At 48.2% G+C, this 144,179-nt stretch overlaps 1 pseudogene; it reads right to left on the bottom strand.

The window, feature by feature from the left end:
• Positions 1–44,173: 44,173 nt before the first annotated feature.
• LOC123450396 lies at positions 44,174–44,816 on the bottom strand (annotated as a pseudogene).
• Between the last annotated feature and the right edge of the window lie 99,363 nt (positions 44,817–144,179).

The raw sequence follows: 144,179 nt of genomic DNA on the forward strand, positions 1-144,179 counted from the left end.
CCTCAGACTGCTTCGCAGCCTTAGCAATGTGAGACCCAATAAAATAACCAAGTAAACCAGTCTCATCAATAGTAGTAGAAGCATCATCAGAAGTATCAGGCAAAGTGACAGACTTGTTAGAAGCAGCATGTGGTGGTGGTGAAGCAAACTTACTCATAACGGAAGGTGAATCAAGCGTAGTGCTAGTGCTAAGAACAGTACCTTTCTGTGTAGTGGATGGTAAAATTGGAAACTTGGGGTCTCCTTTTTACATATAGTGGATAAACCGCAGCAAGCAAAATAACTCCAAGTAGACTTGTAAATAAAGCTATGCTCCCCGGCAACGGCGCTAGAAAATAGTGTTGATAACCCACCAGTGTAGGGATCGCAACAGTCTGCGCGGGTAAGATAAGCCAATTTATTGATTCGACACAAGGGGAGCTAGAGAATATTTATAAGCTTTAATAGTTGATTTGTCAATTCAACCGCACGTTAAAGATACTTGCTTGACAATGAAATATTAGTAGCAACGGTGATATGAGAGTGATTGTGGCACCGGAAATAAAGGTGGCAAAGCAACGAAAGTAAAACAGCTAGAGTAGAGCAACTGGTGACCAGCAGGATTAAAACATTGAAGGCAAGGGAGATGGATGGTTGGTCATGGATGAGAGATATCATGTATTTAACTCGGGGCAAGGCACATAGAAAAGTAATGATCATCTAGGAAAATATCAAACATTAGGCATGTATCCCAAGGTAGTCGTCCATGCTTGCAATAAGAACTTGCACAACATCTTTTGTCCTACCATCCCTCTACCAATAGGGCCAAAAGGAACTTATGGAGATTAAGGTCCTCGTGTCAAAGAGCACCGGGAGAAATCATTAACAATCAATAGATACATGGAATCCTCAAATCATAATATATCCCCTTTGGTGTCCCAAGCTGTCACCACTGGGATCGTCGTTTCCGGACTATAATAGGTGCATACTACTCATAGATAGGATCAACAACACAAATATATTCATGAAAACATAAGGTATTCAGATCTTAAATCATAGCACTGGGCCCAAAGTGAGAAGCATTAAGAGTAACAAGTAGTAGCAAAGATGATAAACACCATAGTAGATGATAGGCAATATATCCCCAGCACTCCGACGAACTATTACATGATATAACTAATCCAATCCATACCATCCCCTTCACCTACAACCGGGAATTACTCACACATGATGGGGGAAGCCATGGAAGGGTGATGGAGTGGTGATGGTGATGACGATGGCGGTGATTTCCCCTCTCCCGAGGCTAAGGCAACCTCCAGATTAGCTCTCCCAGAGAAGAACCGAGGGTGGCGGAAGCTCCGCTTCGAGGACTTGCAAAACGACTTCTCTTATGGGATTTCTCCATCACGGGTAAAAAAAGGAGCCAAGGTAGGGCACCAGAGGAGGTGGGCCCCACACAGGCAGCCTCCTAGCGCGGCCAGGGGCCAAGCCGCGCCCACAGGTCACCTGGAGGCCTGGTGGCCCCCTCTAGCCCATCTTCTAGCCCAGGGTTCCTCCCGGTGCGTGTATTTTCTCTCTTTTTTCTTGGAATTTTTCGGGACGCCTAAAAATCCATTTTCCTGCACACAAGAAAACCATACACGCCGCTCTACTGAAAACAACGTCAGTCCGGTTTAGTTTCATTCAAATCCTGCAAGAATGAGGCAGAATTGTTTGGAAGAGTCGATACGTTTGAGACGTATCAGCCCCCTATGGGAACTCACCAGCATGAGGGACCCGATGCGCCTACACATCGGCGACCCGATGCGCAACGAGCTAGATGGAGCATTGATGGTTCTACTTGGCTCCGACCCGGAGGACCTTTCGGATGCCACGCCGCTGTTGTATTTCTACGATGACGTGGTGGGACTCGTCGCGGAGATGCCCGTCTTCAATTGGTACCCAGCCACACGATGTACATCTTACAAGCACCAACTCTGGACCATATCATCCATGCAAGGACCAACAGTGTGCCCGGAACACGTGAAAATGGCATAGTCGACCTACCTGGTATGACCCCGTCACGAGAGTGACCATATCACTCCCGCCACTAGTAATGCAGGCTCTTTGTTAGCACCGACCAAAGTAATTAACAAAGCCCCATCCCATAAAGGTGTATCGTGGTCGCACATGTAAGGTTGGGACGGTCGACACATCGTAAATCTAATCCCATTTACGAAACTACTCAAGCAAAACCTTTCTGGTACACCACTTCTTTCTCAAGTGGTCATCCAACTCATCACCATCACCCTCGGGCATTAGTGGCACCCGACGGGGTTTTCGAAAAACCATTGATTTCTTCTTTGTGTTACCATCATCATGCGTATGCTCATCCTATGCGTAATACTACTACTACTTGTAAACTTTTATCAACGTGACCTTCATAGATGGTAAGATCATGCTCAATGCGAGTGCTCCGTAGGAGCCATCAGTGACACCATGCCGGGGTGTACCGAATAATATTGACTATATGCATCGGAATAAAATAATCAACATGTCATGCATAATACATTTTCTCAGACATGGTCAAAGGGATGCTTGCCTTGATCAGCTAGGTATCTGGGGTCTTCGAGGTCTTCGGGTCCAAGTCCTTCGTCAAACGCGTGATCTATCATAATAATAATAAGAAGAAGCACACTCAAAAACAGAGAACAAACTCATATTAAAAATGTTAACCTATTCTGAGAAATTCTATCTTTAGTTTTAAAAATGTTTGTTTCTGTTTCAAAGTAAAAAGGTATTTTACAATTCTTATTAACACAAGCTAAAATACCCAAAATAGGTATTTAAATAAAGTTGTGCATAAAAGTTTTGCAAAAATTTGCACAACATCACTAATAAATTCTATTTCCTCTATCTTAAAATAAGTGACTAAAAAATGACTCAACTTTGTACTAAAGTTAGTGCAATGTTAAGTCAATTTTGAGACTCTTATTTTGGGACGGAGGGAGTACATACTTGTATAAGAATTATGGTGAGAAATATTTAAATTTCATTAAATATTTTATCCTATGGAAATAATCAAAGAATCTGGTTTAAAAGAAAAAGAAAAAGGGTTCAGCCCCTGGCCCGGCTCGGCGAGCAGGTGGGTCGGCCCAACTGGCCAACCGGCCAACTAGCCATCCAGCCAGCCCACACATGTGCACCGTCAGGTTTAAACCTCACGACTGGGTGCCTGCAATTAGAAACAGAGAGGGGAGAGAGGGGGAGGCTGGTCACTGATAGGTGGGACCCTCCTGTCGGGGTCGTCTTCCACCTCCATACACAGATGAGGGGAGGCACGTCGGCGGTGGCTCCAATGTCCTCGTGGCCAAGTGAGCACAGAAATGGGCTCGTGGCGTCTCCGCCTACCTGGTTGGGGTCGAGAGACCGACGGGGAGGACCCGTGTCACCGGCGACGATGAGACCACGGCGGAGGAGTTTCGGGTTGTGGTGGAGAAGGGTGTTCCGAGCATGGAGAAGATCGGGGAAGTGGTGGAGGAGGTTCATGAGCTTGCTGTGGTCACGGGGAAAGTGAGAGGAGCTCGAGAGCGAGCCTGTAGTGTGAGCTCGACGGAGCTCCGATGCTAGGAGCTCAAGTACCGGGGCTCTCCTTTCTCAAGTGGGGATGCTAGGGGCTCTATTGAGGTTTGGGAGGAGAGGAGTGAGGGGCTAGAACGATGGGGGAAGCCTATTTGTAGGCTGGCGACAGGGCACCGAGCGGGGGAGCGTCGGTGGTTTTTGCAACGGCTGCAAGAGAGGGAGAGAGGGCTTGGGGCCGAAACCACGGTTTGCGGATGTGGTTTAGGACTCCGCGGACTCAACGGGTGGAGCGGGGGCAGCTATGCAGGCGTGTTGCGGGGCAGCGCCCTCCGGGGGGTTGTTGTCGGGGTGAGGTGATACATCGAGGGGAGGTGAGAACCGGCCGAGGTTGGCCTCCCTAGCCTCGGGTGTGCCTTGTAGCGCGTCAAGAGCTTAATTTTGGCATGCCACGGCATGCTGGCGTGCTCTGGCGCGCTTTGTCCTTGTCTGGCATCTCTGTGTGGTGTGTTAGATGCCCCTCGGTTGCTAGGAACGGAGAAGATCAATGCTGGTCAAAGGGAGGTGCTTAAAGAGGCTCTGACAGCATTGAACCAGGAGCTAAATTGGTATTTTTGGCTTAATCACATTGAACCAAGGAGGGGCCACTCGTATGCAGTTGATTGGTGCTGGCAGTCTGCGCTAGGTATTTGGAGAGAAGGGAGTGGGTATAGAGAGTGCTAGATGTTGTTTGACCAATCTGGTTGAAGGTGCTTGATCTAGGTTTGGGATAACTAATGTTTACCAATGAGGTTGAAAGTTAACAGGATGGAGTTTTAGGCAAGATTAGGATGCTCTACCAAATTTGAGCTCCATTGGACAAGTTTGGCAATGCAAACTTGAAAACACCACCAAATGGACAGTTCTGCCTTATTAAGAGGAAATGTGAGCAATTTAATCCCCACAAATACAATTCTTGGCAGGGTCTCCTCATTTGGGGTACTCAGCATTCCAGTAAAGTTATAGGCCATTTGGACAAACTTTGTAATGTAGAGTTGCTTCAACTTGAATCTGGACATGAAGGGTTTTAGGAGTATTTGGTGAACCAAACCACCTGGGAGTGAGGTGAAACTTGGCTTGATCACCAAATATAGCTTGGAGAACATGCTAGAATTTTCTAGGACTTTATTGAGAATATTTCCTTTGGAAATATTTCAAAATGTCAAAACAGACAAAATAGGTGTTCAAAGTTTTCCTCAAATATTTTGGACATAAATAAGGGTTGAAAATCTTATACACGAAAAATATATGTCCTCTCAGCATCTCCAATTTTTCTCAGATTTTTCTATGGTAGAAAAATAATTTCCCACTCAAAATTATCATTTCTAGCCTGAGAAAAGGACATGTAAATAAAATAGGAAAATATTTTATCAAATAATTATTTTATGATATTGGAGATTTATAATAGTGGTAGAATCAGAAAACAATCTTTGGGTGAAGGCACCCCCTTTAAATCAGGGACTTATAGTGCAAACTCCAAAGCAAGGTTTTGAATTAACAAAAATGAGAAAAAGGATTTTTACGGAAATATTATGTTACAGAAATTATTTTTAGATCCACACAGTCAAGCATACATACAATCAATGACAATCATAGCACTCATAGAATTTTCTCAAAAGTTTTAATAAACTCCAAATTTGAAAAGGCTATAGTTGAGGCAAAGTGAAAATAGGGTGTGACAGACCTATCCCCCTTACAAGAATCTCGTCCTTGAGATTCCTAAGTTAGGTGCTAAAAATGTACGGAAATTCAGATCTGAGAGTCTTCACGCTCTCATGTTGCATCTGCTTCGGTGTGGTTGGTCCACTAAACCTTCAAGTACTTGATGGTGCGGCTTCTGGTACAACACTCGACTTCGTCCAAGATGCGGATCGGGCTCTCACGATAAGTGAGGTTAGCCTGAAGGTCAATGCCTTGATGGTCGATGTCCTTATAAGGATCTAGACGACTCGGCGCTTGAAGGCACTTCTGAAGTTGTGACATGTGGAAGACGTTACGCGCAACTAGTAAGCAACTTCTCCACGCCTTGTCGTGATCTTAAAAGGTCCAATGTATATTGGAGAAAGTTTCCCCTGGACGTGGAAATGCTTAGTCCCCTTGAGAGGTGTGGCGTGGAGGTACACATGGTCTCTGGGGTTGAGCTCCACTTCCCTGTGGTGGGAATCTGCATAGCTCTTTTGCCGCGACTTAGGAGCCTTTAGGTGCTCCCTGACAAGCTGCACCTTTTCTTCACCTTCACGGAGGACGTCTGCCCAAAAATCAACCCTTCACCAGTTTTAGACCAGTTGAGCAGAGGGTGGCACTTACGTCCGTATAGCACTTCGAATGGGGCCATTTGGAGACTGGACTGATAGCTGTTTTTGTAAGAGAAGTCGGTGAAAGCCAGACAGTCTTCCCATTTGGTCCCATGTGCCAAGACACAAGCGCAGAGCATATCCTCAAGTATCTGATTTACTCGCTCTGTTTGTCCTCCCGTCTGTGGGTGGAAGGCGGTGCTGAAGGAGAGCTTAGTACCCAGAGATTCTTAGAACTTCTTCCGGAATCTTGAGGTGAACTGCGTGCCTCAGTGTGGGGACACCGACTTACGAGTCGAGATCGCCGAATGAACATGCTAAGTGATCCCAAAGATCAATGCTCACCGAACACACAGAAACTAAATAATAAGAGTCTTAGATCCATACATATCGTTTGATACAATAAATGACCATCAGGGTCAAGTCTTACATAGATAGGGCCTAGAAGGCCAATCACACCATAACAACTACTTGCAGAATACTTGGTAGTAAATGGGAACGCATGCCATCAGCCTTAACCAACAGGCATTCTGACTAGGAAGCATCCTAGTTCGCGTGTCCGTCTCCGACGATGAATTCTTCTCCATATTCCGGTTATTCCATGTCTAGTCAATAACATAACCAGTAGCAAGCCAATGAGCACTTTGAATGTACTCGGAAACAGCCCATGATATGGATAATGCAGTTGGTATGATCATAAAGTAATATGCAACTTTTGTGGAAAGCAAGATTTACTCAAGGATAAGCATGGTCAATTACTTATATGGATATGCATCATAAGCTAGATGATAATTGTAAGAGCTGGTTACATATATCAATATATCTAATGAAGGCTGAACACCTCAGGTTCACCTTTGTACCAAGTCTCAAAACATTTCATATCAATTTATACCATTAAACACACACACACACACACTTGGTTTATGCGGAAACGACTGGCCATAGTCTAAGCAGGATTACCCAACTGTCCTTGACCGTGGACACAACTATTCGAATAGTTTTACACTCTGCCCAGGTTGCACGATGTATCCACGAGATTCGGGAAACTTCCGTGTTATCCACGACTCGCGGTATATAATATACCCGAGGTAAGTACCCGATCATTGCCTTTCCCCTGACGACACTACAGAAAGAGTCCACTCGATTGGTACCCAGCCCGCATGATGTACGTCTTACGAGCACCAACTCTAGACCGTATCATCCATGCATGGACCAATGGTGTGCCCGGAACATGTAAAAATGGCATAGTCCACCTACCTGGTACGACCGCGTCATGAGAGTGACCACATGTCACTCCCGCCACTAGTAATGCATTCTCTTTGCTAGCACCGACCAAAGTAATAAACAAAGCACCGTCCCATAAAGGGGTATCGTGGTCTCACATGTAAGGTTGGGATGGTCGACACATCATAAATCTAATCCCATTTTCGAAACCACTCACATCAAACATTTCCTAGCACACCACTTCTTTCAAAAGTGGTCATCCAGCTCAACACCATCATCCTCGTGCATTAGTGGCACCCGGCTGGGTTTTCGTAAAACATTTGATTACATCTTTGTGTTACCATCATCATGCGTATGCTCATCCTATGTGTAGCACTACTACCACTTGTAAACATTTATCAGCGTGACCCTCATAGACGGTATGGTCATGCTCAATGCAAGTGCTCCGGAGGAGACATCGGTAACACGATGCCAGGGTGTACCGATTAATCTTGACTACATGCATCAGTATAAAATAAGCAACATGTCATGCATAAGATTTTCTCAGACATTGTCAAAGGGCTGCTTGACTTGGTCAGTTCGGTATCCGGGGTCTTCGGGGTCTTTGTGTCCAAATCCTTCGTCAAACGCGTGATCTATCATCGTAATAGAAATAAGAAGAAGAAGCACACTCAAAATCAGAGCACAAACTCATATTTAAAAATGTTAACCTATTCATAGTAATCCTACCTTTAGTTTTGAAAATGTTTGTTTCTGTTTTTGAAGTGAAAAGATATTTTTAAAATCTATTTAACAAAATCTAAAAATACTAAAATTAGGTATTTAATTAAAGTTCTGCATAAAAGTCCTTGCAAAAATTTGCACAACATCACTAATAAATTCTACACATTTTTAGAAGATTTGTGGTGGAAAAATAATTAAATTTGATTAAAATTTTACCTTGCAAAAATAATCTAAAATCAGATTTAAAAGAAAAAGAAAAAGGCGCTCAACCCCTGGCCTGGCTCGGCGAGCGGCTTGGCCGGCCCAACTAGCCAATCGGCCAGTTAGCCAAGCCACCAGACCAGGCGCGCACGCAACGACAATTTTAAACCTGACACACGGGCCCCTGCGGTCAGTGGCATAGAGAGGAGAGAGGGGGTGAGCCAGGATGCCGACAGGTGGGGCATGCGTGTCAGGGTCGCCTTCCTCCTTTGGACAGAGGGGATGGGAGGCACGCCGACGGTGGCTCCGATGCCCTCGTGGCCAGGTGATTGAAGTGATGGCACCGTGGCATCGCCGCCTACCTAAATGGGGGTGGAAGGACCGATGGGGAGGACCTAAGTCACCGGCGGCGACGTGGCCGCGGCGGAGATGATTCGGGTGGTGGTGGATATAGGTGCTACGGGTAGGGAAAAGCTTGGGGAAGAGGTGGAGAAGCTTCCTGAGCTCACTACGGTCACGGAGGAGGTGAGAGGAGCGTGAGAGGTGGCCTATAGCCCGAGATCGATGGAGCTCCGAAGAGGCAGGGCCTTGGTTGATCTCGAGCACCAGGGCTCTTCTTGGTCGAGTGGAGTGGCTAGGGGTTCGATTGAGGGTATGGAGGAGAGGGGTGAGGTGCTGGAGTGAAGGGGGAGGGCCTATTTATAGGCCAGCAGCGGTGGACCGAGCGGGGAGCGCCGATGGTTTCACCACGTCTGCAGGAGAGGGAGAGAGAGCTTGGGGGTCGAAACCACGGTTTCATGGACGTTGTTTGAGACTCAACGGGAGGGAGCGGGCCTCTGTGTGCGTGCACTGCGGGGCCGTGCCCTACTAAATGAATCGGGCGCGTGCGTGCACGCATCGCCCGGGTGCAGTAGAGAGGGGGAGAGGGGGGCCTTGAGGCTGCCCTGAGTCGGGTGGTTGTTGGGGACATGGAGAGACGCCGAGGGTAGGTGAGAACCGGCCAGGGTTAGCCTCCCTTGCCTCGGGTGCGCCCTGTAGCGCACCCAAAGCACTCATATTGCATGCCACGGCATGCTGGCGAGCTCCGTCGTGCTTTGGCCCTATGTGGTGTGTCTGGGGGTTGGCTTAGATGCCCTTAGGTTGCAAGGAGCCGAGTGATGTATTGCTGGTAAATGGGAAGTGCTTTAGGAGATGCTGTCAGCTTCGAATCAGAAACTAAATTGGTGACTTTGGCTTACATGCTTGGAAGTAAAGAGGGTCCACTCGTCTGCAATTGAGGAGTGGTGCTGGCAGCCTGTGCTAGTAGTTTAATGAGAAGGGAGTGGGTGTAGACAGTGCTAGGTGTTGTTTGACCAATCTAGCTCAAGGTGTTTCGTATGGGTTTGGGGTAGCTAACCTCCACCAATGATGCTAAAAGTTAACATGATTGTGTTTTAGGAAATAGCAGGATGCTCTACCAATTTTGAGGTCCATTGGACAAGTTTGACTGTGTAAACTTGAAAACACCCCCAAATGGACAGTTCTGCCATATTAAAGGAGAATGTGAGCAAATAATTCCCCACAAATCCAATTCTTGGCAGGGTCTCGTCCTTTGGGGTATTGAGCATGCGTACAAAATTTTAGGCCATTTGGACAATTGCTATGTAGAGTTGCTTCAACTTGATTCTGGACACGAAGGGTTTTAGGACTATTTGGTGAAACTTGGCATGATCACCAAAGATCGATTGGAAACATGCTAGAATTTTCTGGGAATTTATTGAGAATATTTCCTTTTCAAATATTTCAACAGATCAAAAGAGAGAGAATAGGTTTTCAAAGGTTTGCTCAAATATTTTGAACATAAATAGGGTTTGAAAACCTTATGTATGGAAAATATATGTCCTTTGAGTAAAAGTTTCCTCTCAGAAATATCATTTTTCAAAGGTAGATAAATAATTTTCCTCTCAGAAATAACATTTCTGGCCTCAGAAAAGGACATGCAAGAAAAATATAAAATATTTTATAAAATATTTATTTTTTGGTTTTGGAGAGTTGTATTCGTGCTAAAATCAGAATGCAATCATTTGGTGAAGGCACCCCCTTGGAATCAGGGACTTGTAGTGCAAACCCCAAGGCAAGGTTTTGAATTTATCAAAATGAGAAAAAGGATCTTTTTGGAAATATTATGTTATAAAAAATATTGTTTTTAGATCCACACACTCAAGCATACACACAAACAATGACAATCATGGCACTCATAGCATTCACTTAAAAAGTTTTAATAAACTCCAAATTTGAAAAGGCTACAGTTGAGGCCAAGTGAAAACAGGGTGTTACAGACCTATCCCCCTTACAAGAATCTCGTCCCCGAGATTCCTAAGCTAGGTGCTAAAAAGGTACAGAAATTCATAACGGATGTAGTCTTCACACTCCCATGTTGCTTCTTCTTCGGTGTGGTTGCTCCACTGAACCTTGAACTAGTTGATGGTGTGGCTTCTGGTACAACGCTCAGCTTCGTCCAGGATGCGGATTGGTCTCTCGCACTAAGTGAGGTCAGGTTGAAGGTCAACGGCTTGATGTTTGATGTCCTTATAAAGATCTAGACGGTTCGGCGCTTGAAGGCAATTCCGAAGTTGCGACACGTGGAAGACGTTGTGCACACCTGAAAGTTCCGGAGATAGCCCCAACTGGTAAGCAACTTCTCCACGCCTTCCCGTGATCTTAAAAGATCCAATGAATCTTGGAGCAAGTTTTCCCTTGACGTGGAAACGCTTAGTCCCGTTGAGAGGTGTGACGTGGAGGTACACCTAGTCTCCGGGGTTGAACTCCACTTCTCTGCAGTGAGAATCCACATAGCTCTTCTGTCGCGACTTGGCAGTTTTTGGGTGTTCCCTAACAAGTTGCACCTTGTCTTCAGCTTCACAGAGAACGTTTGGCCTGAAAATCAATCCTTCACCAGTTTTGGACCAATTGAGCATGATGTAACACTTACGTCTGTATAGCACTTCAATTGGGGCCATTTGGAGATTGGACTGATAGCTATTGTTGTATGAGAACTGAACGAACGGCACACAGTCTTACCATTTGGTCCCATGAGCCAAGACACAAGCGTGGAGCATATCCTCAAGTATCTGATTCACTCGCTCCGTCTGTCCGCCCATCTGCGGATGGAAGGAGGTGCTGAAAGAGAGCTTGGTCCTCATGGCTTCTTGGAACTTTTTGGAGGCTCCATGGAGGCTCACAATACGCTCATTGTAGAGACTAGCCAATTTGTCACCACGATAAGTGGTGATGACAGGAATGAAGTGTGGGACCTTGGTCAGGTGATCGACAATGACCCATATGGAGTCATGGCCTCTGGTGGACCTAGGTAGACTGGTGAAGAAGTCCATACCGACTTTATCTCACTTCCATTCAGGCACATGGAGAGGTTGTAGCAGCCTAGCAGGTCGTTGGTACTTAGCTTTGACCCACTGGCATACGTCACACTTGGCGATATAGGAAGCTATTTCCCGCTTCATGCCGTGCCACGGAATCTTTCCTTGAGGTCTTGATACAGCTTGGTCCCACGAGGGTGGATTGAGTAGGGTGTGTCGCTGGCCTCTTGCAAGATTAAATTCTTGAGCTCAGGCTTGTTGGGTACACATAAACGTTTCCCAAACCACACAACTCCTTGTTCATCCACTGAGAATCCTTGGGCCTTGCCTTCCTGGATCTTCTTCTTGATGCCTTCAATGCTCCCGTGTCCCTTCTGGGCCTCTTTGATATCGTCTGCCAGAGTGGGTTTTATTTTGAGGTTAGCCAGGAATGCTTATTAAACCAGCTCTAATTTGAAGCTCTCCAATTCATCATATAGGGCGGGTAGCCTTTCCTTGATCATAGCATTCAAGGTGCAAGCCTTCCGTCTCAAGGCATCGGCCACCACGTTGGCCTTAACGGGGTGGTATTGAATGTTGAGAGCATAGTCTTTGATCAGTTCTAACCATCTTCGCTGCCTCATATTCAACTCTCTTTGGGTAAAATATACTTCAGACTCTTGTGGTCGGTGTATATTTCACATCGCTTCCCAGAAGGTAGTGTCGCCACGTCTTCAAGGCATGCACTACGGCTGTCAATTCGAGGTCATGAGTGGCGTAGTTCTCTTCATGCGGTTGTCGTGACAGATAAGCCACGACCCTGCCGTCTTGCACTAGGACGCCACCGAGCCCGATTCTCGAGGGCATCATAGTATATCACAAACTCCTTGTTGATATCTGGAGTGGCTAGTACCGGGGCGGTGGTCAACCTCTTCTTTAGTTCCTGGAAGCTTTCTTCGCACTCCGGCGTCTATTCAAACTTTTTGCCTTTCTTCAAGAGTTGAGTCATTGGCCGGGCGACGCGGGAGAACCCTTCCACGAACTTGCGGTAGTATCCCATGAGTCTGAGGAAGCTTCTAACTTCCTTCATGATGATTGGAGACTCCCAGTTGGTTACCATGGTAATCTTGGAAGGATCGACTGCAAATCCGTCTACCATCATGGTATGACCCAAGAATCCAACTTCGTGCAGCCATAATTCACATTTGCTAACCTTGGCATAAAGTTGGAACTCTCGAAGTCTTTCCAACACTAGCCGCAGGTGTTACTCATGTTCTTCTTTGGATTTGGAGAAGATTAGTATGTTATCGATGAAGACGACAATGAACTCATCCAGGTATTCCATGAAGACTCTGTTCATGAGGTACATGAAGTATGTTGGGGCATTGGTCAACCCAAACAACATGAGCATGCACTCGTACAGACCGTACTGGGTCATGAATGCCATCTTAGGTATGTCCTCGGGCCGAATCTTTAGTTGGTAATATCCAGATCTGAGATCGATCTTGGAGAATACATTGGCACCATTTAAGTGGTCAAATAGGTCTTCAATCTTGGGAGTGGATACTTGTTCTTTATTGTGACATCATTAAGGGAACGGTAACCAACGCAGAGCTTGGTAGTCCCATCCTTCTTGGACACGAATAGAACAGGTGATGCACTCGGACGGATGAATCCCTTCCTGAGTTGCTCAACCAACTTCTTCTTCAACTCTCACAGCTCTTAGGATCCCATCCGATAGGGCTTATTATAGATAGGCCTTGATCCGGGCATGAGCTCAATGATGAACTCGATGTCTGGGTCAGGAGGCATCCCAGGAAGTTCATCAGGAAAGACATTCGGGGTACTCACATACTACTGGTACTCGGTCCAACTCTCTTTTCGAAAGGTAATTAACCTGAGGGACTTGGCTGGAGGTACGCTCAGGGTCATATTTGAATTTGACCCCTTGGTCACTTGTCATGGTAATAGCCCTCTTGGAGCAGTCCAGTATGCTTTGGTGCTTGCCCAACCAATCCATACTAATTAAGGATCACGTGCAAGCCTTGTGACTTAAGGACGATGAGATCTGCTACAAAGTCTATCCCATTAATGTTGATCCCAAACTCTTCTACATCCTATTGGTTCTTAGCACTGCTCCCGGGTATGTGCTGCCATTTGCCCATTAAGGAGGGTAGGCTTCAAACCACACTTTGCAGCAATTGGGTGACACAAGAATGCGAAGCACCACAATCAAACAATATTGTTGCTGGGGTGGAGTTGACGAGGAATGTACCTAGAATGCAGTCCGGGTCCTCCTGGGCTTCCTCTGAGGAGATGTGATTCACGCGTCCCTTGTTGTGGTACTACTGGTTGCGGGCAGCCTTGTTCCTGCCTGGTGCTCCATGGCCTTGTCCTTGATTTGGTGCATTTGGGGCGTGGTGCATCGGGCTTCTTGTTGGGGCATTGCCTGGAGTAGTGTCTAGTTTGACCACATCCAAAGTAGGTGACCTCCTGATACCTCTCCAACGTATCTATAATTTTTGATGGTTTCATGATGTTATCTTGTCAAACTTTGGATGTTTTGCATGCCTTTTATATATTTTTTGCGACTAACTTATTAACTCAGTGCCAAGTGCCAGTTCCTGTTTTTTCCATGTTTTTGACCCCTTTCAGAGGAGATTTTGAAACAGAGTCCAAACGGAAGAAAATCCCCGAAAAGATTTTTTCCGGAACGGAAGAAGATCGAGATGCTTGGGAGCCAAGGCAGGGGAGCCCCAGGGGCCCCACAAGCCCCCACTCTGCGGCCAGGGGGCTAGGCCGCGCCACCCAGGCTTGTGGGCCCCCTGAGCGTCCCCTGACCAAGGGGTTGCACCTATAAATTCCCTAAAAATCCCAAAAAAATCAGGAGATCATCGCAATCACTTTTCTGCCGCCGCAAGCTTCTGTCTCCGCAAGATCCCATCTGGGGCACGTCCTGGTGCCCTGCGAGAGAGGGGATTCGGACATGGAGGGCTTCTTCATCAACACCATGACCTCTCCGATGATGCGTGAGTAGTTCACCATAGACCTACGGGTCCATAGCTAGTAACTATATGGCTTCTTCTCTCTCTTGGATCTTCAATACAAAGTTCTCCATGATCTCCATGGAGATATATCCGATGTAATCTTATTTTGCGGTGTGTTTGTCGATATTCGATGAATTGTGGATTTATGATCATATTATCTATGAATCTTATTTGAGTTTCTTTTGATCTCTCTTATGCATGATTTCATATCCTTGTAATTCTCTTCGAGTTGTGGGTTTTGTCTGGCCAACCAGATCTATGATTCTTGCAATCGGAGAAGTGCTCGGTTTAGGGTTTATATCGTGCGGTGACCTCACCCAGTGACAAAAGGCGTAGCGAGGCACGCATCGTGTTGTTGCCATCAAGGGTAAAAAGATGGGGTTTTCATCATTGGTTTGAGATTATCCCTCTCCATCATGTCATCTTGCTTAAGGCGTTACTCTGTTTGTCATGAACTCAATACACTAGATGCATGCTAGATAGCGGTCGATATGTGGAGTAATAGTAGTAGATGCAGAAAGTATCGTTCTACTTGTCTCGGACGTGATGCCTATATGTATGATCATTGCCTTAGATATCATCATGACTTTGCGCGGTTCTATCAATTGCTCGACAGTAATTTGTTCAACCACCATGATATTTGCTATTTTGAGAGAAGCGTCTAGTGAACACTATGGCCCCCAGGGTCTACTCCACACCATATTTTCAGCCTTACACTTTTTACTTCGTTGCACTTTCCGCCGTCAGATCTCACTTTGCAAACAATCTTGAAGGGATTGACAACCCCTTTGAAGCGTTGGGTGCAAGCTTGTTTGTGTTTGCGCAGGTACCTTGGACTTGACGAGGACCTCCTTCTGGATCAATACCTTGGTTCCCACACTGAGGGAAATACTTACTGCCCCTGTGTTGCATCACCCTTTCCTCTTCAAGGGAAAAACCGACGCAAACCAGAGAAGTAACAAAAAGAACTCCTAAGCGCCAGGGAAGGATTTTTGTTGCCGCAGCACAAGAATTGTTGGCGCCGTTGCCGGGGAGGAACATCGAGTCAAGAACTCATCCAAGTACGTATCGCAAACTGATCTCTTCCATTTACTTTGTTTGCCAGTTGCCTCTCGTTTTCCTCTCCCCATCTTCACCAATTTGCCATTTTCGTTTACCTTATTCGTTTTCCTTTTCGTTCGCCCTTTTTCTCGCCTGCTCTTTGTTTGCTTGTGTGCCTGCTTGCTTGCTGAAGTCACTATGAACGAGAACACCAATCTTTGTGACTTCTCGAGTACTAATAATAATGATTTTATTAGTACTCCGATTGCTCCCGCCACTAGTGCGGAGTCATACAAAACCAATGCCGCTTTGCTGAATCTTGTTATGAAAGAGCAATACCCTGGCCTTCCTAGTGAAGATGCCGCATCCCATCTCAATACCTTCATTGAGCTTTGCGATATGCAAAAGAAAAAAGATGTGGATAATGACGTGATTAAATTGAAGCTTTTCCCTTTCTTGTTGCGAGATCGCGCAAAAAATTGGTTTTCTTCTTTGCCCAAAAATAGTATTAATTCTTGGGATAAGTGCAAAGATGATTATATATCCAAGTATTTTCCGCCGGCTAAGATCATCTCTCTCTGTAATGATATCATGAAGTTCAAGAAACTTGATCATGAACATGTTGCACAAGCTTGGGAGAGAATAAAATTAATGACTAGGAATTGTCCCGCTCATTGCTTGAGCCTTTGGATGATTATTAAAATCTTTTACGCTGGCTTGGATTTCGCTTCGAGAAATATCTTGGACTCCGCCACAGGTAGAACGTTCATGGAAATCACGTTAGGAGAAGCCACAAAGCTCTTAGACAACATCATGACGAACTACTCTCAGTGGCACACTGAAAGGTCACCTACTAGTAAGAAGGTACACGCTATAGAGGAAATTAACTCGTTGAGTGCTAAGATGGACGAGCTAATGAATTTGGCTGCTAGTAGAAGTGATCCTTTGGATCCTAATGATATGCCTTTGTCTTATTTGATTGAGGGTAGCAATGCTAGCTTGGACGTTAACTTTGTTGGTAGGAATAACTTTGGCAACAATAATGCTTTTAGAGGAAACTATGTTCCTAGGCCTTTTCCTAGTAACTCCTTTAATAACTTTGGCAACTCCTACAACAATACTCATGGATATTACAATAGATTACCCTCTGATCTAGAGAGTAATATCGAAGGGTTCATCGACTCTCAAAAGATTTTCAATGCGTCCATAGAGGAAAAACTACTCAAAATAAAGGATGGCGACTCCCACCTCCCACCTCCCACCGCGGCGACCCAATGGCGATCTGGCACTCTAGCCGGCGTATCCTCCCTCCTTGCCGCTCCTCTGCTCAGGTGAACCCTCCCGACCCTCCTCACGTGGTCGTGCATGGCTTGCATGGGTGGCTCTACGTTGGATTTGGATTTTTCGCATGGTTTGGCTTTCTCTGATGAGGTTTATCGTCACTCTCGTGTTACCGTGCACCCTATGAAGCACCGCCGCTCTTTCATCATGGTGGTTTCTTTTGGTCGTCATGTGTTCCGTCTCTCGACGGACACAGTCGCCGCAGCTCTGGAATCGGTGATTGGGGGATCGGCTATTGAGTTTCGTGTCTCTCAAGTGACAGACTCGGTTTTCTCCTTCAAAGTGTCCTGCATGCAAGTCGGTTTTCATATTTTGGGTTTACGCTCGTTCAAGTGCCCAAGTTTTAAGTGCTTTTTCCATCTATGGGGACATGGTGGTCCTAATTGGCGTCGGGAATTTGCTCTGTGGAAGAAGCAATGTGATGCTGAATGGATTATTGTGAGTCCTTCTAAGAGGAGAGCCTCATTAGGTCTGATGGCGATGCATTCCAGACTCCTAAAATCTTCTCTTAAATCTGGATCATCTGTTTGTAAGAAGCTCACATTCGCATCCCTCCAGCAATATGAAGTTTGTAAGGGTTACAGATGTCCTGTTTCCCACGACGAGCTACTCACGCTTGAACAGGCTGAATATTCGGTGCCTTCTCCTGAACGTGTCATCATCTCAGCGCCACCGTCGGCAGAACTCCGGTGGACGACAGCCACGAAGCATATTACGTTCGGCACCGTTTCTCGCCAAGATTCATCCCCCGGATCTCTCGGCGATGATTTTCAAATTGCCAAATTAAACGGAACTTCTCCCGTGCAACAAGGGGCTGCAGCTGATCCCGCCGAGATTCATGGTATTTTGAATTATGAGAATCACTTTTCGGTGGCAAGTTTGGATTCTGGGCCTATTCCCACGCTCATTAATGAGCCTGCTGAGGTTACCTCCTTCTCTCGGCCTGACCCTAATCCTAGGATGGATATTCCCTCCTCGCAGGAAGCCCGTCTGGCCTTTGATGAACTTATTAATGGCATGGTCGAGGATATCTTTTCTTGCTCAATTTGCAAAGCTCAGGGCCATCTAGCTGCCAACTGCACGGCTTCGCCTGGATTCGCTGACAACACTGTGGGCCACGCAAGATCTAGAGGAGCCTCTTTTATGCGTAATAATTGTCTTACTTGGAACTGTAAGAGACCCACCACCTCCCCTGTCGCTGATATCTCGGGAACTGCTGATACTTTTGGTGAAACCGCAACGCCTGCAGCACAGTTCCGTCCTGTCTCATCGCCGTCGCTTCCTCGAACTCCCTTCGAGACATCGCCTGCCACTCCGCCACCGCCTCCCGCAATGGCGAACTTCGAGCTTGATCCTGAGTTCTTCCTCCCGTCTGGCCATAACATCATTGACGGAGGTCCGGACCGGCTGCCTCGGACCTACACCACACCTGCGGTCCCCATCACCAGACGTCATGAGCGTTTTGTCATTGCTGACGTCCACCCAGCACCTCCGGCTGACAACGTGGTGCAGGTACGGCAAGAAGTTGCTGCTCTTCTTCTTCACCAAGGGTTACATGTTCGGTCTGCCCAGCCATGGATTGAGGGCGTTGGATTGTTTGAACTCCGAGATGCGGCGGAAAGCTATGTTGCGGTCCACATGGTTCCGCAGGAAGTTGCTCATAACTCTGTTGTGCGCTTCCTGCGTCATGATCAGGGTGTTGGTTTCCGTGGACAAGAGGGTTTTCGTCATGGCTGCCTCATGATTCTGGGGGTCCCCCTAGACTTCTGCAACACTGAAGATCTCCGGGCTGCTGTCAACACCTTCGGAGAGTTCCACCATTGGGTCAGTGATGATCCTTATTTGGTTCGCTTCATCGTGTTTGCTTCGTTCCCAGATGACCGACTGGTCCCTCGCAGTATCAACTTTTCTTAATATGCTTCTTGGGGGGGTGCCATGGTCTCCTGGTCTGTGCCGGTTTACATCCTGGGAGCGGCGGCAACCGAGATTCTGCCCAATGATGAGGATCCCATGCCCCTCAATGGCAACCCCCACCCGCTCCCTGGACACCTCGTCCATGACAATCTGCAATTTGCTCTGCCCCCGTATCCTGCCTTGGGTTGGAATGCGGTGCCGCTGGCGCCTGAAGATCCAGTGGTTCCTGCTGCTGATGCCGAAGGTTGGGGACAGCCGCCTGCTGCCGCCGATGGAGGAGGATCGGAACCTGAAGCGGCCCCAGAAGCACATGTTGCCGATCCTGTTCAGGATCAAGAGTCTATGGTGATTGATCAACCGAGTCCTTCTTCTTCGGACTCGGTTCATGAGCTTGTGGACCTTGACCCTCAGCCGCAGGGTGACATGGAGGCGGAACCTGCTGATCAAGAACCCCCGGCCCCTCACCTGGAGGGGATAGTGGCTAACCCTATTGCCCCTGATGCTGACATGCCACCGGCTGCCCAGGGCCACGATGCTGAGCCGGAGGAAGATGTGCTTGTGTTGGAAGAGGCGCATGATGACAATCCTCTGGCAATTTTCCTCTACAAACCCCCTCACATTCAGACTGACAACATCTTTGTTGGGGCTGCAAGGGTTGTATACGGGCCTCCTCTGCCGCCAGTTATTTCCTGGGCTCGCACCTTCGATGCTCTCATGGGGGCTGCTACTGCTATGCACGTGCCTCGCCAACTGCAGATGCCAATTCTGGAGCCCATTATGATCCCCAAGCGATCCTGGGTGGCGGCTTTCGACCCTGATGCTCCAGAACCACCAGCATCAGAGCCTGCTAGTAGCTCTCTCTCAATGCAGGAGGTAATCCCTCTCAGTCCTTCATCTGCAGAGGACTTACCTTCTCATTCTCCTGCTCCATCGAAGAAGGGGACCCGCAAGAACGCCACTCCTGTCGTTGACTCCTCTGTCCGTCGTTGTACTCGCGGCTCCATCAAGCGCGATGGCTTCAAACCAATCCTGCAGGAGCTGCCTGCGCACGTCCCCAAGAAGAGGAAGCCCGAGGCCAAGACAATGCCCTCTACGTCGCAGGAGACTAAGGATGTGCAAGTACCTCCTGCCACTCATATCCGAGTGATTCAGGAGGTTGGGCAATCATTAGGCATTGCCCCTGAGAAGCTAACGGTGGATCGACTTATGGAAGATCCTGCTGATTCCGCGCCATCGTCTGCTGATGTTTAATCCACCTATGTTAAGTTGTTACGATACTGGCTCCATGTACTGTGAAACTTCTGCTTGCTCTGTCTTTTGGTTTTCTGAACCTTGGTCGCACTGGCTATTACATAGCCCTGCTTTTGCTATATATATATTGTGCAATGGATAGTCGTTCTACGAGAAGTTGGCGTGTGCTGTGTTGGAATGTGCGTGGCCTAAATTCGGTGCATAGGCTACGTGCGGTTCGTAACAAGATTGATGAGAGCCTAGCTGCTGTGGTGTGCTTGCAGGAAACCAAAATGCACTCAATCGAGTTTCGTACAGTCAAATGTTTCTGTCCCAAACGCTTTGATCAGTTTGCCTACTCTCCTTCTAGGGGTGCATCAGGGGGGATTATCACCCTTTGGAACTCTTCCATTCTTACTGGTCAATTAGTGGAATGCACACCCTATGGTTTGATCATCTCTTTTACCTCAAATCACACTGGTGAATCATGGACTTTAGTGAATGTCTATGGTCCTTGTCAAGGTGAAGCCAGAGATCCTTTTGTTAGCTGGCTCTATAATCTCCATATTCCCACTGGGGCTAATTGGTTGCTTCTTGGAGATTTTAATTTCATTAGATCCCCTGACAACAGAAACCTTCCTGGGGCTGATGTAAATGACATGTTCATCTTCAATGAAATTATTGGGCATCTTGGATTACTAGAACTACCCATTAAAGGCAGATCTTTCACTTGGTCCAATATGCAAGATTCCCCTCTTCTAGAGAAGCTTGACTGGTTTTTCACATCAGCCAACTAGATCTCCTCATATCCTCTTACACAAGTGCTACCCCTTGCAAAGACTCCTTCTGATCATGTTCCTTGTGTGGTCACTGTCAACACTTCCATCCCTAAATGCAACCTATTTTGCTTTGAAAACTACTGGGTTGAAATGGAGGGCTTCATGGAATGTGTTCAACAATCCTGGCTCATTCCTTCAAGGAAAACCCACATTACTACTGTCATTATGGATAAGATGAAGCATCTTAGGCAGGCTCTGAAAAAATGGCAGACTAATCTATCAGAGTTAAAAACTTTTATTTCCAGATGTAACCAAGTTGTGCTGTGTTTGGATGAGCTTGACGAGTTGAGGTCACTTTTCAGACCTGAATCTAATTTCAGGAAAATTGTCAAATTACATTTGGAGCATCTTCTGCATCTTCAGTGCTTATACTAGAAAAAGAGATCCACTATCAGATTTGTTAAGGTTGGTGAGGAAAACACTAAATTCTTCCATGCTATGGCTACTGAGAGATATAGGAGGAATTCCATTGCATCTCTCAAGTTAAATGATGGTTCTATCATATCTGATCATGATCAAATTGCTGCATGCTTTTGGGCATCTTTTAAGGATAGAATGGGAACTTCTCTTGGCATTAACATGGCATTTGATTTACAATCCATGCTACATGAGGTGGAGGGTCTAGATATTCTCACAGAACCTTTTTCTAAGTCTGAAATGGACAAGACTGTTCAGGATATGCCCATTGACAAAGCTCCAGGTCCTGATGGGTTCAATGTTCTTTTCTTCAAGAAATGCTGGCCCATTATCTCCCCTGAGTTTTATCAACTTGCTGCTGCTTTCCATGCTGGTAAGGCTCAGATTGAGAACATGTACTCATCTTATATTACTCTGATTCCAAACAAGAGATCACCTGAACATGTGGGAGATTACAGACCAATATCACTTACTGGGATGGTTCTCAAATTTCTGTCCAAAATGATTGCTAACAGGCTGCAGTTGCAGATTCTGACGTGTCTTCAGAAGAATCAGTATGGTTTTATCAAGTCTAGGACCATTCAAAATTGTGTTGGATGGACCCTAGAGTACCTGCACCAATGCCATCAATCCAAGAAACCTATAGTCATTCTCAAGCTGGATTTTGAAAAGGCATTTGATTCTGTGGAACATGAGTTCATTTTCCAGATCCTCAAGCACAAAGGCTTCAATGAGAGATGGATACTTTGGGTCAAGCAGCTCCTAACTTCTGGCTCATCTTCAGTTCTGATCAATGGTGTCCCTGGAAAGAAGTTTATGTGCAAGAAAGGTGTCAGGCAGGGAGATCCCATGTCTCCACTGCTTTTTCTATTGCTGCTGACTTTTTACAAACTCTGGTTAATCAACTGCTGGTGGAGGGGCTGATTCAGCTGCCCATACCTTGTCATGATAAGGATTTCCCCATAGTGCAATATGCTGATGATACCCTTATCATCCTACCTGCTCACAAACCTCAGTTGTTGCAGTTCAAGAAAATGCTCTTACTTTTCTCCCAGTCCAGTGGATTACAGGTGAACTATCACAAATCTGCCCTTCTACCTGTTAACACTTCTCCTCACCATCTACAGGATCTGGCAGACTCCATTGGTTGCAAAGTGGGATCTTTGCCCTTCACATACCTTGGCCTTCCTGTTGGGACAACTAAACCAAGAATCATGGATCTCATGCCACTGGTTGATAACATGGAAAGAAGACTCAGTGCTAGTTCATCCTTTCTTGCTCAGGGGGGAAGGCTACAGTATTTAAACTCAGCACTGTCTTCTGTGCCTATCTTCTTTCTATGCAGTCTGGATATCCCGCCAGGAATACTGAAGCAGCTGGAGAGAATTCAAAGGCAATGTCTATGGAGAAGAAATGGGAATGATCATGCGCCCTCTCTTGCTGCCTGGCCTCTGGTGTGCAGGCCTAAAAATAAAGGGGGGCTAGGAATTATGAACCTAGCAGTCCGGAATGAAGCACTCCTGCTCAAGCATGGTGATAAATTCCTCAATCATGCTGATATCCCTTGGGTTCACTTGATTTGGAACACTTACTATCATGACACAGTACCTCAAGGAACTACCCTTTGTGGTTCTTTTTGGTGGAAGGATATCTGTAAACGGCTTGAAAAATTCAGATCAGTTACATATGTTCTGCCGAACAATGGTGACTCCTTCCTGTTTTGGTCTGACTCCTGGTTGATTGGAAACTCCATTATGCCACTAGCTGCCAGATTCCAAAGACTGTTTTCATTTGTGACTGATCCTTTCTGCACAACTCAAGAGGTCTTTACAGCCTTTTATGATGACATCATGCTCTCCATGTTCCACTTACCACTGTCTGCTCAAGCTTACCAGGAGCTGCTTTCGATCCAATCTTTGCTTCAAGACCTGGATATTGATCATCAGGCCTCTGATAGATGGGTATGGGGAAAGGATGCTAAGGCCTACACAGCCAAGAGTTACTATGCTCACATTCATAGCAGTATTACACCAAACCCTTTACTCAACTGGATCTGGAGAAGCTGCTGTACCATGAAGATTAAGATGTTTGCATGGATGCTCATCATGGACAGGCTTAATACTCAAGACATGCTTGAACGGCGTCACTGGAATGTTTCCGACTCCAATCTCTGTGTTCTATGTCATGCTCGAGTCAAGGAAGACAGGGATCACTTATTCTTCAACTGTCTTTTCAGTACCAGGGTTTGGAATTACCTGCAGATCACATGGCAGGGTCCATCCATGTGGAGTGCTACTGTTGCTGCTAAAAGGGACTTCCATAACCCCTTCTTTGCTGAGGTGGTCTTCACTGCATGTTGGAACATCTGGACTATCAGAAATGCAAAGGTCTTCAACCAGGAGCAGCCAAAGTTCAGAAAATGGAGATCTGGATTCATTCATGACATTTCCCTATTAGCTCATATAATTAAGGCTAGTTTTAGGGATGATCTCCTTAAATGGGTTTCCTTTTTGCCTCCTTGAGGTTTGTAGTCTTTGCTCCTTTTTCCCCTTTGTACATTCTAATTTCCTCTTGTATATAGTGATCTCATATAAGGGAATAAAAGAAAAAAGGCTGTGGGGGGTTTTCCCTACAGTAGCCGGTCAAAAAAAACTACTCAAAATTGACGATTTGGCTAAGAGCGTTGATACAATTTCTTGTGATGTTGATGCTTTGAAAGTTAGATGTGCTCCTCCCAAAATCAATATGGATGAAACTTTGAAAGCTATGCGTGTTTCCATGATTGAGAGCCAAGAAAGAACCGCCCAAATTTGTGCTAGACATGAATGGCTTAAAAAGGCGTGTTCTCGTGATGAGAATCACGAAGATCTTAAAGTGCTTGGTGTCACTCCCATTGAATCTTTGTTTTCTTGTGTCAAACCTAATGATTATGGGGCTGGATATGAATCCACTTTGGTTGAAAAGTGCCCCAATGATTCGGAGTCCATCTATCTTGATGCTAAAAGCATTAAAAGTGGAGTAGAAGATGTTAAAACTTTGAGTAGTAATGAAATTACTAACGTGGATTTCAAGGAATTCAATTATGATAGTTGCTCCTTGATTGAATGCATTTCTTTGATGCAATCCATGTTGAACTCTCCACGTGCTTATAGCCAGAACAAGGCCTTTACCGATCATATCGTCGAAGCTATGATACAATCTCTTGAAGAGAAACTTGAAATGGAAGTCTCTATCCCTAGAAAGCTTCATGATGAGTGGGAACCTACCATAAAAATCAAAATAAAAAACTATGAATGCAATGCTTTGTGTGATTTGGGTGCTAGTGTTTCTGCGATTCCAAAGTCCTTATGTGATGTTCTGGGTTTTAATGAGATTGAAGAGTGTCCTCTTAATTTCCATCTTGCTGATTCTACTGTCAAGAAACCCATGGGAAGGATCAATGATGTTCTTATTATTTCAAATAGGAACTATGTACCCATGGATTTCATTGTGCTTGACATTGATTGCAATCCTACTTGCCTTATTATTCTTGGTAGACCTTTCCTAAGTACTATCGGTGCTATCATCGATATGAAGGAAGGGAATATTAGATTTCAATTTCCTTTAAGGAAGGGCATGGAACACTTTCCTAGAAAGAAAATAAGATTGCCTTATGAATCCATGATGAGGGCCACTTATGGTTTGAGCACCAAAGACAACGATACATGATTATATCGCTTTTATGCCTAGCTAGGGGCGTTAAACAATAGCGCTTCTTGGGAGGCAACCCAATGAATTTATCTTTTTCTTTCTGTTTTGTTGCGTCCACACTTTCATAATTCTGTTGTGATTGTGTTTTTTGTGTTTCTTTTTGTGTTTGAGCCAAGCAAAACCTTTATGACTAGTCTTGGTAATGGTTGTTTGATCCTGTTGGAAAAAAAACAGAAACTTTTCGCTCACAAGATGATTTTTTATTTTTATTCAGAAAGAGATTTTGAGTTTATTCTTTTTTATGCTGACTGATATGCTTTTTTCCCAGACGTCATAATGTTTCAGATTTTTTGAGGTACCAGAAGTATACAAAGTATACATATTGTTACAGACTGGTCTGTTTTTGACAGATTCTGTTTTTGTTGAGTGGGTTGCTTGTTTTGATGAAACTATGGTTAGTATCGGGGGGGTACTAGCCATGGAAAAGTGAGAATACAGTAGCCCATCATCAATGTAGATAGAATTCCAGTTTGCTACAGTACCAAAAGAAGTGGTAGTTTGTTTTCTTGTACTAATGTTATCCCAAGTTTCTGTTTAAGTTTTGTGTTGTGAAGTTTTCAATTTTTGGGTGATGTTATCATGGACGATGAGATAAGGAGTGGAAGGAGCTCAAGCTTGGGGATGCCCAAGGCATCCCAAGCCAAATTCAAGGAAACCAAAAAGCCTAAGCTTGGGGATGCCCCAGGAAGGCGTCCCCTCTTTCATCTTCAATCCATCGGTAACATTACTTGGAGCTATATTTTTATTCACCACATGATATGTGTTTTTCTTGGAGCGTCTTGTATCGTAGGAGTATTTTCCTTTTGTTGCGTCACAATCATCCTTGCTGCACACCTTTTTGAGAGAGAGAGACATGCACTCATCGTGAGTTTTGCTAGAATGCTCATCGTGCTTTACTTATATCTTTTGAGCTAGATATTTTTGCTCTATGTGCTTCACTTATATCTTTTAGAGCACGGCGGTGTGTGATTTGGTAGTTGGCTTATGCTATGAAAGTAGTCCCAAATGTGATAGGTACCCAAAGAGGATGCAAAAATCTCCATCTTCTTGTGCATTGAGTAGAAAGAGAAGTTTCGATTCCTCTCAATTAGTTTTGAGACGTGGATTCGGTAATATTGAGAGTTATGTTAGTAGGGTGTTGTGAATCTAGAGATTCTTGTGTTGAAGTTAGTGACTCTCGTAGCATGCACGTATGGTGAACCGCTATGTTAGGAAGTCGGAGCATGATTGATCTATTGATTGTCATCCTTTGTGTTGAGGTCGGGATCGCGCAATGGTTTACACCTACCAACCCTTCCCCTAGGAGTATGCGTTTAGCACTTTGTTTCGATTTCTAAAAAAATCACAATAAGTATGTGAGTTCTTCATGACTAATGTGAGACTATGGTATAGATGCACTTTCACCTTCCACCATTGCTAGCCTCTCTAGTGCCGCGCAATTCTCGCTGGTGCACAAACCCACCAAATTCCTTCCTCAAAACAGCCACCATATCTACCTACTATGGCATTTTCATAGCCATTCCGAGATATATTGCCATGCAACTCCCACCGATCCGTCTCATGACTTGTGCCGTCACTCTCATACTGCCATTGCATGATCGTAAGATAGCTAGGGAGATGTTTTCAACGTCATATGCCATGCTAGATCGTTGCACATCCCGGTACACTGCCGGAGGCATTTCCTATGGAGTCATCATCATTGTGATCTTTGAGCTGTGAGTAAATAAAAGTGTGATGATCATCATTATCAGAGCATTGTCGCATGTGAGGAATAAAAAAATAAAAAAAAGAGGCCAAAGAGCCCAAAAACAAGAAAAAAAGAGAAAAGAAAAAAAAGAAAAAAAAGCGCCTAAGAGCCCAAATGAAAAAAAGAGAAAAGAGAGAAAAGGAGAGAAGGGACAATGCTACTATCTTTTTCCACACTTGTGCTTCATAATAGCACCATGTTCTTCATGATTGAGAGATTCTTGCTTTGTCACCACCATATGCTAGTGGGAATCTTCATTATATAACTTGGCTTGTATATTCCAATGATGGGCTTCCTAAAAAATTGCCCTAGATCTTCGTGAGCAAGCAAGTTGGATGCACACCCACTAGTTTTCCTTTTGAGCTTTCACATACTTATAGCTCTAGTGCATCTCTTGTATGGCAATCCCTACTCATTCACATTGATATCTATTAATGGGCATCTCCATAGTCTATTGATACGCCGAGTCAATGTGACCATCTCCTCCTTTTTGTCTCACAACCACCACCACACTCTATTCCACCTATAGTGCTATATCCATGGCTCGCACTCATGTATTGCGTGATAGTTATAAAATGTTTCAGAAAGTAAGAGTGCGAAAACAATTACTTGGCCAATACCGGGGTTGTGCATGATTTACATTAGTTGTGTGAGGATGATGGAGCATAGCCAGACTACATGATTTTGTAGGGATAACTTTCTTTGGCCTTGTTATTTTGAAAGTTCATGCTTACCTTGCTAGTTTGCTTGAAGTATTATTGTTTTCGTGTCAATAGCAAACTATTGTTTTGAATCTTACAGATCTGAACATTCATGCCACGTGAAAGAAGTTGCAAAGGACAAGTATGCTAGGTAGCATTCCAAATCAAAAATTCATTCTTTATCACTTCCCTACTCGAGGACGAGAAGGAGTTAAGCTCGGGGATGCTTGATACGTCTCCAACGTATCTATAATTTTTGATGCTTTCATGTTGTTATCTTGTCAAACTTTGGATGTTTTGCATGCCTTTTATATATTTTTTGGGACTAACTTATTAACTCAGTGCCAAGTGCCAGTTCCTGTTTTTTCCATGTTTTTGACCCCTTTCAGAGGAGATTTTGAAACAGAGTCCAAACGGAAGAAAATCCCCGAAAAGATTTTTTCCAAAATGGAAGAAGATCGGGAAGCTTGGGAGCCAAGGCAGGGGAGCCCCAGGGGCCCCACAAGCCCCCACCCTGCGGCCAGGGGAGTAGGCCGCGCCACCCAGACTTGTGGGCCCCCTAAGCGTACCCTGACCTAGGGGTTGCGCCTATAAATTCCCTAAAAATCCAAAAAAAATCAGGAGATCATCCCAATCACTTTTCCGCCGCCGCAACCTTCTGTCTCCGCAAGATCCCATCTGGGGCACGTCCTGGTGCCCTGCCGGAGGGGGGATTCTGACACGGAGGACTTCTTCATCAACACCATGACCTCTCCGATGATGCGTGAGTAGTTCACCATAGACCTATGGGTCCATAGCTAGTAACTAGATGGCTTCTTCTCTCTCTTGGATCTTCAATACAAAGTTCTGCATGATCTTCATGGAGATCTATCCGATGTAATCTTCTTTTGTGGTGTGTTTTTCGATATCCGATGAATTGTGGAATTATGATCATATTATCTATGAATCTTATTTGAGTTTCTTCTGATCTCTCTTATGCATGATTTCGTATCCTTGTAATTCTCTTCGAGTTGTGGGTTTTGTCTGGCCAACTAGATCTATGATTCTTGCAATGGGAGAAGTGCTTGGTTTTGGGTTCATGCCGTGGAGTGACCTCACCCAGTGACAGAAGGGGTAGCAAAGCACGCATCCTGTTGTTGCCATCAAGGGTAAAAAGATGGGGTTTTCATCATTGCTTTGAGATTATCCCTCTACATCATGTCATCTTGCTTAAGGCTTTTCTCTATTCTTCATGAACTCAATACAGTAGATGCATGTTGGATAGCGGTCGATGTGTGGAGTAATAGTAGTAGATGCAGAAAGTATTGGTCTACTTGTCTCGGACGTGATGCCTATATGTATGATCATTGCCTTAGATATTGTCATGACTTTGCGCGGTTCAATCAATTGCTCGACGGTAATTTGTTCACTCACCGTGATATTTGCTATTTTGAGAGAAGCCTCTACTGAATACTATGGCTCCCAGGGTCTACTCCACACCATATTTTTAGCCTTACACTTTTTACTTCGTTACACTTTCCGCTGTCAGATCTCACTTTGCAAACAATCTTGAAGGGATTGACAACCCCTTTGAAGCGTTGGGTGCAAGCTTGTTTGTGTTTGTGCAGGTACTTTGGACTTGACGAGGCCGTCCTTCTGGATCGATACCTTGGTTCTCAAACTGATGGAAATACTTACTGCTCCTGTGCTGCATCACCCTTTCCTCTTCAAGGGAAAACCGACGCAAATCAGGGAAGGACTTTTGTTGCCGCAGCACCTGCCTGGGATGTTGGGCTTGACCCCACTGTTGTTGAGAGGATTGATTCTTAGCTTGGGGTTGGCATGCTGCTGAGGCTGATAGTTTGGGCAGAATGGAGGAGTCTTGTACTGTTGCTACTAATAGTTAGGCCTTGTCGTGCGGATTGCCACACAGTGCCTTCTGGCTGCTGGAACTTCCATTGCCCATCAGCTTACGCTTGCGGGTGTCATCCATTGCACGACGCTCGTCCTCCAGCATGAGGGCCTTGTTCACTAGATCACAAAAGGTCTGGTAGTCACAGACAACAAGCTGATATTGTAGCGACTTCTGAAGCCCTTCCATGAAGCGTTCCACCTTTGCAGATTTAGTGTTGATGCTTCTGGTGCGTACCTCCACAAGAGGTTAAACTTCTGCAAGTATTCCTTGACTCCTCCGATGCCTTGCTTCAGAGCACGGAACTCCCACTTCTTAATAGTCATCATCCCAGGGGAATGTGAGCAGCACGGAACCCGTCCTTGAAGACAACCCAAGTGATAGCCTGCCCGTCCCGCATAATTTGGAACCCATGCCACCAAGCCCTGGCCGTGCCTCCGGGACAGTAAAAAGCATAGAGGACTTTCTTGCGATCGTTGGTGCACTTAACTACCGCGAGGAGATCTTCAATGGTGTGGATCCGATCATTGGCATCCAGGGGCTCAATTGTCTCCGTGAATATGGGGGGCGTACTCCTCATGAACTCAGGGTGACCGTCGACATTTCCTCCCTGCGACGGGTTGTTCACTAGGACTTGAACCAACTGCTGGATGGCGGTGTTGTTGGCTTGGCGTTCCTCTGAGAGAGCTTGAAAGAACTGAGCGACAGTCATATTCTCTGGAGGAGGTGGTGGCGGGGGAATGTTGCCTTGCTGCTGCTCGGGTTGATCTTCGGCTTGGGCAGACCCACCATGTGGTGCCCCGCCTTATTACCGCTGTAGCCAGACGGTCCCCACGCATACCAGCCCAGGAAATCACTCTGGCATACGCTTTTACAACAAGTATCATGAACATGGGCATTTCTATACATAGATGTAAGGGTCTTAGCAAGCACTGAAATTGTCGGTAACAAGTGATTGTGTGGTGAGATGATTCGTAGCAAGCAACAAGTAACAAAAGTAGCAACGGTGCAGAAAAGTGGCCCAATCCCTTTTGTAGCAAGGGACGAGCCTGGACAAAGTCTTCTAGGAGGAAAAACACTCCCGAGGACACACGGGAATTTCTGTCATGCTAGTTTCATCATGTTCATATGATTCTCGTTCGTTACTTTGATAGTTTGATATTTTGGTGGACCGGCGCTTGGGTACTTCCCTTACTTGGACAAGCATCCCACTTATTATTAACCCCTCTCGCAAGCATCTGCAACTACGAAACAAGAATTAAGACAAAGTATAACCATAGCATTAAACTAGTGGATCCAAATCAGCCCCTTACGAAGCAAAGCATAAACTTGGGTTTAAGCTTCTGTCACTCTAGAAACCCATCATGTACTTACTACTTCCCAATGCCTTCCTCTAGGCCCAAATAATGGTGAAGTGTTATGTAGTTGACGTTCACATAACACCACTAGAGGAAAAACAACATACAACATATCAAAATACCGAACGAATACCAAATTCACATGACTATTATTAGCATGACTTATCCCATGTCCTGAGGAACAAAAGTAACTACTCACAAAGCATAATCATAATCATGATCAGAGGCGTAATGAGTAGCATCAAGGATCTGAACATAAACTCCTCCACCAAGTAATCCAACTAGCATCAACTACAAAGAGTAATCAACACTACTAGCAACCTTACAAGTACCAATCGGAGTCGCGAGACGGAGATTGGTTACAAGAGATGAACTAGGGTTTGGAGATGAGATGGTGCTGATGAAGATGTTGATGGAGAGGAGTCCCCTCCAATGAGAGGAGTGTTTGTGATGACGATGGCAACGATTTCCACCTCCGGGAGGGAAGTTTCCCACGCAAGATCGTCCTGGCGGAGCTCTAGATTGGTTCTGCCCAAGTTCCGCCTTGTGGCGGCGGCGAAACCACGAAAAAGCTCCCTCTGATTTTTTCCTGGACGAAACCCTCCATATAGCAAAACAGGGGGGCTAGTGGGCCAGTGGGCTGCCCACAAGCCCTCATGGCGCGGCCTGGGGGGTGGCCGCGCCGTGCAGGCTTGTGGGCACCCCCTGGTGCCCCTCCGGCACTTCTTCGGCCCAGTATTTTTTATAAATTGGGAAAAAAAATCTCCGTTGATTTTCACGGCGTTTGGAGTTGCGCAAAATAGGTATCTAAACTTTGCTCCACTTTCAGGCCAGAATTCCAGTTGCCCGTATTCTCCCTCTTCATGTAAACCTTGCAAAATAAGAGAGAAAAGGCATAAGAATAGTACCGTGAAGTGAAATAATAGCCCAAGAAGCGACGAATATCAACATGAAAACATGATGCAAAATTGACGTATCAACTCCCCCATGCTTAGACCTCGCTTGTCCTCAAGCAAAAGCCGAGCTCAATGAATATGTCCACATGTTTAGGGAGAGAGGTGTCAACAAACCAAGATACGAACATGCATGCATCATGATCATGATCAGAACAGCCATACCAACATATAATCTCTCATGCTAAAGTGATAACTCTTTCACAAAGTAAAGCATGGATCAAGAACCTTACCGATAAGTAACAACCGATAGCCTTTAGTCATTGAAGCAATTGCAATTTATCACAACATCAGAAAGAGTCAAGTAAGAGCTTGTAAAGCAAATCCACATACTCAGTCATTCTTTCGTTCTCTACAATTGCTACAACTTACGTGGTACTCATGAGATCAAAGTTTCAGCTGAACACAGACAAAGATAGGGACTTATATTTGCCTCCCAACTGCTTACCTCAAGGGTAATGTCAACAATAATAATTCACGAATACTTACCTCCAAGTTGACATATGAATGTAGATCTTCCCCAAGCATGTGAAGGTAGCCAAGACAAAGATAAAATAGGGAATTGGTGAAGATCACCATGACTCTTTCAAGGGGAAAAAGTAAAGGTACAAGATAGGCCCTTCGCTTCTGAGGTTTGGATGCATGTCCTCTTAGTGCAGAGGAACGTCACTTTATATTGCCCCCTGTGATAAAGAATTTTATTATGCAATATGTCGCTTTTATGTCTTCCTCATCACAGGTTCGTATAAAGCTTATTTTCCACACACTAATAAATCATACATATTATAGAGCAATTTTTATTGCTTGCACCAATGACAACTTACTTGAGGGATCTTATTCAATCCATAGGTAGGTATGGTGGACACTCATGGCAAAACTGGTTTGAAGGTTTATGGATGCACAAGTAGTATATCTACTTAGTGCGGGAGGTTTTGGCTAATATGAGGTGGAAGCAATCGTCACATGCTAAGGGATCTCTAATCATATAACATTGTTCAGAGTCAAGCAAACACAATTCATTACGTTGTCTTCCTTGTCCAACATCTACTTCTAGGCATGCAATAGTTTGATGAGTGTTCACAATCATAGATGGTGTCAGAGATGATATATTTATATGTGAACCTGTCCTTCTTTATCACTTCGTATTAATTGCAACAATGACCAAGGTCTACGTTTGCCAATCCTCAACAAGTTTCAATCCTCATTCTTTTTATATGTGAAGCCATCACTTCCCATAAGATCATTACATGATCTTTCATGCTTTTGTTCTATTCTCACTCTTTTGATCATGGCAAGAGGCAAAGCCCTTCAACTAAGACACTCTTTATTATATGGCTCACGAGCAAGAATACAACGGGGGTGACACAAAGCAAAAATCAAGACTAAAACACTAAGACTTTTACTCTACTAGGAAAAGAGAAAACTGAAAAGGAAAACTAAAACAAAAGGTAAGGGAAAAAGATGTGATGGTGATACGATACCGGGGCAACTCCCCCAAGCTTGGTAGAAGCCAAGGGGATTGCCCATACCAATGCTCATTTGTCTTCCTTTGGTGGTGATGGTGGTGGAGTTGTTGAAGAGGTCTTGAGCTTGTTTGATTTCCACTTGAGCATAAAATTCTGCTCCCTCAGATCATCATTTTCCTCTTCAAGCTTCAACACCCTTTGGCATAATTCCTGCTTACTCTCCTGCAAGAAATGAAAAGGGATAAACAAGGTATTAGGCTTCTTTCTTGAGTCAGGGAGGCTCGACTTCTTGAACTACACATGAGTGTGTCCAGGTTGAGGTAGAGGAGCCTCCTCTTCATCAGAACTTGTTTGTTCCTTCCCCTTCGCATCATAATCTTTTTCCTCATCAGTGGTCCAGCCATAAGTATCCAAGTCCCCATAGACCTTGGGGTTAGCAAGGTAATCTCCCACATAGCTCTCCCCCTCGGAATCCTGAGAAGACATCTTGACCTAGATCTGCGACAGAAAACAGGCTCGAAATGAAAAACAGAGGAAATCTGCGTGATGCAGGGGTCAGACCAAACAGAAGTATATGTAATGATTTTTTCAGACCAGAAGGAGTACCGTGCACGAAAATGGAGTCCGGGAGGCGCACGAGGTGGCCACAAGCCCTCACGACGCGGCCAGGGGTGGGCCCGTGCCGTGCAGGCTTGTCGCCTCCTCGTGCACTTTTCGGACTACTTCTAATTTTTGTATTTTTTCCAATATTCCAAAACGGAGAAAATTTCCTATTGGAAAAGTTTTGGACTCTGTTTTCTTACCAATCACATACCTCTTCGTTTCCGGAGTCTGAAACAGGCTGATAAATGTCCCTTAGGTATTCCTCCGGAGTTATGATATTGATGATATTGCTTTCAACATTTATGAGAGTACCTGAGATATAATGCTTGATTCTCTGCCCATTTAGCACTCTCGGACAATTACCTTCCTTGTTGTTGATCTAGATAGCACCGGAACGATATACTTCCGCAACAACGTAGGGACCTTCCCACTTAGAGAGGAGCTTGTCTACAAAGAATCTTAAACAACAGTTATATAGCAGGACATAATCACCTACACGGAACTCACTGTTTTGTACCCTCTTATCACGCCACCTCTTAACCTTCTCTTTGAAGAGCTTTGCATTCTCATATGCTTGAGATCTCCGCTCATCAAGCGAGCTAATGTCAAATAACCTCTTCTCACCGGCAAGTTTGAAATCAAAGTTGAGCTCTTTGATTGCCCAATAAGCTTTATGCTCTAGCGCAAGAGGTAAGTGACATGCTTTCCCATACACCATTCTGTACGGAGACATGCCCATGGGATTCTTATAGGCAGTTCTATAAGCCCACACTTCATTCATGTTGACAGTCTTTTGCAGAATTAGTTTAATCTCTCTGTTACTTAGCTCTACTTGACCACTGGACAGAGGGTGATAGGGAGACGCAATTCTATGGTTGACATCGTACTTAGCAAGCGTTTTACCGAAAGCACCATGAATGAAGTGTGAACCACCGTCAGTCATTAGATATCTAGGGACTCCAAATCTAGGGAAGATAACTTCTTTCAGCATCTTGATAGAAGTGTTGTGATCAGCACTACTAGTGGGGATAGCTTCTACCCACTTAGTGACGTAATCAACAGCAACTAAGATGTGAGTATAACCGTTGGATTTTGGAAAAGGTCCCATATAATCAAAGCCCCAGACATCAAATGGTTCAATGACAAGTGAATGGTTCATAGGCATTTCCTGACGTTTGCTAATATTACCTATTCTTTGACATTCGTCACAAGACAAGACAAACTTACGGGCATCCTTGAAGAGAGTGGGCCAAGAGAAACCTAATTGCAATACCTTGTGTGCAGTTCTATCTCCCGCATGGTGTCCTCCATAGGACTCGAAGTGACACTTCTGTAGGATCTATCCCTGTTCATGCTCAGGTACACAACATCTAATAACACCATCTACTCCTTCCTTATACAAGTGAGGATCATCCCAAAAGTAGTGTCTCAAGTTAAAGAAGAATTTCTTCTTTTGCTGGTACGTGAAACTAGGTGGTATGTATTTGGCAACGATATAGTTCACATAATCAGCCTACCACCGTGCACTACGTGAAGCATTGATGACATTCATTGGCTCATCGGGAAAGCTATCATCAATAGGTTGTGGGTCATCAAGAATGTTCTTCAACCTAGACAAGTTATCTGCTACTGGGTTATCAGCACACTTTCTGTCGACAATGTGCAAATCAAATTCTTGTAGCAAGAGAAACCATCTGATAAGTCTAGGTTTAGCGTCCTTCTTCTCCATGAGGTACTTAATAGCAACATGATCAGTGTGAATAGTAACTTTGGAATCAACTATGTAAGACCTGAACTTTTCACATGCAAACACGACTGCTAAAAATTCCTTCTCCGTAGTAGCATAGTTTCTCTAGGCATTGTCTAGAGTCTACTAGCATAGTGAATAACATTCAACTTCTTATCAACTCTTTGCCCTAGAACAGCACCAACAACATAATCACTAGCATCACACATGATCTCAAAAGGCAAGTTCCAATCAGGTGGTTGTACAATAGGTGCAGTTATCAAAGCCCTCTTAAGTATTTCGAAGGCTTCCTCACAATCATCGTCAAAGACAAAAGGAATATCCTTTTCCAAGAGATTGGTAAGAGGCCTAGAAATCTTAGAGAAGTCTTTAATGAACCTTCAATAGAAACCAACAGGACCAAGGAAACTTCTTATACCTTTGATATATGTGGGGTATGGCATTTTCTCGATTGCATCAACCTTAGCCTTATCGACTTCAATACCTCTTTCAGAAATTTTATGTCCTAAGATGATGCCTTCATTAACCATAAAGTGGCACTTCTCCCAATTCAAGACAAGATTGGTGTCTTTACATCTCTGTAAGACTCGATCAAGGTTGCTGAGGCAATCATCAAAGGAAGACCCATAAACGAAGAAGTCATCCATGAAAACCTCAACAATCTTTTCACAAAAGTCGGAGAATATAGCCATCATACATCTCTGAAAGGTGGCAGGTGCATTACATAAACCAAAAGGCATACGTCTATAAGCAAAGGTACCGAAAGGGTAGGTGAAAGTGGTTTTCTCCTGATCAGATTGTGCAACTGTTATTTGGGAGAAACTAGAATAACCGTCTAGAAAGCAGAAGTGTGTGTGTTTGGACAACCTTTCTAGCATTTGGTCGATAAAAGGCAGAGGGTAATGATCTTTCCTAGTCGCCTTATTCAACTTACGAAAATCAATCACCATCCTATAGCCAGTAATAATCCTCCGTGGGATCAACTCATCCTTACCATTAGGGACAACGGTGATGCCTCCCTTCTTAGGAACGCAATGCACCAGACTCACCCAATCACTATGAGCAACATGATAGATAATACCCACTTCTAGGAGCTTTAGTATTTCTTTCTCACTATTTCTTTCATCTTAGGATTTAATATCCTTTGATGATCCGCAACTGGTTTGAAATCAGGATCAGTTTTGATCTTGTGCTTAAGATCATCAAGAGTATATCCTATAGCAGCACGGTGCTTCCTCAGAGTTTTTGGTAACTTCTTTTCTTCATGCTCCGAGAGGCTAGCACTAATAATAATAGGATATATGTCTTTTTCATCAAGATAGGCATATTGTTTAAGCTCGAACAAAGGATCACCCTTTGGTGGGGGTGGATCCCAAAGCAGTTCAACGGGCATATTATTCTTAAGGATAGGATATTGTTCTAAGAAAACTCTATCTATTTCATCCCTTTCATCCATATGCATATCATTTTCATGCTCAAGCAAGTATTTCTCTAAGGGATCAGTAGGAGGCACGGAAATAGAGGCTAAGGCAATAATTTCATCCCTACTAGGCCACACCTTTTCATGAGGTTGTCTAACAAACTTAGATAAATTGAACTCGTGTGACACACCTTCAAAGCCAACAGTGACAGTTTGCTTCTCACAATCAATATGAGCATTGACAGTATTGAGAAAAGGTCTACTAAATATGATGGGACATAAGCTATCTTGAGCGGTAGCAAGAACAAGGAAATCAGCAGGATACTTCATTTTACCACACAAGTCTTCAACATCCCTAACAATTCCCACAGGGTAGACAGTATCTCTATTGGCAAGCTGAATAGTGACATCTATAGGTTCTATCTCAACAGGTGCAATCTCATCTTTGACTTCATCGTATAAGGATTGAGGTATTGCACTAACACTAGCAACCAAGTCACATAAACCATGATAACAATGATCTCCTATCTTAACAGAAACCACAGGCATGCCAACAACAGGCCTATGTTTGTCTCTAACGTGAGGTTTAGCAATTCTAGCAGCATCTTCACAAAAGTGAATATTATATCCCTCAACTTCTTCAGACAGAAGATCTTTTATAATAGCAATGCTAGGTTCAACTCTAATTTTCTCAGGGGGTGTAGGTTTTCTAATATAGCCTCTACGTATCATAGTTGAAGCTTTAGAATGATCCTTTATCCTAAACGGGAAAGGTGGTTTCTCAATGTAAGCACTAGGTACCACAGGATCATTATAGGCAATGACTCTCTCTTAAACTAGAGTGGGTTTAACTACATTGACTTCTAAAGGAGGATGAAATTTAAAGCACTTCTCTTTGGGGAGATCAATATGAGCAGAAAAGGATTCACACAATGAAGCTACTATCTCAGAGTCAAGTCCATACTTAGCGCTAAAATCACTAAAGGTATTTGTCTCAACAAAGGATTTAACGCAATCAAAAGTGAAATTCATACCTGACTCCTTACCTTCTTCAAGCTCCCAATCTTCAGAGTTGCGTTTAATCTCTCCAATAAATTCCATTTGAAGTCAAGATCTCTCTTCATAAAAGAACCGGTACAAGAGGTGTCAAGCATGGCGCGATCATCATGAGAAAGTCGAGCATAGAAGTTCTGAATGATAATTTCTCTCGAGAGCTCATGATTGCGGCATGAATATAGCATTGATTTAAGCCTCCCCCAAGCTTGAGTGATGCTTTCTTTGTAATGAATCCAAAAATTGTAAATATAATTCCGATCACGATGTACTAAATGCATAGGATAAAACTTTTGATGAAATTCCAATTTCAACCGATTGTAGTCCCATGATCCAGTATCATCACATAGCTATACCATGTCAACATCTTATCCTTCAAAGATAAAGGAAATACCTTCTTGACCTCATCCTCGGGCACACCTGCAAGCTTAAATAAACCACAAACTTCATCTACATAGATCAGATCCAAGTCTGGATGTGATGTTCCATCTCTTGTAAAAGGATTAGCCAGCAGTTTCTCAAGCATACCCGAAGGAAATTCAAAGCAAATATTTTTAGTAGGTGCAGCAACTTGAGGAGGAAATATTTGTGCTTCCATTCGAGCTGAAGATACCCCGAACAAGCCCCTCAAAGGATTAGTATCCATAGTGACAAGTGACAACAAATTTCAGCACACTATATGAATGTTTCCTTACCAAGTTCCACTTACCAAAGGCGCTTCACTCCCCGGCAACGGCGCCAGAAAATAGTCTTGATGACCCACAAGTATAGGGGATCAATCGTAGTCCTTTCGATAAGTAGGAGTGTCGAACCCAACGAAGAGCAGAAGGATCTGACAAGTGGTTTTCAGCAAGGAAAAATCTGCAAGCACTGAAATTGTCGGTAACAAGTGATTTGTGTGGTGAGATGATTCGTAGCAAGCAACAAGTAACAAAACTAGCAACGGTGCAGAAAAGTGGACCAATCCCTTTTGTAGCAACGGACAAGCCTGGACAAAGTCTTCTAGGAGGAAAAATGCTCCCGAGGACACAGGGGAATTTCTGTCATGCTAGGTTCATCAGGTTCATATGATTCGCGTTCGTTACTTTGATAGTTTCATATGTCGGTGGACCGGCGCTTGGGTACTGCCCTTACTTGGACAAGCATCCCACTTATGATTAACCCCTCTCGTAAGCATCTGCAACTACGAAAGAAGAATTAAGACAAATTCTAACCATAGCATTAAACTAGTGGATCCAAATCAGCCCCTTATGAAGCAACGCATAAACTAGGGTTTAAGCTTCTTTCACTCTAGCAACCCATCATCTACTTACTACTTCACAATGCCTTCCTCTAGGCACAAATAATGGTGAAGTGTTATGTAGTCGACGTTCACATAACACCACTAGTGTAAAAACAACATACAACATATCAAAATACCGAATGAATACCAAATTCACATGACTATTATTACCATGACTTATCCCATGTCCTCAGGAACAAAAGTAACTACTCACAAAGCATAATCATGATCACGATCGAAGGTGTAATGAGTAGCATCAAGGATCTGAACATAAACTCCTCCACAAAGTAATCCAACTAGCATCAACTACAAAGAGTAATCAACACTACTAGCAACCTTACAAGTACCAATCGGAGTCGCAAGATGGAGATTGGTTACAAAAGATGAACTAGGGTTTGGAGATGAGATGGTGCTGATGAAGAGGTTGATGGAGACGAGTCCCCTCCGATGAGAGGAGTGTTAGTGATGACGATGGCAACGATTTCCCCCTCCGGGAGGGAAGTTTCCCCGACAGGATCGTCCTGCCGGAGCTCTAGATTGGTTCTGCTCAAGTTCCACCTCGTGGCGGCGGTGAAACCACCAAAAAGCTCCCTTCTGATCTTTTCCTGGACGAAACCCTCAATATAGCAAGAGAGGGGGCCAGTGGGCCAGTGGGCTGCCCTTAAGCCCCCATGGCGTGGCCTGGGGGGTGGCCGCGTCGTGCAAGCTTGTGGGCACCCCCTGGTGCCCCTCCGGCACTTCTTCAGCCTAGTATTTTTTATAAATTGGGGGAAAAATCTCCGTTGATTTTCACGGCGTTTGGAGTTGCACAGAATAGGTATCTCAACTTTGCTCCACTTTCAGGCCAGAATTCCAGTTGCCGGTATTCTCCCTCTTCATGTAAACCTTGCAAAATAAGAGAGAAAAGGCATAAGAATAGTACCGTGAAGTGAAATAACAGCCCAAGAAGCGACAAATATCAACATGAAAACATGATGCAAAATGGACGTATCAATCTTACATGGGATAGTACAAGGGTGAAGGCAGTGGAAAAGCTCTATCTAAGGCAGCATGGTCTTGTTGCCGCTCCAATCCACAGGGATCTGACAAGGTTAGTCATCTAGCCCGTGAACACTCCAGCTGCTTGACGACGAATGATAGATCCTTATGTTAACCTGGCCATGTTAAAGGTCGTTGAGTACTTTTGAATGTACTCGCAAGAAAACCAAACTAACATATACACTAAGCAAAGCAATCTATGGCATTCAACCTTGCATTTGTTATTACTTATCATGGCATAGCTTACCTATCTAGCAGGATTAAATATCATGATATAATAGGATTATCCAGCAAGATGACTACTAAAGTAAATACGATAAGGTAAAGCATATTTAGTAAATGATTATACTCCGAACATTCTCATGAACCAATCTGAATCTGATCCAAATCCAATCCAAATCATATGGTCATCGGACCACTCATCCCATAGCCATCCCATGGCTAACATGTTATATTTCTGACAATATGTGATGTCTGCACGAGACGAGTTCTTCCATCATTATTATCACTGATACGGTTGACAACCTAATGAGGTCTGGACGGGCTGTCCAATACCGTGGGCGCGGCTATTCGAATAGATTTGACACTCTATAGAGGTTGCGCACTTTACCCACACCATGAAGCACGTGGCCTCGTGATCCCATTCGGGTGTACCATCGTTTCTTCAACAAAACCTGCCTGACCCATGACTCTTCCGTCTAACCACCGACATGCATCCTCCCCCGGAGTCCTGCCCTGGGTGGCCCTATGTCCTCATGACACCTTCCATCGTCGTGGCCAAACTAAACTGTCCCAAACGAGGACGTGCGTGCAAAACAACTTAACTCGCTCACAAGGTTATCGCCGCATACCGGGATAAGGTAGCGCGTGCGCATAACCTTCCTTGTATTGTGGTACCAGTAGAAGATCACGCGAGCAGACCAAGTCAAGGACGTCCCATACCGGCAAATGTGGTTGCACATATAAGCCCGGACTGGTGACTCTAGATCAACCGACTATGTTTCACTTTAGCAGCATTCATCAAGAATGGTTATGTCTCACGACAACTTGAGATGACTGCTACTATGCATTAAAATAAATTACTTTCAATTATGACATAGCAAACTATGCAAGTAATGTAAACAGTACATGCAATCTAACATGAGTTTAACTATTCCTATCATAGGCATAATTATTAATTAAACACACGAGAATAACATAGAGCAATGTTGTAGGGCATATATTAGATGGTCGGCTTGCCTCGGGTCGAATAATACACCAGGAAGAAGTGCGGAGAGTTCGCGGAAGGAATCATGGGAAACTGTTCTCTCTCGAAGAGGGATGATAGAAGGGCAAGGGCAACATGGTCATTTTCACAATGTGAACACATAATGAAGATAATACCATCATGAAGGCCTCGATGAGACGAATACGTGGGCACTGATTTCACCTTGATCCGAGTCACGGTTAAAAATTTGTGGCCATCCGTTGTTTAGGTAGAAAATAAATAATAACAATGTATTCATTTTCTCTCTAAACCGGTGAACGTCCACAATCTAACCGTTTCGGCCGGCTGAGTTGAAAACGAGGAAGCGCACTCTAAGAAATACGTTTCAGAGGAGGGAAAGCGTATTTAGCCAAATGCGCTTCCACTTAAGCCAGCGGGACCGGGGTGACTCTCTCTCTCTCCAGATGACGCGCGGGCCCCACCTCATCTCCTCTCTCCTTCTCATGTCTTCTTCTCCACTGCGACAGAAAGGCGAGGGCGGGCTCCAGCCACCGGCCTGTCCATCGGAGGGCGTACATGCTTCGCCGTCCCTCGACGCGCCCATGGGTATCCGCGGGGCCACTCGGGGCGGACCACACCGCCGACGCCATGGGGCAGGCCACGGTGACAGAGGCAATGCAGGGGCGCCGTGCAGGCAGGGCTTCCTCGCTGGGGGTTGAGGGTGGCGGTGGGCTGTCGAGTCCAAGGGAAGGCTAGGGAGAAGAGTAGAGGGAGGAGGAAGGGCCAAGGCGCTGGAATAGTTGCGGAGTCCGATGGCGCCCTTGGGCCATTGGAGTGGCAGCAAGCTCCAGGGGCTCAACAAAGGGGCTGGGGCTTTATTGGGCTCGGGAGGGACTCGCGGGCGACTTAAATAGGCTCGGGGGAGTGCTAGAAAATGAGCTAGGCAATGGCCGGAGCTTCGAGATCTCGTCATCGTGGCGGCGCTCGGGCGGAGCACCTCCTGTCGGCACACCCCGTCAGCGAGCTAGGGTGCAAGGGGGAGAGAGTTCTAGAGGGCTCGCGCACACGGTGGGCAGCTCTCCGTCGCTCCGGGACACCACAAGAAATATGCTAATACACGACGCTATATTTTTGTCGCTACATCGTCACGATTTAAAACTTACAACGATCTTACGACGAATAACCAAGCGTAAAAAACTGAAGCGTCAAAAACTGACAGCAACGATGTTTTGATCGAAATCGTCGTAACTTTTACGACGATTCCTGGATCGTCGTAACCTCTACGACGATCCTAAATCGTTGTTGGCAATCTAATCCAGTCCTACGTGGCAAAATTACGACAAAATCAAAACGTCATGGTTGAAATCAGCCCAACCCATTTCAATTGATCACATGGGCTGGTTTTATTTTTTTGGGCTTTTTCTTATTGGGCTTCTTTTTGGACCTTAGCCTATTTACACCCACTACTAGTAATTTGTTCGAATTTTTTTGTATCATTATAATTTAGGCCCTGGCCTTTTAGTGCCCAAATACATTTGGTCCAGCTTCAGTTTTGGCCTTTTTTTCATTTTTGAATTTAGCAACTTTTTGTTCCAGAACTTGGTTTCATTTCTATTTGTTGGGCCTTTTCAACCCAATTATTTGTCCAATATTAAATCCAACACTATTTCATATTCCAATCAAGAAAACTCCAAGTCGAACTAAAATCATCCGTCATATAACATCACATAATACATCTCCCATGTTTACATAACACAATAAGTCATCTCCTAAATACATTTCCTTACACATGAATATAGCAAAAGAAACAGAATTACACAATAGAACAATGGCACATCTGCTACTGTCACTACAATGGACTTCATTCCACTCTCCTAGGAGACATGCTCGAGATGCGACAACTTGTCATCCTACAAGTAGACTCTCCTGCAATCATCTCTATTCGAGCCTGAAAGAGAAGCAAATCCAATTTTATTTAGCAGACAACCAACAAATCAATCAATAAGTGATACATGTTTGTATTTTCCGCATCAAGCACCTTTAACTTTGCGATTTGAGAATGCACAAGTAGATTCGTTATTCCAGATAACAATTGTTCCCTCTTTGTAGTTTCCTCGACTTCCATCTCCGGTAAGAGCTTTGACGACAGCATCACAAGCAGTACCGCGATACTGATACAGGTCAAATAGGAAAAATGATGTGATACTAGTAGCAAATGAAGAACAACTGTATGCATCGAAAAAAAGTAAGACGGGACAACTAAATTGCAACACATCAGACCAACTTATAGAAGTCAAAAATAGCATTTTGGTAGTTTATTTGGTACTGATTCCTGTCACACTTATCTATCACTGAAGAAAACTTACAACAACAACACTAGTATATGAAACTAGATAGGGTTCTTTGTACTAGATTCACGCCTAAAATAGCATTTTGGTAGTTTATTTGGTACTGATTCCTGACACACTTATCTATCCCTGAAAAAACTTACAACAACACCAGTATATGAAACTTGACAGGGTTCTTCGTATAAGATTCACGCCTAACTTAAAATGATATATCTGAATCCATTCACAGAAACATCATGCACCGCACGTAGTTCATGATGACTACAGAACAAAGAGTGAGCCGCATCAACGTCGGGTAATAGACCAACATTTGCGTGAGGAAACCACGGGTGCCAAATTGACAGAGAGAAAGAGGGAGGTGACCTTAAAAGAGATCCATGGCATTGGGAAGAGCAGAGTCCCGAGAAGAAGCGCATGAACAGAGGAATCACTGGTCGATCCCACGCTCGAGCACCTCCAGACTCCTTCTCCTGAAGTTGCGGATGATTTGGAAGCGCTGTTGTGCCTGCTTGGTGTTGAGGCCATCGTGGATGCACCTCTTCTTCTCAGACACCACCTACAAAAACAAAAGAGAGAGTGGGAGTGGCATCAACTTCATGAACATGGCAACATGGGCAGGAATGTCACTCGGCCTTATGCCCTCGTGGATGAGCAACGTGGCGTCGCTGCCGTTGTCGATGATGAGGTCGAGGCTGTTGTCGGCATCCCAGTCGAGGTAGCGCTCGGTGCACCACCAGTACTACTCGAGGGTCTTTCCCTTCCATGCGAGGACAACGGCCGAGTCGCGCGCGATGGCGGCGACGGCATGGTCCTGGATGGAGAAGGTGTTGCAGGAGCACCAGAGCAGCGCTGGTCTAGATGAGCACGGCGGTCTGGATGGTCATGTGGAGCAAGCCGGAGATCCTGGCGCCCTTGAAGGGATGTGAGGGGCCGAACTCAGTGCGGCAGGCCATGAGGTCGGGCATCTCCACCTCGGCTAGCTCCAGCTCGAGGCAGCCAAAGTCGGCCTGGGAGAGGTCCTTGACCTTGTACTCCCGGCCCGACAAGGTCTTCTCCACGGAGAGCGCCATGGAGATGGTTGGTGGATCGGATCTGGTCGAGGATGAACAAGAGTGATTGAAGGGAGGGAGGAGAGGAGGTTGCAATGGTAGAGGGTGGGGGTCGGTAGCGACGAGGTGGCCGACGGTTGGATCGGGGTCTAGGATAGACGATTGGATCAAGGGGAGACGAGGGAGGGGAAACTTTGGTTGGGTTGCCGCGGCAGGGGAGAGTGATCCGGATCTGGATCGAGCAAGGAGAGGGGGCTGCTAGGGTTTGGGTTGGATTGCATAGACCTGAGAGGTGAATGAGAATCGTTGGATCTTTCGGGTGTGGATGGTTCAGATCGGTTATAGTGTGGTGATCCATGGGAAGAGCAATAATTGGTTCAAAAAACTATGATTTAAAATAGTTTTTAAGCAATAAAACTTGGGGAATTTTGTGAAGCAGCTATCAAAAATATTTTGCAAAATAGCACGACTAAATCATTTTTAGGTACATAATTATATATTTAATGAGAGAAACACCACAAAATTTTAATATATTGCACAAAAAATCAATTTCCCATTTTTCGATTGCCCAAAATAAGTTTTTTTGTGAATGACCTACAATATATTTGATGCAAAATTGGAACAAATGATTTTTCTGAAATACTAGGCCATATTTAATGTACAATTGACCAAATGGTTGGATAAAAAAAAATTGTTCCACCTCTCGTGAAAAAGACAAAATTATGCTCATTCCGTAGGAATCGAGACAAATTTGAACGAGAGGTGCCTCATAGTTTGCTCATGATTTTTTCCAAAAATCATTTTTAGATATAAAAGTAGTCATTTAATCACAGATCCAATTTTTTTCTGAAAAATTTAGTCCATAACTATGAACGGTCATGCCCGGTTTTTTGACCGCATTTTGAAACGGGCATAAGAAATTCAAAAAAAATGCAAAACCTTCGCCTTGTGTCATCATATGTGACCAAGTTACCACGAAAAATAATAAACTTGTAAGATGGAAATTATTTTTAAAAAGTGTTCTCAGAAGTCATCTCACATCTGTGAAGATTCATGGCTTTGAAGCCAAATGATCAATCTTATGGCCACATTCATGGCATAGTTTGTTAAAAGGATATCCTATTGTGCACAAGGGTGTGTATTGGAAGGGCAAACAATTTTGCCTAAGTAAGTTTTCATTTACTTTGGACGGAAAATTCATCTTCCATTTTCCGAGAAGGACCTACCAAATATTTGTTGTAAAATTGTACAAAATCATTTTTATAAAAATTTAAGTCTTATTAAATGTACAATTGACCAAATGGTTTGGTGTCAATAGCTTTTGATCCACCTCTCGTGAAAAAGATAAAATTCCTTTGATTCACCTCGAAGCACGTCAAATTTGAACTACAAGTGCTTGATAGATTTCTCTTTAATTTTTCCAAAAATCATTTTTGGGTATATAATTATCTATTCATGACATAGTTTTTTGAAATGATATAATATTATGCAGAAGGGTGCATATTGGAATGGCAAACAATGTTGATTAAGGAAGTGTTCATTTTCCTTGTATGTAAAAATTATTTTCCATTTTTCAAGTACCAAAAATGAATTTTATTGTGAAGGACCTACCATATATTTGTTTCAAAATTGGACCAAATCATTTTTATAAAATATTAGGCCTAATTTAATGTACAATTGACAAAATGGTTGGGTGTTAAAAGCTTTAATCCACCTCTCGTGAAAAAGACAAATTTATGTCGATTCAGTTGGAAGTGGGTTAAATTTGAACTGCAGCTGCATTATAGTTTGCTCTTTATTTTTCCCAAAAATCATATATAGGTACATAAGTATCTATTTAATCAGAAATACTTGGTGTGGTGGCTCGACGTCGAGGTTTGGATGGTGGTCGAGGGCCCCAACTTCAGAGCGCGTTAACTTGCATGCCAGCCGCATGGTCACCGTCTGACCGTTGCGTTGTCATGCGTTTTGGGTGGAATAGGCATGTCTGGTGGGTTGGACAATCCCTCGGTAGGTGTTAGGAAGAAAAATACAATAGAAGAATCTCATGAGGAGACAAAACTAAGCTCAAACATGAATTAGCAGCCAAGTGTTTGATTAGCGCTGCGGGTAATGAACATAGACAATGGGCCTAAATTTTGGCTGCGGATGATCATCTACTAAGGAGACTCTCATGGATTTTTTTAGCTCAAATGGATGAACTGAGGTGGCACTTGCTTTGCAAAGTAACACACTGTGCAAAAATATGGATGTTGAAGATGGGATCAAATGAATGAATGGATTGAGCTGAATTTTGGTGTATGATGTTAATTTTGGGATATGAAGGCACTGTAAAAAAATTATACCATTCGGACATGCCAAAGTGACACTTCCTTCACAATGTGCCAATCTGGACAGAAAATGGTAATTGAAATTGGGCTCACATAGATGATTGGATTGAGCCGAAATTTGGAGGAGGATGATAATTTGGACACATTAAGGCACTGTAAAAATTTCATTAAACTTCGATAAACAAAAATTGTACTTCCTTCACAATGCTATCTACTGAACAGAATATTGGGAAAAATATTGAGGGAAATTGGATGAATTAAATGAGCTAAAATTTGGTGGAGTGAGGTTATATGGTTAGTTTTATTTCTTGGTAAATTTTCATCAACTATAAAGCACTTTAAAATGTAGTTGCTTCACAAACTGAAAATATTACCAGAAACAAAGATTGGATGATGAGCTCACATGGATTGTTAGATGGGGCTAAAATTTTGTGGAGAGCTATGTTTTGGGCACATAAAAAATGTTGAAAAAATTCAACTCATGGGGATATTCCTCTCTAGTACTTCCTTCACAAAGCTGTTAGCTGAACACAAACTTTGGAAATTTGTTGAGCAAGATTTACTAGGAAAATGGTTACGAAAGTTTTCATGAGGCAATGATTTGGATAGGAAAGAGTGCCCAAAAAATATGAGGGTAATAAAAGAAATAGAAATAGCATTTACTTCACAAAGTGCTATTCTGAACTGAATAGGAGAATGAATATTGCTGAATTATGTTTTAACTATGGAAGGACAGGTTTTCACATGTTTGAGGAATATATGATCAAAAGTATTTATGAGAATTTTTCAAGAATTTCTTGAATGAATGAATAGTAGGTTGCTTCACAAACTAGGATGAGGTGGGATAGAATGGACCCACGAGTGACATGTCAACATAGTTAGAACATGTTATGACATTTTTATAATCATCATAAAAGTTATGACAATCTCATCTTTTGCGGCTACGAAGTTTTTGACTCACATCGTCGTAATTTATATGTAGATTTGATCCCCTCAAACGGCTTACGACAATCTCGGATGAAATTGTCATAGATTTATGACAAATTCATCAACGACATCTTAAAGAATGTCATGTATGAGCATATTTCTTATAGTGGGACAAGCTATGGCGTGCCAGGGAGCGCTCTCGAAGACTCTAGCTAATAGGGCGCGGTTTTGGCACGCTCTTCCCGTGGTCACCACGTGGCCAGGGCCTTGCTACGCCCTACACGGAGCCAAAACTTATCTAGGTTGTTCTCCACGCTACAATGAGATGACTTGACCCCTCCAGCAAGAAAAGTCAGCTCTGGTGTGACTGCACCTGGGTGAAACAAAACCTCGCAGCCATGTGTTTGTCTTGTGCAGTGGCCATCACAGTGCACCTCTCGGCCTGATCTTGGGCAAGGGTCAATGATCTACTAAGGTGACTAATTTGGCAAAGTTTCAGCTCCAATAAACCAGTCTACATGGCACCTCCTTTGCAAACTGGCAATCTGACCAGGAATGAAGATGAAGATGTTGGGGTTAAATGGCTACATGGAATGAGGTAATTTGTGGTGGAGACCAATTATTTAGGCATATGGATTCACTATAAATATTTCATACCATTTGCATATGTAGAAATGGTACTTCCTTGAGAGTGCTCCAATCTGGACAGAAATTTGGATAACTTTCTAAGGAAGATTGGCTAAAGGGAATGGGCTTAGTTTTGGTGTCCAAGGGTAATATCTCATATTGTATCACCTTGCAAAATTTCAGCCCAAGGAGATCAAGGAATCAAGCACTTTCCTTGCAAATAGGAAATATGGACAGAATTTACAAAGGGATGTTGTGCTCAAAATTTGAACTATGGAACTTGGGTTCTTGGTGGAAATAGGGAACATATGGATATGAGAAGCTCCATAATTTATTTGGGATTTTTCCTGTCTACCAAAATGGTAGTTCCTCTAGAAACTGCCCAAAATGCAATATTGGCTTTAAATAGGAAAAGGGTAATTTTTCCCATTTAATAATGGCCAATATTTTATGGGAGCTCAAAATGATCATAAATAATATATCCACAAGTTTTCATGAACTCTGGAGATGGATAGATATTTTCCTGGATTTAATTCCTTTAACTAGAAGAAAAAGGAATTAATTGTAGATGAAAAATATTGCAAATTACTTGGCAATATTTTTGCATATCCAGGGTTTAAAGATGAAGGATGATCACTCGGAAAGGTTTGGGAGACAGCAGATCAAAGGAAACTGGGGTTCCTCAAGAATTAGGGTTTCACTTCCCGCAACTCGGAGGGTAGGGTTTTGACGGCAAAACCCTGACAAGAGATCCTAGGTGGAAAGGTTGGACTGGAGAAAATCTCTGGTCGGATACGAAGGCAATACTGAATGAACATCTTCCCATACCCAAGAGCTAGAGGAATCCGAAAACACCGAGAAAAAAGACGGGAGTCGAATCACACAAAGGAAAAAAAATAGGAGTGAAAACAAGGGTGTTACACACCGGCTCCTGGCTGCTAGCTAGAGGTGCGAGTGTTGGGGTTGTCGAAGGTGCTGGTGCGAGTAGAAATCGCCATCCTGTTTGGAGTAGATATGTCAATTTTCCGAAGTGGTCGAGGGGAAAAAAAAAGGGATGGTGTGCCTATATAAGAGGGCTTTGGTATAGTGCAAGTGTGTCAAACAAAAAGGTTTGAAGACCCCTATGCAATACATTAATTAAGATAGGCGATGCAGTCGCTTACATGTTGCCTAAGGCAAAAGCGCGGCTTGCATCGAGACACAAACAGAAAGAACACACACAACACACATGTATGGTTTCATATGAACCTTTACACGGACTCGACTTCGCATGGGGACTCCAAACTTGTCCTAAGACATCCCTCTAAGTGATGGATTGCTCGATCTCGTACACAAGTTCTTCAGGGTCTACCTCTTCATCCTCATATGTGCGGGTATATTCTTCCTTGAGTGGTGTCGGGGGAGGGAAGAGGTCCATCACGACGACGCTTTGTACGTGAAGCGGTGAGGAGCTCAGTGTATTCTTCTGCTGTCAAGCGACGATTCTGTAGAGGAGTGGCCTTGAGGGGTGGTATTCCTCCTTAGAAGGCGATGGCAGATTGCCCTCCGGGTGCTGATTTCTTCTTAACCTTGCGTGTCTTCATATTCTCTAGATGGATTAGGCCCTTGACTTGGTGAAGCTCTTGGCGGAGCGTCACAGATTCCTAGATCAGAAGGTGAGCTAGAGTGTCCGTGGAGAGGCTGTAGTAGGTCTGAAACCAGAGTGGTGTTCCGTCCTCCGGGGATGGGCTGAGTATCCAGCTCCCATCAAGTTTGTCCTTAACAAAAGGTATGTGACAAGTAGCTGGCTCGTTGACCATCTTGGCAAGGAAATCACGGAGATGCACGAGCGCCTCTCGTGTTGTTGTCTCTAGTGCCAACACCAGAGTCTCCATTTGTGTTCCTTCAAAGTATCAACTAGTTGGGGAGTCGTTTGCCTTCACAATCACGTCTACGTGATATTCCTTTTTGTCGGCTTTGACCCAGTGCTCGTGGTAGAGAAAAATGGGTGTGGGGCGTACTTGACACTTATCCAAGCTGCCTCCCAATAGTAGTGGAAAGCCAGTCTCCATAAGAATCTCACGTACGACGACCATCTATAAGGTTTTTAGGACAGGGTTAGAAATTGATGGGTGGTATGAAAAGGTAGTAGGGTGTAGAAAATCTCAAGTCTAAGGGCTGAGTTTGTTATTCGTCTCGCGTATCATCCATGCTACCTAAGGATTCCTACAATCATATGTCTCTGATACCTGCTCTATGGGGACCCCGACTTTTGAGTCGAGATCGCTGAATGAATGTGCTCAATGATCCCACAGATCAATGCTCACCGAACAAGGAGAAACTAAACAATAAGAGTCTCTAATCAATACATACCGTTTGATACAATAAATGACCATCAGGGTCAAGTCTTACATAAATAGGGCCTAGAAGGCCAATCACACCATAACAACTACTCGTGGAATACTTGGTAGTAAATGGGAACCCATGCCATCAGCCTTAACCCACATGCATTCTGACTGGGAAGCGTCCTAGTTCGTGTGTCCATCTTCGATGACGAATTCTTCTCCATACTCTTGTTCCGCCATGTCTGCTCAATAAAATAACCAATGGCAAGCCAATGAGTACATTGAATGTACATGCAAACAACCCATTATATGGATGATGTAGTTGGTACGATAATAAAGTAATATGCAGCCTTTGTGGAAAGCAAGTTTTGATTGAAAATGAGCATGGTTAATTACTTGTACGGGTATGCATCATAATCTAGATGGTAATAATGGATACAGGTCATAGATATTAACATATTTGCGGAGGGCCGAACACCATAGGTTCACCCTATAAGCTGAGTCTCCAGACTTGTCATATCATCTTACTCAGAAAACACCTTAATAGACACACACACACATATGGTTTATGTGGAAATGACTGGACGTAGTTTAAGCAGCATCACCCAACTGTTGTTGACCGTGGACACGACTATTCGAATAGTTTAACACTCTAAAGAGGTTGTATGCAGTACCCACGAGATCCGGGAAACTTCTGTGTCATCCATGACTCGCGGTATATAACATACCCGAGGTAAGTACCAAATCATTGCCTTTCCCTGACGACAATAGACAAAGAGTCCACTCGATTGGTACCCAGCCCACATGATGTACATCTTACGAGCACCAACTTTGGACCCTATGATCCATGCAGGGACCAATGGTGTGCACGGAACACGTAAAAACGACAACGTCTACCTACCTGGTACGACCCCGTCACGAGAGTGACCATATCACTCTTGCCACTAGTAATGCGGGATCTTTGTTAGCACCGACCAAAGTAATTAACAAAACCCAGTCCCATAAAGGGGTATCGTGGTCGAACATGTAAGGTTGGGATGGTCGACACATCATAAATCTAATCCCATTTCCGAAACCACTCACACAAAACCTTTGGGGTACACCACTTCTTTCTCAAGTGGTCATCCAGCTCATCACCATCACCCTCGAGCATTAGTGGCACCCGACGGGATTTTTGAAAAACCTTTGATTTCACCTATGCATATTCTCATCCTATACATAGCACTACTACTACTTGTCAACTTTTGTTAGAATGACCCTCATAGATGGTAAGGTCATGCTCAATGCAAATGCTCTGGGAGAGCCATCAGTAACACCATGCCGGGGTGTACCGATTAATCTTGACTATATGCATTGGAATAAAATAATCAACATGTCATGCATAAAACATTTTCTCAGACATGGTCAAAGGGCTGCTTGCCTTGATCAGCTAGGTATCTAGGGTCTTCGAGGTCTTTGCCTCCAATTCCTTCGTCAAACGTGTGATCTATCGTCCTAATAATAATAATAATAAGCACACTCAAAAAGAGAGCACAAACTCATATTAAAAATGTTAACCTATTCTGACAAATTTTATCTTTTGTTTTAGAACTTTTTGTTTCTGTTTTGAACTAAAAATGTATTTTTGAAGTCTTATTAACAAAAGCTAAAAATACCCAAACTAGGGATTTAATTAAAGTTTTGCATAAAAGTCTTTGCAAAAATTTGCACAAAGGCACTAATAAATTGTACATATTTTTAGAAGAATCATGGTGGAAAATATTTAAATTTAATTAAATATTTTATCCTGTAGAAATAATCTAAGAATCTGGTTTAAAAGAAAACGAAGAAGGGTTCGGCCCCTTGCCTGGTTCGGCCAGCAGCTGGGCCGACCCAATTAGCCAACGGGCCAGCTAGGCAACCAGCCAGCCCATGCACGTGTGCCGTCAGGTTTAAACCTGACATGCGGGCCCCTGTGGTTAGCAATAGAGAGGGGAGAGAGGAGGAGAGACTGGCCACCGGTAGGTGGGACCCTCATGTCGAGGTCGTCTTCCACCTCTAGACAGAGAGGAGGGGAGGCACGCCGGTGGAGGCTCCGACGTCCTCGTGGCCAAGTGAGCACAGAAATGGGTTTGTGTCGTCTCCGGCTACGTGGAAGGGGTCGAGGGACCGACGGGAGGACCTGTGTCACCAGCGATGATGAGACTACGACGGAGGAGCTTCAGGTTGTCGTGGAGAAGGGTGTTCCTAGCGGGGAGAAGCTCAGGGGAGTGGTGAAGGAGGTTCCTGGGCTTGCTGTGGTCACGGGTAAAGTGAGAGGAGCTCGAGAGCGAGCCTGTAGCCCGAGATCAACGGAGCTCTAACGCGGAGGAGCCTCGATCGATATCGAGCACCGGGGTTCTCCTTGCTCAAGTGGGGATGCTAGGGGCTCGATTGAGGGTTGGGAGGATAGGTGTGAGGTGCTAGAATGATGGGGGAAGCCTATTTATAGGCTGGCGACGGGGCACCGAGCGGGGGAGCGTCGGTGGTTTTTGCCACCGCTACAGGAGAGGGAGAGAGGGCTCGGGGCCGAAACGACGGTTTGCGGACGTGGTTTACGACTCCGCAGACGCAACGGGAGGAGCGGGGGCAGCTGTACAGGCATGATGCGGGGTCATGCCCTCCTGGCCGAATCGGGCGTGCACGGGCATGCTTCGCCTGAGTCAGTGGAGAGGGGGAGAAAGGGGCCCTAAGTTTTCCCTGGGTCGGGTTGTTGTCGGAGGTGAGGTGAGACATTGGGGGGAGGTGAGAACCGGCCGGGATTGGCCTCCCTTGCCGCGGGTGTGCCCTGTAGCGTATCTAGAGCGCAGTTTTGGCATGCACGGCATGATGGCACGCTCTGGCCCGCTCTGGCCTTCTGTGGCGTGTCTGTGGGGTGGGTTAGATGCCCCTCGGTTGCTAGGAATCGAGAATATCAATGCTGGTTAAAGGGAGGTGCCTAAAGAGGCTCTGCCATCATTGAACCAGGAGCTAAATTGGGGTTTTGGCTTAATCACTTTGAAACAAAGAGGGGCCACTTGTCTTCAATTGAGGATTGGTTCTTGCAGTCTATGGTAGGAGTTTGGAGAGAGGGGAGTGGGTGTCGAGAGTGCTATATATTGTTTGACCAATCTGGCTGAAGGTGTTTGATCAGGGTTTGGGGCAGCTAACCTTTACCAATGAGGCTCAAAGTTAATAGGATGGAGTTTTAGGCAAGATTAGGATGCTCTACCAAATTTGAGCTCCATTGGAAAAGTTTGGGAATGTAAAATTGAAAACAACCCCAAATGGACAAGTCTGCCTTATTAAGAGGAAATGTGAGCAATTTAATCAGCACAAATCCAAGTCTTAGCAGGGTTTCCTCATTTGGGTTATTGAGCAGTCCTGCAAAGTTATAGGCCATTTGGACAAACTTTGTAATGTAGAGTTGCTTCAACATGAATCTGGACGGGGAAGGGTTTTAGAATTATTTGGTGAACCAAACCACCTTCGAGTGAGGTGAAACTTGTCTTGATCACCATATATAGCTTGGGGAACATGCTAGGATTTCATTGGAATTTATTGAGAATATTTCCTTTGGAAAATATTTCAAAAGGTCAAAACTGACAAAATAGGTTTTCAATGGTTTTCTCAAACATTTTGAACATAAATAGGGGTTTAAATCATATATACGGAAAATATATGTCCTATGAGCATCTCCAAATTTTCTCACAATTTTCTAAGGTAGAAAAAAATCAACTCACAAATATCATTTCTGGCCTCACAAAAGGACATGTAAATAAAATAGGAAAATCCTTTATAAAATAATTATCTTATTATTTTGGAGAGTTATAATAGGGCTAGAATCATAATACAATCTTTGGGTGAAGGCACCCACTTGAAATGAGGAACTTGTAGTGCAAACCCCAAACAAGGTTTTGAATTAACAAAAATGAGAAAAAGGATTTTTGTGGAAATATTATGTTATAAAAATTATTTTAGATCCATGCTCTCAAGAATACATACAATCAATGAAAATCATGGCAGTCATAGAATTTGCTTGAGAGTTTTAATTAAATCCAAATTTGAAAAGATTACAGTTGAGGCAAAGTGAAAACAGGGTGTGACAACTCCATTGCCCAATCTTCATCCGCCCTTGCGCAGCTTTGGGGACGACGTTGCCGTGGATGAGCAGCGCCAGGCGATTCCCTTTGGGCCCATGGCCATAGGAGGAGGAGTGGGATCAGGCCCCAGGGTAGCCGATGCGCCGGTGGTGCGAGCCTCTGATGATTGTGTGGTGCCTTCCCTGGCGACAGATGTACCTCTCCGAGGGACCCCTCGGGCCCCTAGAGAGAAGGGAGGCGAGGGCGAAGTTTCCAGGGCCACGTCGACAGCCTCTATGGTGGCGGCGGAGCGGAGCGTGAAGGCGGCAAAGGACGTCGAGGAGAAGAGGAAGTGGGCCTCCGGGGATGACTAAGTACCTTAGTCCATCCTCACGTTGTTCACCCATGACTGGTTTATCTAGGCCAACCCTTCTTCATCGCAGGCGCCCTAGTGGTGGCAAGGAGAATAACAAGAGGTCCAGTATTGGGTTCAAGATGATGCATGTCTCTAGGGCGCCCTCACCCCTTGGTCGGGGCCTTGGCAGGCGCAATGGTGGCTTGCGCCGGCCTGGTGCCCCACTCGGGCGTATGGGCGCCGCTCTAGTTCCAAGTGTCCCCTCTGCACGGTGAGGGAGCGCGAGCATCAAGGTTGCGACAGCCCAGCCCCCAGCACCGCCATCCAAGACTATGATAGTCTAGAGCACGACACCATCCATCGAGGCCATGGCGATCCAGCCCCCGGCGCCATCTGTCGAGGTCGTGCCTATCCTCGGGCCCTAGAGGTTTATGCGACGGCCTCCGCAAGTGCGCCGCACATGCCCGATGTGGGGGAGAACCCAGAGCCCCCTGTGCCTCAAGCGGAGGGCATCGGGGCTGCTCTTGTTATGGCAGCAGCCATCACCGGGACGGCGTCCTCTCAAGAGGCTCTTGCTCTGTGGGCCAGGACACATTGCTCAGGCGTGGGGCCCTAACCGATGCCCAGGACGTGCTCACCCAGCTCGAGTTAGATTTCCAGGAAGCCGATGCACATTCGGAAACAGAGCGCGCGAGGTTGGACGCAGGGTGGCACCAACTTGACGCCTCCACCAAAGAGGCCCATGGAAAGGCTGAGACTGTCCATGCGCAGGGCCAGAGGGTGGCCGCCTAGGCGAAGGCCGCTCGCGCAAGTTCTCTTGCCGAGAAGGAGGCGCTCGCCAAGCGCTGCAAAGAAACGGAGGCGATCTTGAAAGCGCTTCAGGAGTGGGTTGAGGAGATGCAAGAGCTGCAGCTACGAGAGGAGGGCGTCAGGGCCAGCGAGGCGTAGCTTGCAGACTATGACTCCGAGCTCATGCAAGTGGCAGCTGAACATGCTACGGAGTGCGGGCGCCTGGTGGTGCTACATCGTGAGGTGGCCGAGGCCCAGGACACTCATGCCAAGTGAGTCTCCGAGGCCAATGCCAAGCTAGCCGCTCGGGGGGGAGATTCAGTCCGCCGCATATGCGAAGGGGGAGCAGACCGTGTTGCGCTCTCCTCTCTGGAGATCAGGGCCTGGTATCTATAGGTTGGAGCTCGAGTCTCCCCTCACCCCTCAAGGCGCCAGCTACGCTGATCTTTCCTCCGAGCTCATGAAGGAGCTCGAGGGTGGGACCAAGAAGGTGGACGTCATCGTGGAGGAGGAATGTCGCGACCTCTTCTTCGTGGTAGCGACCCGTGTCTTCAGCCATCTCCTCCTTCGTGATCCCAGCTTCAAGTTCAAGGAGGTGATGGGCCCCGAGCCCTAAGAATCCCGTCGTGACTTGCTGGACGCCGTGGAGGGCCACGCGAACACGCTTCTAGGGGAGTTCTTCTGCAGCGATGGCAAGGAACCTGGTGAGGAGCCCCATGTTATCGTCCTGAAATAGATCGCTCTTGCCTTGCGTAGGCATCAAATGACAATTTCAGCGTATGAAAAAAATTTGAACTTTGTAGTAACCGCTTGTGAACTGTGAATTTCTTTGTCCATGCTTGGTTTCTCTCTTTCTTGTCGTTGTGCTTTGCGTCGGCACGACTTAGCCTTGCGTGTACCTCACCCGCCACTGGAACGCTAGGGTGTGAGGGCCTACAGGACTAGTGCAAGCCCGATTGAGGGCCTTTGCATTCACCGTTAGGAGCCTTTGCGCTCCATGTTAGCGGGGCCCAGCCATGCGCGTATCTCAGCCGCAACTGGAACGCTAGGGGGTGAGAGGCTATCAGACTAGTGAAGGTTCCTGAGATGATATGCTCAATAACCCCCCTAGGATATCAGAAAACCATCTCGCATTCCATATTGAGAGCCTTTGTACTCACTATTGGGAGCCTTTGCACTCTGCGTCGGCGGGGCCCAGCCCTGCGTGTACCTCGGTCGCCACTGGAACGCCAAGGGGTGAGGATCTACAGGACTAGGGAAGGGTCCTGAGACGATATGATCAAGACCCCCCCTTGACGTGAAAGCAGCTCACATTCCGTGTTGAGAGCCTTTGTACTCACCGTCGGGAGCCTTTGCACTCTGTGTCGACACGGCCCAGCCCTGCGCGTACCTCGGATGCCACTGGAACACTAGGGGAAGAGGGGCTACATGACTAGTGAAGGTTCCTGAGATGCTGTGCTCAATAACCCCCCCCCCCCCTTAACACACAAGTAGCTCACATTCCGTGTTGAGAACCTTTGTACTCTACGTTGGCACGGCCCGGCCCTTCTCATACCTCAGCTGCCACAGGAACGTCAGGGGGTGAGGGGCTACAAGACTAGTGAAGGTTCCTAAGAAGTGATGCTCAAGAACCCCCCCCCCCCCTCAATGGGCAAGTGGCTCTCACAAGGACGAATTGGTCGGAGCATCATGCACCTTCCTACATACACTTAGTTGTCGCGCGAGGAAAGTAGACACCAAGGACCCAAGGAGGTGAAGTGCCTGGGGGTAAGCCCGCGAGATAAAGCTCGATCGCTTGGATTTTTCAGTGCTGGAGGGACTAACCCGAGCACAGACACCATGTCCAAACCTCGCTCGCGCGAGGTACAAGGGGAAGCAGGCAAGCGTGGAGCTGTGACGATCCTCCCTAGCGTTATGCATGGGGCTTCCACTTGGTTGTGGGCATAGTGGCGGTTCCACAAAATCCGCCAGCACGAAACATGGGGACATCCACTTGGGCATGGGCGGGAGCCCTCCACCGAGGACACGACGCGGCTCGTCGTGGGCTTCCACTTAGGTGGCTTCGGGCCGTGTACAAACCCAAACTCGTTATTATGTGAGAGTGTCAGGGGCAGCGAATATAGAGGTGTTGGATATCCCAAGCACAAGGCTCGGGAGCTCCTAGTCTCAGTCCTTAGGCGGATTGCGCCTCATTCATTGCGCATCACTGCGCTTACGGAACCTGTAACACGGGGCGACACGCGCCGGGTGATCATCGTGAGGCCACTCGACGAAGCGGTTTGGCATCAAGGACCACAGGAGGTGACGGTGGGGGTAATCCCTTCAGGCACAGCTCAGTCACTCGGGTTTAGCGATGTTGCAAGGACGAACCAAAGCACATGCATCGTGCTAGGTTCCTTCATGGAATAATCACACGAAAATCACACGTTGCATGGGGCTCGAGGCGACCAAGCGCCAAACCGACAATGATGAATTTCAAGCGAACGATATAAGCTTTGAAGAGAAATAACAGGGCTTACCACACAACCAAAAAGCGAGAATTCCATGAGGGAGGGTCGTCGCGCTTGAAGATAACGCGATCTCGAACAAAACAAAAATTCACCAGGCGATTGCATTGTCGTGGGAGCTCCGAGTTGCTTGACGGAGCGCGTCGTGAAGGCCGACCTCTCACGGGTCGGCTGCCTCCCATAGCTTTGGGGGCTCATGAGGTTCCTACGGCATGCGAGGCACCATAGCGAGGTGTGTCATCCTTTGAAAGCAAGCACCAGCGTTCTCCACGCTGAAGGGCATGTGATTGTGGTCAGCAGGGGCGCGCCGGCCAAGGCCCACGCGCTTAGGCCAGAAGTAGGTTTGGGAGGCGGGCCCTCTCGGATTTCGGGCTCCGCAAAACCCCAAAGATTCTAACTTAGGTGTGTGTATGAAGATCTCTCACGGCCTAATCTCGCCTAGATCTCTACTCGATGGGAATGGCGAAGAACTCACTCGGTGGTGAGGAAAACACAGAACACAACAGTTTACCCAGGTTCGGGCCGCTGCGAAGCATAAAACCCTACTCCTGCTTTGGTGGATTGCCTCTCGTGGAGGTTGGTGGATGAACTAGTAAAGTGTTCTTCGGCCTCGAGAGGCTGGATGGCCTTAGTGGTGTGTGGGTTTGTGGATGAGAGTCGACCCCCTTCTACAAAGCAACATGTGCCCTATTTATAGGGGCGGCCTTGGTCCTCTTCCCTTATAGTTTTGACGGGAAGGGATCCCACAACGGCCAATTTCGAAGGGGGCAGGGGAACATGCTTCCCCTGTCCAAAAGTGGTCTTCGCCTGCAAAGTAGCTGCCAGCGCTGCAGGGGCCGGCTGAGGGATGATGTCCGTCCTGTCGGTGGTTGTCGGTGAAGGATTGACACCTTTGGGGGCCTCAACTGTCCCCTTTTTGCTTGGTTGGCGGGGAGAGGGGTCGCGGCAAGAGCAGAACCAACAGTCAGGGTCCGACAAGATCTTTTTACCCAGATTCGGGCCGCGTGGTGCGTAAAACCCTACTAATGCATGCGTTTAGTTATTCATTTTGGTTTTGATGGGGTTGTAGTCCCAGGGTAGGGTCATAGGTCTGCCCTATAGGTCCTACCCAAGGACTACCCTTCATAGAAGACAAGGCCCTTAGACAGTTTCGACTGAACTAAAGGCGCCCCCATCATCCAATCGGAGACGATCCACTCGAAGCATATCTAACGTACCGACTGGAATCCACTCTGTACATCGTAACCTCCCAAGAGGGCAACGGTCATACGTTTTCATACACCATTATTAGCATTTAAAGCTTATGTTACTCGTAACGTAAGCTTTTACTCGCCACTATTCCACCCTTGTCCACCGGGCCATTATGAAGGGCAGCGCACTCTATATAAGCCGCCCTTCCCCACCGGTGCAAGGGTTGGCACTTGCTGTAATCCTATAATCCACTCGACACAAAGCTCCCAAGAGCACTGAGACGTAGGGCTTTTACCTCCACCGTAGAGGGGCCTGAACTCATACATCCTCGCTGTAGCTAAGGCTCTGCCCATATACTTTCGTACCCCATACTTCTACTGTCAGACTTATACCCACGACAGTTGGCGCCCACCATGGGGCAGGCGCCTAACGACTTTCGGCGAGTTTGCGATTTCATCTTTTTGTCATGTCATGTGGCGGAGATCTGTGCATGGGTCATGAAATCCTCTTCGGTGCCCTCTCCTTCATCGCCGATGATTCGGCATGGCTTCGGGATGCGCCCCTCGACGTCGAGGCGCTTCCCAGTAGCGGGGCTACGCACTTTCGTGCCAGTTCCTGCGGTGTTCTTCTTCGTCAGCCATCGACCCCGGTGTCGATCTTCGCCCCCGTCACGCGCCGCAACAAGCGACCCCGTCGTCCGCGGCTCCAGCGTTGGGTGCAACACTCCCAGGCGCGAATAAGCGTGTCCTCTGAAGTGGTGGTGCTTGAATCGGTTGTGGTCCCGCCGTCATCCCAGTGCTTGGAGTCAGTTCTGACTGAACTACCTTCTGAGTATCCGGGTCGCGGGCCTGCAGCCAAAGTTCTCATGGGCGATTCCCACGAAAGTCCCCTCGGGACTGGTCGGAACGAGCGTGAGTTTGGAGAATCATCCGGTGCTCGTCGTCAACACCATCGTTCTTCCAGTCGACGCACTCGCCAGAGCAACGTCGAGGTGTTCCGCACGCCAATCCTCAACTTGGCTGCAGCCGCCAGGATAGCCGATTCTCTCCAGCCGACTAATTCAGAGGCTGGTAGAAGAATCGAGCAGATTCGTGCCTTGTTGCATACGGCGCAGCAACAAAATTTGGCGGTCTCCCAGTTGCACAATAGGATCCACAACAGTTATGTTCAAGCGAACATGCATCGGTCGGTTTTCAGTCCCGACTCTCACCAGCGACATAGAGGGGGCAGCCGTTCCAGGGACCCGAGTCAGAATCCGCTTCCCACTCGGTCTCATATTGAAGATCGTCGCCGTTCGCGTACTCCTCCACGGAGTGGGACTTACGGACCCTGGCATTACGATGACCGTCGTTCGGGCGGTGGCGCGCATGATCCAAGACCTGATGCAAGAGGGTACATCACCCAGAAGAAGGTCGACAATAGAGACCGTCCGAGTGGAAGCAGGACCGTTGTTTCTGGCCCCGAGTGCTTCAGTCGGGCCATCCGCTCAGCTGACATCCCTCCCAACTTCCAATTGGCGACGGGAATCAGCAAATTCACGGGAGAGTCCAAACCAGAAACTTGGTTGGACGACTACAGAATGGCTGTCCATATCGGTGGCGGACATGACCATGTTGCCATGAAACATCTCCCACTGATGCTCGACGGTTCGGCGCGAGCTTAGCTAAACCAGTTAGCTCTGTCAAGCATCTACAACTGGGAAGATCTGTCCCGAGTCTTCATCAGGACCTTCGAGTGTACGTGCAAACGCCCTGCTGGTCTCGTAGAGCTTCAGCACTGTGTCCAGAAGCAAAGCGAGCCCTTGCGCGATTTCATCCGGCGTTGGACGACCCTCTACCACCCGGTGGAGAACGTCACACAGCACCAAGCAGTCTGCGCCTTCAAGGCAGGCGTGCGGTACAGAGATCTGTACCTGAAGTTTGGTCGGACAGGTGACATCTCCATGAGCAAGATGATGGAGATAGCCGCGCGCTATGCAGATGGCGAAGAGGAGGACCACATACGTAGCGGCAAGCATAAGTCAGACGCCGATGGAGATGGGAACAATAGTCGGAAACAGAAGCAGAAAGCTCAATCCACTCCACAGGCAGAGGCATCAGCCGTTACAAATGCCAAGTTCAAAGGCAAGGGGAAAGCTCAGTACACCCCCAAGAAGAGGCAGTCCGGAAACTCCATCCTAGATCAATCGTGTCCAATCCACACGAAAACGGATGAAGAAGTCAATGTCATATTGCCGAAGCATACCACTCGGTAGTGTCGCCTCCTGATCCAAGGATTTAGTGAAGGACAGCCGAGTGAGAAGGACACCGAGTAGGATGATGAGGACAAGGAGGATCCGTTCCCCCAAGTCCATTTAACATTGATGATTTTTGCTGATGTGGAAAGCAAAAGTCGACTGAAGCTAGTTAACAAGGAGGTAAACATGGCAACCCCATCCACTCCCACGTTCCTCAAGTGGTCACAAACTGCGATCACCTTTGATCAGTCAGACCACCCAGCACACGTACCCACCCCAGGGAGGCAAGCTCTGGTCGTCGACCCGGTGGTGGAAGGAATTAGGCTGCGCAAAGTCCTCATGGACGGCGGCAGCGGCTTGAACATCATGTACGCCGATACTCTCAAGGGAATGGGCATTCCGATGTCCAAACTTAGCGAGAGCAGTTTGCAGTTCCATGGAGTCGTCCCAGGAAGAAAGGCCAAATCACTCGGCCAGATTGCGTTGGATGTCGTCTTCGGCTCCAACAAGAACTTCCATAAAGAGAAGTTAACATTCGAAGTGGTAGACTTCTAGAGTGCATACCATGCAATTCTGGGCCGTCCGGCATATGCGCGTTTCATGGCCCGTCCATGCTACGTGTATTTGAAGCTGAAGATGCCAGGTCCCAAAGGTGTGATTACTATCACAGGCAATCGGCAGCGGGCCGAGGAGTGTCTGCAGCAGGGGTCGAGGATTACTGATCATCAGATGGCTATACTCGAGTTGGATGAGTACAAGAAGACCGCCGACCCCGCTGACCTAATGCGTTCAAAGAAGCCAGCTTCCGAGTTCGCATTCCAGTCGGCGGGAGACACGAAGAAAGTCAGCATCCATCCGACGGACGACACCGCCGCCCCGACAAACATCTCCACCACCCTAGATCCAAAATAGGAAGCCGAGCTCATCCAATTCCTCCGTGATAACTGGGACATTTTTGCATGGAAGCCTGCTGACATGCTAGGTGTACCCAGGGAGTTGGCTGAGCACCGACTGCATGTGGATCCTGTTGCTCGGCTTGTCCGAGAACGCCTGCATCGGTCTGCCGCGCACAAGAGGAAAGCAATCGGAGAGGAGGTGGCTAAACTTTTGGCAGCCAACTTCATTCGTGAGGTACACCACTCCGAGTGGCTCGCTAATTTTGTCATGGTGCCCAAGAAGGACAAGTCTCTCCGTATGTGCATCGATTTCAAGCATCTCAATAAGGTCTGTCCGAAAGATCACTTCCCGCTCCCCCGCATTGATCAAATTGTTGATTCGAATGCGGGTTGCGAGCGCTTATCCTTCCTTGATGCTTATTCGGGCTATCATCAGATCCGTCTATATGGTCCAGATGAATTAAAAACAACCTTCATCACCCCATTCGGGTGTTTCTGTTACATCACTATGCCATTCCCCAACCTACGTAGGTACGATATCAAGCTCAACCCAGCCAAGTGTTCATTCGGAGTTCCCAGCGGGAAGTTACTCGGTTTCTTCGTTTCCGAATGAGGGATCGATGTCAACCCCAAAAGATCGGGACCATTGTTCAAATGGAGCGACCGGTAAGAGTACATGATGTTCAAAAGCTCACAGGTTGCCTAGCGGCTTTGAGCAGGTTTATCGCTCGACTCGGCGAGAAGGCATTACCTCTGTACCGACTCATGAAGAAGTCAGATACCTTCGAGTGGACAGACGAAGCCCAAATCGCATTTGACGACCTCAAAGCCCTGCTTTCCACCCAGCCGGTTCTTACTGCCCTGCTCAGTAAAGAACCCCTTCTTCTGTACATCGCGGCTACAAATCAAGTCATCAACACCGTTCTGACAATTGAACACGAAGAAGAAGGCAAAGCGTACAAGGTTCAGTGGCCAGTATATTATGTTTCCGAAGTCCTGGCTCCTTCCAAGCAGAGGTATCCCCATTATCAGAAGCTTATTTAAGGGATCTACATGACTGCAAAGAAGGTGGCTCATTATTTCCAAGACCACTCGGTGTCTGTCATATTTGATGCTCCGTTGTCGGAAATTCTCCACAATAGGGACGCATCAGGCTGAGTGGCAAAGCGGGCAATGGAGATGCTATACTGCGACATCAAGTTCGAAGCCAAGAAAGCTATAAAGTCTCAAGCTCTTGCTGACTTCATAGCAGAATGGGTAGAACAACACCAACCGACTCACATCTACTCGGCTCATTGGACCATGTTCTTCGATGGATCCAAGATGTTGAATGGCTCCGGCGCCGGCGTAGTGCTCATATCCCCAAAAGGTGATAAACTCAAGTATGTGTTGCAGATCCATTTTGATTCTTCCAACAACGAAGCAGAGTACTAAGCCCTCCTTTACGGGTTGCGCATGGCCATCACACTCGGCGTCCGTCGCCTGATGGTCTATGGCGACTCAGATCTAGTGGTTAATCAAGTAATGAAGGAATGGGATGTAAGGAACCCCACCACGACTACATACTGCAACGCAACAAGGAAGCTCGAGAAGAAGTTCGAAGGTCTGGAACTTCACCATGTTCCCAGACTAAAAACCAAGCAGCAGATGAATTGGCAAAACATGGATCCACTCGGAGACCGGTCCCGAGTGATGTCTACCTCGAGCACCTACACCTCCCCTCGGTAAAAGAAGACCCTTTTATAGAGGAACCAGTACAACCGAAGAGCTCAACGGATCAGACTGAAGTCGAGGTCCCCGCTGTGGTTGATTTGATCATGGAGATTCTAGCTGTCATTCCCGAATGGACTATGTCGTCCATTGCATACATCATGAGGCAAGAGTTACCAGAAGACAAAGTCCAAGCTAGGCAGATCGTTTCGCAGGTCGAAGTCCTTCACCGTCATTGCTGACCAGTTATACAGGGAAAGTGTTTCAGGCGTAGTTAATCTTGGAAGAAATTCACTCGGGAACCTGGGGTCATCATGCCTCCTCAAGGGCAATCGTCGCCAAAGCATTCAGAGCTGGTTTCTTCTGGTTGCAGGCGAATGAATGGCAAAAGATATGGTCGACCGTTGCGAAGGTTGTCAGTTCTATTCAAACAAGTCCCACAAGCCAACGTCTGCGCTGAAGACAATTCCTCTTTATTGGCCATTCGCCGTGTGGGGATTAGATGCAGTCGGACCATTCAGAATAGGCCAAGGAGGATTCACTCATCTTCTGGTAGCAGTCGACAAGTTTACCAAGTGGATTGAAGCCAAGCCCATCAAGAAGCTTGATGCCCTTACGGCCATCAAATTTATCAGACATCATCGCCAGATACGGGGTTCCACATAGCATAATCACCGAAAATGGCACAAATTTTGAGTGGGACAGGTTCAAAGGTTTTTGCACAGGCCAAGGTATCCAAGTGGATTTTGCATCTGTGGCGCACCCCCAAACAAACGGGCAAGCAAAGCGGGCGAATGGACTTATTCTTGAAGGGTTGAAGCCTCGACCCCTGCGAGAAGTTGGACATGCCGTCAGCGCATGGGTCACCGAGCTGCCTTTGCTGCTGCGGGACCTCCGCACAACTCCGAATAGATCGACAGGGCGATCCCCATTTTTCCTCGTTTATGGAGCAGAGGCGGTCCTTCCGAGTGACTTGCTTCACAACTCTCCACGAGTCGAACTCTTCTCCGAAGCCGAAGCAGAGCAAGCCAGGCAAGACGGAGTGGACCTTTTAGAAGAGGAGTGCGAGATGGCACTAATCCGTTCAACAATTTATCAACAAGATCTGCGGCGATTTCATGCGCGGCACGTCAGGAGCCGCACGTTCCAAGCAGGCGACCTGGTGCTCCGAGTGGATCAAGAGAGACCACACAAGTTGGCTCCCGCCTGGGAAGGACCGTTCATCATCTCTAAGGTGCTGAACAACGGAGCATATCGACTCTACAACCTCGACAGGGAAATGGACGAGCCGCGAGCATGGAATGGAGATCTACTGAAGCGCTTCTACACATAACCGCCAATGGAGACAATGTAAAGAACAAGTATCATCGAAGTAATACAAAGCAGATTGATTTCTTGCCGATTCAAAATTCTTCCGCGTTTGCAGACTCCGGTCTAAAAAAACTAACTCCGAATACGCACTAAAAGTCACACTCGGGGACTTAGCTGCGACCCAGAGTCGCCTAAGTAACAACTCGCTCCGAGTGTGCACGAAAAGTCACACTCGGAGACTTAGCTGTGACCCAGAGTCGCCTAAGTACAAACTCGCTCCGAGTGTGCACCAAAGGTCACACTCGGAGACTTAGCTGCGATCCAGAGTCACCTAAGTAAACAACTCGCTCCGAGTGTGCACTAAAAGTCGCACTCGGAGACTTAGCTGCGACCCAGAGTCGCCTAAGTACAAACTCGCTTCGAGTGCGCACGAAAAGTCACGCTCGGAGACTTAGCTGCGACCCAGAGTCGCCTAAGTACAAACTCGCTCCGAGTGTGCACTGAAAGTCACACTCGGAGACTTAGCGGCGACCCAGAGTCGCCTAAGTACAAACTCGCTCCGAGTGAGCACTAAAAGTCACACTCAGAGACTTAGCTGCGACCCAGAGTCGCCTAAGTAAACAACTGGCTCCGAGTGTGCACTAAAAGTCACACTCGGGGACTTAGCTGCGACCCAGAGTCGCCTAAGTAAACAACTCGCTCTGAGTGTGCACTAAAAGTCACACTCGGGGACTTAGCTGCGACCCAGAGTCGCCTAAGTAAACAACTCGCTCTGAGTGCGCACGAAAAGTCTCACTCAGAGACTTAGCTGTGACCCAGAGTCGCCTAAGTACAAACTCGCTCCGAGTGCGCACGAAAAGTCATGCTCGGAGACTTAGCTGTGACCCAAAGTCGCCTAAGTACAAACTCGCTCCGAGTTTGCACTGAAAGTCACACTCGGAGACTTAGCTGCGACCCAGAGTCGCCTAAGTACAAACTCGCTCCGAGTGTGCACTAAAAGTCACACTCGGAGACTTAGCTGCGACCCAGAGTCGCCTAAGTAAACAACTCACTCCGAGTGAGAACGAAAACTCACACTCGGGGACTTAGCTGCGACTCGGAGTCGCCTAAGTAAAAAAGCTTCCTCCGAGTGAACACTCGAGATACACTCGGAGGATTAGCAGACCCTCATTGAGGCTCATGTGGATGTGAAGACAACTGACAACTACATGAGTAACAACTCGCTCCGAGTGTGCACCAAAAGTCACACTCGGGGACTTAGCTGCAACTCAAAGTCGCCTAAGTAAACAACTTGCTCGGAGTGTGCATTTCAAGTCACACTCGGAGGCTTAGATGCGAACCAGGGTCGCCTAAGTAAAAAGCTTCCTCCGAGTGGGCACTCGAGATACACTCGGAGGCTTAGCAGACCCTCATTGAGGCTCATGTGGATGGGAAGACAACTGACAACTACATGCTCTGCATGTTTGACATTGGCTTCACCAAGAGACACCCAAACAAAAACCACGAGCCAAAATTGTGTCAAAAAAAAACTCAGTGAAAGAACAGCAAAAGATTCGATTCGAATTCAAATTGGTTCTAAGATCACTCGGCTCGGTGTGAATCAAGTTTATCCACACCGGGCCACGAATGTACCGGCCAACAGCAGTGGCCAAATTTTAATACAGACTCCACACGGCATACCGAGGTAAATATGTGTTCAGCATAAAGTTTATCAAGCGTCGCCGGGACTGGCAGGCTCCACAGAGGTGTCGAGGTCGATACCATCTGCAATCCGAGTGGCTGCGTCGAGGAAGGTCTCCATGAAATCTTCAAATCGATGCTTCTTGGTGTTGGCGACCTACAACGTCTTCATCTTGTCTTCACGGGCTTCCTTGCAGTGCACTCGGACCAGAGACAACGCCACGTTCGCACCACACCGAGCGGCAGACTTCTTCCATGCCTGCACTCTGCTTGGAACGTCCTCCAGCCGAGTCATCAACCCCTATATCTCGTTCCGGGAGTCATCTTCAGGCCACAGCTCCTTGTCGATCCGGCCGACAACTCTTCTCAGGTGACCAATGAAAGGGCCCACCCTGTTAAGGCGAGAATGCACTCGGAACATGTCCCGGTTAGCTTCATCGCTGAGTGGGACATTCGGAACAAGCGACCGTTCAATTTCGGCTGTTTCGGCCTCAACGTCCCGACAGAAATCTGCAAAGAAAATACAAATAGAAAATAAGCGCGGAGTGAACTCCAAAGTCAAAAAGCACTCGGCAAGAACTTACCACCAAGCCGTGCGACCATCTTCTTCGCCCAGTCGCCGATGTAGTTCTCCTGCGCTCTGCACCGAGTGTTCATCACCTTCAGCTGGCCCATCCATTCGGATCTCTCCCTCTTCATTTTTTTCTACCTCGGCTAGCAGTGCCTTGTTAGGCTCCCGAGATTCCTCCAAAGATTTCTCTCGGTCAGCAAGAGCCTTCTTCATGCCAGCCAGGTCATTCACAGCCACCTCCAAGTCCGTAGCAAGTTGAGTCTTCTCAGCCTTCAGAGCATTGTACGCCGATCCCATTTCACAAGTCTTCTGTCAAAGGGACACAAAGGTAGGATCAGCCACATTCAACAAGGAAAAAGTCTCGACAGATATGACAAAACAATCAAAGCTCAAAATTCTTCACACCCCAGCCGATGCAAGCAATCGACAGCGGCTCGGGGACTACACCCAGTGGGTTCACTCAGAGTGACCCCACTGGTATGAAGCTTGAATAGGTCGGTCGCATTGAGCTCCATAGCAAACCAACAACACTATGAGATTACTATTACTCGACCCGAGTAACACTATTCTCGGGGACTACACCCAGTGGGTGCACTCGGCGTGCCCCCATTGGTACCATTCGGCCAGATCAGCTCTGATCTGTACAGATTATGGAAAATACATATAAAGACAACTGCCGGCGCAAGCACTCGGCAGAAGTCTCGGGGACTAGACCCACTGGGTTCACTCGGAGTGAACCCACTGCAAAACCAACCTATTGCATCCGAGTACCTCGCTGAAACCCCGAGTGGATACCAAGAGGAATGTAAACACTTACAAGCGCACTTACTCGGATATCATCCCGAAGTTCCAAGCTCTTGTACAGAGACGCGATGGAGTCATACGCTCCCTTGGCGTCGCCCACCATCAGTTCCACCTGCACCATGGCGTCCTTGGCGGCTCCTACCTGGTCTTCCGGGAGGCGTCGGGCGTCATATTGAACAGCCGACGGACCCGGCGTGACAGAAGACTCCCTGGGCATCCCGAGCTCTGCTCCACTCGGTTCTGCCGTGAGGGCCACCGTCTCAGTCGGCGGCACGTTCATGGTGGGATTGGCAGCAGATGGGATAACCTTAGGGACAGGCGCCAAAGCTGGTTCCGACCTCCTTTGGTCGTCGTCATCTAGATGGATCACCTCCGAAGGAAGCCCGCCTGAACAAAATAAAATTACAGAAAAAGTTCAAGATCAAAGACAGCACTCGCGAAACAGTAATACAGCTCTCGGAGTCGTGACAACATACCTTGCTGGGACGTGGCGGCGTTATCAGTGTCCATGGGATCATCATCCTGGCGCAGCAGAGAGGTGGCGGAGGTAGCAGCTCTGTTGAGTGAAATCCACTCGACGGGTAAACATGAATTCTCAAAAAGAAGAGTCCAATCGGATACTGAAGGAAGATGGAAGAACAAGACACTTACGCTGAGGCAACCGGAACAGCGATCCTCATCCGAGGCAAAGCTTTCCGAGGCTTAGACCCGCTGGGTTTAGCCACCTTGGACGGCTGATTCACGGGCTCGGCAGAAGCACCCCTGGTTCTCTTCACACTCCGAGCACTCGGAGCCATGGAAGGAGCTGGCGGAGCACTCGGGGCCGCGGGAGGAGCCGGCGGAGCAGCGGGGTCATGACAGCGCTTGGTTCGGTGCTCTGGTGGTGAGGGTGACGAGCTCTGCTCTCCACTCTCCTCCTCCTCTTCCGTCTCCTCCTCAGTCTCCCCACTGTCAGAGACGTACTCGGCGCTATCCGCGCTGCCCTCCATGCTGCCCTCCTCTTCCTCGACTGGATTCCCGTTCGAGACTGCAGAATGCCAGTTCGTCAACTCCTGCACAAAACACAGTCGGCAACGTCAGTCAGCGAGACAAGAAAAGCAAGAAAGCTGAGAAGGTTAAAAGCACTCGACAACATGTACTCACCTCATTCGGAGGAGGATTTTCGGCGCGGAAGGGCTTCACCCGCCGGGCTCCCACGGGGTTATCACACGTGCCTGTGATGCTGCAGACCCATGCAATCACAGTCTCCCCGCTCACGTCCTCTGGATGAGACCGAGTGGTATCCGAAGGCCCCGTGTAATGCTACATAGCATGGTCTCGAGCCTGCAGCGGCTGGATGCACCGACCCAGAAAAGTCTCCAGCAGGTCCATGCCGGTGACTCCCCTCCGGACGACGGCTATCAGCGCGTCGACCAAAGGCTGGATCTGGGTTCTTTCTCCCTTAGAGAGCGCTAGCTTCCTGGGAGGGCCCGGACGGTCTAAACTGAAAGGTGGCAACCCACTCGAAGCATTCGGGCAAGCAATGTCCTGGCAATAGAACCAGGACGATTGCCAGTTCCTAACTGACTCGGATAGCTGGAGGGAGGGATAGCTACTGTTTGTTTTCTTCTGAAAGCCTAAACCCCCGTAGAGCTGGAGGATGTGCGTCTTATCATCCGACTGGCTAAGCTTTTTAACAGTTTGGGATCTAGCGGAGAAGACATATTTAAAGAGCCCCCTGTGGGGAGGACATCCTATGAAGCACTTGCAGATGCTGACAAATGCAGAAAGGTGAGCTATCGCGTTCGGAGGAAAGTGATGGAGGTGCGCCCCGAAGTAATTCATGATACCTCGGAAGAAAGGATGGGGAGGCAAGGAGAAGCCTGTGGCCACATGGCTGAGCAGCAGAACGCGCTCCCCCTCCTTCAGCGCCGGCTCCGTCTCGCCTTCCGGCAGCCTCCAGGACTTGTTGGCGACCATACCGTGCTCCACCAGCTCCAGGACGTCATTCTCCGTCACCGAGGAGGGGAGGAAGTCCCCCTGGATCCAGCCCGCCGGCAGCGCCCGCTGCCGCCGCTGAGTGGAGGCCCCCCTTCTTCTTCTTCTTCTGCGCCTCAAGCTTGCTGGTCTGCCCCTTCGTCATGGCGAGGGCGACATATTCGCAGAGGAGGAGGGGAAGGAGGTGGCTTGAGGTGTGCAGAGAGCTGCGGGAGGAGCGAGATTAATGGGAGGAGGATGAGCAGCGCAACAGGAAATCCCGCCGGGGAGGCTTTAATAGACTTCCGACTGGGTCACTTACAGGTGGGCCCAGGATCTTATCCCCCCAACCGGCCGCTGCAAGATTAGTGGAGAAGAAAACGGCATGGTAATAGAGGAGGCAAAACCTACTCGATGGCGATGTCGTCATCCCCGCTAAGCGTGCGACAACCGAAATTTGAGGATCCCGAAAATCCGGTATTGTCAGTTTGACCAGTCACGTCGAAAGATTCCGCGGAAGCACTCGGTCCCTGGCGGTTCGTTTCACTAGCATATTCACTCGGATCACTAGCTGAAAATATAAAATGGATCGAGGCAAACAACGCTAAAGTCACCTCAATACCAGTCTGTTCCAAACTCCAGACATCACTTCATCGTTTCAACCCCGATCCATTCGGGGACTAATGATGGGGTTGTAGTCCCAGGGTAGGGTCATAGGTCTGCCCTCTAGGTCCTACCCAAGGACTACGCTTCATAGAAGACAAGGCCCTTAGACAGTTCCGACTGAACTAAAGGCGCCCCCATCATCCAGTCGGAGACGTTCCACTCGGAGCATATCTAACGTACCGACTGGAATCCACTCTGTACATTGTAACCTCCCAGGAGGGCAACGGTCATACATTTTCATACACCATTTTTAGCATTTAAAGCTTACGTTGCTGGTAACATAAGCTTTTACTCGCCACTATTCCACCCTTGTCCACCGGGCCATTATGAAGGGCAGCGCACTCTATATAACCCGCCCTTCCCCACCGGTGCAAGGGTTGGCACATGTTGTAACCCTATAATCCACTCGACACAAAGCTCCCAATAGCAGTGAGACGTAGGGCTTTTACCTCCACCGTAGAAGGGCCTGAACTCATACATCCTCGCCGTAGCTAAGGCTCTGCCCATATACTTTCGTACCCCATACTTCTACTGTCAGACTTATACCCACGACAGGTTTACTGTAGATCTGTCCCTTTTTACAGCCTTTCGATTTGCCAACAAGCCCCTACTACTGAGCCTCGGGCCTCCCTTTATAGGCAAAGGGTTCACCACAGTGCCTCATTGAGTGAATGGTGGGTTCACGGGTGAAACAGTGCAGACCGACAGTTATTGTGTTACTACCTTGTCACAGGTGCAATAAATGCTTCGAGAGACTTCCCTGACCTCGTCATGGGGGGTTCGACACATACCCACACGTGGCAACTCTAGGGCCTTGCGCTAGCGTGCGGGCGGATGCGTGGCGCGCTCGTCGGTGGAGGCGTTCCTAGGTCGCAAGGGCACCATGGGTCCGCGCCTCTCCTCGGGCCTTTCTCATTCTTCCCGGCATGGTTACCTTGTCGGGGCTCTTCCTGTTCCTCTCGGCGGGGAGGTGATGGCCTGCCGAGGCCTTGTCAGCCTTCCCTGCAAGGGCGGCTTGCCGGGGCTCAATCTTCCTTCCTTGACGGGAGGGTCTCGTCGTGGCATTGTCTATCTCCCACGCAGGGAACTCCTGCCGGGGTCTCTTCTTCCTTCCCAACAAGCGAGTGCTTGCCGGGGCTTGCAATCTGCACTTGGTGGTTTCTGAGTCTCGCTTTCGCCCTAAGCCCTAGCGACGCGCCTCCCCGCTGCGGAGGGGCTGCCGGTGTCCGCGCACAAGTCTGGGGCACTGGAGACCCCAGTCTTTAGTGCACCAACAGGAGCCCCCGGGCCCAGGACATACACGCATGTGAGGCGTTATTATGCCAAGCCCAAAGCGGTGCGCGGACTCGCGGGCACCGGGCTTATCAAAATCGAGCCGTTACAGGCTTTCTTTCCCCACGTCGCACATTGGACGCGCGAAGTGGGAGGGTGTGCGGCATGCGCGTGGTGGCCGAGGCAGTCGCATGCGCGTGGTGCCGTTAGTTGCGCAACCAAGGGCCGGACGGTGTTCCCCATAAAGGAAAAGAACGAGGAGCGTGGTTGCTTCCTTAATTTCCTGTTCCTCCAAACTCGTCGCCGCTATCATCTTCTTCCTCGAGATCGAGCCTCTGCTCCCCCCTTCTCCTTCCCGAAACCGCTTCCCCCAGTAGTCGCCCCTCCTGTCGTCGACATGCCACCGAAGGGGAGCAGAGCCAAGAAGGGGAAGCCAGCCAACAAGGAGAAGAAGATGGCGAAGAAGCGGCAGGAGCTTGCCTTCCCCCCCCCCCCCCCGGGGGGGGGGGATTCAGGTGTGCGCCTTGTTGGACCGTTATCGTTTCATGTGGGCGGTGAAGACCGGGGAATCGGGCCACAAACCGGATAAGTACTCGTTCTTCGCCGATTACTTCTATTGCGGGCTCTTCCCACCTTTCTCGGAGTTCTTCGTTGATACCATGCAGACCTACGGCTTTCGGCTTCTAGATTTCACGCTGAATGCCGCGACGTGCATGTCGATATTCACACATCTCTGCGAAAACTTCGTCGGCATCATCCCCAACACCGCCCTCTTCTGCGACTGCTTCATCCCCCGAATCCAAAGAGGGGACGCCCTTTATGGATCCATCACCTAGATTCCGCGAACCGGGTGCAAGGAGCCATATTTGGAAGGGACTCTTCAGGAGAAGTGGGAGGAATGGCAAGGGAAGTGGTGTTGAGTTCGGGAAAAAGGGGTTTTGCCCTTCTGCGAGCATAGAACCACCAAGATTGAGGCCTGGGGCGATGACTGGAGCAGCCTCGACCCAGACGATGAGAAATTGGCCATCGCCGTCAGCACGATCCTAGGCCTGAGGGCCGCAGGGCTGACAATGGAAATGGTGGCCTCTGATTTCATCCGAATGCGGATCACCCCCTTCAGCACAGAGGGGGAGGCTGGTGTCGGCATACTCGAACGCGGCAAACATAATGTGGCTGCAGCGGGGTTGAAAAACAACCAGACGGTCCTGCAGCACGCCTTCGTCTACGACAAGTTGTTCAAGTTCGACCCCAAGCTTCGGCTTCCTGCGGGCATTATTCCCCTGTTCATCAGCTCAACCTTGGGCGCGCTCACGGCAATAATGCCAGAGTGCAACGCCCATGGCGTCCTTCCAACCTGGGTTCAGCCGTCGGACGAGGTCATCTTGTCCTTTTTCGACCGCCTGTCGGAGAAAGTTGCCAGGGTGGAGGAGGTCATGCTCATCCGTCCCACCACCAAAGGGGAGGTGGCATATATAGCCAGCCGGCTTCAGGAGAGGGACCTCGCCGAGGCGGCGGGGAAGGTCGGGTCCTTTGATGAAGAGGAATACGACAAGGAGTTGATGGCGGCAGTGGATGCGCTTGTCAGGGAAGCCAGCAGCTCCTCGGCCCAGGGCCCCTCCGATGTCCTTGTGCCTGAAGAGGCGGAGGAGGAGGAGGAAGAGACCGAGGAGCCTCTAGTCCATCGAAAGCCGAGATGGATCCTTCGACGCACCGACACTAGGCTCCCATTGCGGCAAGCTCCAGTCTCCGTCCTTGCCAAGCGCTCAAGAGGCGCGTCTCCTTCTGCCGGCGGTGAGGAGGATCTGAACTTCGACTTCTCGACCTTCAGCTCGGAGGAGGAGGAAGAGTACGCATCCGTAATCTCACTCTTCTATTCTTTTTAGTTCTCATGAGACTTGCCTTGACTTTGCCCTCTGCAGGGAAATGGAGACGCTGGAACAGAGGGTGGCCAAGAGGGAAAAGGTGTTGGTGAGCAACAGACCCTCGGCGAGCACCCCTGCGGTGCTGGAGTTGACTTCAGTCAGCCCCAAGCAGATCCCCCAGCATGGATGAACCGTCTGTTTCCCCTTGCCGAGAACCGTGGACGCGGTCTTCACCGATGATATTACTCATCGTGCAAGGAAGGCCCGGTAGCAGGCAGAATCACCAAAGGCCACGCCAGACGGGGATGACCCCCCTGCTGTGGTCAGTCCCGCCAAGGAGCACCCAGTAGGATTGGAGACTGAGGACCTCGCGCCAGCCGCCGATGTTGCCGGGGAGAGGGCAGCCACCCTGCCCCTGTTAGACGAACGTGAGTATCGCGTCTGGGGACACCTGCGCTTCCCTTCCCTTTCTTTTCTTTTTCTTCTTCCCGGACCTCAGGCTCTTTCCTCCTCTCTCTTTGTTTGGGTGAGGCAAATGTTGACCTCGTCATTGAGGAGATTGCATTGGATGCCACGGCCGAGGCCGACAAGGTTGTTGCCGGGGAGGCTGCGGCGGAGGTGGGGGACCAGACCGCCCAGGACTCAATGGAGGAGATTGCCAAAGAGACTGAACGGCATGCCGGCAGTTTCTGTGCTGCCGCCATGGAGGAACTTGCGCCGGACGTGGGCTCCCCACTCATCGAAGAGGGAGCCGGGGGAGACCATCCTTCTTCCTCGGCGGTCCATCCCCCCGGCGAATACATCCGTGTAGGCAAGGCGCAATTTATTAGCCCGCCGGGGATGACTCGCATCGATGAGATCGTGGCAGGAGTGGCCCTTGTTGGAGAGGTCTCTACCGCTGACGGGCTCGAAGTCATTACCGGGTTGGAGGCCTGTGGAGGCAAACTTGGCGTGGAGCGGCTTTTCCTGTCCATGAAGGACAACTTGAGCCAGCTCCAGGCCCTTTATCACGCCTGGAAGGAGAAACTGGACTCACAGGAAGTAGTTGTAGAGGTGAGGGAGGAAGCGTTCTAGTAGCGCTTTGATCAGGCGCAAGAACAGTTCACCGAAACCTTCCAAGAGCTACAGGAGGAGCACGATCGGTCGAAGACCAAAAGGGAGGAGCTCCTCCTAAAGTCTTACGACATCCAGAAGGAGGAGGAGGATGCGAAAATTCGCCACCCCCGTCGAAGAGGTCCGCCTCAACTCCCTCCGCATCAGCCTTGACGTAGCGGAGGAGGACATCACTGACCGCAAGAGGGCGCTCGGCGAACGCCTTCGTGCAAAAGACGAGGAGGTCGAGCGTCTTGTGGTGCACCGTACCCAAGGGTTGGCGGAGCAGCATAAAGGTGCCCTTTCCGCCTAGGCCTCCGACTTCGCCGAGGAGTTGAAGAAGATGGCGGACAGCGCCGTTGCCGCCGAAGCGGCAAAGGAGGAGCTTGCCGTAAGTGCAAGGGATATGGACGCGAACCTCATCGAGCTCGAGAAGGAGGCCTCGGAGCTCAGGACCAAGAGGGAAAAGACCCTCTCTAGCCTGACGGAGGCTCAAGCTACCGCCTCCGATACTTCCGCCAAGCTCCTCTCCGCCGACGATGTCGTCGCTTTGGTGCAAAGGAAACTGGTCTCTTCGGAGCAAGCGCTCCAAGACAGTCGAGATCACGAGGAGGCCCTCGTCGTGAAGCTCCAGGATGAGGCTGACGATCTCAAGTCCATTACCGCTGCTCGCACAACTTATGCGCGCGACGTCGAGCTATGGACTGAGCGTCTTGTCGACATGGCCGGAAGGATTGACAAGCAGATGTCCGCCATGGGCATCCAGGGCTTCGACTACCCTTCAGACCTAGCGGTGTTCCATAGCACCCGGTTGATCTTGTTCTTGGAAGGTGTGTTGAACGCTTTGGAGCAGCGCCAAACTAGTGTACGGGTGAATTAGTGTGCCTTGCTGACGAGTCCCGCGAGCTCTGCCGAGGCGTCCTCTTGAAGGTGCTCACCAAACTGGTGTACGAGAACCCTGGCATGAACTTCACCCTTGGGCGCATTCCGGAAGGTGTGGACCTCGAGGCGCTCGAAGAGCTCGTCATGCCCATCATCAACAGGGTGGACCGAGTGAGGAGGGTGCAAGGCTCCCACCGGGATTAACGGCTTCGCGTACCCCTGTCCCTGCGACCTTAAACTCAAGGACATTTTTAAGCTTAGAATGCACTTATCAGCATTTGTAATATACTCGTTATTTTTCTCGAATGGGTGTGATATCCTTTCAGCGGCCCTTTCTTTGTATGGTTTATCCTTGTGTTCGTTTCCGCTAGCATGTCTTCCGGTGATGCCACGGAAGATAGGCCTTGGCTTCCTTGTTGGGGTCGTCACCACCGGCGAGGTGCCTTGCCGCCTCTGTGTTTTGCCTTCGCACTATCGAGCACGCCTCTCATCAATGAGGGCGACCATCAGAGGCCGCTAATTGACAGGTGCTCTTCCAAATAGTATTCAGGGCATCCGTGGCTAGGCTCTTCGGTGCACAAGTTTTTGATACAAGAGTTTGAAGGCACTGGTAAGGAGCTATACCTTAAACCAGGGGTTTGTTCGGAGTTTGTGTCACTTATCACTTGGACCGCAACTCTCCTTTTGACTCCGGGCTCGTTCCTATCCTGTATGTTGTGTGGCTCCTCTTCTCCCCCCCCCCCCACCCGGCAAACTTGTGCGCGGAGAAAAACATGTTCTTTGTGGAAAGAAAAAAGAGAAAATAGACATAGATATCTTGGTGTTTGTTAGTTTATGCGCTACATCAAACACTACATTATATACATGCATGATTTAATCATGAGAAATCTAGATGATGTATGACGCTAAACTTTATTTGACTGCACTCAGGGTCTTCGCCTGGCTTTGTACAAAGGATTACATGCAACATCGGCAAGACTTGCACAAAAGGTGGTCATCGGTATATCCGGCGGCCTCTCCCTACGGATAAAACTTGCAAAGATGTTCGATGTTCCAGGAGTTGCTCACCGGAATTCCATCCTCCGTCTCCAGTTGGACCGCGCCACGCCTGGTGACTCGCACTACCCGATATGTGCCTTCCCACTTCGGCGTCAACTTGTTTGAGTTCTTGTCCGACTGAACGTGACGAAGTACAAGGTCGCATTCCTCAAGACTTTGGGCTCACACCTTGCGGCTGTGGTAGCGATGCAGGGCTTACTGGTAGCGAGAGGCTCGCACAGCTGCCTGAAGACGACTTTCCTCGAGGAGCACGACGGCGTCTTGGCGCTGTTGCTCTTGCTCGAGCTCATCGTAAGCGAGTGATGACCCACAAGTATAGGGGATCAATCGTAGTCCTTTAGATAAGTTAGAGTGTCGAACCCAACAAGGAGCAGAAGGATCTGACAAGTGGTTTTCAACAAGGTAAAATATGTACACACTGAAATTGTCGATAACAAGTGATTGTGCGGTGAGATGATTCCTAGCAAGCAACAAGAAACACAAGTAGCAACGGTGCAGCAAAGTGTCCCAATCCCTTTTGTAGCAAGGGACAAGCCTGGACAAAGTCTTATAGGAGGAAAAACGCTCCCGCGGACACACAGGAATTTCTGTCATGCTAGTTTTCGTCATGTTCATATGATTCGCGTTCGTAACTTTGATAGTTTGATATGTGGGTGGACCGGCGCTTGGGTACTGCCCTTACTTGGACAATCATCCCACTTATGATTAACCCCTCTCGCAAGCATCCGCAACTATGAAAGAAGCATTAAGACAAAGTCTAACCATAGCATTAAACTAGTGGATCCAAATCAGCCCCTTACGAAGTAATGCATAAACTAGGGTTTAAGCTGTTGTCACTCTAGCAACCCATCATCTACTTACTACTTCCCAATGCCTTCCTCAAGGCCCAAATAATGGTGAAGTATTATGTATTCGACGTTCACATAACACCACTAGAGGAAAAACAACATACAACATATCAAAATATCGAACGAATACCAAATTCACATGACTACTATTAGCATGACTTATCCCATGTCCTCGGGAACAGAAGTAACTACTCACAAAGCATAATCATAATCATGATCAGAGAGGTAATGAGTAGCATCAAGGATCTGAACATAAACTCTTCCACCAAATAATCCAACTAGCATCAACTACAAAGAGTAATCAACACTACTAGCAACCTTATAAGTACCAATCGGAGTTGCGAGACGGAGATTAGTTACAAGTGATGAACTAGGGTTTGGAGATGAGATGGTGCTGATGAAGATGTCGATGGTTATGACTCCCGTCCGATGAGAGGAGTATTGGCAATGACGATGGCGACAATTTCCCCCTCCGGGAGGGAAGTTTCCCCGGCAGGATCGTCCTGCCGGAGCTGTAGATTGGTTCTGCTCAAGTTCCTCCTCGTGGCGGCGGCGAAACCACGAAAAAGCTCGTCCCTGATTTTTTTCTTGGACGAAACCCTTCATATAGCATAAGAGGGGGGCCAGTGGGCCAGCAGGCTGCCCACAAGCCCCCTTGGCGCGGCCTGGGGGGTGGCCGCGCCGTGCAGGCTTGTGGCCACCTGCTGGCGCCCCTCTGGCGCTTCTTCGGCCCAGTATTTTTTATAAATCCGGAAAAAAATCCTTGTTGATTTTTACGGCGTTTGGAGTTGCAAAGAATAGGTTTCTCAACTTTGCTCCCTTTTCCAGCCAGAATTCCAACTGTCGGCATTCTCCCTCTTCATGTAAACCTTGCAAAATAAGAGAGAAAGGCATAAGAATTTTACCGTGAAGTGAAATAACAACCCAAGAAGCGATAAATATCAACATAAAAACACGATGCAAAATGGACGTATCAACTCCCCCAAGCTTAGACCTTGCTTGTCCTCAAGCGAAAGCCTAGCTCAATAAATATGTCCACATGTTTAGGGAGAGAGGTGTCGACAAAACAAGATACGAACATGCATGCATCATGATCATGATTAGAACAGCAATACCAACATATAATCTCTCATGCCAAAGTGATAATTCCTTCACAAAGTAAAGCATGGATCAAGAACCTTACCGAGAAGTAACAACTGATAGCCTTTAGTCATGGAAGCAATTGCAATTTATCACAACATCAGAAAGAGTCAAATAAGAGCTTGTAAAGAAAATCCAGATACTCAATCATTCTTTCGTTCTCTACAATTGCTACAACTCACGTGGTACTCATGAGATCAAAGTTTCAGCTGGACACAGAGAAAGATAGGGGCTTATAGTTTTGCCTCCCAACTGCTTACCTCAAGGGTAATGTCAACAATAATAATTCATGAATACTTACTTCCAAGTGACATATGAATATATATCTTTCCCAAGCATATGACGTTAGCCAAGATAAAGGTGAAATAAGGAATTGGTGAAGATCACCATGACTCTTTCAAGGGCAAAAAGTAGAGGTACAAGATAGGCCCTTCGCAAAGGGAAGCAGAGGTTGTCATGCTCTTTTGAGGTTTGGATGCGTGTCCTCTTAGTCCGGACGAACGTCACTTTATATTGCCTCCTGTGATAAAGAACTTTATTATGCAGTCTGTCGCTTTTATGTCTTCCTCATCACAGGTTCGTACAAAGCTTATTTTCCACACACTAATAGATCATACATATTAGACAGCAATTTGTATTGCTTGCACCGATGGAAACTTACTTGAGGGGTCTTATTCAATCCATAGGTAGGTATGGTGGACTCACATGGCAAAACTGGTTCGAAGGTTTATGGATGCACAAGTAGTATCTCTACTTGGTGCGGGAGTTTTCGCTAATATGAGGTGGAAGCAATCGTCACATGCTAAGGGATCTCTAATCGTATAACATTGTTCGGAGCCAAGGAAACACAATTTGTTATGTTGTCTTCCTTGTCCAACATCTACTTCTAGGTATGCAATAGTTTAGTGAGTGTTCACAATCATAGATGGTTTCAGAGATGATATATTTATATGTGAACCTCTCCTTCTTTATCACTTCCTATTAATTGCAACCATGACCAAGGTCTACGTTTGCCTACCCTCAACAAGTTTCAATCCTCATTCTTTTTATATGTGAAACCATCACTTCCCATAAGATCATTACATGATCTTTCATGCTTTTGTTCTATTCTCACTCTTTTGATCATGGCAAGAGGCAAAGCCCTTCAACTAAGACACTCTTTATTATATGGCTCACGAGCTCGAATACATCGGGGGTGACACAAAGAAAAACTCAAGACTAAAACTCTAAGACTTTTATACTACTAGAGAAACAAAAAACTGAAAAGGAAAAGTAAAACAAAGGTAAAGGCAAAAGATGTGATGGTGATACGGTACCGGGGCAACTCCCCCAAGCTTGGCACAAGCCAAGGGGATTGCCCATACCAATGCTCAGTTGTCTTCCTTTGGTGGTGATGGTGGTGGAGTTGTTGAAGTGGTCTTGAGCTTGTTTAATTTCCACTTGAGCAAAAAATTCTGCTCCCTCAGATCATCATTTTCCTCTTCAAGCTTCAACACCCTTGGGCATAATTCCTGCTTACTCTCCTGCAAGAAACGAGAAGGGATAAACAAGGTCTTAGGCTTCTTCCTTGAGTTAGGGAGGCTCGACTTCTTGAACTCCACATGCGTGCATCGAGGTTGAAGTAGAGGAGCCTCCTCTTCATCGGAACTCGTTTGTTCCTTCCCCTTGGGATCATAATCTTCTTCCTCATCAGAGGTCCAGCCATAAGGATCAAAGTCCCCATAGACCTTGGGGTTAGCAAGGTAATCAGCCACATAGCTCTCCCCCTCTGAATCCTGAGAAGACATCTTGACCTAGATCTGCAACAGAAAACAGGCTCGAAACGAAAAACAAAGGAAATCTGCATGATGCAGGGCTCAGACCAAAAGGAATTATATATAATTATTTTTTCCAGACCAGAAGGAGTACCCTGGTCGAAAATGGAGTATGGGAGGCGCACGAGGTGGCCACAAGCCCTCACGGCGCGGCCAGGGGGTGGGCCCGCGCCGTGCAGGCTTGTCGCCTCCTCGCGCACTTTCCGGACTAATTCCAATTTTTGTATTTTTTCAAATTTTCCAAAACGGAGAAAATTTCCTACTGGAAAAGTTTTGGACTCTGTTTTCTTACTGAATCACATACCTCTTCGTTTTCGGAGTGTGAAAGAGGCTGATAAATGTACCTTACGTATTCTTCCGGAGTTAAGGTATTGATAATATTGCTTTCAACATTTATGGGAGTACCTCAGATATAATGCTTGATTCTCTGCCCATTTACAACTCTCGGACAATTACCTTCCGTGTTGTTGATCTTCATACCACCGGAACGATATACTTCCTCAACAACATAGGGACCTTCCCATTTAGAGAGAAGCTTGCCTGCAAAGAATCTTAAACGAGAGTTATATAGCAAGACATAATCACCTACATTGAACTCACGCTTTTGTATCCTCTTATCATGCCACCTCTTAACCTTCTCTTTGAACAGTTTGGCATTCTCATATGCCTGAGTTCTCCATTCATCAAGCAAGCTGATGTCAAATAACCTCTTCTCACCGGCAAGTTTGAAATCAAAGTTGAGCTCTTTGATTGCCCAATAAGCTTTATGCTCTAGCTCAAGAGGTAGATGACATGCTTTACCGTACACCATTTTGTATGGAGACCTGCCCATGGGATTCTTATATGCAGTCCTATAAGCCCAGAGTGCATCATCGAGCTTCTTAGACCAATTCTTTCTAGACCTGTTGACAGTATTTTGCAGAATTAGTTTTATCTCTCTGTTGCTCAGCTCTACTTGACCACTGGACTGAGGGTGGTAGGGAGACGCAATCCTATGGTTGACATCGTACTTAGCAAGCGTTTTACGGAAAGCACCATGAATGAAGTGTGAACCACCGTCGGTCATTAGATATCTAGGGACTCCAAATCTAGGGAAGATAACTTCTTTCAGCATCTTGATAGAGGTGTTGTGATCAACACTACTAGTGGGGATAGCTTCTACCCATTTAGTGACATATTCAATAGAAACTAGGATGTGAGTATACCCATTGTATTTTGGAAAAGGTCCCATATAATCAAAGCCCCAAACATCAAATGGTTCAATGACAAGTGAATAGTTCATAGGCATTTCCTGACGTTTGCTAATATTACCTATTCTTTGACATTCTTCACAAGACAATACAAACTTACGGGCATCCTTGAAGAGAGTGGGTGTGACAGCCCGTTGCCGACGCCCCAGAAGATTCCCCTTTATTTCTGTTTCCATCGTGTGGTTATTTTATTTGGTGGCATCATCATTTAGTTTGCATCGTCGCATCATACATGGCATCTTGCATCGCGTGTGGTGTTTTGAGTGTGTGAGCTTCGAGTGCTCGCCGAGTGTTAGTGCGATAGAGACTCCCCCTCTCCCCTCTTATTTCGTTTTTGCGGTTTGCTAAAGTTTCCCGTTTTAACCCCTACTTAAAAAAAGGTTCGTCTTCTTTTAAAGAAAATCATTTCATTAAATGTGGAGCCAACCCCTTGGGTTTCCTTTATTTTTTTCCCTTTGTTTATTTTCTAAAATAGTCTCATTTCTTTTCTACTTTAAAGAGCTTTTATTTTAGTCTTTAAATAAAAGGGGTTTTCTCTTATTCTTTCGTAAAAGATGTTTTATTTTATTCTTCAAAAAGGTTTCATTTTTATTCGTTTAAAAAATGACCAATCTATTTTATAGTTGGGGTTTGTTTTAAAGAAGTCAAAAGTATTTTTTCTATTTTTCTTTGTTAAATCCTTTTTCTTTGTGAGATTTCTGTTTAAAAAACAATAGGAGAGGGAGAGAGGAGCCCAGTCAACCCATGCCTGAGCCGGCCCAAGCCCACCAAGGCCCCTCCTGCCCTAGCGAGCCAGGGATCCCCCGATCCCATCTTCCTCCCGCAGCCGTTTCCACCTCGTCCTCCTGCCCGATCTCCTCTTCCTCCCTTGCGCCGTTTCCCCCTCACCTCGATTGTCCTCCCGATTCCTCCTCCCTCTCCTTCCCCGCTCGCCGGCCTCCTACTCCCCCGCGCTGCTAGCCTCGAGTTCCCCATCTCCCGTGGCCCGCAGTGCACCTCCCTCGCCCCCACCAAAGGAGCTCCTCCCGAGCACGCCACCATGGCCGTCCGACGCCTCCGGCCTCAGCCTTTCGTCGTCCGCCACCTTGGATCAGGCCCCCTGCCGCATGCGGTCACGTTCCCGATGAGGCCCCGAGGTCCTCCCCATGGCCTCGCCGCCATTCCCCGCGAGCGTCTCCTGCCGCTGCGCCCCGCCTGGGCCGTGGTCTCCGCGCTGCCCGCCGTGGCCGTTCTCTCCAGGCCCCGAGCGCGCCAAGACCTCCAAGCCCGGCCTCCTACTCCTCCTGTCGAGTTGTTGCTGTTGCTGTCAAGTTTGCTGCTCCTGCTGTCGTGTTGCTGCTAGCTTGCCTTGCTGCCTGCTGTGCCGATGCTTGCCGTAATGCGCTTGTTGTTGCCGACGCTTGCCTGCCTTGCTACTGCCACGTGTCGCTGTTGTTAGTGTTGTGTTAGCTGCTGCTAGGCTGCTTGCCTTGCCTGCCTGTCACTGGCTGTTGTCGTTGCTGTTAGCTGAAGCCTGTAGCCGGTGCATGTTGTTGTTGGCTGCATGCTGTAGCTGTTGCTATTAGCTGCTAGCTAGTTGCTTGTGTTGGGTGGCTTGCTGATTGTTGCTAGGCCGTTGTAGGTTGCTAGCGTTGCTAGCTAGCTTGTGCTGCTTGTTGTTGTTGCTCTTGCTGTAGGCTAGCTGCTTTTGCTAGTTGTTGTAGCTTGCCGCTATGCTGGTGTCGCGTTGCTGCCAGCTATTACTGTTGTTGCTGTGTGTCACCTGCCCATCCCCGCCACCGTGGGTCATCGACAAGTTCGCTGAGTCCACGACGTCCTCGAGGACCCCCGGAACCGTGTTCGACTACCGATGCCGAAGACCCGTGAACCAACACCGAGCGAACGACTACCGTCGACGAGACCGGATTACCCCGACTTCCACGACGTCCGCTACGAACCGATCCGCTCCAATTTGCACGCTTCGAAGGTATACCGATGGGATGTGTCGTGTAACGAATGCAATGATGTATGAGATGAATGTATGTTTGCGCCAGATATGTTTGCCTGTTGCACGTTGTCTTCTTTTCGTCGTGCCCCCGACACATGGGAACCCGGTAGCGGGATCACCCCATTCTTTATTTAGCGTTCCCGCACACGCTTCCTATGCGTTGGCACGATATCTCGACGAGTTATCGGGATAGGAACGTTGCCTTGGCTTCGTATCCGTCTTGCCGTCATGGTTCCCTCTCGCTCGCCGTGGCCACATGTATCCTTCTCTTATTGCCCGTGATGTTTAAACATGCATGCATGAAGCATTCATGGCATATATCGTGTGTTGCATGCCTCTTGTCGTAGCTCCGTTCTATGTTTCGCGTCTCACCCGACTCGTATGACAGGTAGAATCATCGCTTCACCCCTTGCCATGTTAAAAAAACATTTAATATTACCGGGTAAATAATCGGGAGTGAACTACATATCAGTCGTGGAGTTTCGTTGACATGCAACCCGTTGCATATCGAGCTTCACTTAATGTGTAGAGTTTGCGTGAGGTGAATTGCCATGCCATCCCTTGCATCATTGAACTGATCATGCATCATATTAGGTTGTGCATCATGTTGTGCATCGTGTGGTGAATATCTGTGTTGATGTATGTTTCCATTTTTGCTCCGTCTTGATAGAGTTCCGCAAGCGTGTCTGAATGTGAGGACCCGTTCGGCTACGTTGGTTCGCCGACTTCATGGAGTTGTACTTCTTCCAAGCGGAATCTCACGCAAGATGACCATTTCCCCAGATACCATTACTATCATTGCCATGCTAGTTATTTCGCTTCTATCGATTGTCTCGTTGCCTACCACATGTTAAATTCAGCCTCTCAACAATGCCATGATAACCTTCAACCTGATCGACCTAGCAAACCACTGATTGGCTATGTTACTGCTTGCTTAACCCTGTGTTAGCGTTGCTAGTTGCAGGTGTAGTTGCTTCCATGTGATAACATGGGTTCCTTTTCATATCACCATATTAATGCTATTTAATATAATGCACCTATATAATTGGTAAAAGGTGGAAGGCTCGGCCTTTCTAGCCTGGTGTTTTAGGGGGACCCCCTTGATAATTCGTTTTAGATTAAAGCTAGTCTGGCAAGGCCCAACTTTGGTACTACATTTTTGCAATAACTAATGAACTGCATTGGGAGTAATTAACCTGAGGATAATTTAATCAACCCCCGGGCTAGTGCTCCTCATGAGTGTTGGTCCAAAATGGACAGACTGCGGGGCCACTACGGGGCAACTCGAGGTTTGGTACCTGTAGGCTTTTCCATCCGCCGTGTCCTGAGAACGAGGTACGCGACTCCTATCGGGATCGTCGACACGTCGGGCGGCCTTGCTGGATTAGTTTTACCTTTGACGAAATATCTTGTGCATGGGGATTCCGGTGATGCTTTCGGTAATCTCAGAGTTGAGGTTTTCCACTAGGGAATCCGACGAGATCGCGAGCTTCGTGATTGAGGATTTCTATGCGGCTTGTGGTAATTTGTGATGGACTAGTTGGAGCACCCCTGCAGGGTTAAATCTTTTCGGAAAGTTGTGCCCGCGGTTTTGTGGCAACGTGGAAGTTTTGTTTAACACTGGTTCTAGATAACTTGAAGTTAACTCAATTAAAATATGCCAACTGTGTGCGTAACCGTGACTGTCTCTTTCGTGAGTTCCTTCTCCGATCGAGGACACGGTGGGGTTATGTCTGGCGTAGGTAGGTGTTCAGGATCATTCATTTGATCATCAGTAGTTCACTTACGCTATGCGTAGATCTTCCCCCTCTTATTTCTTGTACTCGTAAGTTAGCCACCATATATATATATATGCTTAGCCGCTGCTGCAACCTCACCACTTAACCATGCCTCACCCATTAAGCTTTGATAGTCTTGATACCTTTGGAAATGAGATTGCTGAGTCCCCTGTGGCTCACAGATTACTACAACACCAGTTGCAGGTATAGGTAAAGGTTACTTGGTGCGAGCGCGTTGATTGTTCATTTGGAGTTGCTTCTTCTTCTTCTTCTTCTTCGATCTAGGATGGGTTCCAGGCCGGCAGCCTGGGATAGCAAGGATGGACGTCGTTCTTGTTTTCTCGTTTGTTTTCGTCCGTAGTCGGACCCTGCTCTTACTATTGATGATTATGTAATGTACTGATGTGACTCTGATGTAGCTTGTGGCGAGTGTAAGCCAATTCTATATATATATATATATATATATATATATATATATATATATCTTCTTTTCAGTACATATACTTGTAACGATATCCATTCTTGCGACACGACGAGATGCGCTTCTATCCCTGACGGGGCCTTCGTGCCCAATCGAGGATAGGGTCGCATCTCGGGCGTGACAAGTTGGTATTAGACAAGTACCGACCTAGGAGCCCCCTTTATTGATCGAACTTGGCCGAGTCGAGTCTAGTGAAAAACTGCTTTGAGTCTAGTTATATATCGGAGAGTAGGATTCTTTTTTTCTCCTCTTCTATGATCTTGTGAGGAATCTTGACGTAATAATTTATTCTACTCCTCTTCTCACTCAAATTTTTTTAGGATCACGCGGATATTTTTGGAATCTATATGACGCCGATGTGGTGGAGTTCTGTCTTGGTGCCTCCTGTCTGATTTGATTTTCTTCCGAGGAGTTGATCTCCAGGGGATTCTCGAGCACATCGTTATCATTCAGATTTCTTAGTATCTCAGAACAATGGATGTTCGTAATTGCTTCAATACTAGTAGTGGCGAGATAACCCCGATGTCCCCAGTACTGGTGCAGATTGTTCGGGAGTACTGCCATACTTTGTATCATTGTGATCACGAGGGTCTGTAGTAGATGAAGGTCCAATATTCTGGCCATGTGTTGATGGATGTGATACAGGTGACAGGTTAGTATAGGAGTTGTGTGATATTACTCCTTGTATATGTGTACCAGATTGCATGACCAGATATTTTGGGAATTCTTAGGTGGGAATTCAAGTAGTTGCTTATAGGACAATCATCCAACAAATGCATGATGTTAGGTTGGGGTTCGACATCTAGTGGATTCGTTTGTTGACGGTCGACTTACAACGGTACACGTTGTGTCTTAAAGAGTCCTTGTAGCTTGCTACGACTCGGGGACGCTTCGTATGTCGGGTGCACTGTTTTTCACTTGATGGCTACTGTAAAATCGAGCCCATGCGATCCTGTCCACGAAAATATCAGACGAAATCAATCTCATGGGTTTGTTCTGGCTTGTTTCATAAGCCTCTCCCTTTGTTTTGTTGATTATGGTAATTCGTGTTGCTTCGATGTCAAGTGGTGATTTCAAATCTTTCCTAAGTGGTGTTCTCATATTTTTATGAGAGTATTAATCCTTTTTCTTAATCAATAGTCTTGTCAATTCCTTTTCAACCGGAGTCATCGTATCAATTCCATTAAACCGGTGTGCTTCTCTTCAACTGAATTCAATCCTCTCTAATTTTTGCGACGTCATTTTCTCAATTCTTATTCCGGAGTTCATCTCATCTGTCCCATGTTGTCTTTGTTTTTCCCCGCCCTCCTGCCCTTTCCTTCGGTGATTGGATTTCATCCAAGTGCCTTTATATTCAGTGATGCTTCCGCTATCTCTTCTCCCTTTTGTAGCCGGTGATTCATTGCGAAGATTCTCAGGAGATTGTGTTCATATCTATTCATTCTTGTCATCTTTTCCAGTGTATTCAATGCAGTTATCCGTGTTCATCATATCCTTTTTCATCCTTGCAATTCTTTCCTATGTTGGAGATTTTATCAACCTATCTTGTTTATTCGTCTCTTTTCTATCCGGAGTGTTGAAGATATTTCAAAAGTTTCGGTTTTCAATGCTTCAATTATTTCGAGGTGCTAACCTCATCTAGTTTTCTTCATACCGGTGCAATATCTCTCTTCTAATCATCTTTTCTAACGGTGGTTTCTTTGAGTGGGCCCATAAGCCACAGGTTTTTCCCAAGATCTTTTCTGGCTCTTGTAATCTTTTTCCGGAGTTCTCTAATTATTTCAACTTTGACGTAAGTATGATCTTCATCAGTCATATTCCTTCTTCAAGATCTACTAGATTTATTTCTCGTATTTGGCTCTACTTTCATTCTTCTTTATTCCGGAATGCCTCAGTTATTCTTGGTGGTGTTCTCCTCATCATGTTTCAGCTTTGAAGACCGAAGGGGTGTTTCTCTCAAATCTTGATTCATTCTCTTGAAGATTCATCATTTCAGCTTTGTGCCATCATTTTAATTGTTGCCAATTATGAGTAATCCCTTTCTTGCTATTCGGTGCATTTCTGTGTTGTTTTCATTCTCAATCCTCCGAAGGCCATCATTTCAGAAGACTTCTTCGTTCTCAGCTTTCAGCTTTCGTTCTCTAACTCTTCTTAATTGTTGTCTCTTCGTTCGTCTCTCAATTATTCCGGTGCCTTGTTCTAGTTTTCTCTCAGGTGGCTCATGATCTCTTCTTTCTCATGTATCTCCAGTCATTCATGGTTGCCTCATTCATTTTAATTCTCACGGGTGTCTCTTTCAAGATTTCTTCTAGTTTGTGCTCATCTCTCTCCTCAATCATTTCAAGAAGAATAAGTGGTATGCTTAATCTGTTGCTTGTCATCAATTAAACTTGATGAAGGATAGGCATAACATAATTCTTATTCTTGTTCATAGTAATCTGAATTCTTCTTCCGGAGTGGCTCATGATATCAATTCTTTTCTCAAGTGCTTATCTTTCTTTTCTGAACTTCTAAGTTCTTCTAGTATCTCTTTGTGAGGCTTCATCTAAATCTTGGCAAGCTCATAATCTTATTCATTGTACCTTCATATCTTTGCATCATTCATTTGTATACGGTGGTCCTTCTTGGTGGTTCATCAAGGTTTCAATCCATTCTTAAGTGTTCTTCAAGATGCTTGTTGGAGAACCTCAAGTATATTTTCTCTTGCTTGTAAATGTGCAATTATTCTTCCTTTAGCCTTTGAGGTGGTATTATAGCATTTTTGTTAGTGTAGGAGCCTCGAAGGGACTTCCATTCAAGTATGAGATAATTAAAACCACCAATTCTATGATCATGAGATATTTTCAACCCTTGATTTCTTCATTGAGCTATCTTGGGTTGGATTTCACCTAAAGCTTTTCCTACAGATTATGCTATCATGGTGCTTGTTATTAATCCCAGTTCTCATGCATCCTCTTGGTGTAAGAAGTTTTGATATCTTTGCTTTCATCTATCCTTGTTTCTTTTAGTGGTTGGTTGTCACCTCATAAATGTTGAGATGATTTTCATAAGCCCACTTCTATCTTGTTCTTTTCGTTGTTGTTTTTCCAATAACTCAGTTCAATTCTTCTTGCAAGGACGCTTGCCAAGTTCATTTGAGTTAGTAGTTTTCATTCTTGTCTTCATTATCTTCTTCCGCTTGAGCTAGTTCATATTATCCTGTTCCGAAGGCATTGTGATGTTGCTCTTTTGGGTCTATCATCTTGTTCTGTCAAGATTGTGGTGTTCCCTTGTTCTACTTAGTTGTTTGTTATGTATATTATCCATTTCTCTCTTCTTATCAAATTTTTTGTCCCTTTTTCCTACCGAAGTGCTGCCGAAATTTTCCGTGATTTCTTGCTTCTTTCTCATATCATTCCTCATCTCTTTGCAACCTTCAAGGATCGTTGGTTTCACTCGTTTGTGTAAGAAGCGACTAAGTTCTTACCTCTTGTTCTTTCTCATCCTCTCCCCATTTCATTCTTGGATCTCGAGGTCAGATCCTCTTGTAGTGTAGGAGAGTTGTGACAGCCCGTTGCCGACGCCCTAGAAGATTCCCCTTTATTTCCGTTTCCGTCGTGTGGTTATTTTATTTGGTGGCATCATCACTTAGTTAGCATCTCGCATCATGCATGGCATCTTGCATCGCGTGTGGTGTTTTGAGTGTGTGAGCTTCGAGTGCTCGCCGAGTCTTAGTGCGATAGAAACTCCCCCTCTCCCCTCTTATTTCGTTTTTGCGGTTTGCTAAAGTTTCCCGTTTTAATCCCTACTTAAAAAAGGTTCGTCTTCTTTTAAAGAAAATCCTTTCATTAAATGTGGGGGCAACCCCTTGGGTTTCCTTTATTTTTTTCCTTTGATTATTTTCTAAAACAGTCTCATTTATTCTCTCCTTTAAAGAGCCTTTATTTTAGTCTTTAAATAAAAGGGGTTTTCTCTTATTCTTTTGTAAAGAGGTTTTATTTTATTCTTCAAAAAGGGTTCATTTTTATTCGTTTAAAAAATGACCAATCTATTTTATAGTTGGGGTTTGTTTTAAAGATGTCAAAAGTATTTCTTTTATTTTTTAGTTAAAATCTTTTCTTTGTGAGATTTCTGTTTAAAAAAAATAGGAGAGGGAGAGAGGAGCCCAGTCAGCCCATGCGTGAGCCGGCCCAGGCCCACCAAGGCCCCTCCTGCCCTAGCAAGCCAGGGATCCCCCGATCCCATCTTCCTCCCGCAACCGTTTCCACCTCGTCCTCCTGCCCGATCTCCTCTTCCTCCCCTGCACCGTTTCCCCCTCGCCTCGATACTCCTCTCGATTACTCATCCCTCTCCTTCCCCGCTCGCCGGCCTCCTCGTCCCCCTGCGCTGCTAGCCTCCAGTTCCCCATCTCCCGTGGCCCGCAGTGCACCTCCCTCGCCCCCGCCGAAGGAGCTCGTCCCGAGCACGCCGCCATGGCGGTCCGCCGCCGCCGGCCTCAGCCTTCCGCCGTCCTCCGCCCTGGATTAGGCCCCCCTGCCGCATGTGGTCACGTTCCAGATGAGGCCCCGAGGTCCTCCCCATGGCCTCGCCGCCATTCCCCACGAGCGGCTCCTGCCGCTGCGCTCCGCCTGCGCCGTGGTCGCCGAGCTGCCCACCGTGGCCGTTCTCTCCAGGCCCCGTGCACACCAAGACCTCCAAGCCCGGCCTCCTGCTCTTCCTGCCGAGTTGTTGCTGTTGCTGTCAAGTTTCTGCTCCTTCTGCCGTGTTGCTGCTAGCTTGCCTTGCTGCCTGTTGTGCCGCTGCGTGCCGTAATGCGCTAGCTGTTGCTGACGCTTGCCTGCCTTGCTGCTACCATGTGTTGCTGTTGTTAGTGTTGTGTTAGCTGCTGCTAGGCTGCTTGCCTTGCCTGCCTGTCACTGGCTATTGCCGTTGCTGTTAGCTGAAGCCTGTAGCCGGTGCATGTTGTTGTTGGCTGCATGCTGTAGCTGTTGCTATTAGCTGCTAGCTAGTTGCTTGTGTTGCGTGGCTTGCTGATTGTTGCTAGGCCGTTGTAGGTTGCTAGCGTTGCTAGCTAGCTTGTGCTGCGTGTTGTTGTTGCTCTTGCTGTAGGCTAGTTGCTTTTGCTAATTGATGTAGCTTGCCGGTATGTTGCTGTCGCGTTGCTGCCAGCTATTGCTGCTGTTGCTGTGTGTCGAATGCCCGTCGCCGCGTGGACCATCGCCGCCACCATGGGTCATCGACAAGTTCGCTGAGTCCACGACGTCCTCGAGGACCCCCGGAACCGTGTTCGACTACCGACGCCGAAGACCCGTGAACCAACGTCGAGCGAACGACTACCGTTGATGAGACCGGAATACCCCGACTTCCACGACGTCCGCTACGAACCGATCCGCTCCGATTTGCACGCTTCGAAGGTATACCGATGGGATGTGTCGTGTAACGAATGCAGTGATGTATGAGATGAATGTATGTTTGTGCCAGATATGTTTGCCCGTTGCACGTTGTCTTCTTTTCATTGTGCCCCCGACACATGGGAACCCGGTAGCGGGATCACCCCATTCTTTATTTAGCGTACCCGCACATGCTGCTTGTACGTTGACACGATATCTCGACGAGTTATCGGGATAGGAACGTTGTCGTGGCTTCGTATCCGTCTTGCCGCCATGGTTCCCTCTCGCTCGCCGTGGCCACATGTATCTGTGATGTTTAAACTTGCATGCATGACGCATTCATGGCATATATCGTGTGTTGCATGCCTCTTGTGTCGTAGCTATGTTCTATGTTTCGCGTGTTACCCGACTCGTATGACAGGTAGGATCATCGCTTCACCCCTTGCCATGTTAAAAAAACATTTAATATTGTCGGGTAAATAATCGGGAGTGAACTAAATATCAATCGTGGAGTTTCGTTGATATGCAACCCATTGCATATCGAGCTTCACTTAATGTGTAGAGTTTGCGTAACGTGAATTGCCATGCAATCCCTTGCATCATTGAACTGATCGTGCATCATATTAGGTTGTGCATCATGTTGTGCATCGTTTGGGGAATATCTGTGTTGATGTTTGTTTCCGTTTTGCTCCGTCTCGATAGAGTTCCGCAAGCGTGTCGGAATGGGAGGACCCGTTCGGCTACGTTGGTTCGCCGACTTCATGGAGTTGTACTTCTTCCAAGCGGGATCTCAGGCAAGATGACCATTTCCCTAGATACCATTACTATCATTGCCATGCTAGTTATTTCGCTTCTATCGATTATGTCTCATTGCCTACCACATGTTAAATTCAGCCTCTCAACAATGCCATGATAACCTTCAACCTGATCGACCTAGCAAACCACTGATTGGCTATCTTACTGCTTGCTTAACCCTGTGTTAGCGTTGCTAGTTGCAGGTGTAGTTGCTTCCATGTGATAACATGGGTTCCTTGTCATATAACCATATTAATGTTATTTAATTTAATGCACCTATATACTTGGTAAAAGGTGGAAGGCTCGGCCCCTTAGTGTTTTGTTCCACCTTTGCCCCCTTAGTTTCGGCTACCGGTGTTATGTTCCATAAACGAGCGCTCCTAACACGATCGGGGTTGTTATAGGGACTCCCTTGATAATTCGTTTTAGATTAAAGCTGGTTTGGCAAGGCCCAACTTTGGTACTACATTTGCCTAATAACTAATGAACTGCATAGGGAGTAATTAACCCGAGGATAATTTAATCAACACCCGGGCTAGTGCTCCTCATGAGTGTTGGTCCAAAATGGAGAGGCTGCAGGGCCACCACGGGGCAACTCGAGGTTTGGTACCTATAGGCTTTTCCAGCCGCCGTGTCCTGAGAACGAGGTACGCGACTCCTATCGGGATCGAAGACACGTCGGGCGGCCTTGCTGGATTAGTTTTACCTTTGACGAAATAACTTGTGCATCGGGATTCCGGTGATGCTTTGGGTAATCTCAGAGTTGAGGTTTTCCACTAGGGAATCCGACGAGATCACGAGCTTCGTGATTGATGATTTCTATGCAGCTTGTGGTAATTTGTGATGGACTACTTGGAGCACCCCTGCAGGATTAAATCTTTTCGGGAAGCCGTGCCCGCGGTTATGTGGCAACGTGGAAGTTTTGTTTAACACTGATTCTAGATAACTTGAAGTTAACTCAATTAAAATATGCCAACTATGTGCGTAACCGTGACTGTCTCTTTCGTGAGTTCCTTCTCCGATCGAGGACACGGTGGGGTTATGTCTGGCGTAGGTAGGTGTTCAGGATCATTCATTTGATCATCAGTAATTCACGTACGCTATGCATAGATCTTGCCCCTTTTATTTCTTGCCACTATATATATATGCTTAGCCACTGCTGCAACCTCACCACTTAACCATGCCTCACCCATTAAGCTTTGATAGTCTTGATACCTTTGGAAATGAGATTGTTGAGTCCCCTGTGGCTCACAGATTACTACAACACCAGTTGCAGGTACAGGAAAGGTTACCTGGTGCGAGCGCGTTGATTGTTCGTTTGGTGCTGCTTCTTCTTCTTCTTCTTCTTCGATCTAGGATGGGTTCTAGTGTTGGGGAACGTCGCATGGGAAACAAAAAATTTCCTACGCGCACGAAGACCTATCATGGTGATGTCCATCTACGAGAGGGGATGAGTGATCTACGTACCCTCGTAGACCGTACAGCAGAAGCGTTAGAGAACGCGGTTGATGTAGTGGAACGTCCTCACGTCCCTCGATCCGCCCTGCGAACAATCCCGCGATCAGTCCCACGATCTAGTACCGAACGGACGGCACCTCCGTGTTTAGCACACGTACAGCTCGACGATGATCTCGGCCTTCTTGATCCAGCAAGAGAGACGGAGAGGTAGAAGAGTTCTCCGGCAGCGTGACGGCGCTCCGGAGGTTGGTGATGACCTTGTCTCAGCAGGGCTCCGCCCGAGCTCCTCAGAAACGCGATCTAGAGGAAAAACCGTGGGGGTATGTGGTCGGGCTGCCGTGGAAAAGTCGTCTCAAATCAGCCCTAAAACCTCCGTATATATAGGTGGGAGGGAGGGGGCCTTTCCTTGGGGTCCAAGGACCCTCAAGGGGTCGGCCGAGCCAAGGGGGAGGACTCTCCCCCCCCCCAAACCGAGTTGGACTAGGTTTGGTGGGAGGGAGTCCCCCTCCCTTCCCACCTCCTCCTTTTTTTCCTTTGATTTCTTATCCTTGGCGCATAGGGCCCTTTTGGGCTGTCCCACCAGCCCACTAAGGGCTGGTGCGCCACCCTTATGGCCTATGGGCTTCCCCGGGGTGGGTTGCCCCCCCCCCCCCCCCGGTGAACTCCCGGAACCCATTCGTCATTCCCGGTACATTCCCGGTAACTCCGAAAACCTTCCGGTAATCAAATGAGGTCATCCTATATATCAATCTTCGTTTCCGGACCATTCCGGAAACCCTCGTGACGTCCGTGATCTCATCCGGGACTCCGAACAACATTCGGTAACCAACCATATAACTCAAATACGCATAAAACAACGTCGAACCTTAAGTGTGCAGACCTTGCGGGTTCGAGAACTATGTAGACATGACCCGAGAGACTCCTCGGTCAATATCCAATAGCGGGACCTGGATGCCCATATTGGATCCTACATATTCTACGAAGATCTTATCGTTTGAACCTCAGTGCCAAGGATTCGTATAATCCCGTATGTCATTCCCTTTGTCCTTCGGTATGTTACTTGCTCGAGATTCGATCGTCAGTATCCGCATACCTATTTCAATCTCGTTTACCGGCAAGTCTCTTTACTCGTTCCGTAATACAAGATCCCGCAACTTACACTAAGTTACATTGCTTGCAAGGCTTGTGTGTGATGTTGTATTACTGAGTGGGCCCCGAGATACCTCTCCGTCACATGGAGTGACAAATCCCAGTCTTGATCCATACTAACTCAACTAACACCTTCGGAGATACCTGTAGAGCATCTTTATAGTCACCCAGTTACGTTGCGACGTTTGATACACACAAAGCATTCCTCCGGTGTCAGTGAGTTATATGATCTCATGGTCATAGGAATAAATACTTGACACGCAGAAAAACTGTAGCAACAAAATGACACGATCAACATGTTACGTCTATTAGTTTGGGTCTAATCCATCACGTGATTCTCCCAATGACGTGATCCAGTTATCAAGCAACAACACCTTGTTCATAATCAGAAGACACTGACTATCATCGATCAACTGGCTAGCCAACTAGAGGCATGCTAGGGACGGTGTTTTGTCTATGTATCCACACATGTAAATGAGTCTTCATTCAATACAATTATAGCATGGATAAAAACTATTATCTTGATACAGGAATTATAATAATAACTATATTTATTATTGCCTCTAGGGCATAATTCCAACAGTCTCCCACTTGCACTAGAGTCAATAATCTAGCCCTCACATCACCATGTGAATTACATTGTAATAAATCTAACACCCATACAGTTCTGGTGTCGATCATGTTTTAGTCGTGGAAGAGGTTTAGTCAGCGGGTCTGCTACATTCAGATCCGTGTGCACTTTGCATATATTTACGTCCTCTTCCTCGACGTAGTCGCGGATGAGGTTGAAGCGTCGTTTGATGTGTCTGGTCTTCTTGTGAAACCGTGGTTCCTTTGCTAAGGCAATGGCACCAGTGTTGTCACGGAACAAGGTTATTGGATCCAGCGCACTTGGCACCGCTCCAAGATCCGTCATGAACTGCTTCATCCAGACACCCTCCTTAGCCGCCTCCGAGGCAGCCATGTACTCCGCTTCACATGTAGAATCTGCTACGACGCTTTGCTTGGAACTGCACCAGCTTACTGCACCCCCATTAAGAATAAATACGTATCTGGTTTGCGACTTAGAGTCGTCCGGATCTGTGTCAAAGCTTGCATCGACGTAACCTTTTACGGCGAGCTCTTCGTCACCTCCATACACGAGAAACATCTCCTTAGTCCTTTTCAGGTACTTCAGGATATTCTTGACCGCTGTCTAGTGATCCACTCCTGGATTACTCTGGAACCTACCTGCCATACTTATGGCCAGGCTAACATCCGGTCTAGTGCACAGCATCGCATACATGATAGAACCTATGGCTGAAGCATAGGGGACGGAGCGCATATGCTCTCTATCTTCATCAGTTGCTGGGCACTGAGTCTTACTCAATCTCGTACCTTGTAAAACTGGCAAGAACCCTTTCTTGGATTGTTCCATTTTGAATCTCTTCAAAACTTTATCAAGGTATGTGCTTTGTGAAAGTCCTATCAGGCGTTTTGATCTATCCCTATAGATCTTAATGCCTAGAATGTAAGCTGCTTCTCCTAGGTCCTTCATAGAGAAACTTTTATTCAAGTAACCTTTTATGCTCTCCAAAAGCTCTACGTTGTTTCCAATCAGTAATATGTCATCCACATATAATATTAGAAACGCCACAGACCTCCCACTCACTTTCTTGTAAATACAAGATTCTCCAACCACTTGTATAAACCCAAATGCTTTGATCACCTCATCAAAGCGTTTGTTCCAACTCCGAGATGCTTGCACCAGTCCATAAATGGATCGCTGGAGCTTGCACACCTTGTCAGCATTTTTAGGATCGACAAAACCTTCGGGTTGCATCATATACAACTCTTCCTTAAGGAAACCATTAAGGAACGCCGTTTTGACATCCATCTGCCAGATTTCATAATCGAAAAATGCAGCTATCACTAACATGATTCTGACGGACTTAAGCATCGCTACGGGTGAGAAAGTCTCATCGTAGTCAACTCCTGGAACTTGTGAAAAACCCTTTGCCACAAGTCGTGCTTTATAAACGGTCACATTATCGTCAGCGTCCGTCTTCTTCTTAAAGATCCATTTGTTCTGAATAGCCTTGCGGCCCTCAGGTAGTATCTCCAAAGTCCACACTTTGTTCTCATACATGGATCCTATCTCGGATTTCATGGCTTCTAGCCATTTGTTGGAATCTAGGCCCACCATTGCTTCTTCATAATTTGCAGGTTCATTGTTGTCCAACAACATGATAGATAAGACGGGATTACCGTACCACTCTGGAGCAGCGCGTGATCTCGTCGACCTGCGTGGTTCAACAGAAACTTGAACTGGAGTTTCATGATCATCATCATTAACTTCCTCCTCAACTGGCATCGCAACGACAGAGGTTTCCCCTTGCCCTGCACCACCATCCAGAGGGATGAGAGGTTCGACAACCTCGTCAAGTTCTATCTTCCTCCCACTCAATTCTCTCGAGAGAAACTCCTTCTCGAGAAAAGCTCCGTTTTTAGCAACAAACACTTTGCCCTCGGATTTGAGATAGAAGGTGTACCCAACTGTCTCTTTCGGGTAACCTATGAAGACACATTTTTCCGCTTTGGGTTCCAGGTTTTCAAGCTGAAGCTTTTTGACATAAGCATCACATCCCCAAACTTTAAGAAACGACAACTTTGGCCTCTTGCCATACCACAGTTCGTATGGTGTCGTCTCAACGGATTTTGATGGTGCCCTATTTAAAGTGAATGCAGCTGTTTCTAATGCATAACCCCAAAAAGATAACGGCAAATCAGTAAGAGACATCATAGATCGCACCATCTCTAACAAAGTACGATTACGACGTTCGGACACACCATTAGGTTGTGGTGTTCCAGGCGGTGTTAACTGCAAAACAATTCCACATTGTCTTAAGTGAGCACCAAACTCGAAACTCAGATATTCACCCCCACGATCAGACCGTAGGAACTTGATCTTCTTGTTACGATGATTTTCCACTTCACTCTGAAATTGCTTGAACTTTTCAAATGTTTCAGACTTGTGCTTCATCAAGTAGACATAACCATATCTGCTTAAATCGTCAGTGAAGGTGAGAAAATAACGATATTCGCCGCGTGCCTCTACGCTCATTGGACCACACACATCGGTATGTATGATTTCCAACAAGTCACTTGCACGCTCCATTGTTCCGGAGAACGGAGTCTTAGTCATCTTGCCCATGAGGCATGGTTCGCACGTGTCAAGTGAATCAAAGTCAAGTGACTCCAAAAGTCCATCAGCATGGAGTTTCTTCATGCGCTTTACACCAATATGACCCAAGCGGCAGTGCCACAAAAATATGGCGCTATCATTGTTTACTCTAACTCTTTTGGTCTCAATGTTATGTATATGTGTATCGCTATCAAGATTCAATATGAACAATCCTCTCACATTTGGTGCATGACCATAAAAGATGTTACTCATAGAAATAGAACAACCATTATTCTCAGACTTAAAAGAGTAACTGTCTCGCAATAAACAAGATCCAGATATAATGTTCATGCTCAACGCAGGCACTAAATAACAACGATTTAAGTTCATCACTAATCCCGATGGTAGCTGAAGTGACAATGTGCCGACGGCGATTGCATCAACCTTCGAACCATTTCCTACGCGCATCGTCACTTCGTCTTTCGCCAGCCTTCGTCTATTCCGCAGTTCCTGCTTCGAGTTGCAAATATGAGCAACAGAACCAGTATCGAATACCCAAGCACTACTACGAGAACCGGTTAAGTACACATCAATAACATGTATATCAAATATACCTGATTTTTCTTTGCCCGCCTTCTTATCTGCCAGATACTTGGGGCAATTGCGCTTCCAGTGACCCATACCCTTGCAATAGAAGCACTCTGTTTCAGGCTTAGGTCCAGCCTTGGGTTTCTTCGGCGGATTGGCAACAGGCTTGCCGCTCTTCTTCGAATTGCCCTTCTTGCCTTTGCCGTTTCTCTTGAAACTAGTGGTCTTGCTCACCATCAACACTTGATGCTCTTTATGGAGTTCAGACTCTGCGACTTTCAGCATCGCAAACAACTCGCCGGGAGACTTGTTCATCCCTTGCATGTTGTAGTTCAACACAAAGCCTTTATAGCTTGGCGGCAGTGATTGAAGGATTCTGTCGAGTGATAGCTTCTTGCGGGAGTTCAATCCCCAGCTCAGCTAGACGGTTTGAGTACCCAGACATTTTGAGCACATGTTCACTAACACACGAGTTTTCCTCCATCTTGCAAGCATAGAATTTATCGGAGGTCTCATACCTCTCGATCCGGGCGTTCTTCTGAAAGATAAACTCCAACTCCTGGAACATCTCAAATGCTCCATGACGCTCAAAGCGACGTTGAAGTCCCGGTTCTAAGACATACAAGACTGCACATTGAACTATTGAGTAGTCCTCCTTACGTGCTAGCCAAGCGTTCTTAACATCCTGATCAGCCGTAGCGGGTGGTTCATCTCCTAGCGCAGCATTAAGGACATAATCCTTCTTCCCAGCTTGTAAGATTAGCTTAATATTACAAGCCTAGTCTACAAAGTTGCTTCCATCATCTTTCAACTTAGCTTTCTCTAGGAACCTATTAAAATTCAAGATGACTGTCGCGTGAGCCATGATCTACAACACAAATATATTCAAAGTGGACTTAGACTATGTTCAAGATAATTAGAGTTCAACTTAATCAAATTATATGCTAAACTCCCACTCAAAAAGTACATCTCTCTAGTCATTTGAGTGGTTCATGATCCACTTACAATATCCCAAGTCCGATCATCACGTGAGTCGAGTATAGTTTCAGCGGTAAGCATCCCTATGCTAATCATATCAACTATATGATTCATGATCGACCTTTCGGTCTCATGTGTTCCGAGGCCATGTCTGCACATGTTAGGCTCGTCAAGCTTAACCCGAGTGTTCCGCGTGCGCAACTGTTTTGCACCCGTTGTATGTGAACGTTGAGTCTATCACACCCCATCATCACGTGGTGTCTCGAAACGACGAACTGTAGCAACGGTGCACAGTCGGGGAGAACACAATTTCGTCTTGAAATTTTAGTGAGAGATCACCTCATAATGCTACCGCCGTTCTAAGCAAAATAAGGTGCATAAAAGGATTAACATCACATGCAATTCATAAGTGACATGATATGGCCATCATCACGTGCTTCTTGATCTCCATCACCAAAGCACCGGCACGATCTTCTTGTCACCGGCGCCACACCATGATCATCCATCAACGTGTTGCCATCGGGGTTGTCGTGCTACTTATGCTATTACTACTAAAGCTACATCCTAGCAAAATAGTAAACACATCTGCAAGCACAAACGTTAGTATAAAGACAACCCTATGGCTCCTGCCGGTTGTCGTACCATCGACGTGCAAGTCGATATTTCAATTACAACATGATCATCTCATACATCCAATATATCACATCACATCGTTGGCCATATCACATCACAATCATACCCTGCAAAAACAAGTTAGACGTCCTCTAATTTTGTTGTTGCATGTTTTACGTGGTGACCAAGGGTATCTAGTAGGATCGCATCTTACTTACGCAAACACCACAACGGAGATATATGAGCTGCTATTTAACCTCATCCAAGGACCTCCTCGGTCAAATCCGATTCAACTAAAGTTGGAGAAACCGACACTTGCCAGTCATCTTTGAGCAAAGGGGGTTACTCGTAACGATGAAACCAGTCTCTCGAAAGCGTACGAGTAATATCGGTCCAAGCCGCTTCAATCCAACAATACCGCGGAATCAAGAAAAGACTAAGGAGGGCAGAAAAACGCACATCACCGCCCACAAAAACTTTTGTGTTCTAGTCGAGAAGACATCTACGCATGAACCTAGCTCATGATGCCACTGTTGGGGAACGTCGCATGGGAAACAAAAAATTTCCTACGCGCACGAAGACCTATCATGGTGATGTCCATCTACGAGAGGGGATGAGTGATCTACGTACCCTCGTAGACCGTACAGCAGAAGCGTTAGAGAACGCGGTTGATGTAGTGGAACGTCCTCACGTCCCTCGATCCGCCCCGCGAACAATCCCGCGATCAGTCCCACGATCTAGTACCGAACGGACGGCACCTCCGCGTTCAGCACACGTACAGCTCAAAGATGATCTCAGCCTTCTTGATCCAGCAAGAGAGACGGAGAGGTAGAAGAGTTCTCCGGCAGCGTGACGGTGCTCCGGAGGTTGGTGATGACCTTGTCTCAGCAGGGCTCCGCCCGAGCTTCGCAGAAACGCGATCTAGAGGAAAACCCGTGGAGGTATGTGGTCGGGCTGCCATGGAAAAGTCGTCTCAAATCAGCCCTAAAACCTCCGTATATATATGTGGGAGGGAGGGGGGCCTTGCCTTGGGGTCCAAGGACCCTCAAGGGGTCGGCCGAGCCAAGGGGGAGGACTCTCCCCCCCCCCAAACCGAATTGGACTAGGTTTGGTGGGAGGGAGTCCCCCTCCCTTCCCACCTCCTCCTTTTTTTTTCTTTTTCCTTTGATTTCTTATCCTTGGCGCATAGGGCCCTTTTGGGCTGTCCCACCAGCCCACTAAGGGCTGGTGCGCCACCCTTATGGCCTATGGGCTTCCCAGGGGTGGGTTGCCCCCCCCCCCGGTGAACTCCCGGAACCCATTCGTCATTCCCGGTAACTCCGAAAACCTTCCGGTAGTCAAATGAGGTCATCCTATATATCAATCTTCGTTTCCGGACCATTCCGGAAACCCTCGTGACGTCTCTGATCTCATCCGGGACTCCGAACAACATTCGGTAACCAACCATATAACTCAAATACGCATAAAACAACGTCGAACCTTAAGTGTGCAGACCCTGCGGGTTCGAGAACTATGTAGACATGACCCGAGAGACTCCTCGGTCAATATCCAATAGCGGGACCTGGATGCCCATATTGGATCCTACATATTCTACGAAGATCTTATCGTTTGAACCTCAGTGCCAAGGATTCGTATAATCCCGTATGTCATTCCCTTTGTCCTTCGGTATGTTACTTGCCCGAGATTCGATCGTCAGTATCCGCAAACCTATTTCAATCTCGTTTACCGGCAAGTCTCTTTACTCGTTCCGGAATACAAGATCCCGCAACTTACACTAAGTTACATTGCTTGCAAGGCTTGTGTGTGATGTTGTATTACCGAGTGGGCCCCGAGATACCTCTCCGTCACATGGAGTGACAAATCCCAGTCTTGATCCATACTAACTCAACTAACACCTTCGGAGATACCTGTAGAGCATCTTTATAGTCACCCAGTTACGTTGCGATGTTTGATACACACAAAGCATTCCTCCGGTGTCAGTGAGTTATATGATCTCATGGTCATAGGAATAAATACTTGACACGCAGAAAAACTATAGCAACAAAATGACACGATCAACATGCTACGTCTATTAGTTTGGGTCTAATCCATCACGTGATTCTCCCAATGACGTGATCTAGTTATCAAGCAACAACACCTTGTTCATAATCAGAAGACACTAACTATCATCGATCAACTGGCTAGCCAACTAGAGGCATGCTAGGGACGGTGTTTTGTCGATGTATCCACACATGTAAATGAGTCTTCATTCAATACAATTATAGCATGGATAATAAACTATTATCTTGATATAGGAATTATAATAATAACTATATTTATTATTGCCTCTAGGGCATAATTCCAACATCTAGGCCGGCAGCCTGGGATAGCAAGAATGGACGTCGTTCTTCTTTTCTCGTTTGTTTTCGTCCGTAGTCGGACCCTGCTCTTACTCTTGATGATTATGTAATGTACTGATGTGACTCTGATGTAGCTTGTGGCGAGTGTATGCCAATTCTATATATATATATCTCTTCTTTTCAGTACATGTACTTGTAACGATATCCATTCTTGCGACACGACGAGATGCGCTTCTATACCTGACGAGGCCTTCGTGCCAAATTGAGGATAGGGTCGCATCTTGGGTGTCACGGTGGGCCAATAGAAACCTGATTGCAATACCTTGTGTGCAGTTCTATCTCCCGCATGGTGTCCTCCGTAGGCCTTGGAGTGACACTTCTGTAGGATCTGTCCCTGTTCATGTTTAGGTACACAACGTCTAATAACACCATCTACTCCTTCCTTATAAAGGTGAGGATCATCCCAAAAGTAATGTCTCAAGTCAAAGAAGAATTTCTTCTTTGGCTCGTATGTGAAACTAGGTGGTATATATTTGGCAACAATATAGTTTGCATAATCAGCATACCGCGGTGAACTACGTGAAGCATTGATGACATTCAATTGCTCATCGAGAAAGCTATCATCAATAGGTTGTGGGTCATCAAGAACATTCTCCAACCTAGACAAGTTATCTACTACTTGGTTATCAGCACCCTTCCGGTCAACAACGTGCAAATCAAATTCTTGTAGCAAGAGAACCCATCTGATAAGTCTAGGTTTAGCGTCCTTCTTCTACATGAGGTACTTAATAGCAGCATGACCAGTGTGGATAGTGACTTTGGAATCAACTATGTAAGACCTGAACTTTTCACATGCAAACACGACTGCTAAATATTCCTTCTCCGTAGTGGCATAGTTTCTTTGGGCACTGTCTAGAGTTTTACTAGCGTAGTGAATAACATTCAACTTCTTATCAACTCTTTGCCCTAGGACGGCACCAACAGCATAATCACCAGCGTCACACATGATTTCAAAAGGTAAGTTCCAATCAGGTGGTTGAACAATAGGTGCAGTTATCAAAGCCCTCTTAAGTATTTCGAAGGCTTCCTCACAATCATCGTCAAAAACAAAAGGAATATCCTTTTGCAAGAGATTAATAAGAGGCCTAGTAGTCCTTGTTCGATGTACTCCTCCATCAGTGCGCTCTTGTAGTCCTTGTTGATTTGGCGGACAACCAAGTACGAGTTGCCTCTGATGATCAACCTTCTGATTCCGAGGTCCGCCGCAATCCTGAGACCGCCGAGGAGCCCCTCGTACTCAGCTGTATTGTTGGTCGACTCCTCCCAGGGGAAATACATCTTCGCCATGTACTTCAGGTGTTCTCCGGTCGGGGCGACAAGGAGCACGCTGGCCCCTGCCCCTTGGAGCGAGAACGCACCGTCAAAGTACATGATCCACTCTTGGCTTGCTTCCTTGCCCGGGAGGGCTTATTCTTGAATCTCTTCATCGGGTGTTGGAGTCCACTCAGCAACAAACTCTGCCAGGGCTCTGCTCGGGATGGTTGATGCCCTCTCGAACTTTAGGCCAAAGCTGGATAACTCCAATGCCCATTCCACTATCCTGCCGGTGGTATCTGGGTTCCGCAGAACCCTTTGTAGTGGGAAACGGGGGACGACGGTGACCTCATGTGCTTGGAAGTAATGGTGCGGCTTCCTTGAGGCCATGAGGATGCCGAAAAGAAATTTTTGCACTCCCCCGATTATCTCGACCGCACTCCCTGTAGGAAGAAGCTGACGAAATAGACTGGGCGCTGCACCACTTTGTTCTCCCGCATCGGCTCGTCGGATGGCGGCGGTCTAGCATCGCTTTTCCCCTCCTCCGTTGGGGATCTTTTCCCGCGGGCCGGCTCTGCTTCACTCGATGGTGCAGCTTCTGCCGGCATAGCTTCAGCCTCTTCCCTCTGCTTTGCCAAAGCGGCGCTGACAACTTGGTTGGTCGCGGCCGGGTACAGGAGCAGCGACTCTTGTGGCCTAGGCATGACCAGGGTTGGCGGAGTGGAGAGATACTTCTTCAGGTCTTCCGAAGCCGCTTCCGCCTCCGGGGTCCACTGCATGGGCCCTACCTTTTTTAAGATTTTGAAAAACGGCAGGGCGCGTTCAGTGGACTTGGAGATGAATCTGCTCAAAGCGGCAATACAGTCGGCTAGGCACCATACATCCTTGACGCGCTTTGGTGCTTCGATCTGTTCGATGGCTTTCACCTTGTCGGGATTAGCTTTGATTCCCTGCTGGGACACGAAGAACCCGATAAGCTTGCTGGATGGGACACCGAAGACGCACTTTTTAGGGTTCAGCTTGAGGTTGATCTTGCGTAGGTTGGCAAATGTCTCCTCCCAATCTTGTATGACTGTCGCCTTGTCCTTGGTTTTGACCACTATGTCATCCATATAAGCTTCCAAGTTTCTATGGAGCTGGGGATCAAAACCAATCTGGATCACCGTCGCGGACGTGGATCCGGCATTCTTCAACTCAAAAGGCATATGCACGAAGTAGTACATGCCACATGGGGTAATGAACGTGATATTCTCTTCATCTTCCTCGGCCATGAAAATCTAGTGATATCCCGAATAGGCGTCAAGGAAGGACAGCAGATCACTGCCAACAGTGAGTCCACAATCTGGTTGATGCGCAGCAAGGGGAAAGGGTCTTTTGGGTAAGCTTTATTGACATCAGCAAAATCGATACACAGTCGACACTTCCCTTTCACCTTGCACACTACGACCGGATTAGCAAACCATGTAGGATGGATGACTCCCCTAACTACGCATGTTACTTCTAACTTCTTACTCTCCTCGTCAATGAACGCTTGCCACTCCAGAGGTTGTTTCCTCACCTTTTGTTTGATCGGCCGCGTGTGAGGGCAGACGGCTAGGTGGTGCTCGATCACCTTCCTAGGAACGCTGGGGATACTTGATGGTTGCCACGCAAACACATTGACATTCGCCCGCAGGAAGGCGATGAGCACGCTTTCCTATTTGCAGTTCAGGGTGGAACTTATGGTGAAAGTTCCACCCGTACAATCCTCCTTGGCGGGCACCTTCTTGGTCTAAGGCGGGGTAGCTTTTGACTTCTTGTCCTTGCCGACGGAGCTCTCTGGTGTCTCTGCTTCGGCAGCACAACACTCTAAGGAGGTGCGCTTGCGGGGGCCGGCTTGACGGGCCTCCTTGCTGGTCTTACTTTTCCTACTACCAAGAGCCGAGGTGGCGGGAGTGGGCGCCTTGTTGGCGGATGCCGTGAAGGCTTCTCAGTAGAGGCGGTTGGTGAAAACAAGCGCGTCCTTCTTGTCGGTGTTAACGATGATGACGCTGATGTGACCGGGCATCTTCAACATATTGTAGGCATAGTGTGATGCCGCCATGAACTTGGCCAATGCGGGGCGCCCGAGGATCCCATTGTAGGCGAATGGCTTATCGACGACGTCAAAAACGACCTTCGTAGTCCTGTTGTTCTGGTTCCTGCCGAAGGTTACCGGCAGCATGATCTCCCCCTTCGGTTGGATCTTCCCGGGGTTGATCCCTTGAAACGCTCCCATTTCCTCGACATCCCCGTGTGGGATTTGCAGCCTCCGGATGACGTCACGGGAGATGAGGTTCATGCCGGCTCCGCCATCCAGCAACAACTTCGTCACCTTGAGGTTGTGGATCGTTGGCGAAACCAACAATAGCAAACACCCGACCGTGGTAGCTCGGTCAGGGTGATCCTCAGAGTCGAAGATCATGGGCGTGCTCGACCATTTCAGGGGCTTATAGATCCCGACGGAGGGCTCGGCCGCGCTCACTTCTCTCGCCCACCTTTTCAGTTGGCGGTGGGAAGAGTGTAGTGACGCGCCTCCGTCGAGGCACATCATATCAGTGGCCCTCTGTAATTCATGGTCGCTGGAGTCGTACTTCGGGCTGCCTTCGTCCTCATCTTCCTCCTTCTTGCCTTGCCCTTGCGCACGCGCCTCGCGCTTGTTTTGGGCCTTCCCGGGGTATCCTCCACGGCCACCCTTCTTCCTGCCGGACCCCTCCGCACCATCTTGGGCTTTCTCCATGCCATGCCTCTCGTACTCAGCCTTTTTCTATTCGGCGAGTTGCTTGAACTGGTGGCAGTCCTGGGGGTCGTGGTTATTGGTACGGTGGATCTTGTCGTACTCTTTGTTGGAGCCATCAGGCTTGTCGACGGCCTCCAAGGCATGGCAGGAGTTCCATCCGGCACCGCCTTTACCGGGGGTCTCCGCCTTAGCCTTGTTGGCGGCGGCGGCGTTGCTGGAACTCTCGACAGCAAACATGGCCTTGCCCTTCCTCTTATTGTTGCGCTTCTTCCCCTTCCACGATGGAGGGTCGGCGTCTTCGTCTTCGGAGTCAGCTTCTGGACTGGCGCCTTCGCCAGGAAGCCTCCTTCCTTCCTCTACTCGCGCGCACTTTTCGACCAGAGCGTAGAGCTCGGTGACGTCGCGGACCTTATTCATCGCCAGTTCCTCCCGCATCATCCGGTTGCGCACGTTCTGATGGAACGCACTGATGACGGCGGCTGGGTGGACATCCGGCATGTTGTGCTAAATGCGGCTAAATCTCTGGATGTACTTGCGCAGGGTTTCTCCCTCCTTCTAGGGGATGATGTGCAAGTCGCTCTACTGGCCAGGGGCTCGGTGGCCGCCCGTGAAGGCGCCAACAAAATCCCGGCACATGTCCTTCCAAGAGGATATGGAGTTCTTGGGCAAGTGCATCAACCAGGACCTCACGTTGGGCTTAATCACCAACGGGAAGTAGTTGGAGAGTATCTTGTCGTTCCGGCCCCCGGCAGCCTACACCACGATGGTGTAGATGCGGAGGAACTCGGAGGGTGAGTCTTGTCATCGTACTTCACAGGTATCTCCGGCTTGAAGGTACGGGAGATGGGCCACTGGACTCGCCGGAGCTCGGGGGTAAAGGCTGGGCAACCCACCTCATAGGGTAGAGTGCCAGGGTACCCCGAGCATGGTGTGTCCGCGAGGGTCTCAGCTCGTTTTTCTGACTGGTCGCGCATCTCCCGCCGCCGCTCGATGAGAGTGCTAGAATCTTCCTTGATTCTCTCTTGCAGGACGTGATGCTGGTAGCACTGGGTGTGTGGGTCGGAGGATCCAGTGGAGTCGTCGGGGACGACGACCTGTTGCCTCCGCCTCGGCGGGGAATGCACCATGGCAGCAGCATTTCCGCCCTTCTCCACGCGGTCGCAGGCAGGCCTGTTGGATGGTCGTTTCAACGTCTTCGGCTGCTTTCGCCCGTCTCCGTTGGCGAGGGCGATGAGGCTCTGGATGGTGACCCTCAATTCCTCGAGCTTGTCCGCCGTCGGAGGAAAATCTAGGAGCAAATGTGCGCGCCTCAATGCTTCCGACCGCGAGGGGGAGGTGACACATGTGTGGAACGTGAGGAGCTCTTGCTCCTTGAAGTGCCAGAAGGGACCCCTCCTTGTCCACGCGAGCATGCGCCACCCTTCCCCGCCGCGGTGCGTGTCTGCCTCCCGTGTGTGTCCTGGGTTTGAGGACCAGAGGTTTGTCATCATGGTGGCGAAGGGTCGTCATCCTGGGGCCGCCCGTCGTGGGTGGCCTGGGAAGGCCATGGCGTAGGCTTCACCGCGGGGCCTCTGGTGTCCTTAGAAGTAGCCACGCCGCTAGTTAGCTGCGCAGCTCCGTCCTTCGATGTGCCGACACGCGTGGGGCCGCCAGGGACGCGCACTATTCCGCTCGCCCGCGTCTGATTTCTAGAATGTTGTGGGAGTTTTGGGGCTCCACCTCCCTCTCCCGCGCCCGTGCCCCCTCCAGCCTGCGCCATGGCAGGTGCACTGGACGCGGGTGTCTCGATCGCCGTCTCGCTCCTCCTCTTGGGAGACATGGAGGTGGTGTTGATGAACAAATTCGGCCGCTGACCCCTAGATCAGGTCGACGCGACCCTCCTCTTACCCTACCTAACGCGCCAAAGATTTCGGTGAAGGATCGACACCTTTGGAGGCCTCAACGGTCCCCTTTTTGCTGGTTTGGTGGCGAGAGGGGTCGCGGCAAGAGCAGAACCAACAGTCAGGGCCCGGCAAGATCTTTTTACCCAGGTTCAGGCTGCGTGGTGCGTAAAACCCTACTCCTACATGCGTTTAGTTATTTGTTTTGGGTTACTGTAGATCTGTCGCTTTTTACAGCATTTTGATTTGCCAAAAAGCTCCTACTACTAAGCATCGGGCCTCCTTTTATAGGCAAAGTGGTCACCACAGTGGTTCAGTGGGTGAACGGTGGGTTCATGGGTGAAACAATGCTGACCGACAATTACATTGTTACTGCCTTGTCATAGGTGAAATAAATGCTTCAACAGACTTCCCTCACCTCGTCAGGGGGGGTTGGACACGTACCCACACGTGGCAACTCTGGGGAGTTGCGCTGGCATGCGGACGGATGCATGGCGCATGCATCGTTGGTGGCGTGCTCGTCGGTGGAGGCGTTCGCAGGTCTCAAGGGCGCCCTGGGCCCGCGCCTCTCCTCGGGCCTTTCTCTTTCTTCCCAGCAGGGTTACCTTGCCGGGGCTCTTCCTGTTCCTCTCGGCAGGGAGGTGATGGCCTGCCGAGGTCTTGTCAGCCTTCTCGACAAGGGTGGCTTGCCGTGGCTCAGTCTTCCTTCTTAGGTGGGACGGTCTCTTCGTGGCATTGTCTATCTCCTCGGCAGGGAACTCTTGCCGGGGTCGCTTCTTCCTTCCCAACAAGCAAGTGCTTGCCAGGGCTTGCAATCTGCACTTGGTGGTTTCTGAGTCTCGCTTTCACCCTAAGCCCCAGCGACGCGCCTTACCGCTGCGGAGGGGCTGCCAGTATCCACGCACAAGTCTGGGGCACTGGAGACCCCAGTCTTTAGTGCACCGACAGTGGGCGCGTAGGGTCTTGTTGCACGAGTATGGAAACCTTTGGAGGATGCCTTTGGAACCCTGGTACGTCCTTGCTCCCTTTGCACTAAAGGGGAAACTGCTCTGTCCTGCCGTCCACTACTCGCATGTACTTCCCTTGCGTCATCCTTGACTCGTGAGGCTGGGCCTCGCCTCGGAATATCCGCCGCTCCGGAGGGGTCCTGAGGAGGCCCCCTGGGGGTCTTGATGCTACTACTCCTCGCGAGGCTTGGCCCCTCACGAGGGCCTTGTCCTGAGCGATGCCGGGCCCGTTGATGTTAGGTCGATGAAGTGGGCCAGCCCTGGGCGACACACAAGCAGGTCTGGGTACCCCCATTCCCAGAACGCCGACAGTAGCCCCCGGACCCAAGGCTCGGCATGGTTGGCATCTTCATGAACCCTGGAGGGCGGCCTAAAGTGTCGCGAGCCCTATTTGCCTGCGGGCCAGGCGGCACACGTGTCCAGAAGCCATGTGGCGACACTCTCGCTCCTCGAGGCGTCTAGGGTGAGCCAGGCCACGATGGCACGATCTCCAAGAACTGCGCAGGCCATCATCGCTCCCATTGAATGCCATAGGCGCAGCCTGACCACACCCAACGGCCCTCGCAGACGTGACTGCTTGGTGGACGGGTGAGGCGACGTGGGCGGCAGCACTCTGGTTAGCCCACCTCACGACCCCCGTGAGGTGCGCGACACTCGTGCTCCCACGACGGTTGGTGGTCGTGGCTTGCCTATAAATCTGCCCCGCCCCCGCTAGGGGGGAGGCATTGCAATCTTGAGCTTCCTCTCTGTTTCCTCTACTCGCTGCGAAAAAACCTCTTCTCCCATTTGTTCCTCATCTTCATGGCGTCTCCCGGAGACGATCTCGACCGGGGGAAGCCCGCGGCGCCTCCTGTGCCTTCGTCCACCCCCGGAGGCAGCAGCGGAGGGCCCTCTGGGCCTCCGCATGTCTATCACAGCTGGGCTCTGGCCGGCGAGTAAGCCCCTTGTTTGTGTCTCCTTTACTTGTCGCCTCATCTACTGCTTGGTGGTTGATTTCCCCTCTTCTCCAGTGCGCCCTCCTCCAAGAAGCCCAATCTTGCGAGCTTCAAGAGGAGGTGGTGGGCTGCGGGCCCAGCTTGATAGCGCCGAGGCCGCCCTCCAGGCCGCCCGCCAGGGTGAGACGGAGGCCAAGTTGGAGCTGGCGTCGCTGCAGCAGCAGGTCAAGGAGACGAACGACGCTACCCAGGCCGCCCAGGACAAGGCGTCGTATGCCCGACTGATGGCATCACAACACGCCAAGCAGTTCGCGGACATCGCCGGCCAGGCAGCTGTCGCGACATGCCGATTCGCGGGAGAGGCCCCAACGCTACCCAATGTGAGGAGCGATGGGGGTTACGTCGCTTTCTTCGAGAAGGTGGTGGAGGGTGCTGGAGGACGGTTTCTCCCAGGTGGAGGAGGAGAGCGCGTACAACGCGCACGAGCTTCTGGCCCTTGCCTTGACGCTCGTCTTCTCAAACCTGCACCGCCTCGTCCCGCAGCTCGTTCTCCAGCGCGTCATCGAGCCAGTGCCTGCTGCGTCCCGGCGTCTTCCCCGGGATGAAGTCCGCCCACATATGGACGCCCCTGGTGGAGCGGTACGTCCAGGAGCCCACCTCGAGTGAGGAAGAGGGCCCCAACGCCGAGCCCGGAGGCGCATGGGTAACGTCGGCAGCCCCTCCCCTTAGGCGTCCTCAGTTTCCGTCTTCTTCCCCTATAATAACGGATCAAGAACCTTACCCCGTCGGGCATTAAACTTTTGTTTGTTACCTTCGTCGTTCTCCTTTTTCCTTTTGCTCCTGAATTGATGGCTTGCTCGTCGATGGTCGTCGCGGCTTGGCTTCGAGTTTTAGGGTTCGTCATTGCCCCAACCATCGCTCGGGGATGACAGGGGCCAAGACCCTCAGGAGGTCATGTCCTCCTGAGGCACCGCTCGTGTCTCCGCATGCTCGGTCGACGGGCTCCTTCCTTGTCACAGCTGCATCCTTTGGCTCTGCATCCCTTCGTTAGTCTAGGCCTGCGGGATACTTAGCTCGTGTGTTTGTGTTGGTCCCTTGCGTAGTCCCTCCTGAGTAGCTCCTACTTTGTAGGTGTGACCGGGTGAAGACCCTTTCAGCACTCTATGTGTGCAGGTCCCGGTCTTGCACATTTCCCTGCCCTCGTAATGCGCAACCCGTAACTAAGGTTGTTCCTCACGGGGCAAAGCCCTGACCCAGAGGCCAGGTGGCCGTGTGACCGATAAGGATCCTGAAGCGTGCTGCTCAGCAACCCCCTTCGACACTCAAGCCACTCTAGGTCGTCAGGCCCCGATCACGCACATTTCCCCACCGTCGTTAGGCTCGGACTTCAAAGGGCGGGGCCCCGCCATTCCTCACGCCGACCGGGGCTCCCGGATGGCGCCAACAGTGGCGAGTAGCATTATGACCGGTAAGGCTCCTGAGGCGGTGCCCAGGAGCCCCCCTTCTAGCCCTCGAGCGATTCCGCACTCCGTTCCTTTGGTCATCGCCCCAGGGGGCCTTGAGGCATCCCGAGCCTCTTTGTGGTGGTATCATGTTTCGGTCCGGACCCCCGAGCGGGGGTTGACTACTGAAAAATGTTTGCCCCTGGGGCGACAAGTCCTCGCTTTCATGCTCCTTGACTCCTAAGGGCCGTGCGGTGCGTTCATCTCCAAAAATGTCCTTCGAACGGGAGGTTTTAAAGCCAGCGAAATGAGAAAGCGCAAGAGAAAGTTTTTCCCCCTTTTTTGTTTTTCACACGTCATGCACTGAGAATTAAAAACCAACTTTTGAAATCGACAGGTTTAAGTTCATTGGAAGATAGTTCGAGATCCAAGAAAAGCAAGCAAACGCCGCGTCCGACACTCAAGTTGCCATAGTCATTGCTGGACTATATGGGTTTCCTTGCCAGCTGCGGGCATAGTCATTGGTGGACTAAGTTGATTGCCTCCGTCTGCACCCAGCGTGGAGCATAGGTCTTCCACTAGGCGTGGTGGGGACCCCTTCCGCGTCCTTGGGGGGCCTTGGACGTATATGGCCTCGGCTCGTTTTTACATGAGAGTGTCACGGTGGGGGTGTATATGGGAGGTTGCGAGGACTCTTTGTCCTCGCGAGTGTCCCTACCCCCGAGGCATAGGCGCCTGATTCCGGAAGTCATTGGTGGATTGTGTTGATTTTCTCTGTATGTACCGATCGCGGAGCATAGGTGTGCCACTAGGCATGGGGTGGACCCCTTCCACGTCCTCGGGGGCCCCTGGGCGTATACAACCTTGGCTCGTTATTACGTGAGAGTGTCACAGGACGAAGTTGGTTCCGGAAGGATTGAAGGACGATGCAGAGGTGCGACGGGTCGATGCAGGTCTTGCGCGCTCCTTCTCATGTGGCCGGTTAAGGGCTTTTGTATGGCTCTATGTCGACAAGTCCTAGTCCCGCAAATTACCCTATCGTCATGACGCGCCTCACGAGGCAAGGCCCTGACACCCCCCGATACCGACCAAATTTGGACGGCACCGGGGTGGTCAAGTGGCCTTGTGACCGGTAAGGCTCCCCAGGCGCGATGCTTAGGAGGCCCCCTTAACATTCGAGTGGCTCTACATCGCTAAGATCCAGTCCCGCACATTTCCCAACCATCGTTGCGTGTGACCGAGTGAACGGATGTAGCTACGGGGTCAAGCCCTGCCACCCCTAATAACGACCGTATGTCCAGGGACGACCGTAATGTTACGGGAATCACTAACTTCAGCACAAGTATTTCTAGATTCAGAACACCCTACTAACATAACTCTTAATATTACCAAATCCATGTCTCAAAACTATTTGAGAGGAATCAAACTTCTCTTTCTAATCAATGCACAAGAATATGGAAGTTTTATTGTATCCTCTTTGGGTGCCTATCACCTTTGGGACTACTTTCATAGCATAAGCGAACTACCAAGTTACTCAGAGAGAGCACTCTCAAAAAGATATAAGTGAAGATCGAGAGTTCTTATTTCTCCAAAAACTGACCCCGCCGTGCTCTAAAAGATCTATGTGAAGCACTTAGAGCAAAGTTATCTAGCTCAAAAGATATAAGTGAAGCTCAATGAGTATTCTAGCAAATTCACGATGAGTGCATGTCTCTCTCAAAAGGTGTGCAGCAAGGATGATTGTGACACAATAAAAATAAAAGACTCCAATAATCCACGACGCTCCAAGCAAAACACATATCATGTGGTGAATAAAAATATAGCTCCAAGTAATGTTACCGATGGATTGAGGACGAAAGAGGGGATGCCTTCCCGGGGCATCCCCAAGCTTAGGCTTTTTGGTGTCCTTGAATTTGGCTTGGGATGCCTTGGGCATACCCAAGCTTGAGTTCTTTCCACTCTTTATCCCTTTGTCCATGAGAACATCACCCAAAACTTGAAAACTTCACAACACAAAACTTAAACAGAAACTCGTGATATCATTAGCACAAGAAATCAAACTACCACCTCCTTAGGTACTGTAGAAAACTTGATTTATATTTAAATTGGTGTTTGATTACTGTATTATCACTTTTCCATGGCTAGTAACCCCCGATACTATCAATAGTTTCATCAAAATAAGCAATCAACGCAACAAAAACAGAATCTGTCAAAAACACACCAGTCTGTAGCAATCTGTATACTTCGTATACTTATAGTATCTCAAAAATTCTGAACAATTATGAAAGTTTGGGCAATTGGCATATAAATCAGCAGAAAAAGGAATCAACTCAAAATCTCTTTCTGGATAAAAATAAAAAGTAATTTCGGGAGCGAAAAGTTTCTGTCTTTTTCCAGCATGATCAAACAACCATCATCAAACTAGTCACAAAGGTTTTACTTCGATCAAGCACAAAAAGAAACACAAAATACACAATCATAACAGAATTATGATGGTGTGGACGCAACAAAACAGAAAGCAAAAAGCAAAGATAAATTCATTGGGTTGCCTCCCAACAAGCGCTATTGTTTAACGCCCTTAGCTAGGCATAAGGCGATAGAATCACGTATCGTCGTCTTTGGTACTCAAACCATAAGTAGCCCTCATCATGGATTCATAAGGCAATCTTATTTTCTTTCTAGGAAAATGTTCCATGCCCTTCTTTAATGGAAATTGAAATCTAATATTCCCTTCCTTCATATCGATGACAGCACCAATAGTCCATAGGAAAGGTCTACCAAGAATGATAGGACATGTAGGATTGCAATCAATATCAAGCACAATGAAATCTACGGGTAGATAGTTCCTATTTGCAATAATAAGAACATCAATGATCCTTCCATAGGTTTCTTAACAGTATAATCAGTAAGATGCAAATTAAGAGAGCACTCATCAATCTCATTAAAGCCTAGAACATCACATAAAGACTTTGGAATCGCGGAAACACTAGCACCCAAATCACACAAAGCATTGCATTCATAGTTTTTGATCTTGATTTTGATAGTAGGTTCCCACTCATCATGAAGTTTTCTAGGAATAGAAACTTCCAATTCAAGTTTCTTTTCAAGATATTTCATCATAGCATCGACGATATGATCGTTAAAGGCCTTGTTTTGCCTATAAGCGTGTGGAGAGTTTAGCATGGATTGCATCAAGGAAATAAATTCAATCAAAGAGCAACTATCATAATTGAATTCCTTGAAATCCAAAGTAGTAGTTTCATCACTACTCAAAATTTTTATATCCTCTACTCCACTTTCAATGCTTTTAGCATCAAGATAGATAGACTCTGAATCATTGTGGCGTTTTTCAACCAAGGTGGATTCATATGCAGCCCCATCATCATTAGGTTTGACACATGAAAACAAGAATTAAATGGGAGTCACACCAAGCACTTTAAGATCTTCGTGATTCTCATCACGAGAACATTCCTTTTTAAGCCACTCATGTCTAGCACGAATTTGGGCGGTTCTTTCTTTACTCTCATTCATGGAAACACGTATAGCTTTCAAAGTTTCATCCATATTGATCTTGGGAGGAGCACATCTAACTTTCAAAGCATCAATATCAAGAGACATTCTATCAACGCTCCTAGCCAAATCATCAATTTTGAGTAGTTTTTATTCTATGGACGCATTGAAAATCTTTTGCGAGTTGATAAACTCTTTAATATTACTCTCTAGATCAGAGGGTAATTTATTGTAATTTCCATGAGCATTATTGTAGGAGTTGCCAAAGTTATTAGAGGGATTACTAGGAAAAGGCCTAGAAATATAGTTTCCTCTAAAAGCATTGGTGTTGCCAAAATTATTCCTACCAACAAAATTAACATCCAAGCTTTCATTGCTACTCTCAATCAAGGAAGACAAGGGCATATCATTTGGATCTAAAGGATCACCTTTACTAGCAAACAATTTCATTAACTCATCCATCTTAGCACTCAACGAGTTAATTTCTTCTATAGCGTGTACCTTTTTACTAGTAGGTGACCTTTCAGTGTGCCACTAAGAATAGTTTGTCATGATATTGTTTAGGAGTTTTGTGGCTTATCCTAATGTGATTTCCATGGAAGTTCCGCCGGAGGCGGAGTCCAAGATATTTCTAGAAGCAAAATTCAAACCAGCGTAGAAGATTTGTATAATCATCGAAAGACTCAAGCCATGAGCGGGACAATTTCTAATCATCAATTTCATTCTCTCCCAAGATTGTGCAACATGTTCATGATCAAGTTGCTTAAAAATTCATGATATCAGTACGGAGACATATAATCTTAGCCGGTGGAAAATACTTGGATATATAAGCATCTTCGCACTTGTTCCAAGAATCAATACTATTTTTGGGCAAAGATGAAAACCAAGTTTTTGTTCGATCTCGCAATGAGAACGAAAATATCTTCAATTTAATCACATCATTATCCACATCTTTATTCTTTTGAATATCACATAACTCAATGAAGGTATTAAGATGGGATACGGCATCTTCACTAGGAAGGCCAGATAATTGCTCTTTCATAAAAAGATTCAACAAAGCAGCATTGATTTCATATGATTCCGCACTAGTGGTGAGAGCAATCGGGGTACTAATAAAATCATTATTATTCGTATTCGAGAAGTCACAAAGTTTGGTGTTTTCAGTCATGGTGACTTCAGCAAGCAGACAAGCACACAAGCGAACAGAGAGCAAGCGAAAGAAAAGGGCAAACGAAAAAGGCAAATATTTTTGTAATTTTTTGTTTTCTAGAAGTGGGGGAGAGGAAAACGAGAGGCAAAAAAGTAAATGCAAGGGATGAGTTTGCGACACTTACTTGGATAAGCTTCACTTGATGCTCCCCGGCAATGGCGCCAGAAATTCTTCTTGCTACCTCTTGAGCTTGCGTTGGTTTTTTCCCTTGAAGAGGAAAGGGTGATGCAGCACAGTAGCAGTAAGTATTTCCCTCAGTTTGAGAACCAAGGTATGAATCCAGTTGGAGTATCAAGGTGAGGCACCAATGTACCTGCGCAAAAACAGCAAACTTGCACCCAACGCTACAAAGGGGTTGCCAATCCCTTCACGATTGATTGCAAGGTGAGATCTGAAGGCGGAAAGTGCAACAAAGTAAAAGTGTAGGGCTGAAAATATGATGTGAAGTAGACCCGGGGGCCATAGTGTTCACTAGAGGCTTCTCTCAGGATAGAAAATATTACGGTGGGTGACCGAATTACTGTCGAGCAATTGATAGAACCACGCAAAGTCATGACAATATCTAAGGAAATGATCATACATATAGGCATCACGTCCGAGACAAGTAGACCGATACTTTCTGCATCTACTACTATTACTCCACACATCGACCGCTATCCAGCATGCATCTAGTGTATTGAGTTCATGACAAACAGAGTAACGCCTTAAGCCAGATGACATGATGTAGAGGGATAAATTGATGCAATAGATATAAACCTCATCTTTTTACCCTTGATGGCAACAAGACGATGCGTGCCTTGCTACCCCTTCTGTCACTGGGTGAGGTCACCGCATGGTATGAACCCAAAACCAAGCACTTCTCCCATTGCAAGAATCATAGATCAACTTGTCCAAACAAAACCCACAAGTCGAAGAGAATTACAAGGATATGAAATCATGCATATAAGAGATCAGAAGAAACTCAAATAATATTCATAGATAATCTGATCATAAATCCACAATTCATCGGATCTCGACAAACACACCGCAAAAGAAGATTACATCGGATAGATCTCCATGAAGATCATGGAGAACTTTGTATTGAAGATCCAAGAGAGAGAAGAAGCCATCTAGCTACTAGCTATGGACCCGAAGGTCTATGGTGAACTACTCACTCATCATCGGAGAGGCAATGGTGTTGATGAAGAAGCCCTCCGTATCCGAATTCCCCCTCAGGCAGGGCACCAGAACGTGCCCTAGATGGGATCTTGCGGAGACAGAAGCTTGCGGTGGCGGAAAAGTATTTTTGTGGATCTCTCCCGTGGTTTTGGATTTTTCGGAGATTTATAGGTGGAAGAAGTAGGGTAGAGGATCCACAGGGGGCCCACAAGCCTGCTAGGCACGGCCCCCCAGGCCGTGCCTAGGGGGCTTGTGGCCTCCCTAGTGCCCTCTACCTTGGTTCTCAAGCTCCCTACGTATCTTCTATTCCGGAAAAAATCTTTTCGGAGGTTTTATTCCGTTTGGACTCCGTTTAATATTATCCTCTGAAAAGGGTCAAAAAACACGGAAAAAAACGGGAACTAGCACTTGGCACTGAGTTAATTAGTCCCAAAAAAGATCTAAAAGGCATACAAAACATCCAACGGTTGACAAGATAGTAGCATGGAACCATCAAAAATTATAGATATGTTGGAGACGTATCACCTGTGCACTAAAGGGGAAACTGCTTCGTCCTATCATCTGCTACTCGCATGTCCATCCCTTGCGTCATCCTTTAGTCCTGAGGTCGGGCCTCGCCTCGGAATATTCGTCGCTCCATAGGATTCCTTAGGAGGCCCCCTGTGGGTCTTGATGGTACTCCTCCTCGCGAGGCTTGGCCCCTCGCGATGGCCTTGTCTCGAGTGATGCCGGGCCCGTTGATCTTAGGTCGATGAAGTGGTCCAGCCCTGGGCCACAGGCAGGCAGGTCTGGGTACCCCCGTTCCCAGAACACCGACAACCCCATTGAGGCTCGTGACGTCGACATACAGGTGCACCTCACCGGTCCTCCTGGGAGTGACGACCTCCTGACGAAGCGCTCCATGCGATGCTCGCCACACATGGTGTACGCATCCTGCAGATTATCAATTTCCTAAGTGATGAACTCATGTGCCCCCGGCATACGGTGTCGTACCCCCTGCTCGCGAGGGTGTGTGTTGAGGCGTGCCTCTAGGTGGTACCCTAGCACCTCCCTCGATGTATAGGCCAGGTCAGATTCTTTCCAGGTGAAAGGCCCCGAGCCCGACCCGAGGGACGCACAGGGCATGCCTTCCTATGCTAGAAGGGGTAAGGCACCAACAATGTGCACGGGGCTCGTGGCTCTGGCATCAGTTGCCGGACCCTCTGCCTTGGAGGAGCGAGAGGCGGGCAACGACTGCTTCTTCCTCAAGGGTGCGCCTTTGCAAGGCACATCATTCCCACCATCGTCGGAGTGCTCCACTACAGCGTCCTTGTAGGCGCGCTCAAGGGAGCAAACCACGACCTTTTCATCATAGGTGACGGTGATGATGCCACTGCAACCTGGCATCTTGAGGATGTTGTAATCATGGTGGGTCACCGCCATGAACTTGGCTGGTGCTGGGTAGCCCAAGATGGCGTTGTACGAGCGGCTAATGTGTGCCATGTCGAAGTCAATGAGCTCAGTATGATAGTTGTCGCGTGTGACGAAGGTGACCGTAAGGAGGACCTTCCCCAGCGGAGTGGTGGAGCCGTTGGTCACCCCAGAGAACGGCCTAGTTGGCATCAGCTGGTCTTAAGGCGCCTGGAGCATTTTGAAGGTTCCGACAGCGAGCACATTGAGGCCCGCGCCTCCATTGATGAGAGTCTTGGTGACTGTGACGTTGTTGATGCTGGGAGTACACATCATGGCAACCATGCCCGTGGTGGCCGCGGAGTTGAGGTTGTCCCTGGGGTCAAAGGTGATGGCGTACTTGGACCACTTGAGGGGCTTCACAACCCCCAGCCTCGGGAGGGCGGCATTCACCTTGCGAGATAGCTTCTTGAACTGGCGGTTTGACGAGGGGGCATAAGCTCCACCAAGAATGCAAGCCACTGTGCAAGTCTCTTGACAGGCCTCGGCCTCCTCGTCACATTGGTTGTCATCATTCCTACTCTGCGGCCGCGACAGCAGAGGGAGCACCACGTTGTCCCAAGGGCGTGCCTCATAGGCTAACGGCTCCATCTATTCTCACGAGGCTGCTCGTACCAGCCCCAGCAAAGATTGTCGTTGAGGTTTTCCCACGTGTCGCCGCTGCAACCAGCACCTCAGTCATTGTGCTCTGGGCGCCGGCCAACCCACTCGTCTCGGAGGACCTTGAGCTCTTCGTAGTCATCGGTGTTGTTGGTGTATACGTCGTGGTAGATGCTGAACGGGCGACGGTCCTTCTCGGGCACGCGTTGCTTGCGACCGCGCTTCTGCTCGTGTTCAGCTGCAAGCACGACGGTTCCTTTGCACTTGACCTCCTTGTCCTTGACCTTGGCATTGTCAAGCGCGTTGTTAGGGTTGTCGTGGGCGAAGAGGAAACCCTCCTCGGCCTTGGCGCACTTGTCGGTGAGGTTGAAGAACTCCATGGTCGTTCTTGGGTTGTAGTTGATGGCAAGATTTTCGCTCATCTTGAGGTCCTTGACACCTTTGGTGAATTCCATGAAGACTGCCTCGTCCATGGCACGCGGGATCTTGTTGCGCACCTAGCTGAACCGCTGGATGTACTTGCGGAGGGTCTCCCCAGGGCGCTACTTCACGCGACACAAGTCATTGACGGAGAGGGTACGATCGTGTGTTCCCTTGAAGTTGGCGATGAGCAGATTGCAGAGGTCACTCCATGAAGACACTGACTCTTCAGGCAGGTTCACGAGCCAAAACCATGCACCGTCCTTGAGGTCCATTGGAATCCAGTTCGTCATGACCTGGTTGTCACCGCCCGCCACTTTGACGCTCAGGGCGTAGAGTTGGAGGAACTCCACGGGTTCGAGGTAGCCATCATAGCACGGGGGTACCTCATGATTGAACTTGGCCAGCCAAACCACCATGCCCAGCTCGCAAGTTAAGTCCTAAAAACCCCCAGTGCTTGAGGGATCGCCATGCACGAGGATGGCTCGGTTCTCGTGCCCGGCTGCGACGGCATCCTGGACAACCCGATCCACACGCTGACACTGCTGCTCGAGGACTGCGTGCGCGTCAAGCGGAGCCGCGTGGCGGACTATCTCATGGTTATCTTATTCTAAGGCATGTCGAGGTGGTTCGTGAGGCGGGTTTCCTGGGCCCACATGAGGTCGGGGCTCAGCCTGGTCACCGCGCAGGGAGGATGCGGGGGCGCTCCCTTAGCCTCCTCTCCATCATGGGACGGATGGGGGTGGAGCGAGCGAGAGGGTGTGTGGGCCTTTCCGGTGGAGGTAACGAGCTCGGTGATGCATCCCAGCCATGCATCGTAGCCAACATTCGTTGGGCGGTAGCGAAGCAGCTCGCGCTCCATGAGGAGCGCCGCTTACGCATTCACCCGTTCGATACGGGCCTGGGAGGAGGAAGCCGTGGTGGTACATCCCTCCCGCTGCATGGAGGGGTGCATGGAGGAAGCCTATTGCTCGTGGGGAGCAGGTTCAGTGGTAGCCATGGTGTGTCGTCCTCGGCTGTGGCAGAGTTTACGGTGTACGCCAGGGCCCGCAGGAGCGTTCATGACAACTCGGTCCACACTACGCTCAGTGCGGGCACGGCGAGCATCAGCGATGGGGCGGTGACGTTGGGACCGAATTTGGAGTTGAAGAACACCTTCTCACCCCTCCCTGGCACGCCAAATGTCGGAATCGGGGCTTCGTAGAGCCATAAAGGTTGAACACCGGGGTGCACTCACTCTCCTACCCTCTTTCGCCTGTCAACCTCTCGATGACTCTCCGGTGGCTCGAGCTAAAGAAGATGAACAAGAACAATCGCACATTTTACTCCTGCGTTTCTGGATTGCATGTGGGATAGAGAGTGAGTACAAGGCGAGTTCTTGCCTTAATGGAGTTGGTGGATCCACTACTACAGAGGCCAAACCTCCCTCTTATACAGGCATTTGTCCTCTTTGTCGGCGTTCTGGGAATGGGGGTACCCAGACCTGCCTGCCTCTAGCACAGGGCTAGCTCGCTTCATCGACCAAAACCAACATGCACGACGCTCCTCAAGGCAAGGCCCTCGCTAGGGTCCAAGCCTCGCGAGGAGGACCGTCTTCAAGACTCACAGGGGACCTCCTCAGAACCCCTCCGGAGCAGCGGAGATACCGAGGCAGGGCCCGTCCTCAGGAGTCAAAGATGACGTGTGGGAAGGACAAATGAGCACCAAGCAACACGGCGGAGCAGTTTCCCCTTTAGTGCAAAGACGACAAGGACGTACCAGGGTTCCCAAGGCATCTTCCAAAGGTTTCCTTCCTGGTGTAACAAGCTCGTCGCCGCCCGCCAGCAAAACGGGCATCATCCCTGTACCCGGCCATGTTGCCCTGACAGTCACTTTGCAGGTGAAGACCACCTTTGGGCAGGGGAGCATGTTTTCCTGTCCCCCTTCAAAATTGGCCATTGTAGGATCCCTTCCCGCCGAAACGATAAGGCAAGAGGACCGGGGCCGCTGCTATATATAGAGGGTAGGTCACTTTGTAGAGGGGGATTGGACAGATTCATTCACCCACAAGCACCACGCAAAGTCACCCAGCCTCCGGAGGATCCTGAACGCTGTACTAGTTCTTCCACCCTCCTCCAAGAAAGGCAATCCACCAAAGCAGGAGTAGGGTATTACGCTTCTCAGCGGCCCGAACCTAGGTAAACTGCAGTGTTTTGTGTCTTCCTCACCACTGAGTGAGTTCCTTGCCATTCTCATCGAGTAGCGAGCTAGGTGAGGCAAGCTAGTGAGAGATCTTCGTACACGCCCCTGAGTTCAAATATTAAGGGTTTTGCGGATCCCGAAATCCAACATTTGGCGCGCCAGGTAGGGGGCTTGTCGAGGTTTCTTTCGAGCTCCGCCTTCACCAAACTCCGCCACACCGCCCGCATCGCTCAGACGACGCCCGCAGGCCCCGCCAGTGCATGCCAGTCTACATTGCCCGTGGTTCCTTCCAGTCAGCTACCGAGCACCCCCACAGCCCCACTGCCACTCCGTCGTTTGTCCGGGCTTCTGGGGCGGCCTCGCACGCCCGACCGGAGAAGCCACACGCCTGGCGCGCGCTTGCCATGGCCACCGAACTACTCCGCTACCGGCCTGCCCCTGACCGCCACAACGACTGGCTCCAGCGCATCGAGGAGCTCGCTGCCGCCGTCGGCGACTCCGTATTGCTCTCCTGTTCGTTTCGACGCCAACCGTCCCAAGCAAACGACGAGGAACAAGATGCGCAGCCCCCTCCACCATGGCAAGACGTGCGTCCCGAGCCCTCGCAGGAAGCGCGTCCCCGCGACCAACCTCGCGAGCCCAGGGCGAGGCCAGGTGATGAAGCAAGCTGTCAGGTGGTTCCTCGACCGCGCGCCGACGCGCGCGCGCTCCCGGCGTTGTAAGTCCCAGACCGCGAGCGCGCCCCGCCCGAAGTAGACCCGTTGGAGCAACATCGCCCAGTCGCCCCTGCACGCGCTACGCCCGTCGGACCGGTGGGATGCCTCGCCATCGCCCCTGAACTCTACCCAACTATGTGTCCCTGCAAGTTCAAGCCCGACCTACCCCCACGCTATGATGGCACCCTGGACCTGGTAGAGTTCCTGTACCTCTACACACTGAGCAGCAGGCCGGCAGGAGGAGGCAACAAGGTTATGGCGTTCTGGTTCCCTATGGCCCTTAAGGGTGGCGCGCTTTCTTGGCTCCTCAACCTCCCAAAGGCATCCATCACCTCTTGGGGTAGCCTGCGCGAGCACTTTGTCGCCAACTTCCAGGGCACTAGCGACCGCGCCCCCACCGTGAACGACGTGCGGCGCATAAGGCAGCCGGAGGGGGAGACCCTACACAAGTTCATACATCGCTTCATGGTCATCCGCCTCAAGATCCCCAAGTCGTCGGATGAGGCCGTCATCTCGGCCTTCTCCGACGGTGTCACCGATCTCAAGATGAAGGAGGAATTCGCCATGAGTGATGAAATGAGCACCGCACTAGAGATGTTCAACTGGCAAACAAGTGCGCCAGGGCTGAAGAAGGTCTCCTGTCTCTCCTCGGGTGTCAGGCGGCGGAACTAGAAGAGAAGAAGGCCAAAGCCAAGGAGGTGAAGCGCAAGGCTCCTGCGGTGCTCGCGGTCGGGCCTAAGGCGAAGTACGGCCAAGGAGGAGAGCGTCTGTCAGGAGGGGGGCCAATGTGCATCTTCCATGGCACCAACGGCCATCATACCTCTGAGTGCCAAGAGCGCTGGCTGGCCCGTGCCGAGCACTTCAGCACGCGCCCTGGACGGGGAGACAGGAGCCCCGCCCACGGAGGGGGGCGCTGGAATGACCGAGAGCCGCGTCAGGGGTGGCGTGAGCAGCCTCATGAAGAAAGTTGGTGCAACGAGCCTTAGGAGGACCACTGGTGCGTCGACCCTCAGGAGAGGCAACGACTCGGTCAGCCTCGTGATGTTCGCTCCCGTGAAGCTGGACTGCCTCCGCCACCCAGAAGGAGGGTTGAAGAGAGGCAGGACTGCCTCCTCCCCAACCCTCCCTGGTTGGGGGCTTCCACGAGGTTAGGGCTGTGGCCTCCATCTTGGGCAGCGCCCAGACCCCGACCTCCAACCGCGCCTCCCGGAGCAGTTCGCACAGGTGGTGAATGCCGCTCTCCCGGAGCGCGAAGCGATGCGCCCCCTCAACTACTCCCAGACCACCATCACCTTCGACCCAAGTGATCAGCTCAGGTGCTCGTTCTTGGCCGGCAAGGTCCCCATGATGTGCACCCTGACCATCAGCAACGTCCTCGTCACCAAGACCCTTATCGATAGTGGAGCGGGGCTCAACATCCTCTCGGTCGAGACCTTCGAGAAACTCGAGTTGCCGTACGAACAGCTCGTGCCGACCAAGCCCTTCTCAGGAGTCATGGAGGGGTCCACCGTGCCCATCGGGCAGGTGCAACTGCTAGTCACCTTCGGCGAGCGCAAGAACTACCACACTGAGATCATCGTCTTCGACGTCACGCATGTCCACCTGCCGTACAATGTGATCCTTGGATACCCATCCCTCGCCAAGTTCATGGCAGTGACCCACCATGGCTACAACATCCTCAAGATGCCGGGGAGCGGCGGCGTCATCACCATTGCCTGCAACGAGAAGGATGTCGTCTGCACACTCGAGCGCGCCTACCGTGCAGCGGCGGCGGAGCGCTCAGACGACGAAGAAGACGAGCCGCCTCGCGAGGAACCACACAAGAAGAAGAAGGAACTCCTCCCCACGGAGCGTCCTAGGGCTTCGGGCTCCATGCTGGGGGACGGGGCCATGCCTCCCATCGCATAGGAAGGCGCGCTCGGCGCCCCCCTTGGGCCAGGGCTGGGGGCTCCCACCGGGGAGGTCCCTGGCCTGACTAGTGAGGTGAGGGTTGCGCTCGAGCACAACCCGAGGGCGAGCTCCGGCACGCGTCCGCTCACCTCCCATGAGTCCGGCATCAGAGCAATCCAAGAACTTCGAGAGGCCCAGGCCATGCGAAGTGGGGACAACTCTGCACCATCAATCGCATTCGCCGTCGTCGGCACGGTCGACCGGCCCCGCATCTGTGTCAATGCGCTCGCAACCGATAGAGTCGTGGCTCAAGGCCCTTTCTGGCCCGCACTAGCTGACCAGCGGTGGGTGTACCCGCGCACTGGCGCCCGCATGCCCTTCGGGCTGGGGAATGCGGCTGCCACTTACCAGCGGCTCCAGCGGGCCATGCTCATGCCCTGGCATGCTGGGGCGTGGCGAGGAAGAAGAGGAGATGCTCGAGTCGAGATGCCACAGTTTCATTTAAGCATCTTTTAGTTTTTTCTATCTCACAGGCTTCGAACCCTAACGTTCTACTTTTCTTGCATCTTTGGGCGGTCGACCCCCACTTGGGGGCTTCGGTCGAGGCTTATTCTTGCAGGCCACCTGAGGCATCACACACCGGGTATTACTCCGAAAGAAGCAGTCGACGGGGTTTACCAATGACCAAAAAGAAGCTCAGTCCACCAATGACTCGGGGGTAGGGACACTCACGAGGCCAAAGCGTCCTCGCGACCTCCCAGATACACCGCCACCATGACACTCTCACGTAATAACGAGCCGAGGTTGTAACGCCCAGGGCCCCCCGAGGACGTGGATGGGTCCATCCCACGCGTAGTGGCAACCCTATGCTCCACGCTGGGAAGAAGCTCAGTCCACCAATGACTTGGGGGTAGTGACACTCGCGAGGCCAAAGCGTCCTCGCGACCTCCCACATACACCCCACCGTGACACTCTCACATAATAATGGGCCGAGGCTGTATACGCCTAGGCCCCCCCCCCCCGAGGACGCGGAGGGGTCCACCCCATGCCTAGTAGCAGCCCTATGCTCCACGCTGGCGAGAAGGCGGAGGCAATCAACATAGTCCACAAATGACTAAGCCCACAGCTGGCCAGGAAATCAACACAATCCACCAATGACTAGGCCTACACCTGGCCAAGAAATCAACACCGTCCACCTGCGACTACGCCCACGACCAGTGCGTGGAACAGATAACTGGAGGTACGGAGCCGCTCATACGTCAAGTTGGGGCCCTAAGCATAACGACTCAGCGGCCTAACTGCGCCCGTAGCCCATTCCCCCTTTAGGCCTCCCTCATTTCCGGTCGGTCCAATCACGGGCGGTACTCGCGGGGCAAACCCTGCCAACACATAGCTTAGTATGCTCGACAAGCCATTCCAAATCTCTTAGGGAGAACGTTGGATTCACTCGTACGTCGAGGGGGACTCCTGAGCATCGCGACTCAGGAGCCTGAACTGCACCCGTAGCCCTCCCTTTTGGGCCATCCTTGGTTTCCTGTCGGTCCTATCGCGGCGGAGGTACGCGCGGGGCGGGCCCTCCAGACGCAGGGTGCTGAAGGAGTTCAGTAGCCTCAAACTATCAACTTCTGAGGATCAAGGGGGACTCCTGAGCATCGTGACTCATTAGCCTGAACTATGCTCGTAGCCCCTTCCCCCTTTGGGACGTCCTTGGTTTCCGGTAGGTTCAATCGCGAGGAGGTACGCGCGGGGCGGGCACTGCCGATGCAGAGCGCTGAACATGTTCCGAAGTTTCAAAATCCTCGATGCGTTCCCCTCATGAGGGCAACTCACGCGTCAAGGGGTCCCCTGAGCATCGCGACCCAGGGGCCTAACTACGTGTGTAGTCCCTTTCCCTTTTGGGCCGTCCTGGAATTCCGGTCGGACCAACCGCGGCGACGGTACACGCGGGGCGGGCCTTGCCGACGTAGAGCGTCACGGCAAACATGACAGGAATGAGGCGAAGAAAAAATTCAAGCATTCAGTTATTACAAGCCTTGACAGGTTCATGAAAATGCAAATGAGTTTGACGCCTCCACGAGGCACGATGTGCATTGCAGGAAAAAATAGGGGGAGAAATCAGGAGGAGCCGCAGCCGCCGGACGCCCCGTCTTCAGGGGGCTCGTCGTCGATGTTAGAAGCGTCGCCTTCCTCGTCGTCGGCTTCGCCGGCATCTGGAGATGAAGGAGCGGCGACGCGGGCAAACCTCTTCACCAATGCCTCCACGGGGCCTTTCACCGCCTTCGCAGCACTGTGGTAGGCCTCAGCGGGGACCGGCAGGATCACGGAGCCGAGGTCAAATCCCGGCTCGCGAAGATGAAGGTGGCTGAAGATGCGTGTCGCGGCCGCTAAGAAGAGGTCACGTCACTCACTGTCCAAGATCTTGTCCACCTGGACAACGGTGTTCTCCAATGCCACGGTGAGCTCCGCCGCAAGCGAGGCGAAGCCGGCCTTTGGGGTGGCCAGAGGCTCATCGAACTCGTCCCAGCAGAGGGAGCGGAGCATCGTGTGAAGCCGGAGCTCAACATCAGGGAAGCTGACCAGCTCCGCGGCTTTCTTCCTCTCAGCCGTGGCGAGGGCCGCCCCCTGGGCATCAAGGACGGCCTTCCTTGAGGTGGCCTCCTTCTCTTGCTCGTCCAAGCGCGCCAGCTTGGCGCCCAAGCGATTCTCCCTCTGGGACAGCTCTTCTTCCAGGGCGGCAAGCTTGGCCACGCGGGCCGCGAGTTCTTCCTCCCGCAGGTGACGCAGCCCGGCTAGCCTGGCTTGTTCCTCTTAAAGGACCTTCAGGCGAGCCTCTGCCCCTTCGCAGTATCTGGCAGCTGTCGCGGCTTCCTCCAGCGCCACCTCGCGTGCAGCGCGAGCGGCCTTGGCCTCCTCCTCGCCCTTTGACATCATGGCCGCGACTTTGCTCGGGGCGGTGAAGGCATCATTCAAGATGCCCTAGGTGAACACCGAGGTCTTCGGAACCTCCTCCTGAGGAGACTCTAGTGCTGCCGCGGGCGGTGCCGCTAGGGAGACATCATCGCGGAGGACAGGGTGCTCCGGAGGTTGCAAGGAGATCGCGAGCATTGGCGTGTCAGCGGGCTGAGGGCCCTCCAGGGTCTGCCCCACATACAATGGTGCCACCACGACCGCCTCAGGAGGCTTCGCGGGCTCGTCGATGACCAAGGCCTAGGAGGTCGCCGCGCGAGCCTCCCCCTCTCCATCGGCTGGTGGTGACGCTTTGGAGAGGGCTGGCGGTGCGTCAGGAGTTGCCTTCGGCATGATGCCCATCTTCTTCCTCTTCGCCCTCGGTGACACGACGCCCCTGGACATCAGGCAAAATATGGAATCAGCCGAGCGCGGACTTCGGATGCACATGGTGTGCCAAGGCAAGTGACTCACGCTTTGGGGTCAATCCACCTTTTCCTCTTCACCCCCCTCCCCACGCCGACGGGAGCTACAGGGCTCCCCACGGAGGGGGCGAGCCCAGCGCCTCGAGATTTCCGCCGGCGGAGGCGGGACGCGCCAAGGATGACCCAGCCTTGCACTTCTGGAGGGCAGGCACACATGCGGACCGCGTGGTGAGCGGGGCCGACGCAGACCCTCTAGAGGCCCTGGCCGGGCACGAGGGGGTCACCGCGGAGTCCTCTTGGTGGCATCATCATCTTCAAGCTTGGGCGGAAGGATAGCCTATGACGGAGGAGGCCCGTTCGCGGGGCTCTCGTCGACGGTCTTCTTCGAGTCCCCTCACCGGAGGTGTCGCCATATGACACCTCTACCGGACCGCAACCCTTGCTTGGAGAAGCCCCCGCTCATTGAGGACAGGCAGCCCGACGATGACATCGGCTCGGTCGTCAAGACGGTACAACAGACCCGGAGCCTCAGGCAGGTCATCAGGGTAACCGCCCAGCAAGATCACCACGACCTTGCTCAGCTCCTTAGTGGGGAGGTGTAACGACTAAGATGCAGTCTTTTCCTATCTGGGGATCGAGGCCCCGAATTGGAAAGAAGCGCATCTAAGCGTTTCGCAAACATGGTAACATAGCACATACATAAATAGTAGAGGAATGACAATAAAGGTTTCAATTGCCATCCATAAATATATCAGAGTACATCACATAGACAATCAAGGTAGTTCCGCTACGGACTACAAAACATGGGGAAATGACTATGCTACCCTGCCTGCTGGCCCACGATCACGACCACGCCTCAATCTTCTGGATAGTTCACGTACAGGCGGTCGTTCTCCTCGTCGTACTGCCATGCCAGCTGCGTCCCGTCGGGATCACCTGTCTCGAGGGTACCTGAACCTGTTGGTGTTGTGAAGGAATCTGTGAGCCATGGGGACTCAGCAATCTATGGCCTCGGTGCCATACCTAGTCAAGTTATTAGGTTGGTATTGTGGAGTATTTATGTTGCAACATCCTAAGCTCAATATGGTGGCTAACATATGTAGAACATGAATGAAGGTGGTCTATTCTAGTGGTCGATGATAGATGATCACTAAGTGATCCTGAACACCTACCTATGTCAATAATAACCCCACCGTGTTCCCGATCGAAGAGAGAACTTCGAAGGCGACAGTCACAGTTACGCACACAGTTGGAAATTTTATTAGCTTATGTTTAAGTTATCTATTACCGGATGTTAACAAATATCCCAAGTTGCAACATAACCGCGGGCACGGCTTTCCGAAAGATTAAACCCTGCAGGGGTGCTCCAACTAGTCCATCACAAACGTACACGGGCCGCAAAGTAATCCTCTATCACGAATCTCGTGATCTCGTCGGATTCCTTAGAGGAAAACCTCAACTCTAGGGAGAACCAAAGCTTCACCGGGATTCCTATGCGCAAGATATATCGCTAAGGTAAGACAAGACTAGCAGGACCTCCCGACGTGTCCATGACCCTGATAAGAGCTGCGTATCTTAGTATCAGGACACGCCGGTTGAGCACAGCATACAGTGGCCTGATAGACATCTCCCGAGTTGCCCCGGGTTGGCCCCGCACACGACTCTAGTTTGGACCAACACTCAAGAGGAGCACTGGCCCGGGTTGTTGATTAAATTCCTCGGGGTAGCTATTCCCTATGCATATTATTATTAAGTGATTAGCAAATTAACACCAATGTTGGGTCCTGCCGGACAAGTCTTAACACTACGCGATTTATCGAGGGGGTCCCCATAACAACCGTGAACGTGTTAGGAGCGATCAATATGGATCAAACACCGGTAGCCGGTAACTATGGCGGCAATAACGGAACAAAACACCCGGCAAAAGGCTAGGCCTTCCGTCATTTACCAAGTATATAGGTGCTTTAATTTAATAACAGATTTAACATAATGATATCGAACTCATGTTATCACATGAGGCAAGGCACCTGCATCTAGCAACGCTAACATTTGTAGCTGAGCAAAGCCTACTTAGCCATTCAAGTTTTGCTAGGAAGGGATAAGTGTTTGGTTTCATGGCATATCAGGAGGCAATTATTTCAGTGGTAGGCAGCGAGCATATGATGGAAGAAACGTAAACTAGCATAACAAGTCTAGAGATGGAATCAATGTCATATCATCTTGCCTGTGATATCCTCAGCTCGGAATGGTTCTTGTTCGTCCTGCACGTACTCTCCCGAATCCACGTACTCGTTCTCTGATCCCGGTGCTACCCAACATAAGAATAACATCCAATGAACAACAGCACCTCAAGATGGAACAAGCACATGATGCAAGAGATGAATATAAGCATGCATCACTATTTATATCACTAGCACAAGCTTGAGAAGTAAATACATGTTCCTGGACAGAACTTCAACCTAAGCTATCTTGACATGCATGACAATAAAATGATCAGATGCGTCTCGTTAAAATGATGCAAAAGCATATAAAGAACATTACAAACGGAGCTACGGATCAACGGGAATCAACGAAACAAGAAATGAAGCCCTACGTGTCAAAATCATCACCACACACTCCAATGGCTCAACTCTGGTATTTCCAGGTAGCCAAGACATAAACAACCCAACATGTATGGGGTGGAGCAAACAAGAACACCACATCATCAACTAAGCACTCACAATCATCAAAATACCAAAACTACACAATCTGCCATAAACTGCATCATAGCACTTTGTGAGACATGCAATGCACCTACAGCCACCTAAACATGCCAAGTAAGATATGTGACTGTAGCTATCCAAGAGTACTACAAGAACAAGCAAAAATATCACACAAAGGACTGGAAAACGGAAAGTTGCAAAGCTGCAAACTTGCCCAAAGATATCATATTTCGGGGACTTTGTGAAAATTCCAGATTCTCACTATCTGTTTATGCTCTGAAGCATTTTGACAGCAGCCAAAACAATATTTACCGGACTCCAAATGGAATGAAAATTTACAGGGAGCTAGAGAAACATATAATATTCAACTTTCCAGTTGAAAGCTAAGGCTTAATCACAACACATTGACCTGCACAACCTCATCAACATGAGTAGAAAATATAAACACATTCTCAGACCACATGCCTACTTTGATTGGGCACAACTTGCACATATGGATTAGAAAACATGAAATGAAACCAACATGTGGTAGAGGGGGTCACCCTCTACGAACACAACCAAGAAACAAACCCTTGGGCTCACCACATCACATGGAACCAAGCACTTAGCATGGAACAAATCTGAAATATGTCCTCTCCAGAAAATGTTCCAATGAAAAAAATGATTTCACCAATGGATTCCTGGGATGATTCTACCCCAAAATCATATATAAAACCTATGCACTTGCTTGGATCAAATGAGCACAAACTAGAGAAGAAAAACTACATAGAATCATATGTAGTGAATAGTGCAACATCACATGAGCAAAACCACTGGAGCAAACCTACACAAGCTCTTGCACATGATCACAACATCTATGGGGGTACATGAGGGGTAGACCTCATGCCTATGTGCATTGGCACATCACCACACCATCACAAGCAACAAGCACTACAAAATAATATCACCTACACATGAAATCTTGCACATATGCCCATTAAGGTCTAGCTTGCCATGACATAGGTGACACACACCCACATGATCACACACATACTCACCAAGGATCTAGCAAAACTATAAATCCATGCAACCATAGCATCAAGCACTCCTACACATGATAATACTACACACTCACATGGAAGGATACACACTCACACATATGGACATGTGTTGGTGCACATTGCTCCAGTAGGTGCGGTGAACCCACATACACCCACACAACTACACACACACCACATCATCCTCACCTAAACAATACCCTCTACTACCACCTACACATACATACACCATAACACCATCACCTACACATACATACACCACAACACCATCACCTACACATACATACACCACAACACCATCACCTACACATATATACACTCCTGCTCTCACATACACACACACTTAGGCAGGAGAAAACAACACAAAAAGGGAAGGAAATACACCACATGCACAAGTTTTCTAGCCAACAAAGGAACTAGGCGGCAAGGGAAACAACAACAAAAAATACAAGGGAAGGGGGTTCCTGGGCTCGAACCCAGATCCCCTAGTACTGCTGGTAAGACCACCTCGCAGTGCCACTGTGCCACTGCCCTTGGGCTCGACAAGTTAGGGAGGCTTGCGGGGTAAGCTTCCCCTGAAGGCTACTGCTACTAAATCAACAGAAAAAAAGGGTGCTCTGGGTATCCAACCCACAACCTACAGTGCCAGAACCCTCCTGATCACCAGCCTGCTACGAATCAATACTCGACATATAAGAGGAGGTAACCCTCTTGGCATAACCCCCCTCTGTTCCTGCACCAGATCGGCGGCGGCTGGAACAGGGGACAACAATCAATGGTGTTGTGCGCCAAATCAAGCTACGACTGCTCGCGGGGAGGAAGAGGAGACCACCAGGGTCTCATTCCCGTGCCTGACCCGGCGGAAGGAAGGCCACTACGGCGCCTCCATGACGCACGCCTATGCGGCGGCGACGGCGACAAGACGGCAGTGCTAGGAGTCTGGGAAGCTACGCGCGAGGGGGAGAAGGCGGATGAGGGACGAGCTGCTCACCCTGGAGCCTTGGGCTCGCTCTGCTTGATCGAAGGGGAAGAAGGGGAGCAGGGGAAGCAGATCCTGACGATGCCAGCTGCTCCGGCGACGCCGACGTGGAGGGGATGCCAGGAAGGAGGTCCGGCCCCGCTAGCGCCAGGGATGGAACGGGGGAAGGTCCCCCATCCTCGTGGGCGCCTCGGGCTTGACGGAGACGCGGCGGCGATGAGGAGAGGGACGGCGATCGACGATGCGCTTCTCTGAATCCTCTGCTATCTCTGAATCTCACTGGCTTACCTTGTAGAGGAGAGGGGGAGAGAGATGGGGAACGGAGGTGGCGGCGCTAGGAGAGGACGAAGAGGAACCCTAGACAGGCAGGGCACGCACGTCGAAGTTAAATGGAGGCCTCGACGTTCGTGAAGCTCACGACGGCTGCTCCTTCTCTCTGCAAGCTGACGGAAAGGAGGCAGATGGGTGAACGGCGTGAGGATGGGAGAGAGGGACGTGGAGCCGGGCTAGCGCGGGGAGAGAGGAGAGATGGGCCATGTTGTGCGGGAGTAAGCCCACAGTTGGCACAGGATAGAGGAAATAACCGTCGGAGGGTTTTCCATTAACAGAAAAGGCAGAGAATAAAAGAAAAGCACAAAGAAATCTATAAGTGCTAAAAATAAAACTAGCACATCCCTGGACATGATAATACAAGACCTATTTGAATAAAATGCAAAATGGATATATGGGGCAAATTAATATTTGCAAAACAACAATTGTTTTACCTGTTTTGTAATTATTTGCACCTCTTGCACCCCTATTTCAAACAGCAACTACACATCACAAATCCACCACAAACAAGAGCTAAAATAGGAACATTTTTAAATCAGGAAAGAGGCAAGAAAAAATATGAGCTTGAAATAAATAGGAGGGAGATGGTTTCGAACCCTTATGCCACCACAAGCACTATTCCTATAACACATGCAAACAACTAGAGTTGCACCACACCCTCACATATCATAAATCCACACCATCACACAAGGTATCACATCAACTCATAAGAACACAATGCAACATCACAAAGACATGGGCATGATATGATATGTTATGCATGCATGCAAGGAAGGAATACAAGGGACATCACATGAAATCATGAGCATGAACTCTCTCATAGCATTGACAAGGTGGTCCCACATAAGAAGGTTCCAAAAAGGGAAGGTTACACACTTGGGGCATTACGAATTCTCCTACACTACAAAAAGATCTCGCCCCGAGATCTACGCCTGAAAGAATTCCGGAAATTCAGAACGGTGGTGATCCTCGCGTTCCCAAGTAGCCTCTTTATCTGAATGGTGTGACCATTGCACTTTGAGAAATTTGACGGTCTTGTTGCGGGTCTTGCGCTCAGTCGCCTCAAGAACCGCAACTGGATGCTCACGATAAGATAGGTCAGGCTGAAGGCCGATGTCTTGAAGATGAACAGTGCGCTCAGGGGTCTTGAAGCACCTCCGAAGCTGAGAAACATGGAACACATCATGGACATTTGCAAAGTTTGACGGGAGCTCAAGATGGTACGCAAGGTCACCTCTCTTGCCGACCACTCTGCACGGACCAACGAAATGAGGCGCCAGCTTGCCTTTGATGCCAAAGCGATGCATACCCTTCATAGGCGACACCTTGAGATAGACGAAGTCATCAAGCTCACAAGACATGTCATGGTGCTTGCTATCATAATAGCTCTTCTGACGGGACTGAGCTACTCTAGGTTGTCGCAAATGACCCAACACATCTCCTCAGCTTCTTCTATCAAATCATTCGCAAGGATCTGACGCTCGCCGGTCTCGGACCAGTTGAGCGGGGTACGACACTTCATGCCATAGAGAATTTCAAACGGAGCCTTGCGAGAACTACCTTGATAACTGTTGTTATACGAGAACTCCGCAAAAGGCACACAATCCTCCCACTTCATGCCAAAAGAGATAACACAGGCTCTCAGCATATCCTCAAGAACTTGATTGACTCGCTCCACTTGACCACTAGTCCGAGGATGGAACGCCGTGCTGAAGCGGATCTTCGTGCCCATAGCAGACTGAAAAGAGTCCCAGAACTTGGAAGCGAAGATACTTCCCCGATCCGAAGAGATCATCATAGGCACGCCATGCAAAGAAACATTCCTGGAGGTGTACAACTCTGCAAGCTGAGCTGCCGAAATGGATTCCTTGACTGGAAGAAAATGAGCCACTTTACTCAACTTGTCGATGACGACGAAGATGGCATCATTACCCTTCTTATACTTCGGAAACCCGGTGACGAAATCCATCTCAATGTGATTGAACTTCTACTCGGGAATCGGCAAAGGCTGCAAAAGGCCTACTGGACGTTGATGCTCTGATTTCACCCTTCGACATACATCACATTCATTTACGAACTGAGCAATCTCACGCTTCATACGAGTCCACCAAAAGGTCTGTTTCAAGTCCTGGTACATCTTGGAGCTTCTAGGATGAATAGACAGCAGAGAGTTATGAGCTTCCTCCATGATTACCTTTCTGAGATCACCTTTCGGGACGACAAGACGATCCTCGAAGAACAGCGTGTCTCTGGCATCAACAGTGAAGCACTTATACTTGGGAAGACTCTTTGCCACGCCAATCTTAACTTTCTTCACCATTGCATCAAGAAGCTGTGCTGCTCGGACCTGATCTTCCAATGTAGGAGAGATCAAAGGTTTGCAAGAAATCCTTGAGGTACTAACTGAAGGTTGAGCTTCCTGAAAGACTCACAAAGACCAGGCTGGAGAGGTTGCAGAATCAGACTGTTGCAGTACGCCTTCCTACTCAAGGCATCTGCCACGACATTAGCTTTGCCTGGCGTGTACTCAACACTCAGATTAAAATCCTGGAGCATTTCCACCCAACGTGTTTGCCGAAGATTGAAGTTAGGCTGAGTGAAGATGTACATGAGACTCTTGTGATTGGTGAAAACTTCAACCTTACGTTCCAACAAGAGGTGTCTCCAAGTCATCGAGCATGTACCACAGCTGCTAGCTCAAGATCATGCACAGGATAGTTCTTCTCCGCTAGCTTCAACTGCCTGAGGTATAAGCCACCACCTTCTTCTCTTGCATCAGAACTGCACCAAGACCCTAGAGAGAAGCGTCGCAGAACACCTGGTAAGTCTTGGAATCATCCGGAGGAACCAAGACTGGAGTGGAGGTAAGCTTCTCTTTGAGTGTGTCGAAGGCCAACTGACACTCTGGAGACCAAGCATACTTAACACCCTTCTGAAGAAGACTTGAGAGAGGCTTCGCAATCTTGGAGAAGTTCTCAACGAACCTTCTGCAATAGCTTGCGAGGCCGAGAAAGCTTCGAAGCTGTTTCACATTCTACGGAGGCTCCCATTCAACAATGGCCTAAACTTTGGAGGGATCAACTTTGATGCCCTCGGCAGAGACAATGTGACCAAGATAGATGACTTCTTTCAGCCAAAACTCACACTTGGAAAACTTGGCATACAATTTGTACTCTCTCAGCTTATCAAGCACCAATCTGAGATGTTCTTCATGTTCTTCCTTAGTTTCAGAAATGACGAGAATGTCGTCGAGATAGAGCAAGAAAAAGTCATTCTTGAACGGAGAGAATATGTAGTTCATCAATCGACAGAATGTCGGAGGAGCATTAGCCAGACCAAAAGACATGACTGTATACTCACACAAGCCAAAACTAGTCCTAAAGGCAGTCTTCGGAATATCTTCTTCGCGAATGCGAATTTGATGATAGCCCATTCTGAGATCAAGCTTGGAGAAGACCTTAGCACCTTTCAACTATTCGAACAAATCAGTTATGTTCGGAAGTGGATATTTGTTCCTGATTGTCTTCTTCTTGACAAACAGAACACCAGAGCCCCACGGAGACGAGCTCGGTCTGATCAGACCCAAACGCTCCTGCTCATCAAGTTGCCTCTTAAGTTCCTTCAATTCTTTTGGATCCAACTTGTACGGCCGTTTGCACACGAGCTCGGAGCCCGGGTCAAGCTCAATCACAAATTCAACTTCTTGGTGCGGAGGCATGCCTGGCAGCTCTTCTGGAAACACATCTTCATATTTGCAGACCAGTGGGACTTGCAAAATAGGATTGATCTCACCCTTTTCATTCAAAGAGAACAGACGGTTGGATCATCGCGCGCCGCGAATATAATCACGTCCTCTGAAGAGTGGGTAAGCTTCACTTCTTTAGCTTCACAATCAATTGATGCCTTGTTCATGGCCAGCCAGTCCATACCAAGGATCAAGTCAATGTCGGAATTGCCCAAGACAATAGGAGATGTCATAAAAGCATAAGCACCCATCTTGACACAAACATCCGGGACCCGACAATTGGAATTCATCAATCTCCCAGGAGAAACTATGGAGATAGGCTTAACCAAATCTTGACAAACAAACTCATGCTTTGGAAAGAATGGACGATACATGAAGCAATGCGATGCACCAGAATCAAATAACACTTTAGCAGGAATATCATTAGCGAGGAGGTTACCCATGAACACATCTGACGAGTTTTCTGCCTCAACCGCATTCACCATGTTGACTCGAGCTGATCTGGGGTTGAACTTGACAAGAACATTACTTGGAGGTTTGCCCGGAGGAGGAGGCGGCAGTCGAAGCTGAGAAGTACACTTGTTGGCATAATGACCCTTATGACCACACTTGTGACAAGTAACATCTGCTGGCTGCCGGTATTGAGTCTGAGGAGGCCCTTGCTTCTGATGCTGGAATTTCTGCTGAAAGACAGGGTTGGGTGGGTGGGAAGAACCACAGCCACCAGAGTGCTTGAGCTGCTGCGAGTGCCGAGGAGGAGGAGGAGGAGATACCCAAAACTTATGTTGCTTCTGAACCACCTTAGTCGAGAAAGAGCTGGAATCTCTGAAGCGCTTCTTAGAATTCTCCACCCTGAGCAAGGCTGCCTCTGCCCCTGAGAGCTAAGTTGTAGAACTTGTCAAACTCCTCAGGATCGTGCAAAGCAAGAGCTAACTGCAAATCTTCTTTCAAGCCACCTCTGAACTGATAAATCTTGCTCTTCTGATCAGGGATATCCTGCAAGGCGTATCGGGCTAGCTCGTGGAACTCAACGTTGTACTTGTACACGGAATTGCCACCCTGCTTCAAGCGCCAGAACTTCTCAAGCATCTCCTCCACAAAGCTGGACGGTATGTAGTGGGACCTGAAGTCACGGCAGAACTCATCCCAGGTGATCACTCTAGCGCCTCTGGAGTCCTTCAACTGTTCCCACCAGATAGAAGCCTGCCCCTTCAACTGGAATGTAGCAAATTTGACAAAATCCTCAGGACGAACATTGCTACACTCGAAATGCTTGTTCATATCACGGATCCAATCCTCTGCATCAAATGGATGGTCACAGGAAGTGAAAGTATTTGGCTTATTCGACAGGAACTGACTCAGATTAGCAAACTGATTGCCACCATGCTGGAAATTGCCTTGCTGGTGGTTAGCTCTCTCTTGCAACAACTGTAGCAGCATCTGGGTGTTTGCATTAGTAGCAGCCATCACCACTTGCCAAGCCTCAGCAGCAGGAGGCGGCGGTGGAGGATTCTCCGGAGGAGGAGGTGGTGGCGGCACATCCTCACGCCCTGGGTTCTGACGCGCTGGTGGAGCCATCGTGAAGACTTACAACACATTAGCCCACAGAATAAATTGAAGATATTGTTGAATCAAAATGACAGGAATATCTGAACAGGAATAAAGCAATTGCACTCGAACAAAATAGTAAAAATGCTTCCTCAAAGTGACGGTCGACAAAATTCTGATTAACACCACTGCAAACAAGTATGAGCTAGAACTGCTCGGAACAAACATATCATCGAGATTTCATCCGATATCTTCATGGATAAGATCGCACAGGCTCGAATTTACAGTAGCCATCCTGTGCAAGGTAGTGCACACGACATAAGAAGTATCCTCGAGTCGTAGCGAGCTACAAGGACTCTTTAAGACACAACGAGAACCGTTGTAAGACGACCGTGAACAAACACACCCACTGAACATCGAATCCCAACCTCAATCATGCATCTGTAGGAAGATAGTCCTATAAGATACTACTTGATATCCCACCTATGAATTCCCGAAATAACTGGTCATGCAATCTGGTACACGGATACAAGGAGTAATATCACACAACTCCTATACTAACCCGTCACCTATATCACATCCGTCAACACACAACCAGCATCTCGGACCTTCATCTACAATAGACCCTCGTGATCACAACGATACCAAGTATGTCAGTACTCCCGAACAATCTGCACCAGTACTGGGGACATCGTGGTTATCTCGCCACTACAAGTATTGAAGCAATTAGGAACATCCTTCGTTCTTAGATACTCAGAAACCTGAATGATGGCGATGTGCGCAAGAATCCCCTAGAGCTCAACTCCCCGGAAGAAATTATGGCACACAGGAGGCACCAAGACAGAACTCCGTCACATCGAAATCATATAGATTTCACAAATACCAGCGTGACCCTAAAAAACTTTTGAGCGAGAAAAGGAGTAGAATTAAGATTTCCTAAGTCGGGAACCTCACGAGAGCATGGAAGAGGAGAAAAAATAATCCTACTCTCTGATATAACTAAGACTCAAAACATTTTACTAGACTCAACTCGTCCAAGTACGATCACACAAAGGCTCCTATGGTCGTAAGGCTCTGATTATCAACCTGTAACGACTAAGATGCGGTCCTTTCCGATATGGGGATCGAGGCCCCGAATTGGAAAGAAGCGCATCTAAGCGTTTCGCAAACATTGTAACATAGCACATACATAAATAATAGAGGAATGACAATAAGGGTTTCAATTGCCATCTCATAAATATATCAGAGTACATCACGCATACAATCAAGGTAGTTCCTCTATGGACTACAAAACATGGGGAAATGACTATGCCACCCTGTCTGCTGGCCCACGATCATGACCACGCCTCAATCTTCTGGATAGTTCACGTACAGGCGGCCGTTCTCCTCGTCGTACTGCCACACCAGCTGCGTGTCGTCGCGATAACCTGTCTCGGGGGTACATGAACCTATTGGTGTTGTGAAGGAATCTGTGAGCCACAGGGACTCAACAATCTATGACCTCGGTGCCAGAACTAGTCAAGTTATTAGGTTGGTATTGTGGAGTATTTAGGTTGCAGCATCCAAAGCTCAATATGGTGGCTAACTTACGTAGAACATGAATGAAGGTGGTCTATCTAACGGTCGATGATAGATGATCACTAAGTGATCCTGAACACCTGCCTACGTCAATCATAACCCCACCGTGTTCCCGATCGAAGAGAGAACTTCGAAGGCGACAGTCACAGTTACGCACACAGTTGGAAATTTTATTAGCTTATGTTTAAGTTATCTATTACCGGATGTTAACAAATATCCCAAGTTGCCACATAACCGCGGGCACGGCTTTCGAAAAGATTAAACCATGCAGGGGTACTCCAACTAGTCCATCACAAACGTACACGAGCCGCAAAGTAATCCTCTATCACGAATCTCGTGATCTCGTCGGATTCCTTAGAGGAAAACCTCAACTCTCGGGAGAACCAAAGCTTCACCGGGATTCCTACATGCAAGATATATCGCTAAGGTAAGACAAGACTAGCAGGACCTCCCGACGTGTCGACCACCCTGATAAGAGTCGCGTATCTCAGTCTCAGGACACACCGGATGAGCACAGCATACAGTGGCATGATAGACATCTCCCGAGTTTCCCCGGGTTGGCCCCGCACACGACTCTAGTTTGGACGAACACTCATGAGGAGCACTGGCCCGGGTTGTTGAATAAATTCCTCGGGGTAGTTATTCCCTATGCAGATTATTATTAAGTCATTAGCAAATTAACACAAATGTTGGGTCCTGCCGGACAAGTCTTAACACTACGCGATTTATCGAGGGGGTCCCCATACAACCCCGAACGTGTTAGGAGCGATCAATATGGAATCAAACACCGGTAGCCGGTAACTATGGCGGCAATAACATAACAAAACACCTGGCAAAAGCCTAGGCCTTCTGTTATTTACCAATTATATAGGTGCATTAATTTAATAATAGATTAAACATAATGATATCAAACTCATGTTATCACATAAGGCTAGGCACCTGCATCTAGCAACGCTAACATTAGTAGCTGAGCAAAGCGTACTTAGCCATTCAAGTTTTGCTAGGAAGGGATAAGTGTTCGGTTTCATGGCATATCAGGAGGCAATTATTTCAGTGGTAGGCAGCGAGCATATGATGGAAGAAACGTAAACTAGCATAACAAGTCTAGAGATGGAATCATGGTCATATCATCTTGCCTGTGATATCCCAGCTTGGAATGGTTCTTGTTCGTCCTGCACGTACTCTCCCGAATCCACGTACTCGTTCTCCGATCCCGGTTCTACCCAACATAAGAATAACATCCAATCAACAACAGCACCTCAAGATGCAACAAGCACATGATGCAAGATATGAATATGAGCATGCATCACTATTTCTATCACTAGCACAAGCATGAGAAGTAAATACATGTTCCTGGACAGAACTGCAACCTAAGCTATGTTGACATGCATGATAATGACATGATCAGATGCGTCTCGTGAAAACGATTCAAAATCATATAAAGAACATTACAAACGGAGCTACGATCAACGGGAATCAACGAAACAAGAAATGAAGCCCTACGTGTCAAAATCATCACCACACACTCCAATGGCTCAACTCTGGTATTTCCAGGTAGCCAAGACATAAAACAACCCAACATGTATGGGGTGTAGCAAATAAGAACACCACATCATCAACTAAGCACTCACAATCATCAAAATAACAAAACTACACAATCTGCCATAAACTGCATCATAGCACTTTGTGACCTACATGCAAAGCACCTACAGCCACCTAAACATGACAAATAAGATATGTGGTTGTAGCTATCCAAGAGTATTACAAGCACAAGAAAAAATATCACACAAAGGAGTGGAACACAGAAAGTTACAAAGCTGCAAACTTGCCCAAAAATATCAGATTTCAGGGACTTAGTGAAAATTCCAGATTCTCACTATCTGTTTATGCTCTGAAGCATTTTGACAGCAGCCAAAACAATATCTACAGGACTCCAAATGGAATGAACATTTACAGGGAGCTAGAAAAACATATAAGCTTCTACTTTCTAGCTGAAAGCTAAGGGTGAATCACAACACATTGACCTGCACAACCTCATCAAGAGGAGAAGAAAATATAAACAGATTCTCAGACTTGGAATTTCAGCCACATGCCTACTTTGATTGGGCACAACTTGCACTATGGATTCCTAAACATGAAATGAAACCAACATGTGGTAGAGGGGGTCACCCTCTACTACCACAACCAAGAAACAAAACATTGGGCTCACCACATGACATGGAACCAAGCTCTCAATATGGAACAAATCAGAAATATGTGCTTTCCAGAAAATGTTCCAATGGCAAAAATGATTTCACCAATGGATTCCTGGGATGATTCTACCCCAAAAGCATATATAAAACCTATGCACTTTCTTGGATCAAATGAGCACAAACTAGAGAAGCAAATCTACATAGAATCATATGTAGTGAATAGTGCAACATCACATGAGCAAAACCACTAGAGCAAACCTACACAAGCTCTTGCACATCATCACAACATCAATGGGGGTACATGAGGGGTAGACCTCATGCCTATGTGCATTGGCACATCACCACACCATCACAAGAAACAAGCACTACAAAATAATATCACCTACACATGAGATCTTGCACATATGCCCATCAAGCTCTAGCTTGCCATGACATGGGTGAGACACACCCACATGATCACACACATACTCACCTAGGATCTAGCAAAACTAGAAATCCATGCAACCCTAGCATCAAGCACTCCTACACATGATAATACTACACACTCACATGGAAGG

The sequence above is a fragment of the Hordeum vulgare genome, chromosome 4H (genome assembly GCF_904849725.1).
Source record: "Hordeum vulgare subsp. vulgare chromosome 4H, MorexV3_pseudomolecules_assembly, whole genome shotgun sequence".
Lineage (NCBI taxonomy): Eukaryota > Viridiplantae > Streptophyta > Magnoliopsida > Poales > Poaceae > Hordeum > Hordeum vulgare.